Source organism: Nyctibius grandis, chromosome 3 (assembly GCF_013368605.1).
Source record: "Nyctibius grandis isolate bNycGra1 chromosome 3, bNycGra1.pri, whole genome shotgun sequence".
In the NCBI taxonomy this organism is placed as follows: Eukaryota; Metazoa; Chordata; class Aves; order Nyctibiiformes; family Nyctibiidae; genus Nyctibius; species Nyctibius grandis.
This window is the reverse complement of record NC_090660.1, coordinates 107,178,656-107,322,834: the sequence shown is the minus strand read 5'-3', so window position 1 is coordinate 107,322,834 and position 144,179 is coordinate 107,178,656. Positions and strand designations below refer to the sequence as shown.

The 144,179-nt window shown below is 39.6% G+C and overlaps 1 protein-coding gene across 1 annotated transcript; it reads left to right on the top strand.

Annotated features, from left to right (window-relative positions):
* The first annotated feature begins 28,778 nt into the window (after window positions 1-28,778).
* Window positions 28,779-135,454, top strand: ZFAT (zinc finger and AT-hook domain containing). The gene is made up of 16 exons (XM_068396230.1): window positions 28,779-29,072; window positions 55,250-55,420; window positions 63,328-63,588; window positions 72,054-72,227; window positions 82,541-82,691; window positions 82,970-84,456; window positions 85,647-85,879; window positions 92,251-92,338; window positions 96,208-96,357; window positions 98,282-98,455; window positions 103,598-103,686; window positions 108,555-108,693; window positions 115,468-115,586; window positions 117,656-117,782; window positions 119,849-119,979; window positions 134,338-135,454. The coding sequence occupies exons 1-16, from the start codon at window positions 29,054-29,056 to the stop codon at window positions 134,575-134,577; spliced, it is 3,753 nt and encodes a 1,250-aa protein (XP_068252331.1). The 5' UTR covers window positions 28,779-29,053; the 3' UTR covers window positions 134,578-135,454.
* Window positions 135,455-144,179: the final 8,725 nt, after the last annotated feature.

Below are 144,179 nucleotides of genomic sequence, written 5' to 3'. Positions count from 1 at the left end.
ATATGTCTACCTCTAACACCGTTTCTATAGACACGGTTGAATTGCCTTCAAATGAATTAACCTGATTGTTATTCGTAGTCTACGTATGATTTCTTGAAATCTGGTCTGAAATGGAGATACAAAGCTGTTGCATATGTATCAGTCAGAACAGAGTTCTTTGCTGCTTTGTGGTATGAGCTACGGAATTGTGCTTCACTGGAACATAACGGCGAGTGGTGGTTCATTTCTTGTGCTGTTATCCAGAAACCAGACTTGCTTTATGAATTGTCTGTTTTAGCAGCTTCTGTTACTTACGACTCTTAGGAAAAATTATTATAAATGCTGTCAAATACTTAGCAGGCATTTTATCTGATGTGCCTTGCTTTTTGTTGTTTTTTTTTTTTCCTGAAATTCCACCTTCCAAGTCTCCTATGAGTGAGTGGTGCTCTTATTGTTCGTAAGCTGGATATAACCCAAGGCCAAAATAAAGGTTAAAAAATACGACAGAGGATGTATTTTTGTGCTAACAATGCATAGCGTATACACTCCTTTGTGGTATGGTCATCTTGGTTTGTGCTGCCCCCCACCATGGGACTACAAAGGTTTATTTTTCATGTAAATAACAGCTTTTGAAAGTACTTCTTCAGAATTAACTCTTCACTGATTCAGTTCCAAAACGACTTAAAGCAATCACGCCAACAGGAACAGCTATCTGCAGAAAAGCTTCAGCGCTTTCCGCTTTTCTCGGAGCGGAATCTGCACATGCAGTTTCCTGTATCTTGTCTGGGATTTCTTTTCTCCATTGTTTCTCTCTAGTCTTCTATTTTTAAAGGAATGACCTATGTGAGTAATTTCTGCTGCTGCTAAGACAGAAAATATTCTTGCGCTGTTTTATCTCTCAATTCTTCCCCCTCCCAAAATGTTACCGTTTTGTTCCCTAACACTTAAAAGAAAAACTGTTTAATTTATTTGATAGTGGAGTAAACCCAGGTGTTACTTGTTCAACTTTGCTATAGTGATTCTGTAAAAGAAGATTATGTCCAAGGATACAAATACTTAGAAAAGTGAAAGATTTTATCTTGAATTTATTGTTATTAAAACTACTATGATTTCTTGGTCCTGGGAAAGCTAGACTAACAAGCATTGGAAAGGTAATGATTACCGAGCAGGCAGTTGACCAAACGTGAACCAAAGATGGCCATTCTTCTTCTGTGACGGTCCCATGACCGTAACTGACTTGTTTCTGTTACCTGGCTGTTCTGTCTGGTGACACAGGAACATGTGTGGTGATAAAAGGTACTGAACTTATTTATTGATCCAGTTCATTGCTAGCACCTCTACAAAGATTCGTTTTTAAAGCAGCTTGCACACTTAACACAATCTCAGTTAAAATCACATTTTTTAAATATTATCTGTTTGGCTTGGTAATTCATGTAGGTGTATTTATAAAAAAGACTTTGAAGCAAAATCTACAGATCTTGATTTCTTTTTTTTTTTTTAAAAAAAAAGTGCTGGTAGTTGCTTTCCTAGCTTTCTTTGCTGTAAATACTTACCAATTCCTAGTTCTATATAGTATTTGGACTTAAGAGAAAGGAAGTGTTCTCTGTTAACAAACTTCTGTGAATGATGAAAGTAAACATGTTATCTCATAAGAAATCTAGTAGACATCTTGGTTACTGCTGTCTTAGCCTTTCCATATGCCAGATAAAAACAGTGCTATTTTTTTTTATATAAGCTTAGTTCATGTGCAGTTTGTCAGTCTGGTCTTGTGGAATTTTACTTATGCGTACATTTATATTGCACTAGTGCCTAATCCATGTACTCAAACACAGCTGTCATATGTCTTCACATGAAAACAAATTAAAGTGGCTTGTAACTGCAATAATAAATACATTTAAAAAAACACTGCATTTTTGTTTGAGGTTTTTTTGGCAAGTGTTTGAAATACAAGGATCTTCTTTTTCTATACATGGGATGCAAAGCACTGAACATCTTAACATGGTGGCTGTTTGCAGCTGAAGAAGGTGGGGTCTCTCAAAGTCTATGTGTAATTATCCAATGATTCCAGGTGAGCTCGCAGTGCTGGGATTGCTGGGAAGGGATGATGGGAGTTAGGTGTGCTAGCTGTGCAGTTCTGCTGGTGGGGACGAGGTGTGAGAGCAACTGTTGAAGAATTAGGCAGCACAGAGCCACAACTACAACAATGAATTTTGGGAATGGAAGAGGCAGATTTGGCACATCAGCATGGTGATCAACAAGCAAGTTACCCCACCTTGTTCACGTGAAGCCTGTGACTATTGCTTATAGTATAAGGAGTCATGGATCAGTTTCTGATGGTTTGCAGTGCATTAATTTTGAAGTGGAGGAAAATCGTAGAATGGTTTGGGTTGGAAGGGACCTTAAAGATCATCTAGTTCCAACCCACCTGCCATGGGCAGGGACACCTTTCCACTCGACCAGGTTGCTCAAAGCCTCATCCAATCTGGCCTTAAACACTGCCAGGGAGGGGGCATCCAGAACATCTCTGGGCAACCTGTGCTAGTGTGTCACCATCCTCACAGTAAAATACCTGAGTGAAAACCAAGTTGGTGGTCCAGAGGCCAGCAGTGAACTTGTGGATGCACAGCTAGTAATTTTAGGTGGCTGTCATATGCTGTACATATAGGTGCAACCTACAGTTACCTTTGGAGATGGAAGCTAGGGAGGAATGCAAAGGTCCTCACTTGCTGAGCAAGGGGAGTGCCTGTGAAGACTAGTCTTCGGGGTCTGGATTAGTTGCCTGTGTATTTCCTCTGGGTGGTTTTTATGACCACTTAAAAGCAATATATCAAAGTCCTCTGTGACTTTAGACTGGCCTCTGTGAAGCACTGTCTTCCCTTGCTGTGAACTCACAGCTGCATTCAGCAGAAATGCTTAAGCTCATGTTTTTCTTCATATAAAGAACAACTGTTAAACATTTGGAGGACTCCCCCCCCCAATGTATGAAATAACCTGCATCTGTGGTTCTTTCTCCCCATTAAATCTGCAAAACACTTGTTCGGACAAGAGCTTTGAGAAGGCTGAGGCTGGGCCTCTTCACTGACTGAGTTCATTGAAGTGTTCTTTTCCTGGACTGCTGAGATCTTGTTTGTTTGAGACTGTAGACATTAAATTAAACATACTTGTAAAATCTAAGATAAGATTTTGAAGCTAAAATAATAGTGTTCTGCCCTTTTGCTGTTACAATGACTTATATTTCTGAGTAACTAAATCCATGTGGAGAAAAGAATGAAAAAGATTGAAATAATAGGAGTACCTTGAAGAAGTTCTGGAGGAGGAATTGGAATTATTTCAAGAAAATACAACACAAATAGGAAGATGTACAAATGTAGCAACAAAAGCTGTAAAATTTAGTGCACTAAGAAACTGTTGATGTGTTCGATACCACAAAGGTCTATTTTTGCATAAACAGTTTGAGATGGACATATTTGAGGACTATTACCTCATTTGTACCACCCTATCAATCTCCTGTATATATTTTGGTGTTGAGTTTCAGTTTTGAAAATTACTTAATTTGAGATTTCTAGAAAGTGTCTACTCTGAGCAAGAAGGGCCTTGGCAGGTAAGTGCAACAGAATGCTGATCGCCAGGGGCTGTTAGAGATTTTTTTCCTTCTCATACCTCTACAGCATCAGGGATTGTGCATGTGTATTACTGTGTTCTGATATTTAGAAGATTAAATGTTAAAAACAGGTGTTCCAACTTTGTAAGGTTAGTAAGGCTTACTAAGTGTTGCATGTTCCTTATGAGTTGTGCAAATTGTAGCTCGCACAATATATTGAAGTGTGTCTGTGCAGATTCATTTCTGGATATCTTGAAAGCCAGTGGTGTATTTATATTGTTAAGCTAATTTTTAGTTCCTGTAAACATCCTACACTCAGCTATAACAAGTGGTAGGGCTGGGGGGTGGATGTTTACTTCAACTGACTTGAAAAGGCAGCTTTCCTCTATGATCAAGTGACATATTGGCAAGAACGGAATACTATTTTTCAGTAGTATTCAATTAAGCTTATTGTAAATATTCTAATTTCAGTGGAAGTAGTATGTATTTCTAGAAATGTCTTAAATTATTATTTATATTGGCTGTATAAAGGCATACGTGTTTATTGTGAAGCAGTCTTTAACTGATGAAATCTGTATCATTTCTAATTGCAAATAAACTGATAATATATCTTTGTCTTGAAAAGTAACTTCTGATGTCCTTAGTTCGTGTAGGATACCCTGATGATAGAGAAATAATCTGAAATCTTATATTGAATGTTCAGTTCTCAGTTGCACCAGTATTTATTACTTGTTATCTACTTCCTCATTGTCAAAGGAGGAATAGATATATCAGGTAATGCTAAAAAAAACCCAAAGCAACAGATCATTAAGGTAGTAAAACTGCTAAGATTTAACCATTTGTGTTGCCCTGTATATCTAACAAAATGAGAAACATCTCATTTTGATGGGGAAAACCTGGACAGGAGAACAAGGAAGGAGATAAGCATCTTTCACTTTCCTTGTAACGCTTCTTACGTCATATCTTCTCTCTTGGAATCACATTCTTACTAGGGATGGAGGCGTTGATAAATGAAGTATGGCTCCAGCATTTGGAGAATATTAAGTACCAAATTTAACTGTTTGAAAGGAACTCAAATATTTTTATTCAAATGGCAGAATGAAGGACATGGGATTCATCATCATTGTGAAGCATAACTTGGTTTCTTCAGGATCATTTTTACAATTTTATATCCCTGTGAATATTTGAAAGGCTCAGACTCTGAGATGTAACATATTTCTTATAAGGCCAAATACATTATGAAAATTATCAAGAGGATTTTTCCTCATTTAAATTCACATACATGAGCACCTTTTTGCTATAGTTAAGCTTTTTGCCATGCTTTTATTTTTGCTTCCAAACTGAGGAAGTCTTTTTAATTTGTAGAAGTCCTTGTGGGCAGGTTATATGCAATAGATGGCACTGCAAACAACTGCATGCAAGAAAATGTATCAAATTCTGTATTTAAGGATAATTCTAGTGTGTGAACACTGCAGTACAACCATATATTTACTGTGTGTGCATGTGCGTGTATATAAAAAAAGTTCTACTAGATTTTCTTTTCGTGCATCTGTTTAATTGGTAAAAACCTGACTTCTCCAGTTGGGATGAACTAAGGAAGCATGAGGGATGTGAGTTGTCCTCCTCAGGAGAGATCATGTAATTAAAAAAGCTTACCTCCAGTACGGAATCTGCATGTCTCTCTAGTCTATTCTATTCCCCAGAGTCCGATGCCCTGTGGCATCCCTAACTATGTCTGAGAGAACTTCACTCGAAGTTACTGGTGTATCTCTTCTCTCCATCCTGAAAAACCATCCTGCTGCAGGCTGCCGTGCTCTGGGAATGCCAGATTGTGACAGCAGGACCGAAGCACAGAGAAGGCGATGAGAGGCGAGAAGGACATACCTGTGAATCTGTAACATGTTGCACATTTGCTTTCATGTGTTATATGGTGATTAATGTTGACATATGCTCTTGACCTGTCTCACTAGTGATTTCTACCCTTGCTCATACAAAGGAACACACAGTGTATACACATATATAACGTCACTGAGAGTGCAGTGAAATGCACTTGCTGTTCCTTCTCAGTTTGGATCAGTTCCCTTGCCTGGTGTATTGTGTGGTGCCACATGATGATGTAGCCATGGGATAGTGCAGTGACAAAAAAGGGTTTGATGGCAAGAAGGAATCCTCAACATTACTGCCAACCAAAAGGTGTAAAGATTCATCTTTTCAGCAAGTCAGCAAGTGCCTCTATCTGGAGCTAATTTGATTGGGAGCATGGACAGTGAGTAAACAATCCGAGTAGATCAGATGTGGATGTGTATTTGGTGTTCCAGCAGGTTTGTTTTCAGTACATTTGAGATCTAGAATTCATATTGCAGAAACATAAGTATGACCAAAACTAGAGTCTTACTGTTGTTTTATTACAGAAAGATCAGTTGTGACTGCTTTTGATGGGACACTTCAAAACTAAGTAGGAGCAATATGTTAGAATTGGTAAAACCAAAGAGCCTATTGAAGCTTGAAAATTAATTAACTTATTTTGAATAGTTGGAGTTTGCAGGAGTTTGAGTTCTATAGTGGTTTCAAGTTTGGGGGGTTAAGTTTTGTTTAGCTACTCCTTGGATAAGTGGGCAGTAGCGTAGGTTATAATCATATTCTTGTCAAACAATTTCAAGTAGTTTGGCTCCTCCTAAGGGAGACAACGCTCTCACTGAAAAGTGTCAGGACCAGGATAATGATATGAAATTTCTAAAGGTAAGACAAACTGTTGGGAATTTTTTGGTGTTTTTCTTCTTTTTCATGAGGGTTTGATAGGAGAAATGGGTATTGTGCCTGTGTGCGTCCTTCCGTGTGATTGGCTACATGTGTGGGTGTTGTAAAAGTGTAAACTGTTGATTTTACTTCCTGTGAAAATCTTAATTTGAAAATTAAATAGACTAATTCTGGTACTGTTTCTCCTCAGCTGTGTTTATTGGGTAACGTTTGTCATTCTAGTTTGTGCTAAAGTAAAACAAAAAGTTAAACTTCTAACCTAGAATATGTGTTCAAAGATTCCAAGCATAAAATAACAGTGCAGAATTGGAAGCTCTGTTTTAAATCACATAGTTCACCTTTTTTTTTTTCCATTGTGTTGGTGCTTTTTAAACAGATAAGTCATAATCCCATGGCACCAGTGACAACATAAAACTGGATAAATAGCTGGTAAAAGGATACAGTGTGCATGACTTATAGGATTGTCTGGAAGTTTTACATAGATATGGCAGCAACAGTAAGTCACATAACATTAGTCAAAAATTAAATTTCTCTTGAAAAACACATAGGCACAGTTAATTTGTTTTTTTCATGGAAATTTTGAGAATACGCATTTACTCTTCTGTTTAATTCCTCCTGGTTTTGTCTTATGCTAAAAATCCAAATACTTATTTAAATAAAAGTACATTGATGCCCACTTTTCTAGTCTGTTGTGTTCGCTAAGATTGTTCTTCCACTAATTCAGTGCACTCCCTCTTAACCAGCTGTGCCAGTTCTAACCAGTTTAGTTCACGTTTTATAGGAGTTCTGTGTGTGTGGTGAATAAGGGCAGAGTTAAAACTACTTAAAACTTCCGCATAATACTCTTGAATCACTATTGAATCCACATGATTCTTTAGTAGTTGTGTATGAGTAGTAAGAGTCTTAACTCTGATGCTGAAGTCTGTTTAAACAGGTCAGGAAAGCTTGAAGTTGTTTGTTTGGGTCTTTTTTTTCTCTCTGGTAAGGAATAGGAGACATTTCACACATGCATCTTTAAAAGAGAGGAAAGCCTAACCCATGAAACAATGCATGGGCCCTGCAAACGTAGTTTATGTCAGTCTGGATCATTTGTTGTCTGATAACATCACTTTCTCAGTAGAGAAATAATTTCCTGTAAACAATATGGCTTTATCTATCTTAAAATCTGCCATTTTAATAAAGTGAAAGATTTATTTTTCCAAACTTTACACAAGCCTTATCTTTGACAGGAAAAAAGGGAGGTGGCAGGGATGAAAGATGCTTTGTGAACTGAACTCTGTTTACTTAAGGTTATGGAAAACATGCTGAAAACGTATGCATTAAATGCATATCTTACTGCATTTTTTTATTAAACACATTTCCCCAAATATTAATAAATTAGTTGAACTGACGAACTACTAACTAGTAGAAAATATGATCTATGCGTAATCTTTTTTGGAGATGTTTCACACTTGAAGTCCAAGGAATTTGTAAGCTAGAAAATCTCTCCTTAACCTGGATTCCAGTTTAGTATTAATAGTCAACAGAAATGTTATAGCTGAGTGTGATTTCATGAAATACGAGATCTTTTGTGCCTGTAGCTACTGTAGGTTGGTTCCTGCCTCCTACCTGCAATGGAGACATAATGTATACCCAGTATCTCCACTTTCGCAGCTACTCTGGTTCTCCAAGTGTAGGAGGCACTTCTTGGTTGCATCACATGCCAAGGGTCTTACTAGTCTAGCTCTGTCAGCTGGAGACACAAACTTCATGCAGTCACCTTCAAAGGAGCATTAAGGAAATCTTCTGCTATTAAACATTCCCTACCCCTTCTTGCATAAGTTACAGTCTTATAAAAAAGCTGGTGTTACGGGATAGAGGCAGGAAAACAAGAAGCAAACTGGATCTTATCAAAAGGAGGAATCTTCATGAGGAGGGGGAAAAAAAAGTAATTTATATAGAGTTTTCAGGTCAGAGGCACTAGATGTATGCGCGGTGTTGGTGCTAGAGGCCAAAGCCAAGAGAACATCTGTTGGCTTCTGCTTCGAGACACCAAATTAAGTGAAGTGAAAGGTGCAGGTGTGGCTGAGATACAAATGCTGAAAAACTGCTTCATAATTTTTCTTTGAAAAGCCAAAAAAGAAGGGAAAAAACTTATCTAAAAATTATCTTAACTGAAATAACCTGTTCTCTTTCAGAGAATTGAGGTATTCTCCTTTGTATCTTACATTTACTGCCACTTCCCATTTTTATTTGCTAAAGCTGATTATAAATCAAAGAACACCACCAAAAAGCCCCAATAAAAAAAAACACTATAATTTTTAAATATGTAGAGACTTGTTTTCTGGAAAGGTTACTTCCAAATAAGAAACCTAGGGAAGGGAAGGAGAAGCGCTAAAATTCAGAACTAAATTTTTAAGAAGATTGTATATGCCATATCAGTTTCAATTCAGAGGACACTTGCACAGTTTGAGATTTTTCAGTGAAATGTTTAACTCTCCGAATAGTTTTTAAATGGCAGCTATATGCTAATAACAGAAGCCTTACTTTGCATAAAAAGTTTCATACAGGACTGTTTGCCACTGCACCAATGTAATTAGACAATATCATTTAGAAGTTCTAATGGTCGTTCCTTAAAGTGCTAGATTTGCATTAGAGATGACAAAACTTTGATGCTCATTTTGATGCATGTTAATAAACGTCAACTTTTTAAGAGTAAAATAGGTTGTTTATAATTCCAGTCAAAGAGCGTTCAGAAGATGCTTAATTTTGGTTAATACACCTGCTCTGTATTTTACATAATGTGAGAAATTCTTGTTTTCTACAAGGGAATTATGCATAAGTGGGATTTATACTTATAGTATTAGTATATTATGTATGTAAAAAAAGCTGTTGAAGCCAGTTTAAGCTCCAGGGAGAGCGGGGTTGGACTTCTGTTTTTATCTTAACTTCTTGGGATGACATTAAAATGCAGAGACATCTTTAGTTTTGCTGAATTTTGCCATATAAACTTTATTTTCCATTCTTGATGCCTAAATACCACAGTATGTGCAATGTGTGCTGCTAGAGGGTAAGTGGGTGGGCAGGATGGTAAGAACATTTTCCATTATTTTAGCTGTACATCATGATTTATATTGAACTTTGGGTGCAAAAATGGCTCCAGATTAATTTCATATGCATTTATGCCAGAACAAGTGAAAGTGTTTTAAGCTAAAATGAAACAAGATACTTCTTTTCCTCATGTGGAGTTAATCAGGAGCAGCTGGGTTTTTTAACTACTAGAAGAGTATCTTTCAAATGCTGCTACTGACGTTTGTGTTCTTGCATTATTTGTTTACTTGAAATGAGCTGAATTTTTCAAACCCTGCTTCATGTTTTGCTGCTTGGTATTGAATTTCTGGAAGCGTGGACTGGTTAGTTTTTGAGTTGCAGGGGAGTGATGGTGCCATTAGTCCATCCCATCTCTTTGACCTGTTCTGGGCATTGTTACCTCTTACCTTCACAACTCCCGTCGTACCTGGGGGGAAGCTGCTGTGCAGAACCGATACCTGTTACTGCTTCAGCAGGGGCAATAATGATTTAATTCATCTGCAGAATGCTTGCCTGTATTGTAAAATACATTGTATTTTAAAGACATGGTTTAGTTCAAATTGCATTGAAGAGAAACTTCTGCTTCCAAAGACTTGATTACATTTACCTTAGAAAGTAACTTTACTTACTGAAGGATTCTGCATTTCAGTGAAATGCTGCTTTACTCTTGTTGGAGTCTTCCTTTTTTGCTGTCAAGTAGTCCAGACTCCTACAGAGTTTTGGGTCCAAAATTTAAATTCTGGTGATGAGGTGTAAAATACCCCAAACTATTTTGATAGAATTAATATAAACCCTATTTAAAGCAAGGTTACTTAAATGAAGGCACTGATTATTGAAAGGTGTCTTCCTTCTTCCACTCTTGTGACAGGGTGTGCTCGCAGTGCTGTAGGGTCCTACCAGGCGTGTGTTGTGTTTGTCTCAGTCGATGCAGAACAAAGAAGTCTGAAGCTTCACCCACTTGTATTGAGACATTCTGGCTCTCATGTGCTGTCCAGAGTGTTGCTGATGCTCAGGAACATAGCAGCTGGCTGTATGATTGGAACAAAGAACTGCTTCGACAAGACCATCACTGATTTCCCTTCTTGAAGATTGCCCCCGTAGCCACAAGGGCTCGTTATTTGCTAATGAACAATTTAAAAAAAAAAAAAAAAAAAAAAAGGAGGAGTAAGCAGAACACATTTTAGTGTGGTCCGAATCACAAAATGGTGTTCCCCACAGCACTGAATTTACATGCAGGAATTTAGTACTGCTCTTTCTGTAGTAAAGTTTTATGTACTCCCATAAAGACTGATTAATGAGGCTGCAGTATCAAGTCGTGTTATCAGACACACATGCACATATAGCTCTGTCCATCTGTCTGTACAGGAAATACTGGCACGTCACTCCCTCCACTGTGTTCTCCCTTTTCCTGAAGCTTGTGGTCCCCACTGTGTATTCCTGAGTGTCAGAAAAGGAGGATTACTAGGCTTATGAATTTTGTGGTGATGTTGTGGTGATGTAGTTTTTTTTTAACTGGACCCTGTCAATTTTTTTCCAGGAATAAAAACACTTTGGCACTTACATTGTTAGGAACAGATGTTTTGGGACTTTCTAGATTGCCATGCTTGAAAGACACTGAAAGCAAATAGAAGAACATGTTTATGACTAATTTGTATTTGTTTTGTGGGGTGTAGTGTTGGTCCTTGAAATTTTTTTGAATCCACTCACATAATTAAGGTTCAGAGCTTTGTCCAAACTTAGAAATGATAGAGTGTTCCAGTTGGTTCTTTCAGACAAAAGGAAATGCAGAGTTCCTTTAATTGCAATAAAGGAATTATTTGTCTTTCAATCCTACTTGTCTTCTTAGAAGTAAAGGAAGAGTTCTCCCTCCCAAGGAAAGAGAATAGGGAAGCAAGTGCCAGGAAGGCAAAATTGGAGATAGTCTTTGGTGGCCTTAATCTGAGAATAGAGGAAAGGGAGGAGCGAATCGTCCAAGTTTAACAAAGACAGAGGTATGGAGGACCTTTTTTGCCAGAGTTTCCGGAGTACAAACCTTATTTGTAGACGGTAAACAGAAGAAGGGATCATCCAGTCAAATGGGTTCACTGGATAATGCTCACAAGGATCCAGAATGGTTCACAAGGACCTCTCTCATTTTTTGTTTGTTTTATAGGAAGTGGCTTTTTGCTTGGTAGTTAAATTTGTTAGATGCACCCGTCTGACTGCAGTTTTGAAGAGCTGCTGTGGCCTAACAAAGGTTATTGTAAGACTGCCTTGATCTCTTAAGAGTTGAATAAGTTCAGGCTCCCATTCCTTAGATCTAGTATCAGGAACAGGTACGTAATTTTTCATTGCTTTAAACAAAGCCTGTCCTTCACTCTGAGCTGTAAACGCATGGAGCAGGGAATATTGTACTGTTCTGTGTTTTAAGGAATTTGCATCGTCAGGGTTGGTTGCAGCTAGGAATATTTCACAAAGGTATCTTCTCGGGGGCTCACAAGATGGCATTTTCTTACGGGTGGAACGATACCAGGCAAGCCTTACAGATGGTATTGTCCAGGGAAAGAGGAGTCACCAAATCCTCTAATTCGGAGAATGCTTCTGTGAAGGCCCAAAAGCTTGATTGATATTATGAAGATAAACTGTCCATCTCTGACAAGTAAATTGTCATAACAAACATTACAAGGACAGAGCCCGATCTCAGAGGTTTCTGGACACATGGTGATCAGTCTTCACATTTTACGTAGAATAGAGAAACTTCATAGAGCGTTAGAATCCTAACTTTTTGAGATTATGAGTTAAAAAAAAATCAAAAAGATGAGAGTGAGTCAGTATCCCACTTACAAATTATTTACTAATTCTTAAGGATTATAAAGTAATTAGGTGCTGAAGTAGCCCTGAAAATATTATTTCCCCAAGTCAGCATGCAATGTGAAAATTTTATCTACTGGTACTTGAAGGTTTGCCAATGTGTGGTGGTGTTGTGACTTCTGTCACAGAGATATGACAAAATATTAAGCAAAAGGAAGTATTCTGAGTGTATTGTTTTGTCACTTTTGGTTTTAAGTGTATTAGACATATGCTATGACACAGACCGACTCAACTGACTGTTAAATATGGGAATGCAGGGAAACTTGCTCCAAAGTTATTCCCAATTTTACAACAACACTTTAACATTTTATAAGGACTTTAAGTGCTTTGTAAGAATAATTTAAATTGTGCCCTTGGTAACTTTAATTCCTGAGAAATTTTTTTGCTAGTTAAACTTTTCGTTGGCTAGCAATACTTAAACACAGAGTTGGCAGGGAGAGAACAAGTACTATGTTTCTTTACTGTAGAATGGAATAAAACTGCATTTCTTCAAGATATCTAAGAATCAATATTTGACCATACTATAAACTGATTTTTCTGAACTAAAAGTGGGATGTAATTTTACTGAAATATATAAGTAGACTGAAAAAAAAGGTATAAAAGAGCTGTAGAGTTTGTTTGCCCATTTCTTTTAAACTAAGATGCTAAAAGATGGCAAAAATGCCTACCCCTGCCCCGAAAAAAAAAGAGCTTAATGCCGAAACTGAAACTCCATATTTATTTTCTAGTAAATCATGATGTGACAACATACACAAGCAGCCCAACTGTATAATGTCATCTCTTTACTGCCACTGTCCTGAGCACAGCTGCTGTTTGGAGTCGCTCCTGAACATCTGTTAAAAATGACCCCACTACCCTTGGAAACCCTCATTAAAACCCTCTCCTTGTGTCAGATCTGGCAAGGTTGGGTTTTTCATCAGGGTTAGGTGCTGTTCTGAGAGAGCTGCCCATCATACTGAGCGGCATACCATATGACTCATATTTGTATGGATGTTTTCTCTTTAATGCCTTAGTGCAAACACGGTAGGCTAAGGACCTTTTCACTTGTTTATTTGTATTCTTTCTGTTCTGCAGGAATTCTGACAGCTATGTGACATTTCCCCCTAGTACATATACATCTATGTTTATCTCTGGCTTCCTCCAGTTAGAAAAACTTAAGGAAAACCAAGTTAAGAAGTTGTGAGGAAGCTTTTCCACATATGTTCGCTATGTTCTGATTATATGCGTCTTGACCAACTAAATCGATTGGTCTTCTGTAGGCTTTTGGTGCAGCACAGATTTCCCAGATTTCTAAATTTTTTGCTTCTTTCTCAACCTTTTTTGAGTTTTTGCTACTGCACTTAAAAGTGCCTATTTTTAATCAGTGAAATCAGGAAATGGAAACTGGCCATTTCACATGTTTAGTAGCAGACAATAAATATTTAAATAATCTTGGATGATGTTTCATGGTAAGAGCAAAGTTTTTAATATAGTTTTTCATCTTCGTTTTTTTAAAACTAGAAAAATCTATTGCACCTGGAACAATCAGAAATAATTTCCATATAGATCTTCATCTTAAAACATTTTTCCTATTTATTTTGACTGCTTAAAGTGCAAATTTAAGGTATTGTACCATAAAGACTGGATATATAGTAGTGGTAAGAAAAATGAAGACCTAGTGGTAAACGTGGCAGAGTGAGGTTTACGGCTGGACTTGATGATCTTAAAGGTCCTTTCTAACCAAAACGATTCTATGATTCTATAGTGAAGTTTTTTCTAGGGCTACACTGATAGGAACGTTAACTTATTACTACTTCAGCTGATGAAGCAGTAGTTAGTATTGTGGGATGCACAACGAAGTATGCAATACCTTATTAAAACAGCTCCTTTTGATGTAGCAGCATTTTAATTAAACCTCATACCTCTTTTTTTTTTGATAAATACCTTTTTTATTCACAAGCAGGCAAGTACATTCTGTGCTTCTGTGAACTGTTGTATAAAGTTAGGAGGAGTTTATGCTTTTTGGTTTAGAGGGATAGAGAAGTTTCCTACCGTAAATAAGATGTAGGCTAAGACTTGAATATGTCCAACGTACAGGCTACATCTATATGATAAACACACTTGCTGCAGGGAGTGATTCCTTCCCCCTGGCTCTTCTTGAACCACCACCCAAAAGATTGCACCCGCAGTGCTCAGGGCTGTCCCCTCTAGACCTGCTGCACCTGCACTACATAGCACTTGACTTTGGATCTCCTCCATCACCTGTGTAGGGTCCCTGTCATAAGACAAATACATGGGCGTGTGTTCCCTCCTTTCCTTTTCGGAAGTGTCGGATCCCACGGGGCTGTGGTGTAGCACATGGGAATAGTGTTCTCAGGGCAGGAACCTGAGGTACCCGTGGCGTGCCTGGGGGTGATGGTGGGGGTGCCCTCTGGTGCCTGAGGGTGCAACGGTAGCATTGCTTGGGTGATATTAGAGGACTCCAGGGCAGGAGGAGCCCACTTGGTGGCCTAGTAGAAGGTGTTGCTAAAGCAAAATGGTCTTAAAACTCCAGCATGACTGTTTTGGAAGGAACCAATTCTGCACAAGCCAAAAGAAATCTCGGGGATGGATATAATCAATCTAATAAGTTATTTAATGGCATGGACTCACTCATTCAACTCCTACTTTGCTCTAGTCTATTTCTTGCCCTCCTTCCACGAACTGTGCCATTCAGCCCCCCTGTCTTGCCACCAGTGTATCCAAGTTAGGTATGTCTGTGGTTGTAGTCACCATCATACCTTAATGTGGAGGGACCGGGGAAGACACTCAGCTGCTTGCTGTCGCTCTCTGACACACCTCAGTGAATGAGAACAATCCCTTCTGCAGACTCCACAGCCACGTTACGGCTCTCTCCTGGACTACTGATGGTGCTGCTTCCCTTCAGGAGTAAAGGAACAGGAGGATCTCTAGGGCATTACATGTATTTTGTGAGAGGTGAGTGAGAAAGGTTGTCCAGGGATCTGTATGGGCTTGTAGATGGTGGAAAGAAAAGCTGAGTTTCCACAGTCCCAAACTGATGGTTGAAGGAAGGAAGGAAGGGTTGGTCAGAGAGGCTAAGAAGTGGGTGGGAGAGGCAGAGAAGATAGGACAGAAAGAGCTACAGACCTTCATTGCCAGGCTGGTAGCTTTTAGATAGGCATCAGGTTTTTTATGGGGGATGGGGTGAGGGAGATGCAGTGGTATTTCAAGCCTTCCCCAAAGCCACAGATGGCAGGCTTCAGTTGGCCCTTATAGACAAGACATTGCTATTGGGCCTTCCCCAGTGATGGGGATGAGAAGCCTACCCCGGCTCTCGGGAGTCTGGGAGAGGACTGAAATGCGTATTTCTGCATGACACTGAGCGTACACAGGTTTGCACTATGCCAAGCTCGGAACTGTCACTGACGGCTTCGGTACTGAAGTCCTTGCAGACACGGCCTGCATGGGAACTGCAAGGTATGTGACGGTTCTGCTGGTCCTCAGACGGATTTCCTCCAGTGCATCCAGATGGGATATTGGCAGACCCTAGAGTACCAAACTTCCCTCAATTTTTGTTTGAGCTGCAGCATTTCTGCTAGAAAAATAAGTAAGTGAGGTCAGACTAAACTAATGGCTTCCAACATCTTATTCTCAGTGATAGCTCACGCCTATTAATTAGATTTGATTTTTTTTTTAATAGCAGAATAGTAGTGCTGACTTGAGAGCATTTAATCAATCAGTTGTTGTTGTGAAAGAAGGCCAGATTCTGACTCCATTAAATTCCATTACATTTGGGTGACTTCACTGATTTCTAAGGTATTTTCTTCTGGCTTTCATTAATATGAATGAGATTATAATCAGGCTTCAGTTACAGTTCAAAATATATCAGAAGATACTAAATATGAGCAAAAGTAAACAGTCATGTAAAGCCTGTGAAGTGTACACGATACATAAGTGGGTTTAATCATAAACAAGTTTTGCAAAATTGACAGCTGAGATATGACAGGGATGACTAATTTATTAGCACAGGTTCCCTGGATGAATATGAAAACTGAATCTGTATATTTTTATTAGATGTTTAAGTAATAGTGTCTGTGTTACAAAACTAAAACCCAAAAAAACAAACCCCTTGACGTGGTGTACTAATGAAAGTAGACTGAGCAGATGGTTTTTAGGGACTGCACTTTGCATATTATGCAACTATGCTGTTCCTTCAGAGAAAGAAGTGAGGCAGAAAGAAATACAGCTAAACCTTTGAAGCTTAATTTTTCACTCATTGTTAAAATAACACAGAAAATGACCTGAAGAACCCTCCAAAAATATGGGAAATACTCAGGTGTGCAAGCTTCAAAACTTATTTTCTTTTACGCTCCAATTTCAGTGATTATCTTATTAGAGCACTGGAGTTACAAATTAAACACACTCAACAGGTTTTTATCAGAGAGAAGGGGGAAAATATCATTCTTGGACCAGGAAAACCCTGGTAGCACGGCCAAGGGAACGATCCCAGACAGAGCATACAGTTGCTTGGTTTTGAAATATTACAGAACGAAACCTGAAGATACTAGCTTAAACTGAAGGAGTAATAAAAAAGGAAATTCAAATGGCTTATACCAATTAAGGAGTTTAACTGGAGCCTCTGTCAGCCCTGGTAGATGGAGTTTAGAGAAATGAAGTAATGTTCTCTCACACGGACTTCCTGTACACTATGCAATTCAGCGTTGTTAACGTTACATTTAAGTAGCTGGAGTATTCAAAAGATGAGTAATATTTGTCATTTTCCTTAACTGTAAATTTTCCTTAAAACATTTCGTGGTGTAATCTCTACACTACCTTTAAAATTCATCTGTAAAAGAGATGGAAGGTGTTTGGTTAGAATTTCCACGAACACTGTGCAGTGCCTGTGCTTTCCTCCTTGTAAGGAGCAAAAGAACAAGTAGCTGGTGATAGGACTTCTTGCCAATCAAGCAATATTACTCTGAAAAAGGACTTATTTACTTATTCAAGGATTTTTTTTCTGTCATCAATATTTATTATGTCAAGGAGTGAATTATTGGGCTGTGATAATTGTGGAAGTTGCAATATTAATACGCAAAGGCTAATGTGCAAATCAATGATATCGACACCGCACAAGTTAGATACCTTAACTTTTTTTACCTTGCTCCCTAAGTAGGCATGTGCTCCTTTAAAGTGCTGTTTAGGTGGTCACAGTAATCCCATCAGCCTCCTTCTACAGTCAGTGGGGAAGTCTGGATGCTTCTGAAAACCTCTAGAAGCTGTAGGCACACAGGCTGTGAAGAATTTAGCTGCAGATTTTTTTCCATCTATTACCATGCTTATCCATGCAGAGCCAGGAGAGGAAAGCATGCCCGTGCCTCAGTCACTGCTGCACAAAGCCCAGGGTCTGGACTTCAAATGCTAGTGGAAGTGGGTTGGGAGTTGTCTGTGAGCTGAGGACACTGAAAGGTGCCATCTCCAATCCCCAAGAATGGGGAATTCTTTACTTAATTACCATCTTATGTAAAAAAATATAGTTAAAAGAATAGGGATAGTGAATGTTACACTTGCAGACTGCCTAAATTCTGTGGTGATTTTGTGTGAGAAGGAGCAGGGGTCTTCAATTTTAAAGCCATCGTTGCATGTATTTGATAGACAACCATCAGAGCAATAACTAACAGTGGTATTTTTTACCACATTTTTATAACTAACAAACAGTGGTATTTTTTACCAGAAAATCCGATCTTTCAGTAAACAGAAGAAACGAACTACCTTTTATTTGCTTATAAGGAAATCCCCATTACTTTTCCTTTCTCCTTCTCTGGGTGAAAGTCCTAGGGATACAGCAATGTATACATACTGTTTCTTGTAATTTTAAAGCAGTTTTAGTAATGAAGCAATGAGTAGGTTGCCTCACCCATTGAGCTTGATGGATAGATGAAGGCGTGTCATAGTCTATTTAAGCTTATTGGGGAAAAAAAAGACCAGCTGCAAATAAAGTTTGAGACGTGCATTTTAGTAGCACATATAAAGTGTCTGTGGAAGAGAGAACGTGGGTAATTAGGTGTGCATGTAACATATATATATATATTATTTAATTGGAGGAACTCAAATTATTTCTTTAGGTAGGTAGTGGTGGTGGGTTCCTACTTTCCTAGGAGGGAACTTAAGGTATGAAGTATTTAATGACATGCTAATCTTGCACAAAATTGATGAAGATTAAGAATCGAACAGTAGTCTGCTGAAGCCAAACACATGATGCAACGTCTAATCAAATCAAAATCATACAAATCATGTAGGAACTGTCAGGTTTGCATAGTTTGCAGTTTGGGTATAGTATGGTTGTCAAATTCTTACTGTAGAGTTAATAAATCAATAGCAGCATGAGCGGTGCTGTTTTTCCTCTCTGCTCTGCTATCCTATAAATAGCTCGCTCTTCAGCGAGAGCTGTGGCAACTTTCCCAGGAGGAATACGATAACAAAGATGTCTGTCTTCTACACCTGTCTTTGGGCCTTTTTTCAGTACCACTGTCTCTTAGTGGTACTGACAATGTGCTTCCTTGTACTATGAATTTACTTTTTCTATTGGGTACGTACATATTTCCTCTTTCCCTGAATCTTAGAGAAAAGGTGAAGAGAATTAAATCAGGGTGCTGGCTGGATGTTGCACTATATTTTTATACCTTATCACAAAACATAAATAATCTATTTTGACAGTGCTACATTTTGAAAAGCTTCTGGCAAAATTTGCTTTCTTGCACGCATTTCTATCTCAGTCCAGCTGCATGGTCTTCACTTTGTACTAGTCTGAAGAAACAGCACATAATAACGTTTCTTCTTAACTTTAATTTTTTAATACAATTCTTGTCTCATAGGAGCCTGTGTAAGAAAGCAAGCCCTGAGCAAAAAGTCCTTAAAAAATCAAGGGAAAACACCATTTAAATCTGCACAGTGTTCCAGCTGTGCTGCTGTCTCCAGGTAGTCTGACATCACCTACCAAAGGAAAAACACGCCGTATGGTTGTAATAGGATTAAACAGTATAAACCTGCAAGCAGAAATGTGATTGATGCGGTGTATTTCTAAGTCCTGCAGTGATTATATTGCTACACTGAGAAAACTAGAATCTGTTTATTAGGAGCATTTTCAGAATGTATATATTTTTTTCTGAAGTTATTTATAATTATTGCCTTTCTCTCAGGCCTGCAGGAGATAATTTTTAAATTAACTGTGCAGTGTAATCAGTATCAGTAGACTACACAATCCTGAGATGGCAAGAATTATGATAAGCCTCATACTAAGCTCTAGAGAGATTTGTAAATGTGCAGCTTGCACTGCCCCATTTTTATTAGTGTTTTCATTATAAAGTTGTTACTGGAAGCATAAAGTTAATGTTCTGTAACAAGAAAACAGCAATTATGCAGTCCTAAACACAGAACTCGTCATTAAACGTAGCAGATACAAATAACAAGCAGATACAGTTACTCCAGACAGATACTGTGGGGAAAAAAATGAAGCATTTACAGTAAAGCAATGACAACTTTTATTTCTTAAGCATAGATCTAGTTGCAAAACAACCTCCTACAGTTTCTGAGCATTCATCTCCTTTGCAAGTAGGACTTCCAAAAGTGCACGGCATCAGCTTGAGTTGTTTTCCCTTTGAAATCAAAGGGAAAATAAAAAGTGAGGTAAAAAAATATGTGCTGAATAGCTTTGAAAATTCCTCTTAAACCTCTGTAGTGGTGGACTGACTTTTGCCACACAGATGATTGAACTGACTGAAGAGGGATAAGGGGCAGTATCATTCACAAGAAGTTGAAGGTATATTCACTTTAAGCACCTAATATTTTTGTTAAGATAGTGCTTTGATCTTCTCTTTGGAAGAATCCCATGTTTTTATTCAGTTTTTTTTTTAAACTCAAATTATATACCTTATACATCCTAAATTATATATTGAGAATGCTGTCCTTCATGTCCTATCCCACAATCTATCTTAAATGGGCACTGTTGAATACCTCCATAGCTGTAAATACAGCTGGCATTTTCCCTTAGTGGAAAAACAGTTTACAAAACCCAGGAAGAACTACTTAATTACTCAACAACCTTTAATCTTGGCTCTCATTGAACAATGGTGCTTTTATTTTAGAAATAATGAAACATGTTCCCTATGTGGTAATACATGTTTGCCCAGGTCTCTGAGTTGGAGGTGAAGGTGATGGACTCGGATTGTCTCTACGGCGTAAAATGAGAACTGATAGTTGCACTAACTGGTTTAAAACCTGTTTAATTGACTAAAATTAAGAAGAGATGTTACGGATCAATGCATGGTGGTACAACTCCCGTTCGTGTTCTCTCCTGTCCGGTCAGTTGTTTCAGTGCAGTTGTCTCTGGGCTGGCTGAGAGAACTAACCCAGGATTACAAATAACTCTTCTTAAACAAGTTTTGTATCTATCTAGATTGTTTTGCAGATTGAATATAAAGCACTTGGCTGCACACAGTTTAACAGGTATAGTTAGATGGCAATAAACTTACTGGCAAGGAGGACTGAACAGCTCAGGGGAAAAATCATTGTAATGAGGATTATATCCTCAAAATGGCCCAAGGGAAGTCTAGAAATATGAATTGCAGTGACATGCAGGGAACGCAAAACACTAAAATTTATGCAACGGTACTACTGGCAAACTGGGAAACATTTTTGTAAATATTTGTATTTTTGGTTCCAAGCATTCAGTGTTGGGGAGGAGAAAACTTTTGCTCTAGCAATTAAAAAACAAAAAAAAATTAAATTCTGGATTTTTTTTTTTAAAGTAATAAAGATGCATCTCAAAGTGGGAACATGCAAGGGAGGCTTCAAGTAGTAAATACTCTAATTAGTATTAACACATCAGCTTGAAAGAATAATTCTATCAAAGATCAGTCATGTTAAATTAAAATATTTTAGCTACATGAAAGGATAACAACTTAGTATATCAATGTTTTATTCTTTAAATAACATCCAATAAAATACTTCTTATCCCTAGAGAAAAGAATCATAGTTTCTGATGTGCAAATCAAAAGGGAAAAAAAATTCTATAAAAGTAGTGCTGTTCATAAGACTCTCTGAATTATCTGGTTTAGATCACAACTGTCCCACGCTGCAATGCCCTTTGTCATGAAAGAAGTGAGAAAATCTTCATGCGCGTTTGTGATCTCATCTGTATTAAAAATATACCTGCCATGTTTATCTAAACCTGCTTTTTGGTCAAACTGCTTTTCTAAAAAATATGAAATCAGAGAACAACGCTATGATTCCAGAGAGAATTGTGTACTTCCCCAAAAATCATTTGCAAGCAAGTACAGTAAACTCACATTTTGGGTTGGTTTCTACAATTGTACAGCAAGCATGCACAAAGTTGATTTGAAGATTTCTTACAATATTTAGTTTGTCGTATCTCTGAGTTCTTCACTTCTGTTAGAATGCTTTATGCATTCTACTCCATAAAATGCTAAAGTTTTTTGTATTTAAAAATACTAATATTATAATAAAAATCAGTAAGGTTGGAAAGTCAAGCACTGGAAGCTCATGAAGCGTCAAAGTCAAGATTGTCACCATACTTCTGTTTTTACCCTCTTGCTGATATTTTTTGTTGCAGATCCTTAGGTCTGTGCTCACATAATTTCCTATTTTCTCCCACAGGACTACTGCTTCATTTAGACAATTAAATAGCACTTGGTTTGTGTCCTGTGTAGAGCTTTGCAATCCTCCCTGTGGCTTAATTAATTTTCTTGTGGGTGCTTATGGGGCATTTTTATTGATTATCTTCTTCAACAGAAACAGCTTTTCACAAAATGCTTGTGGGGAAAAAAGGGAAAGTGATGCATTGACGTTTAGGGTAAAAAGTTTCCCTAACTTTATATGTTCAATTTAAGACCTCTAGGATGAGGGTTTTTAAAAGCAATTATCACAGTTCAGCTATAGAAATATGTGATACTTTTCAAAGCACATTGCAAGATGCCATGCTGAGCAACCAGAAAAGGAGGAAGGCACAATTAATGAACGCTGTTTCTATGTCATAAAGGAACTCTCTGAGAAAAGTATTATCCTCATGAAAAATCTCTTCCTAATTTCCCTGCGTAAAACCTCATGTTTACTTCTCAGTATTTTCCAGCTTCCGTAACAAATGGGCCAGAGTCTTGTTTTACAGACAACCCCCTTTGCTATGTAGCCCTAATTCATACCTAGGTCAGGTCCATCAACAATGGTAAATGAGTCAGAGAACCTGCACACATGCAGTGTACGACACTGATGTTAAAAGATTCCCAGAAATAGCTCATGCATAACCAAATGGAAATGAAAGCTGTACGAGGCAGTACTAATTCTAACTTTTTATTGATTTTTACTGCTTTAATTCTGTGGGACCACTCTATTGAACAGCTAAGCAAGGTGCACTCTGGTTTCACACCTGTGAAAACACATTTTTAGTAAAGTGCTTTTCCCATTGCTTGTGAATAAAGCCAAGCCACGTAACTGGGAAAAGGAGGAGTTGGTATCTGCTGTGCCCTCAGGGAGGGCATCTACACTCTCTTCATGGGTTCCAGCTCCAGAAGCAGGCTGAAGCCCTATGCAATACTCAGCTTGCTCTATATGTGAACTTTGCATTCTCTAGCACTCTGTAGGGTTTTTAATGATTATTATAAGAGAATTGATCAAGGAGAAGTCAACTGATACTGGCTAGACACGGAGGCTAGAACAAGGAACTACCCAGTGGACTGAAGAGAGGGAACTGGTAGCTTTATTTGATGAACAATTGTGCATGCAGGAGCTTATCTGCGAGTGGCTAGACAGAAGTTGGGGTGAGAGAGTAACTGCAGAATGTACCTGGAAAGAGCCTTTGAAGAAAACAGGAGACAGACGCTGGCGAATGGAAACTGGGGCTTGGCGCTGAAAGGGTAGCGAAAGAGGTCAAAGAGATACGCAGGAGAGAGGGAATGCACAGGTAGAGAGTGGACCTTGAATTTAGTTAATAAGAAAACTAAGACAGAATGAAATGGATAAACAGACCAGGATCAGATTCCTTCTTGAGGCGAGGGAAGGAATGTGTATCGAGACCATACTGCCTTGAGGAGCCTGACTCAAGATTCATAAACACTGTTACTCCTCTGTTTCCAGAAACTCCTTTGTATCTTGGCATCTTCTGTCATTGTCTGCTTTGAAAGGTGCTCGTTACCCTGTTAGCTGGATCAGCTGTTGTGTGTGGTACATCTGAACTCATGCTGGTGATGAGTTATGTGGGTTTCACTATGATAGCATGTGGTGGAATTTCTGGAAGAACCTGAGGGGTATTTTTGTTTAAGATGTGGAAATTGTGATTCAGAGTTGTAAAGACTTTGCTTTAATCTGGCTCTGTGACCCAGCCAGCCACCCCAGCAGTGACAGCTTTTCTCTCCTGACCTCTGACAGACAGAGCTCCCAGAACTAGGCCAGACACCAAAATTCAAAGAATCCAGCTCTGATTTTTCATCTTTGGTAAAAAACAACCCTTTATTAATGTGGCCTTTTAGACAGGCCTTTGCGTGTGCAAAGCAGAACTGTATGCAATAACTGTATGTAAAAAGTAACAAACCACGTGTCATATTAATGCCCAAACAGTGGTTCTAACTGTGAGAGATTTGGGACAAGCACTTTTCTTGGCAGAAGAACCCACCCTACTTGCTGTAGTGAGGCCCAGTGACTCAAGGACCAGAGAATGTTCTTTCAATGCCAAGGTAAGGATGAATATTACTCACGTCCTAAAAAGAGCACAATCCCTTCCTTTCATGGGTAGTGAGTGCCTGAGCATGCACGTGCTTTCATCTTTATTGCTCCTAGTAGAAAACATTCTCCAGAAGATGGTGGGGGGAAGAGGGGCAAAAAGGGGCACTAGGAGTCCAGAAGGTGAAGAGGGTAAATCAAGGCAGCAAGCTAAAGACAAAGATTCCTAAATGTTGCTTCTCATCAGGTCAGAATATCCATGCGTGACTCTGCTATGACATTGCTGTGTCATTCAGGTCAGAGCACACAAATTAAGTGAATTAGCAGAGGGGTGTGACCATAGCCTCTGAAAAGGTCTGCTCTTCCTTCCCTTCTACTGTGTATTTGGGTCCCTGACTTAAAGTCTAAAGAACACGTTTCTGTATGAGCTATGTCATGCAAGTCTGTGAGCAAGAGGAATATTATCATAGAATCATAGAATGGTTTGGGTTGGAAGGGACCTTAAAGATCATCAAGTTCCAACCCCCCTGCCACAGGCAGGGACACCTTTCCTCTAGACCAGGTTACTCAAAGCCTCATCTAACCTGGTTTTAAACACTGCCGGGGAGGGGGCATCCACAACTTCTCTGGGCAACCTGTTCCAGTGTCTCACCACCCTCACAGTAAAGAATCTCTTCCTAATATCTAATCTAAATCTATTGGTGGGGTGAACCCTGGCAGAATACAGCTGCTCATTCAAAGTCTTTCTGCTGGGGCCCAAGACTCACTCTGTCTCTGGCCAAGCTCTCCTTGGCAGTAACCTTTCTCTGTCCTTTCATATCTGCATCTGTAGCAACTCATGTAGCAAAACTCAATAGAAGACAGCTTAATGCTGTGAGTAGTGTAACAGAGCAGAACGTGACACCAGCTAGGAGAGGTGACTTTGTTTTACATACAAATGATTTCACTTCCTCACACTCACCTGTTCATACACGTAAGCACCAAGGATGTTTGTTCAGGTAGTCCGGCCAGAGTTCCTTGAGGTGACACAAAGGACAAGGGCATGGAGTTATAGGATGAGGGGGAATGGTTTTAAACTGAAAGAGGGTAGATTTAGATTAGATATTAGGAATAAATTCTTGACTGTGAGGGTGGTGAGACACTGAAGCTGTGGATGCCCCCTTCCCGGCAGTGTTCAAGGCCAGGTTGGATGGGGCTTTGAGCAACCTGGTCTAGTGGAAGGTGTCCCTGCTGTGGCAGGGGGGTTGGAACTTGATGATCTTTAAGGTCCCTTCCAACCCAAACCATTCTATGATTCTAAGACAAGGGGCACAGGCCACTGAGTCCCCATCATGTCTCCCGGTTGTTCCTCAATTGGCAAGCTTGATGTTTAGATGGGTCTTTTGCGCTGTTTAGGTACGGACAGTAGTTGGGTGACTCGATGAGCTACGCATAGATGTGCCGTGGTATCAATGACCTGTTGAGCACACACCCTTCTTTAGCTCCTTCTGCTCCCAACACTCACACTTCCATTCATGCCGATCTTAATGTTTCTCTTACAAACCTCTGCACTCCCACCCCTGCTAGGTCCTTGACTGCAGCTTCCCATAGGTGCCGGTGAGTCAAACAGGGACCCACCTTCCTTTTGGCTACAGGACTGTAGTGTGTTCTCTGCCTTCTCTTCTATCTGATCTAAGGGCATTTACTTCAATGAGCCCTTATACGTGATGGATTCTGTCCAGGCCAAAAGACTCCTCAAGAATAAAGGAAGGGGTAAAACTGTGAGGCTGGCTGTTAGGATAAAAATCCTAATTATTTCAGCACCTGGCAGAGAAGGCTAGAAAATAAAAATAAAAGAGGAAAATTGCCGACATTAGCCCCCACCATTTTTTGAGATGGGGTGGTGGCAGAGAGGCTGCTTCCACCATGGCAGGAAGATCACCAAGGCTGCACTGATAACGTTACAGTGGAATACAGCAGAAATAGTCAGAAAATGCCCAAGCAATGGCAGAGGTGCTTCAGTCCCAGAGCTGTGGTGAATCGGGTTTGGGGCTCTAGAGTCAGTATTTATGATGTGGATCATCATATAGATGATTTTTAGATTAAAAACATTTGTCAGACTAAATATAGGTTTTGTGGCCTTCTGCCTGTGGCTGAATTTTACTTGTCACAATGAGATATAAGCAGTGATGTTTAAAAAATATTTTTACAAGGTATTTCTCATTTAATACGTATGCATTATTTCTCTTCCAACAGGAAGTTATTTAGGTTTATTACTGTAATTAATACTGAAATGAATTCTTGTTTTCACAATTTTTGCTCTTTACACTTAATTGAGTACATCTGTAGCATGACCAAAAAAATATACTACTGTTAGTGTTTAGGAAGGATAATGAGATTCCTACACAGTCATTTGCACTGAAATTAACCACAGTAACAGACATTATGGAATTCAACACTAAATTCATTAATATTGAATACATACAGCATTTTATTATGTGAGTGAAAGTGATAAAACTGGTATTGAGCGGTTGTTAGTGTAGAAACAAAACAGAAAAGCAACAAAACAGAGAAACATGAGGCAGAAGTGGGTGTTTTGAGTACTCCAGCAGCACTAGTTTTGCTGTGTTGTGGAAGTACCTGTCGTCAAGCTCCTATTAAGAAAAAAAAGCTAAAGAAATAATTTAATATCCAATCATAACTTAGGAGCCAAATCAAAAAATTAGAGTGATTCATCAGACTGTTGATACACGTTGATCTATGGCTCAGTGAGGCAAATGTGAAACTTCTGAAGTGCACTGAGATAAAAATAGACTTGTGGAACAGTAATGGTCTGGAGCATGAGGCTAAATATCCATCTGAACTGAGGGATCTGGACAGGTTAGACAGATGGGCTGAGACCAATGGCATGAACTTCAACAAGAACAAGTGCCGGGTCCTACACTTTGGCCACAACAACCCCATAAAGCGCTACAGACTGGGGGAAGAGTGGTTACAAAGCAGCCCGGTGGAAAAGGACCTGGGGGTGTTGGTGGACAGCCGGCTGAATATGAGCCAGCAGTGTGCCCAGGTGGCCAAGAAGGCCAACAGCATCCTGGCTTGTATCACAAATAGTGTGGCCAGCAGGACTAGGGCAGGGATCGTCCCCCTGTACTTGGCACTGGTGAGGCTGCACCTCGAGTACTGTGTCCAGTTTTGGGCACCTCACTTCAAGAAAGACATTGAGGTGCTGGAGCAGTCCAGAGAAGGGCAATGAAGCTGGTGAAGGGTCTGGAGTGTATGTCTTATGAGGAGCAGCTGAGGGAACTGGGATTGTGTAGCCTGGAGAAAAGGAGGCTGAGGGGAGACCTTATCGCTCTCTACAACTACCTGAAAGGAGGCTGTAACGGGGTGGGGGTCAACCTCTTCTCTCAGGCAACAAGTGACAGGACTAGAGGGCATAGCCTCAAACTGCTCCAGGGGAGGTTCAGGTTGGATATTGATACAAAAATCGGAGATCTCCAAACCCCCTTGCTTTCTAACTTTCCTCACTGCAGTGGGAAGCGAGGTGCGGCTGGGTAAGGAGTCCGAAAGAAAACTCAATAACACCAGAGCGTTATTAAGCAGGCGTTCTTTAGTGCAGCGCTGGGCAGCACTGGGGATTACCCACCGTGAGTGCTCCACCGGTTTGGCAAATTTTCAGAGAATATATACCATAAAGTTATACATAGTCATAGGATTTCCAAGAAGTCATTTACATAGCCATGAGATATGCAAATATCCATTCCGCATGCACAGTCATTTTCTCTGGTGGTTGTCAGGGGTCTTCAGATGAAGGCCGGCAGTCTTCCTCACTGTGTTCGCTGACTGACCCCTGCTTCTGCGCAAACTCAGTCCGGGGATCACGTAGGCCAGGTCCTTCGAGGTAGCTGTTGCAATTCCCTTATCTCATGCATCACCCATCTCAAGGCCCAGCCATCTGAAGTGAGACCATCCTGGAGCCTCCTTATCTTACAGCCATTACCACTCTCCAAATTGTAAAGGCTTCCCTCTGTTTAGTTGAGCACCCGAGATAGTTGAGTAATTAAGGTATTTACAACATCCCCCTTGCTCTTGGGGCCCCAACCGTTTCAACATTAGGAAAAATTTCTTCACAGAAAGGGTTATTAGGCATTGGAATGGGCTACCCAGGGAGGTGGTGGAGTCACCATCCCTGGAGGTGTTTAAGAAAAGACTGGATGTGGCACTTAGTGCCATGGTCTAGTTGACACAGTGGCGTTAGGTCAAAGATTGGACACGATGATCCCAGAGGTCTCTTCCAACCTAGTTGATTCTGTGATTCACATCATGTTTGTTTGTTTATGGACTGGTTAATATGGTGGAAATTGTCATTTCCTCCAAATTTGCCCAATTACCTTGTAATTGGTAAATATGCAGATGTTCTAAGTTCATTAAGACACACGTTTGTAATCGTTGGTAGTAAATTAAAACGCCTTGGGTATGGAAGGGCTGTCAGCACGAACTGTGCCAGTCCCATCCTCCTCAGGGCCCTGGGGCAGGGATGAGGCTGCTCGAGCCCGCGTGGGGCACAGGGGCACGGAGGCTTCACCGCAGCCAGGGGCCAAGGGCAGTGACCGGAGGGCCACCCCCCTCGTCCCGCCGCCAGCCCAGCCCAGCCCTCACCCGCCCGCGGGAAGCGGCAGCGCCCTCCTCACTGGAGCAGGCGACGCCGCAACTGCGCAGGCGCCGCGCAGCAGCGGCGGCGGCTCAGTCGTGGGGCGGCGCGTGCGCCCCCTCGCGCCCCGCCCTCTCCCCCGCCCTGCCCTCCCGCTCTCCGTGCGACGCCGCCGAGGAAGAAGCCGCCGTGTCGGAGGCGGCAGATTCGCCATAACGCGCCGCCCGGCCTGGCTCACCCCGCCGCCCCCGCCGATTAAAATAATATTTTTTTTACCAAAGGGGTATTCCCGCGGAGCCACGGCGCGACCTCCGTGAGCCTGAGCCCGGCCCGCTGGCGCGAAAGTGATTTTTGTTTTTTCCCTCCCTCGCTCCCCCCCTTTTCTTTTTAAACCAGGCCGCGCCGCTTGGCTCTCGGTCAGCTGCCCCGCTGCCCCCCGCCCCTTCCCCACCGCGGTTATGGAGGCTGCGGCTGCAGGTGAGCGGGGCGGTGCGGGGCCGGCCGGGGCTGGGGCGGGCGGGGGAGCGCGCACGGATCCTCTTACAGCAGGGCCAGCGCTGACTGGGGGGATGAAAGTAGTTCCGGGTTGCGCTGTCATCATGCTCCGTCCGCAGAAGAAGTAGTTCCCTGACAGGCGGCTGCTGCCCCGGCCACAGCTGTCATCGCGGCTTCGCTGGCGGGGGCGGGGGGTGGCAGCGGCTGCTGGCCGCCCTGGGGGGCTGTGGAGCTGCCTCATCTGGGGAGCCGGGGCCTAGGGTCGCCCCACGGTGGGGCTGAGGAGGGCCGCGGGCCGCCGTGTGCGTGTGGGGGGGCGCCGGGGCTGCCCCAGCGCGGTCTCGCGGAGCAGGAGGCGGCCGCGGCCGGCGGGGCCGTGCGGGGCTCTCCGCGGTCAGGGGGCTTCGGGGGTGACAGGGAGGGCGGGGGCAGCCCCAGCTCGGGAGGCCCGGGGAGCCCCGGCTGCCTGTGCCGTGGCTTCTGATCAGGAGCGTGTCGGGGAACACCCGAAAAGAGCAGCTGGTGGCTGCCGGCTGTTCGTGTGGAACTAAGGCACGTCTGGACTTAAAACACTCGCGCTTTCCTTCGGCAGCTTGTGTGAACAGCTTTAGCTCAAGAGCCCGAGAGTTCAGCTGCAGAAGGGAGATAAGTTAGCTGCTTCCACTGCATCGTCTCAGTCCTTTATGTGCCTTGTATTGGCCTGACTTTACGGGGATTGCGTGTGTACGTAAAATCACAGACACGATAGCCACAGTAATGTTGTGTACGTGCTTTCTGCATTGCACAATCCTTGTGTGTTCGTTGCAGTACAAGTTTGTGAAGCGATGTCGCAATAAGCGCTAGTTAATTACCTTGTATACTCATTTGGCTTTTGGTTGTCATTCCCTGAGAAGACATTTTAAGTTATAGAATCCAAAGTTGTTTCTAGCTGTCCTATGGAGTATTTACAGGCAATTAGTTTACAATTCAAACAGGATTTTATGCCACAGAGAACAACACTAATCAGGAGAAAAGTTGTATCCAAATAGCAGAATATCTAACAGGTGCTGTGTTATCTAAGTACTATTGTAAAAGCATTCCAGGACTGCTTTATATTCTCAGATCCAACTTTAGATGACAAAGTAATTCTGTTACTACTAGTATTACTACTGCTGCTAATAAATCCACATTTATTTAAGCACGTTTGTCTTAATAAAAAGTGTTCTGAGGGTAGTTGCACCCAGAACTGTCACGAGTGTCTGGTATGTTTGATGTTGCAACTGCAGAACTTTATGTGTTAAGCGCGCTTCCAAAAGTCAGGTTCAGAGCATTTCAACCAGGGGCATCCTGATGCCGATGGCTGATCACGTAGTTCTTGCTTGTTCTTTGAAAGGTGCCAAATGTTTTTGGTGTCTCAGGTAGTGTGGCTTAGGTTACGATACTGTCTGATGGTGTGTTTTAGTGGTAACTTCAACAGTGTTGCATGTAGCCACGTGAGGGCGATCTTAGAACATTAAAAAAAACAAAGTCTTACTATAAGTGTATATATTAGGTCACTTTTTTTATGATGATACAAAAATCGGAGATCTCCAAACCCCCTTGCTTTCTAACTTTCCTCACCGAAGTGGGAAGCGAGGTGCGGCTGAGTAAGGAGTCCGAAAGAAAACTCAATAACACCAGAGCATTATTAAGCAGGCATCCTTTATTGCAGCACTGGGCAGCACTGGGGATTACCCACCATGAGTGCTCCACCGGTTTGGCAAATTTTCAGAGAATATATACCATAAAGTTATACATAGTCATAGGATTTCTGAGAACTCATTTACATAACCATGAGATATGCAAATGTCCATTCGCATGCGCAGTCATTTTCTCTGGTGGTCGTCAGGAGTTCTTCAGATGAAGGCCGGTGGATCAGGTAGGCCACGTCCTTTGAGGTTGCAAATTGCCTTATCTCTGTCTTCCTGTGCATCCGCTCATCCCAAGGCCCAGCCATCTGAAGTGAGGCTATCCTGGAGCCTCCTTATCTTACAGCCATTACCACTCTTCAAATTGTAAAAGCTTCCCTTTGTTTTGTATATCGAGTGTCTAAGGTATTTTCAACATCCCTTGCTCTGGGGACCCCAGCTGTTTCATTCCCCCCTTTACTTGTTACTTGTAAATTCTTTTACAAAGGTTCCAAGTTTTCATATTTCATTACCTTAGGTAGGATCCAAATTTCCATAACTAATTTCTTCAATTTATACCATAAAAGGCAATTTAAAACTGTTAGTATAATGACAAACACTAACAATATCAGAGGTGGTGTCAAAAACAGAAACACAATATAATCATTAACAGTCTCGAGTTAGCTTTACGGATGTGGGTTCTGCGAGCTGGGATTTCCATGGTCCTTCGGGTGCCTTCTTGATTCTCAAGTAGTGGATCCAGGCAATGTGCTTCTCAAGCTTGACCGCAAAACTTGAAAAGGACTGCTCCATTTCTCTTCGAGAGGTTTACCTGAAATATTTTTAAGGTAAACCCAATTCCCAGGTTTAAACAAATGCACTGGTGACCATAAACCATTCATAGGTTTCCTTTAAACTGGTCAGCAAAGTGTATGGGTTTTCCACTACTGGATACAAACCCTTAACTATCTAATTTATTGCTCGCAAATCCTGCACCCATCGATAAGTTTTGCCATCAGATTTTTTAACAGGTAAAAGAGGTGTGTTATACTCTGAAGAGAGAACGACATTAAGGCATAAACGAGATCAGATGCTGCCACTCAGACCGCTTTATTGAACGAGAGGGCAGAGAGAAAACAAAGCAATAGGAAAGGTAGGAAGTGAGAGGAGAAAACTAAGCAGGAGAGTGGAGAGAGCAGCAGGGTTAGTCACCACCACAGATCCAGCGGTGTGCCGTCGGTCCTCTTTCCTCGGTGGTGGGGGGGTGTACAGACGAAGAAGCAGAAGTAGGCACCGCCCGGAGGAGAAGGCAGGCGGCGGCAGGGGGCAGCAGCAGCAGCAGCAGCAAGGGGGGAAGCAGGGAGGCTGTAAGGATCCTGCAACTGGTCCATGGAGTCGTGTTGTCCAATGGGCATGTGTCTCCATGTAGGTCTCCTCCAATGGATGCGTGTCCACAGGCCTCGGTAACAGAGCTTGTCGCTGGCAGATGGAACATGCGCACTTATCCCGAAATAACTAAACGCACCTGCTGTCTGCCCCAAAGAGTCCATTTTATGGTCCTCCACACCACCCCATGGCTCAAAGTTTGTTATGTTGTCCCAGATCGCTGTCTTCGGGATCCCGTGGTGGTGGGAGAAGAAAAGGATAGTAAAGTAGGAAAAGAGCATTTGAACTTTTTTACAATCAGTTGGCTATAATCCTAAAATGCAAACAATCAACAGATTCAAACAATTTGTACAACGGATGGCTTTGGTTGGTGTATTCAATGCTACCCGGTGACGAGGTAGGTACAAGTTGTACAGTAATAACGGTGACAATACACAATAAGGACAACAACATTACACAACCACATAACATGTTAAAACAGAATGTGCTTAATTCACTGGGCACTTGGAAGTCATGAAAAGAATACTACACGAAGGCAATGCCTCTTTGTTTCATCGTTTAACAACTTAAATATGTCAATCGACAATTTGTCAGACAGAAATAAATTCAAACAAAATTAGTCTTCAGACCTTAGTTTAAAATATGCTTATTGCTTTTTCAAACAGAAAGTTGTAGGCAAACATTATTTATCTCTCTCATGAAAGTTATATTGAAAAATGTGGCAGCCCTCATATGGAAATTTGTATTTTAACAATAAAACAAACTTAAAATATTGTTCCACGTAACAAAGAAAACAGGACACACTTACATACCGGGTGGACAGCTTTGTCCACCATCTTGATATGTGCATAGTAATTATCTTAACAATATCTTAACGATCTTGGCAAATTTTTAACAATATCTTAACAATCTAAAGAGCAACATTTTAACGAGAACAGAAACTTAACAATATCTCAACAATTGAAAGAGAATAGAAAGTATCTCAAGCCATGTTGGAGGTTTATGGCTCTGGGAGATCAGAAGAAGGAGGTGATTGTCCACAATTGCAAACACAAGGCCAATGACAATTACAGGATAAATCATAACCATAAAAAGCCAGAAGATTAAGTATTCCAAGAACGATTAAAATAAAAGTTGAAAGGAAGAGTGCAACCAGAAGCGTAATTGCAGCTCCTGGTGACAGCCACATTCTGTCCTTTTTAATTCTTACGATTCGTTTGGCTATTCGCAGATGAGTTCACTGCCTGCGTCGCGACGGAGAGACTGGTGGTCACGCTGCCCTGGTCTGCTGGAGTTGGGGTCTGCATACGCAGTTGGAAAATGGATTTCCACACCCCCAACCCAATAAGGAATGTTCCAGCACCTTCTCCCAGAAGGGCTGGAAGGCGCATGCGTGGTTTGGGGAAAAACGTGTGCAATGAGATCTCACAGATATATTCTTTAGGTATGTATTTTATGTCTAGCAATGTTATTTTGATCACCAAGGATACTTGCAAGTAAGTATAGGACCCTGACAATCAGGATGCACAAACAGGTTTCACACAAGATCCTAGTTACCAAGCAATTTTCCACACAGAATTCAGATGCACCAGTTACACAATCCTGGCACACAAGCCACAAAGTTCTGATGAAGTTCTGGTCTACAAACACAACAAGCCGGGGGTGGGGGCGGTAATCGTCTCAGGGAGGCGGCACGTAAATCTTCACAAGGCTCTGGCTAAACAGGGATTTTCGTCACACAACCCCCACCCCAATCATCCCTGAGAGGCACACACAGAAAACCGGAACTCCACACACAAGAACTCCCACCCCGTACATCCCTGAGAGGTGAACATGTAATACAGACACGTGATACAGATCAGAACTATCCGTGGTACACAGGAGAAACGAGGCAAAGTTAAAGCAGATTAGAAGCACAAGCCAAAGTTAAAGCAGGCGAAGGGCGCAAGCTGAAGTTTAAAACGGGCTGGGGAGCGACACTGTCGCTTTAAGGGATCCTGCCGAGTACGCAAGTCATCTATAATACTTTTCACTCCTCGCCTATCTTCCAATTTCAGGGGATATTGTTTTATCCTAACAAGCCGTGTTCTCTCTAAGTTTAACAACAATCCATTCTGCATTTTTAGCTTTTCCAGGCATTCCTGAGGCCCACACTCCTGGATATACCTGGTTCTTTATTTCGTGTATAATTTCTTCCTTAATTTGGGGTTCAGTGAGAGCCAAACAAAATTTCAGTGTGATTCTTTTCTGGTACTTTAAACTCAATCTCTCCATTTTTAAATTTTATTTCAGCATTCAATTATTCTAACAAGTCTCTTCCCAAAAGTGGTCTAGGAGCATCAGGCAGGTAGAGAAATTTATGAATTCCTACACTTTTTCCAATTTTGAATTCTAATGGTTTCAAAAGAAAGCTTTCTCAACCTGCCCAGTTGCTCCCACAATGTTAACATTTTGTTTGCTTATTGACAATAAGGTCTGATTCAATACTGAAAAAGGTGGCACATGTATCTACTAGAAATTCTACAGTTTTCTCTCCTTTCCCAAGCTGCATTTTTACCAAGGGTTCTGCTAGGGAAGATTCCCCTGGTTCCAGTCAGTCAGCTCCTATACCAGAAACCATTACCGATTTCAGTTTCGGACAATCCTTTTCCAATGCCCCATCTGTTTACAATACACACACTGATCTTTCAGAAGGGGTTGATTTCCCCTCGGTGAGGCACTTCCACTTTGTCTCACAGCGTTAGTGTTATTTCCCGGTAAGTTCCAGAGGGTCTCTGGCCCCCCCCGCGGTGCGCAGAGCAGCCGCTGCAGCACCGGCAGCCGCTGCGCCTCACTCTCCCCCTCCGAGTCTCCCTATTCCGACACGCCTGCCATGCAGTCTCCAGCAACCTCTCTAAATCTCTCGCAGCCATTCCTTGCACTTTCTGCAGCTTTCTCCTAATATCATCTGCCGATTGTCCCAAAAACAGAGATCCACTGTTCCCGCCAGAATTCCAGCCAGAATCAGAGCCTGCACCTGGGCTCTGGCCACTTTCACAAACACCGCATTCCCCGCAGTATCCAACATTGCATCCACATCCTCCCAGTCAGGCTCCTGGGTTTTCACAATTAGTTCAGATCCTTTCGCAACCTTTTCAGGATCATCCCAATAATTCCCAGCAGCATCTCCTTCTCTATCTAATCTTTCATTCTGTGCACTAACCCTTAAACACTTTTGTACAATACTACAAGCCAAGCAACATCCTTTTAACCTCCCATTTTGCCTTTTTTTTTTTTTTCCTATCACCAGGACCATAGGGTCCTGGGGTGCTAAATTAATTCCACATTCTTTTTGCCACTCTGGGTGATTCCACAGAGTAAAGAACATATCTGCATAACCCACTTCATCCCATTTTCCTTCCCTTCTTAAAAATAACATAAGTTGTAACAAAGTATTGTAATCTAAAGTTCCATTAACAGGCCATTTTTCTCCATCATATAACTTGTATAAAGGCCACCACTGATTACAATATTTTATCAGAGTCTTACGACTCGCACTTCCTCCAGGTGGTCCCCCAATATCTTTCCAGTGAGTCAGAATGCAGCCCAAAGGGCTCTTTTTCAAAACTCCACCCTGTTGGTTTCCCATTCAAAAATTTATAACACACAAAGACAGGGACTGGGGCCCGAACACTTACACACACAGAGACAACGATTAACAATTACTATAGCACACATTTCACTCGCTTCGTATGTATTTGTACGTCTCACTCACACAATCGTACAAGTTCAGATACAAAGTCAAGTTACAATAAACAAATTTTCCTCTGAACATTCACTCGCCCCCCCGCCAAAACCTCGGGGAGACCAACAAAGGTACAGAGTTACAAAGTTAACAACAGCAGCTGCTACTCCTCAGATGACAAATGTCGACATAGGTTATTCAAAGATTTTCAAATACACGTATACCAAACACATACGTATTACTACGCATATGTAACCAAATGCCACCCGGCGGGGTTCTCACGGACCGCGACTTATGAGCAGCCCCAAATACAAATGCACAAACAAACGATCGCACTAACCAGAAGATTAATACGAATCGTACATGCAAATGTCAAAATCAAATACAAATGCACAAACAAACGACTGCACTAACGGGATGATTAATACAAATCGTACATGCAAATGTATGCCACCCGGCAGGGTTCTCACGAACCGCGACTTATGAGTAGCTCTAAATGACCGGTCCCAAAACCAGAAACAAAAACCAAAACAAAACAAACACAGAAAGAATGCCTTTTCTTACCAGTGGTCCTTGTCTGTCCCCGCATGGATCTGCCGAATCGGAGAGTCCCTCCAGAGAAGTCTCCGGGGCCGGCCAAGGGAGTCTCTGACCCAGGGGTCCTGCAGCCGGACAGAGAGTCTCCTGCCTGGCTCGCCAAAACTGATACAAAAATCGGAGATCTCCAAACCCCCTTGCTTTCTAACTTTCCTCACCGAAGTGGGAAGCTAGGTGCGGCTGAGTAAGGAGTCCAAAAGAAAACTCAGTAACACCAGAATGTGTTATTAAGCAGGCATTCTTATTGCAGCACTGGGCAGCACTGGGGATTATCCACCATGAGTGCTCCACCGGTTTGGCAAATTTTCAGAGAATATATACCATAAAGTTATACATAGTCATAGGATTTCTGAGAACTCATTTACATAACCATGAGATACGCAAATGTCCATTGGCATGCGCAGTCATTTTCTCTGGTGGTCGTCAGGAGTCTTCAGATGAAGGCCGGTGGATCAGGTAGGCCACGTCCTTTGAGGTTGCAAATTGCCTTATCTCTGTCTTCCTGTGCATCCGCTCATCCCAAGGCCCAGCCATCTGAAGTGAGACTATCCTGGAGCCTCCTTATCTTACAGCCATTACCACTCTTCAAATTGTAAAAGCTTCCCTTTGTTTTGTATATCTATGTTAATCGAGTGTCTAAGGTATTTTCAACATCCCTTGCTCTGGGGACCCCAGCTGTTTCAATGATGGAAAGATACTTTTTTTATATGTTTGATAAACTGATTATTCTAAACTGCTGCAGATGAATTAATCTTGTGGTTATTAGAACATCGTTTTTCATCCAGTTCTGAATTTTGTATATTCTAGCCAAGATAACTGTGTGTAGGCAGTGCCTTTTGAAGAACTTTATTTAACTTTTTCCAGGAACATTTGTAAAGCTGATGTGTTTAAAAGAAAAAAATACATATGCTTTTATCTACTTTCATTAGCTAAATTTCAGTAGTCTTTACACTCAAGTTTCTTTTGACAAATCTAGAAGCAGACTAGTTAAGTACAGTGTGCTTGGTTATGGTGAGCGTGTGAGGATGCGCTGCGGACAAAGAAGAGAGGTAAGTGTCTTGTGCCCTTTTCCTGTTGGGGCAGCTCTTCCATCAGGTGGCATGAGGCAGGCTCTGCTTTCTGGTAATATCTTAGACAACTCTGAAGCAGGTCAATGTAACCTGGATACTTAGTCTTCCAGTAGCTCAGGTTCACCATCTGAAATTGATCTACCAAAAAGCAGAAGTCTAGCCCGTTACTAGTCTATTTATCTACCTTTGTACTGGAGATAATGATGTCTTTATGTCAAATATTTGGTGATTTTCAGAGGTTGCTGATCCCCGAATAGTGTCTTTCCACTTATTAGTTCTTGATGGACTTCCCTTCTGAGAATTTTAACTCCGAGTGGACGTGTTCCCGTCTTATACTTGTATGAAGAACTGCCTCCTTTCATGTTCTATGCTTCTTCCAGTGCAGGGAGAGATAACTGAACAGAGCAGAGAGTAGTTTCAGAGGGATCACTTGCTGGTTGTCTCCTCCATGACACATATGATTTCATAGTTCTTCATGTTACTCCTTGCCTTTTCTTCACCCCTCAGCTCCATTCTTCCCAGGCAGAAAAATTCTTAATTTATGTACTGGTACGGATCTGTGCTGTGTTGTTGATTGTCCTCATCTTTGTACCTTCTAAGGATTATTTTTTAAATATTTTTATTTTTTTTTTTTTAGTTTTTCAAGTTAGAGGAACAATATCCAAACATGTAAGCCCAGCATGGACTTTTTCAGTGATAATCTTCTTTTCTGTTTTTTATAGGTTTATGTGTTATAGGACCATCTGTTTATAGGACTGTCTGTTATAAGTGTAAGGTTTTGGTTTTGAGTGGTGCAGTCCTTAGCTTTGTTTTGAGACTGTCGTTAAAGTGTTTGCTGGAATTGAGAGATCTTTCATAGCAAACCTCTCCAAACCCTTACAGGGCGACAGCAAATTGAAAAGCTTGTTTTGCTGCGGGCTTACCTCCTTTGAAGGGTCTTTTCATACACAGATTACTTTTTACTACACAGGCTCTCAGGCAGGCCTGTTACTGTTGAGGTGTTTTGAAAATAAAATGCTGCATTCTGCTTTTTATTTCTCAGGTTGGTAAAATTATCCGTATTGACCTGCCTTGCTGTGTTTTTACGTTTAATTTGTCACAATTTCCAATCTTTTTTTGTTTTCCTCGTTTGACAAAACTTTAACTTTTATAAAGATGTTTTCTTCTACTAAAGCTTCCTTTCACTGCTATTTGTCTGTGCTAGATTTTTTCCTTCTCTTTCTAAAATCTTTGATGATTATCACCAAATGTAATGTTTTTTCAATAGTCTTCATGCTGCTTTCAAGGATTTCACTCTTGAAACCTTTTTAGTCCTTTTTGTGGTTTGTTTTTGTTTTGTCAAAGATGGTTTTTATCTTTATATAGTTCACATTGTTGAAGTTAAACAGAACATTTGGCTCTTTATCACTCTTTTAAAGGATTTTTGAGTGCTGCTTTAGTCACGGTTACAGAGTGTGTCATTTTGAACGAGGTCCTGTGTTTTACTTCTGATAAAGTCAAGAACTGCTTCTCCTGATGGGTGGTTTCGGTGACTGCTTACTGGGTGAAGCAGCCATTAGTGGTGTCTAAACATTTAGTCTTGGCATCCTGTCCTGACCTGACATTTAACCAATGTGCCTAAGGGTAATTGAAGCCTTCAATATATTGTTGTGTCTTTCTTTGTACCTTCTTTTATCCCCTTCAGTGTGTCACAGTCATTCTTGCCATTGTGGTCAGACTGTTGCTGATGTAGTCCTAACACTGTGCTTTTCTGTACAGTGCGAGTACTTCGGTCCTCAGGGATTCTGTTACTTGTTAAAAAAGCCTGTTAATCAGATTTGACCCTAAGCTGCTTCTAACGGATGGCGTTGCTTCACAAACAATAAATCCTTCTTTCTGCGCTCAATATTTTGAGGTGGTGGTGCCCCACTAGCATTACAGCAATATTTTTCAGAAACTTGCTTGAATGCATGTCTGTCAGTACTCCTTGTCTGCAGCTGAGCGTTCTGATTTGACACCTCACTAGGTTTCTTGCATTATTGTAGTAGTATGTAGATATATCTATTTAAAAAGCAACTACAAAGAAAAGGAAAACAAACCCAACGATTTGTTTCAACTGTTCTGTATTGTTTCCTGTTAAAATTTTACCCACTTATGTGTCATCCTTCATTTGAAAAGAATCTTTGTGATTTTACCACTGCAAGATGGGTCATTTTGATCTTTGTGGTCTTTTGCACTTGTCAACTACCCTTCAGTCTTTAATTTAAAAACATTTTCATCATCTCTTAAATTTTGGTTGGATGAAGCCCATTGCTCCTGATACAAAAATCGGAGATCTCCAAACCCCCTTGCTTTCTAACTTTCCTCACCGCAGTGGGAAGCGAGGTGCGGCTGGGTAAGGAGTCTGAAAGAAAACTCAATAACACCAGAGCGTTATTAAGCAGGCGTTCTTTATTGCAGCGCTGGGCAGCGCCGGGGATTACCCACCATGAGTGCTCCACATGTCCATTCCGCATGCACAGTCATTTTCTCTGGTGGTAGTCAGGGGTCTTCAGATGAAGGCCGGCAGTCTTCCTCACTGTGTTCGCTGACTGACCCCTGCTTCTGCGCAAACTCAGTCCGGGGATCACATAGGCCATGTCCTTCGAGGTAACTGTTGCAATTCCCTTATCTCTATCTTCCTGTGCATCCACTCATCCCAAGGCCCAGCCATCTGAAGTGAGACCATCCTGGAGCCTCCTTATCTTACAGCCATTACCACTCTCCAAATTGTAAAGGCTTCCTTTTGTTTAGTTGAGCAGCCGAGATAGTTGAGTAATTAAGGTATTTATATGAAGCTATCATCAACTCAGTTCTGCCCACAACAGCACCGTCATGCATTCATGTCCCAGGCGCCTCAACTAGTGCTTTTTTTCCCCTGCTTTTGTTTCCTTTGTCCTAGTATATTTCTCTTGTATAGGTTTTTAAATGCAGTTTATTTCTCGATCGGAAGCATTTGCAAAGTTCAGTGTGATTTAGTCTTATCTACTCCGTAATGTCTGAGAGCCTCTATGGATGTAGTTTGCTTTGTAAACTAAACTTGTGGCCTTGTTATGTTGAATGTATATTATTAGGTTTTTCATAAAACCATATTAAGCGGTATTGATTTTGGTATCATCTTCTAGTTTTTGCGGGAATGCATCCTATATCCACATTGCCATAACTTAATATTAAAACAAAAAAAAGTTTGTGGCATTTAACTAATGATAATTAAATTGTCCTGATTTTAGTTCGCAGCTAAAAGTGAGAACAGACACGGTCAGGTGCTCCTTTTCCTTGACTGAATGTATTCTGTATTGTGGGTTTTGTCTCAGAGGTCATCCTACACTGGTGAATCAAACAAAAAATAGTTGCTTACTATTCAGAATAGTTCAGGTTCGGATGAAGGAAGCCCTAAAATAGCTTTTTCTCTTTGGTCTGCTGCTGTTAGTACAGTTAATTTGTTAGTTATGAACACAGAATTCTTGTGATGCTGCTGTTCTCATGGTAGCAAATAGTGGCAGGTTTTGTATACTTTAATGCTTACTGAGGGTAATGCTTTTGATTTGGAGATGTGCCATAATCCTGCATAATAATTTCTTGACGAATCAAAATAGAGAAAATATTGATTTATTTAATTTTTTTTTACTGTAACAAATGAAGAGAAATAAAATTAGTTTATACCAGCATCTTTATTAAAATGATAGCTAAAATGTTATAAGGTTGAGGAAGAGGTCTAGGGAATAAATCTATGCCTAAATATAGATTTCTGACGTTAAAGTATATGTAATCAAAACTTACATTCATTTAAAGATCCTTTTTTCTAAGATGGAAAACTGCAGCTGACAAGTTATTTACATTTTACTGAAATTATGAAATAGTACCGATTACTTGAAAGTATTAAAACACATAATTGTACATTTCACAGTATTTTAAAAAATATTTTGATCTCTTTCTTAAACAGATTAAAGTAGATTTAAGTAAAAAACCCAACCACAAAAAAAAGTGTCCCTCCAGTGAAGCAATAAAAATCAGAGATACATTATAACATGTTTTTCAAAATTTCATTTTTGAAATAGCATTGAAAATGAAAAAATCTCTAACACACACAGGAGAAGAAGATCTGATGTCTAAGAAAAATATTTGTAATGTATTTGACATGAGTATAGGCTATCATAATTCATTGTACTGTATGTGCCAGTTTTTTCACGTTCAGTTCAAACCACTTTTTTGCTGAGAAATAATGTTGCTTGTATTAAACACAAATTACTGGCTTTTTACATGTTGCTCTCACATTAACTGTTACCTCACAATTTCAATACTTCTACCTAAAGAAGCTATCAAGGAAAAGTCTTGTTTATTGTTCTTAGACACTTCAATATCTTACATGCTCAGCATTTGTGTATGAAGAATTCTTTAATAAAAACAGTAGTATTATTGGAAGAATTGTGCCCACTTTTTATTGCACTTCAAATTTGAACAGCAACCCTTGTACTTTTCTCAGTAATTCTCATGTTACCGTATTATCACATTGATGGTATTATAATGGAGAATTTAACTCCACTGAATAAAGACAGCTTGTAGGTAATAGAGCTGTGATCTAATAATTGCAAATTTCAAGATAACATGGTGCAGCGGGAGAGCAGTGGCAAGACAGTGAGGAAGTCAGGTACTGGAGTAACATAAATATCTCTTTTTTTATAAGCTTGTTGGACAGCAGAGCAGTGCTATGCTTTGCAGGTAGAGGAAACCACATATTGTTTCTGACTGTATTGTAACACTTGTGTTAGCAAGTTGTAGACATTGTTAAGGTGTTGGGAGTTTTTATAAGAATAAGTAATTGGTTTAGGACTATTTTGAAATTAGTGCTGGATTTTAGGCAGTTATCTCTGAATATAGCCCAGTGCTGAGATATATTTAGGTGGGACTGTAGGATTTGCTTTTCCTTGGTCCACAAGCATAGCTGTTTTTATAGGTGTGGACTTGGAGATATGAGAGTTAGCACACCTTAAGGAAGTAAAACTTGTTGGAGAAAGATCAGAAACAACGTTCTGGGGGATATCCTGGAAGAGTCCCTGTCACAGGCTGATGGATGTGGCTGCTGCTTTCCCACTTGCAGATTCATCCAGCGGCAAAGCTGAGTGTGTATCCCTGAGACACACTCTGCACGCACCACACACACAGGAGGCACTGCCTTCAACAGCACCTACGTATAGGACTCACGTAAAATACACCACGTGCATTCACAGATCCCCCAGGTGCTGGCATGGCCCCTCTGTCCATCCGATGCAACACCTGCACACCAGCTTTGGGGAAGATGCAGACACTTGTCCCCCCCTGCCCAGCAGCTGGCACCAGGCACATGAGCTGTGACCTGTGGTCCCACTCCAGCTGCAGTGCTGAGCCCATTACTCACTTCACTCACCCCGGTCCCCCCAGTTGCTGTGCCTGGGACGTGCAGAGATGGGGGCTGGTGAATGGGGATTGTGGAGATCGAGACGGTGAATGGGGGTTGTGGTCAGCTCATAACACTTTTGTCTCTGCTGCTCTTTCCTCCTCACTCTCTTTCTCTGCTCCAGTGTGGGGTCACTCCCATGGAAGACAGTCCTCCACGAACTTCTCCCACGTGAATCTTTCCCATGGGCTGCAGTTCTTTACAAACTGCTCCAGTGTGGGTCCTTCCCACAGGTTACGGTCCTTCAGGAATGGACTGCTCCAGCGTGGGTCCCCCACAGGGCCACAGGTCCTGCCAGCAAATCTGTTCCAGTGTGGGCTCCTCTCTCCACAGGCAGTGGCTCCTGCTCAGGAGCCTGCTCCTGCGCGGGCTCCTCTCTGCATGTTGCAGCTTCCTTCAGGGCACATCCACTTGCTCAGGAGTGGGGTCCTCCATGGACTGCAGGTGGATTCTGCTCCACTGTTAACCTCCATGGGCTGCAGGGGGACAGCTTGCCTCACCATGGACTTCACCATAGGCTGCAGGGGAATCTCTGCTCCGGCGCCTGGAGCACCTCCTCCTGCTCCTTCACTGACCTTGGTGTCTGCAGGGCTGTTTCTCTCACATTTTCTCACTCCTCTCTCCCATCTGCTGCACAACCTTTTTTACCCTTTCTTAAATATGTTATCACAGAGATACTACCAACATCACTGATTGGCTCAACTTGGGGCAGTGGTGGGTCCATCTTGGAGCTGGCTGGAACTGGCTCTGTCTGACGTGGGGGGCTGCTCCGGGCATCTTCTCACAGAAGCCACCCCTGCAGCCTCCCCTCTGCTGCCAAAACCCGGTCATATAAACCAAATACACGTAGTCCCACAGATGCTCCTAAAGTATCCCAAATCTTCCTATTCCTCATTTCCCTTTTCTTACCAGTTACAAAGTCCAGGTGGCCTTCTCCAAAGCTGTGCCTGCAGTTTCTTAGTGTCCCATCAAATAGTAACTGGAGACTTTTGGTCCTTGGCATTGTCTGTTATCTCTTGTCTGCCACATTTATGTCTCTGTGTATTCTTGTTCATCATTTATCCCATTAACTTATTGACCTCCTTTGCATTGAAAATATCCTTGATCAGATAGCCTTAATGAAGCAGACTTTCACTTTCCACATACCCTTGTAAATGATAAGACCAAAATCTTATTTAAGAAGTTGATGTTTCTCATCTCATTCTTGGCTCAGTATATTCTGTTTCCTGGCTGTACCCTTGGATGCACAACAGAAGAAGGACTTTCATACAGTTGTTTTTCAGAGCTTTCATGCACGGAACGTTAAAAAAACAAACCAAACTTTTCACCTAATAATTGAGTTTGCAACACATGCTGCGTGTGGGTCCTGCACTTGGGGCACAACAACCCCATGCACTGCTACAGGCTTGGGGAAGAGTGGCTGGAAAGCTGCCTGGTGGAAAAGGACCTGGGGGTGTTGGTCGATAGCCGGCTGAATATGAGCCAGCAGTGTGCTTAGGTGGCCAAGAAGGTCAACAGCATCCTGGCTTGTATCAGCAATAGTGTGGCCAGCAGGACTAGGGAAGTGATCGTCCTCCTGCACTCGGCACTGGCGAGGCCGCACCTTGAATGCTGTGTTCGGTTTTGGGCCCCTCACTACAAGAAAGATGTTGAGGTGCTGGAGAGAGTCCAAAGAAGGGAAACAAAGCTGGTGAAGGGTCTGGAGTACAAGTCTGATGAGGAGCGGCTGAGGGAACTGGGGTTGTTTAGTCTAGAGAAAAGGGGGCTGAGGGGAGACCTGATAGCTCTCTACAACTACCTGAAAGGAGGTTGTAGTGAGGCAATTGTTAGTCTCTTCTCCCAGGTAACGAGTGATTAGGACGAGAGGAAATGGCCTCAAGTTGCACCAGGGGAGGTTTAGACTGGATATTAGGAAAAATTTCTTCACAGAAGGGGTTGTCAAGCAGTGGAACAGGCTGCCCAGGGCAGTGGTGGAGTAACCATTCCTGGAGGTATTTAAAAAACGTGTAGATGTGGTGCTTAGGGATATGGTTTACTGGTAGACTTGGCAGCGCTGGGTTAACAGTTGGACTTGATGATCTTAAAGGTCTTTTCCAACCAAAGCAATTCTGTGTTTCTATGACTTACTCCATAGCTAGAAAACTGTAGTGGCAAAGAGTAAGCAATCCTGTGGACCTGCTCATCAGGTGAAGTGACAGAGCATCCGGGCTGCTGTGTGCTCCCCGCTGCACTGCTCCCTGTTAGCTCTTGCCGAGCTGCCCAGTGAACTGGAGCAGGGAGTTAAATGTCCTGCAGCAAACTGGAAATGCAGCCAGACACTGGAGAAGGAGCCAGTGTTGTGTAACTGGGAGAAAGAGAATAAACCTGAGGATGTCCTTCTGAGCTGAAGGCATGTGTTTGTGTTTCTGATAATTTTAGCAGGTTCCGTAAAGAAACTAACACTACCACGAGGTCTTTCTTTGAAACCTTGATGTGCTTGTAGATAGGAGGATAGAAGCAAAGGCAGTTTAGGATCCAAGGGTATGAGAAACCATGTCTGTGGCCAAGTACATGGAGATCCTCTGTTTTTCTGGGGTCGAAGGTGGCAAGTCAGTGGCTTAAATTGTGTCTCCACAGGAAGAAGTACTGCTAGAGAAAAGACATGGTGGTCTTCTCTGTGGTGTAACTGGGTGTTAACCCTGGAAATAAATACATAGTTACTTACTTAATCTGAGTTAAGAATACCTGAATCTTCTGGCAGGATTCAGTAAGACCGTTTCTGGTAGCCGTACGGTATAATATGCCCAGTGAAGACTGTGGTAGCTTTAGATCTGGCCTGTCTAAATCTTGTGAAACTTGGAAGCTATGTTTACCTTTACAATTTTAAACTAAGAACAAGTACTGTTGGATTCCAACCAGACCTCAAGAGAGAGGGGCTGCAAGAAAAAGGGAAGTTGGAAACAGAAGTACAAGTTACCATGAGTAGTTACGTTGAAGGCTTGGAAGTGTGTAGTAAGGAACAGGGAGAGAGAAGAGAGAGTCTGGTAGAGAGCATGGTGTGAGAGGTGCAGGAGATGGAAAGGGACAGGTTAAAAATGCATGATAGAAAGTGGTGAACAAAAAAGAAATGAAAACAAACACTAGTATAACTTGAGAGCTAAAGGACTTAGTAAACTGAGAATAAAGATTATATCACATATGCTGGAGCTGGGAGGAAATCTTTTAGATGTAACATAGTTTATTCTTTTTTTCACTTTCACCACTAGCATTACTAATTGTCTGTTATACAATCACAAATACCTAATTGTCATTTAAAAAAAAAACCCTAAGAAAAAAACCAACAAGATAAAGTCCTAGTCTAAGAATGGCATATAAGATTTTTAACTGCAGAAAGTTCTTGTTAAGGATCTGATGGTGATGAGGCAGCGAGGTTTGGTTCAGCTCTGTTGTAAGTTTGGAAGGAAATAAATAGTTAGTCATATTCTGAACTTTATTGCTGTATATTGTAGAAAGGCTGACCAGGTGCATAAGTATGCGTACTATCAACTTTGCTATTCCACAGGCCAATAGATATCTGGTGAATTTTTATTTTTGTATTTAACTATGGAGTTCTAGTTCCTTTTAACAGTTGCAGAACCTCAAAGACTATTACAGAAGTTTTTAACTGTTGCCTGCATTGAAAAGAGTGGTGAAAAGTTTTGGATACATTAGAATTATGTAATTTAAACGATTAAAACGCGATTTAAACGCGGTGAACCCAGAACAAACAGCTGACAGCGACGGCAGCAGCGACAGCGGCTGCAGCGACTTGAGGTTAGTGCGGGGGCGAGGGCGACATCGGGCTTAGTGCGGGGGCGAGGGCGACATCGGGCTTAACCGGGCGGTTTTCGTACTCTGGGCCCCCCCCCAGCCCCCTCCCGAGCATCAGCCCCGAGCTGCTTCCCCTGCTTCCCCCCCCACCCCGGACCCGGACCCGGAGATTCCCGGCAACGAATCAGAAGAGGAGGGGGCATAGCCGGAGGCACCGAGGGCGATTTAAACGCACCACCCCCTGTTGATTGGGTGATAAAGAGCCTCCTGGAGGACAGGGACTAGTCCCTGCCCAGAGGGGAGAGACTCAGCAGTGACTGGGTGTGTCCCAGGGCAGGGGAGGCCACAGCTGTTTGCAGCTCGTTGGGGGAGGGCGCTGACTCCCTCCCAGTGCACAAGGCGAGGAAGGTGCCAAGGAGCTGTGAACCAGGGGTGTCACCAACAGGTATTTCCCAGCTCAGTGAAAGAACAATGGTATCTACCCGGCGGAAGAAGACCAAAATGGATGTGGGAACCCAGACAGATCTCCCACGGAAGGAGGCGATGGTACAGGTTGCCAGCTGCAGGGAATGCTTCAGCGTCTCTGTGGTGACAGGGGGCTGTGTGCGCTGTGAGCAGGTAGATGATCTGCTCGGCCGAGCGGCACAGCTGCAAAGCCAGGTTGAAAGGCTTCAAGCCGAAGTAGAAAGGCTTAGGAGCATTCGGGAGGCTGAAATGGAGATAGACTGGTGGAGCCAGGCTCTGCCTTCCCTACAGCAAAAATGGGAGCACCTGCCGGAGAGCTCCCAGGATCGAGGGACCCCTGTACTCTGCCCCTCTCAGGTGGAAAATGATAACCTAGAGGAGAGGAGTGAGTGGAGGCAAATCTATGGCCATGGCAAAAGGCGAGTGTCCTCCTTGCCTACCTTGCCTCCACAGGTGCCTCTGAGCAATAGATATGAAGCCCTAGTGGAATACAGCCAGTCCAATGGGGATGTGGTGGAGAGGCAACCTATATCAGAGGTCCCACCACAGTCAGAAAACCTGACAGGCGTATAGCTACCTCCTCCACAAGGAAGAAGAGAAGAGTTTTAGTGGTTGGAGACTTCTTCCTAAAGGGATCTGAGGGCCCAATATGCAGAGCTGACCCCCATCACAGGGAGGTCTGCAGCCTGCCTGGAGCCCGAATCAGGGATATCACCAGGCAACTCCCCAACCTGCTGAAGGCCACAGACTACTACCTGCTGCTGATCTTCCAGACAGGTGGGGAAGAAGCTGCATCCCGTAGTCTGAGGGGGATGAAGAAAGACTACAAGGCCCTAGGACGGTTGGTGAAAGAGTCTGGAGCACAAGTTGTTTTCTCCTCCCTCCTTCCATTTTCAGGTGATGACGTGGGATGGAATAGTAGGATTCTCTCTATTAATGCCTGGCTACGAGACTGGTGCTACAGGCAGGGCTTTGGGTTCTTTGATAATGTCTGGTTTTATATGACACCAGGCGTGACGGTAATACATGGGAAAGGTTTATGTCGTAGGGGCAAAAGGGTTCTGGGACAGGAATTAGTAGGGCTCATTCGGAGAGCTTTAAACTAGATTCGAAGGGGGATGGGGTGGTAGCTGGGCTTGCACCACTGGGGCAACGCTCTAGTGTTGAGGTAGACCAGGAGGCCTCCCATCCCCCTGGGGTGAAATTGGTGTGCTCAGCTCGCTCCCTGAAATGCCTGTACACCAATGCACGCAGCACGGGGAATAAACAGGAGACGTTAGAAATCCGTGTCCGGTTGGGGGGCTATGATCTAGTGGCAATTACAGAGACTTGGTGAGACGCCTCGCATGACTGGAATGTGGTAATGGATGGCTATGTCCTGTTCAGGAAAGACAGGCCACTAAGGAGAGGTGGTGGAGTTGCTCTTTATGTGAGTGAGCAGCTAGAATGTATTGAGTTCTGTCCAGGGGTGGATCAGGAGCGAGTTGAGAGTTTGTGGGTGCGAATTAAGGGGCAGGCTGGCAGGGGTGATACTGTTGTGGGTGTCTATTACAGGCCACCTGATCAGGATGAGGAGGGTGCTGAGGCCTTCTACAGGCAGCTGAGAGCAGTCTCGCAATTACAGGGCCTGGTTGTTGTGGGGGATTTCAACTACCCTGATATTTGCTGGGAGGCCTACTCAGCCAGCCATCCTCAGTCCAGGAGGTTCCTCCAGTGCATTGATGATAACTTTCTGATGCAAATGGTGGATGAGCCAAGTAGGAGAGGAGCGCTGCTGGATCTTATCCTGACTAACAAGGAGGGTCTGGTTGAAGAGGTGAAGGTTGAGGGCAGCCTTGGTTGTAGTGACCATGAGATGGCAGAGTTCAGGATCTCATGTGGCAGGAACAGAATAGCTAGCAGAATCACAACCCTGGACTTCAGGAGGGCCAACTTTGGCCTTTTCAAGCAATTGCTAGGAGAAATCCCATGGCACAGGGTACTAGAAGGTAAGGGGGCCCAAGATAGTTGGTTAGCATTCAAGGACTGCTTCTTCCGAGCTCAAGATCAGAGCATCCCAGCAGGTAGGAAGTCAAGGAAGGGTACCAGGAGACCTGCATGGTTAAACAGGGAACTGCTGGGCAAACTCAAGTGGAAGAAGAGGGTGTACAGATCATGGAAGGAGGGGCTGGCCACTTGGGAGGAATATAAGTCTGTTGTCAGAGGATGTAGGGAGGCAACTAGGAAAGCTAAGGCCTCCTTGGAATTAAACCTTGCAAGAGAGGTCAAGGACAACAGAAAGGGCTTCTTCAAATACATTGCAGGTAAAGCCAACACTAGAGGCAATGTAGGCCCACTGATGAATGAGGTGGGGGCCCTGGAGACAGAGGATAAAAAGAAGGCGGAGTTCCTGAATGCCTTCTTTGCCTCTGTCTATACTGCTGGAGGCTGTCCTGAGGAGCCCCGGACCCCTGAGGCCCCAGAAGAAGTCAGGATAGAGGAGGAATCTGTCTTGTTTGATGAGGGCTGGGTCAGGGACCAATTAAGCAATCTTGATGTCCATAAATCCATGGGCCCTGATGGGATGCACCCGTGGGTGCTGAGGGAGCTGGCGGAAGTCATTGCTAGGCCACTCTCCATCATCTTTGCTAAGTCGTGGGCAACGGGAGAGGTGCCTGAGGACTGGAGGAAAGCGAATGTCACTCCAGTCTTCAAAAAGGGCAAGAAGGAGGAGCCGGGTAACTATAGACCGGTCAGCCTCACCTCCATCCCCAGAAAGGTGATGGAACAACTTGTTCTTGGTGCTGTCTCTAGGCACATCAAGGACAGGGGGATCATTAGGGGCACTCAGCGTGGCTTCACCAAGGGAAAGTCATGCTTAACCAACTTGATAGCCTTTTATGAGGACGTAACCCGGTGGATAGATGATGGTAAAGCTGTGGATGTGGTCTATCTCGATTTCAGTAAAGCGTTTGACACGGTCTCCCACAGCATCCTCGCAGCTAAACTGGGGAAGTGTGGTCTGGATGATCGGGTAGTGAGGTGGATTGTGAACTGGCTGAAGGAAAGAAGCCAGAGAGTGGTGGTCAATGGGACAGAGTCCAGTTGGAGGTCTGTGCCTAGCGGAGTCCCTCAAGGGTCGGTACTGGGACCAGTTCTAGTCAATATATTCATTAATGACTTGGATGAGGGAATAGAGTGCACTGTCAGCAAGTTCGCTGATGACACAAAACTGGGAGGAGTGGCTGACGTGCCGGAAGGCTGCGCAGCCATTCAGAGAGATCTGGACAGGCTGGAGAGTTGGGCGGGGAGAAATTTAATGAAATATAACAAGGGCAAGTGTAGAGTCCTGCATCTGGGCAAGAACAACCCCATGTACCAGTACAAGTTGGGGGCAGACCTGTTGGAGAGCAGCGTAGGGGAAAGGGACCTGGGGGTCCTAGTGGACAGCAGGATGACCATGAGCCAGCAGTGTGCCCTTGTGGCCAAGAAGGCCAATGGCATCGTGGGGTGGATTAGAAGGGGTGTGGTCAGCAGGTCGAGAGAGGTTCTCCTCCCCCTCTACTCTGCCCTGGTGAGGCCGCATCTGGAATATTGTGTCCAGTTCTGGGCCCCTCAGTTCAAGAAGGACAGGGAACTGCTAGAGAGAGTCCAGCGCAGAGCCACGAAGATGATTAAGGGAGTGGAACATCTCCCTTATGAGGAGAGGCTGAGGGAGCTGGGTCTCTTTAGCTTAGAGAAGAGGAGACTGAGGGGTGACCTCATTAAAGTTTATAAATATGGAAAGGGCAAGTGTCATCAGGATGGAGCCAGGCTCTTCTCAGTGACATCCCTTGACAGGACAAGGGGCAACGGGTGCAAGCTGGAACACAGGAGGTTCCACTTAAATATGAGGAAAAACTTCTTTACGGTGAGGGTGACCGAACACTGGAACAGGCTGCCCAGAGAGGTTGTGGAGTCTCCTTCTCTGGAGACATTCAAAACCCGCCTGGACGCGTTCCTGTGTGATATGGTCTAGGCAATCCTGCTGTGGCAGGGGGATTGGACTAGATGATCTTTCGAGGTCCCTTCCAATCCCTAACATTCTGTGATTCTGTGATTCTGTGATGTATGGCACATAAATACAGATTTGTTTCCTTGCTCTGTGTTTCTTGTGATAATAGTTATTTAAAAATAAAAGAAAACAATACCCAACCCGTAGCCTACCTTTTATGCAAGATGGAAGTTTTTGGTTAGTCAAAATTAACTCTGGACTAGGTTTTGTCATACTTTCAATCATTGTATGTATGACAATAACGTATTACCTGGCAATAACGTATTACCTGATTTGCTTAAATACTGTTAATTTCAGTGATTTTTCTAAGGTAAGTGCTTCTTTCTCCCCCCTTCTCTCCTCCTTGCTCCAACTTTAAAGCGAAACAGCACAGGTACTGTTTTATGCTTTGTGAAGGGGATTGTGAATAAGGGAACCTGCTTCCTAGTCTGCAACTTTCTATTTGTTTTTAGTAATCCATTTGTTAGTCTCCCTTAGTTGTATACTTGCTCAGTATAAAGAAAAAAATTAACTAATTAAGAAATATGCTGAGATCTTTGGAAGAATTTAAAAATAAATGAAATGGCTTCATTTACATTATAGCTTAATTTTCCACTTTTCCATTTAAGAAGAAAATAACTGGTATTATTTGTTTGAGTGTACACTTAGCACAGTTTATATGGGCAAACTGAAGATAATGAATTAACACAAAGCGTGTTTAGTGAACGGAATGTTCTGAGTTGGTCTTGGCTGAAATTGCTGTTGTTTGTCTACCTGCATACTTGATTACTGTTCTTTTCTTTCTCTGCATATTTAATTGCTGTCTAATTAATTGCTCTGTTGATTTCCTATGTAATTAATTATTCACTAATTAATCATTGATTCCCTGAATAGTTAATTAACTTATTGCTTATTTGATTTTTACGCTTAATTGACTATAATTCATTGCTTTATTGCTACACCACCTAATTAGCAACTGTTTAATCAATTATCATTTGCTTGCTCCTAATCTAGTTGTTTAGGCCCGTGATCAGCATGATTTATCCCCTGCTTTATGACCTCCTTTTCCAGTCATTCTTCCTAAATAATGTCTTTACTCAGTTTTGTTTCCATCTCACCTCTGAGCGAAGCACATACATCTTCTGCATACTCTCCTGGTGTTTTCCGTGCCCTCACTAACACTCACGCTGTTCTACTGTTCTCTGCCACCTGAGCTGTTCATTTCTGGTTTTGTTCCAGCTTTACTTCTGTTTGATGGTTTCCCATGGTTTTATTACTTTGTGTGAATCCTGAAAGCTTTTTGGAAAGACCTTAAACAAGGGTTTGTGTAATTAGGCACTGCAAACAACCAGACTTCTGGGGATTCTTCTTGCTATTATGCCCCTCTCCAAGTCCTCACTGGGAGGAGTGAGAGATAAAAAGTGGCGTGTGAGTCCTGATTACAGCTGTTGAAGGAGGAGACAGGAGACACAAAGACACAAAAACTTTTAGGGAAAACAACTTGCAGGTCAGGAAGCAGAAACAGTGGCAAGTAAAACCTCAAAATAGAAGTGTCAGCTAAATAATGGAGTTTCAGCGTTTGGTGTTAGTTAAACTTTTGGGTAAAAGCTCATAGGTTTTGTAGTGTGAATCTTAAATGTGCATTTACATTTAGAGAGAACAGTTGTCATCTGCTGGGTCAATAGCAGGCTTCATTCGTGTTTTAAAAAGAAAAAAAATAATACTAACTAGAGCAGAACTAGTTCAAAGGAACTGATCTGAAGGAACATTTCCATTGTTAACATACTGCAATCAAAATGGAAATGTGTGTGTGCTCAAGACAGCAGAATGCCTGAGAAGGAGCCCTGCCGAGCTCCTAGGAACACAGGGAGTGTGTTACACATTTTACATGGCTGCTTCTCTGTGTAATACAGAGTATGTTACAAACAAGAGGAACAGTACTTGAGTTGGTTTTTAGAGACGTTTTAAAAGAGGTGAAGGCATGCTCTGCCTTTTAGTTTTAAGATAGTTGTCTTATTTCTGAAGATGAGGATGCTTTTGTTATAGTTTCACGTGCAAATAAGTGTAAAAGAGAGCCAGCTCTGCTGTTCCTAACATTCAGAACACCTTAAAGATGGATTTTTCTTGAGTGGGGTGAACCATATAAGTAGTGTGTCATGAAAGGAGGGGAATAATGTGGAATAGGGGTAGTGATCTTTGCTTGGGATTGTTTTGAAAACAGGTCTGAAAATACAGCTTCCCTGTTCTCTTCCCCCCAGATTCGTCGAAAGTTCACAAAATACCACTTTATTTCTGTACTTATCCGGCTAATCTGTGGTTTGGTTTGTACCTCTAATAACATTGGTTGTTCCAGTTTGTTTTCAGTGAGCGTGTGTGTCTAATTTTCTTTAGGGAGGTGGAAGGGAGAGGAGCAATTGAAACCAATCTCTGGGCCAGGAGTTTATATATGTAGCTGAAGAACAAGTGTGCTGTTAAAATTGGTTCCTGGTTGTTACTAGGTTTCAGTGGACACTGAAGGGAGCAGGGACTGTTGAAAAATCAAACCGTTAAAACAAGTGACAACTGTTTTAGAAAGCAAACAAAGTCCTCTGAATTAACTCTCTGCCAAAAGTTTGTGAGCTTTTTTTTAAGCTGTATTTTTCTGAATTATTAACTTTATACTAACCCTTCTTTGTTGTTATTTACTCTCTTGTGGCTTTGCTTTCACAACACACCTCGACTACCTGCGAATTAAAAAAAAACACAAACCAAGTTTTGTCTAAAAAGTTCTGTAAAATTTCTGTTCAAAGCATTGATCGAGGGAAGTTTTAATGAAATTCTTCATTTGCTGCTCCTTCAAAGGTTTTTAGTTTGTTGGGGTTTTTTTATGAATCAACAGGAATCTTTCATAGAACTTATGTGTCTAAGCATATGAAATACTAGGTATTTTTGTTAATGTCGAATATTAATATTGCCTCTGAGGCCGATATGATGTGTTTTGTTTTGAGAGCAAAACTTTTTTTCCTCTCCTTAAATTTTCCTCCTATTCCTGCCCATTTTTCTCCATGTAGATGGGTCAAGACGAGGCCTAATATTTTTCTTTCAAATATTGACATAAAAGAAGAAAAAACTATGTGTTTGTACAGCTCTGAAGTGAATGGCTAGGAGAAAGGAAGACGATGTGGTTGCATAGCTGGGACTGTCATATGATGCAAAATTTTGTGGTCTACAGCGCTGCAGATGTTTTGACCTTCCTCCTCACCCTTTTCTTAGTGGCAGGGCCACATCTAAGGATAATAACCGCTGAAGCCATGCACTTAAGATTTTTTTAAATCACAATGTATGCTCATGGTAATGTGCTAAGGCAAAATTACGCATCAAAGAATACATTTTTTATAAAATGTATTTATTTTCTAACAAATGTTACTATAATGAAGGTATTTAATTCTTCCTTTCTTCTTTTGTTTCCAGCACTTGCTTAGGTGAAGTAAGTAGAAAGGTTAAGTACATATAGGAAAGAACAGTGAGGTCTATGAATATAAATTTGAATTTGGAGCCAGGCTGTATTTCAGAGCTGCTTTGTAAGGATAAAATATTTTGCATTTATACCAACGTGACACACAACAAACCTGGACAATGACTTAATGTCTTTCATATTTTTTCAAACATATGGTAAAATTACAGAAATGTAATGGTGTCTGAGGCTGGAAGGGAAAAAAAGGTCTTAATCTATCCTGCTTCCTTTTGGGTCTTGTTAGAAAATTTCTAAGATCTGAGCCAGAAGAAATTTTTTGCCCTGCGAGGTTCTGGGTAGAAGTTTAACCATTTCTTATATTAATTCATTTTGGGGATTTATTATGAAAGTCTCATTTTAACGATGTAACATGCTTTGTTTCAGCTTGTTGCTGTCTGTTAAGTGTATTAAGTTAACTGATAGTTACTGTTTTAGCTGAACCAAAATCTCAATAACTAGTGGTAATATAAATAAATAACTTAAATTTGGAAATACTAACTCCTTGTTTTTAAACTTATTTTTCAGGGATCAATTCCATCTTCATGTGTAAGCTTTGTAACTTATTTTCGCCAAATCAATCCGAACTATTGTCTCATGTCTCTGAGAAGCATACAGAAGAAGGGACCAGTGTGGATGACATCATTATTCCGCTCCAACCTCTAACAGTACCCGCAAACATAAACAAAGATGGAGAAGGTACATTCATAAATTGAGAGGAATGTAATTTTCAAAGTCGTTTAGTTTTTTTAATAAAACCTGTGGTGTGATGATTCTTCATTGTGTATAGAATAATTTACATAGCTTGTTTTTATAATGGTTGCTGTACAACTGCCACTCTGAATTTCATTCAGTGCAGAACAGATCAGAGAACAGATGTGTATAATCTCAGCATGTGATAGGGGATGATGACATTGGTCCATAAATTTTAAATGCCAAGTATAGCAAAGTCTGCTTCCTACAGCTTTAATTTCAGCTGTGTGATAGCAGTGGGAAGATTGTGTGATAGCACTGGAAAGCAACCAGGACACCATGGACAGGGGTGTGTCTTGAGGCTTGGGAATGGTGGTGTGCTTTTTGAGTTGTCTAAATTGTTTGTTGTGATTCAGATAATAGTGATAGTTCTATTCCAAAAAGGAAGTGGCATGATTTATAATTTATGACTGTGCTTTGATATTGGCACTGGTAAATAAAGCAATCTGGTAGTCAAAGGTTGAATTAGTTATACAGAACAATTTTACTCTGCAGTGGAAAAAGTTACATTCATTCAATTTTTAACTGATTACGGTTGCAATCCTTTGTAATGCTAGCAGTGGGCTGAAAATAATTCAGACTTCATAATTATGTCTTCTTTAGACCCTTACTGAGCAGTGGATTTATATTGTTCGCAAACTTCTTACTTAATACAGCTACTAGGATTTTCCAGTCATTATGATTTCTGGATTTTAAAAACCATGTGCTTTTGAATAAAAAACACTCTAATATAATACTTAAAATAATTTTTTTGTCATTGACATATGCATGTGATATTTCTTCATTTATTTACCATCAGTAATTCAATAGTTATATTAACTTCATCAACATAAGAAGATATTTCCAATAATGGTCATACAGTATTTGACTATAGCTGCTATCTCCACAGATGGTTGGTGAGGAAAAATTGCACCAGATTATTATTTCACCCTATATGCACCCTAAAATTAACAGTGCATCAGAAGAAGAGGAATAAATATCAGATCAAGTTTCAAAATGCCATTCTAATTTTATTTTAATTGTACAGAATTAATTTCTCAGGCATGCAGAATGCATCTTCCTTTCTTAAATCTTTGTTTCCTGTTACCCCTTCACTAAATTGTATTTCTGAGCACAGTGAAACTGGTGCTTTGTAACATTCTTATTCCTTTTAGTAAAAAGGCTCTTCTGTAAACTTCTTTTTGCATTTGTGTCAGGGACTATCTGCACTTTCTGTATTGTATGTTCTTAAGCATGCATTGTACATTTATGAGAATAGCATGTAATTACCATTATGATCTGAAGCAGAAATTAGACACATGCAGCTTTTAAGAAAATAACTTTGCAAATCTAATTATGTAAAATATAACATTCATATGTTAAGTAACATATTTGTAAGTTACATTTTTCATTATTCTTGGTGAATACTTTCAGCATCTAATACGATCATATGGTGCCACCTTTTTCAGATTATGTAGCCCAACTCTTTGCCATCTGCTGTCAGTAAAAATGTTAAGGTAAATTACTTTCGCATAGATTTCAACTCCTATTCTGGACATACTTTAATATTTCTTCTTTCCCATCACACAGATTGATCGGGGAAGGGGGTAGTCTCTTCTGAAGTCCTATTCAATTATTTCCTGTGTTCAGTTTTAAAAAATAGGTTATTTCACAGTTGAATATAGGAATTTGGAGAGTTCTTCTTTCAAGGCATCGATTTTTTGCCCCCCTGTTGTGGAATCTGCAGCAGATAAAACTTTAAAAGTTTATAATACACAATTTTTTCTCAGTGGACCCTTCTTTGTAGTAATTCAGTATTGTCACTAAAAGAAGTGATTGATGAATGACAGCCTTAGAAATTACAACTTCCTTTTAGTACTCATTGACTGATAGATGAACATCTTTTTGTCCTTTGAAAGCATAGTTTCTCTTCCAAGTATTGGTAAACACTGTAGCTACTTAAGAATTGGTATAGATGAGTGAATGCTGAATTGTTAATGAAGCTCTTTATGGAGCCTGAGTAATAAATTAATGATTTTATGAGTACTGTGAACAAGTAAAATACTAGTTAAATAATATGTGTTTATTACTCTAATGTTATTTTATTGGCAGTGCTCTCTGCTGAATTTTATTTAGTCACACCACTTTCCCATAGTTAGATCGTGATCTATTTGGAGTTGATTTGTCCTAACCGTTTTGGTAGGGTGACGTTAGAATTTTTTTACCGAGTGGAACCAAGGGTACCAGGCAGATGGTGCTGTTATACAAATTAAGCAGAGGTCACATTTTATCCAGCGCTGGAGTGTGACATCTTTCTTTGGGAAATGACAGATGTTTACAGGTTAACTGTAGTCACTCATGCTCCACTTTTGCATAGGGTTTCCTTTCATAAGTTTTCACAATGATCTCCATCTCCTTCGAAGTGCTTGTCAAAACCCTGGGTTTTTTTGCTTCTACTCAGTCAAATTGGTAACGATCATTTGAGGGACAGCATCAATGGCCCTGGCTTCATCTGTTCATAGTATTATTCCCTGATGGATCGTTGTTTGGTTTAGGCTATATCTGCATTATGAGATACATGCTCTACAGATTATGAAACCTTAAAGAAAGTTACAATCTGGGTATCATAATATTCTCCAAGGAGTTTAACTCATTAAGGTCACTTAAAACTGGCATATGCATCAGCCTCATCCTTACTTGAACACAGGGTGCAACTAGAGCACACATTCAGGCTTGGGGGATGAGAGGTGTTGATAGGTGCTGTGATACATACACATAACAGTAACAATATAAGGCTGTGGATGAGATTTATTTGCATGTATTTGTATGACACTGTACTGAGGTTCATTAAGCCCAGTGGAATCCACAGTGTTGTCGTGCCGGGATCTACATGGTCTACAGGCTAATCTATGAATAGTTAAAAATACTCAACAGTGAAATTACTGTTATTTTAATTTTGTTTCCTTTTATTCAACTTTGTTTAGTTTGAAAATAAACTTTTAAAAATGTTGTCTAGGCCCTAGTGCTCTGGAGATCTGGCTGTGGACCTCTATTTTTATGTAGTTTGATCCCAGTCAAGTACTGTGTCCAGTTCTGGGCTGCCCAGGTCAAGAAAGACAAGTAACTACTGGAGAGAGTCCAGCAGAGGGCTACAAAGATGATCAGAGGACTGGAGCATCTCTCTTGTGAGGAAAGGCTGAGAGAGCTGGGTCTCTGAGAGGGGATCTTATCAACACTTACAAATACCTTTGGAGCAGGTGTCAAGAGGATGGGACCAGACTCCTCTCAGTGGTGCCCAGTGTCAGGACAAGGGGCAAAGGATACAAATTGAAACACGGGAAGTTCCATCTAAATATGAGGAAAAACTTCTTTACTTTGAGGGTGACAGAGCACTGGAACAGGCTGCCCAGGGAAGTTGTGGAGTCTCCTTCTCTGGAGATTCAAGACCCACCTGGACATGACCCTGTACAACATGCTCTAGAGGAACCTGCTTTGACAGGGGTTTGGACTACATGGTTTCTAGAGGTCCCTTCCAACCCCAACCATTCTGTGAATTACTGGGAACAATCACAGACCTCAACAGAATCTGATTGAGAAGTGTATATATATTGCTTAGCTAAACTTCAAGAGATTGATTAAATATAATTCTGCTGTATAATAACATGAAGGCCTCATAAATTGAAATGTTCTGTGTTACTCATGTTCTGAATATTTTTGAGATAATTGATTGTTAAATGGACTGATTTGTAGAAGCTTATGTGAATAATTCCTATGAAGGAATAGTATAAAAAAAGACATATAGTTTATTTCATTATTCTCTTTTTGGAGTGCCTTTTTTATGTCTTTGAGTACATAATTATAGAGCAGAGCACAGAATGTCTTCCCTGAATATTGCCATTGCTCATCCAATACCAGTCAACATAAAGACTGGTTTCAGTGAGTCTGTGATGAGTGTAAAATCCCCGGAAACAACTAACTTGTTCTTGGGGGAACAGGATCTTACTTTTAAAATCTTTTAAATGACCAATTTAAAACTTCTACCTCTGACTAAGTGTCCTTTAAATAAGTGTTGGATTTTTAAAAAATTTATTTAATATACTACTTTATTTTTAACAGTTGAGTGGATTCTTTTTTCTAGCAAGCAATGATGTTTCTGATTGACTTGCTTATGTGCTAACAGATGAGTGACAATGTACTACTCTTCAGTTACTGTGTATTGTTAATCTTAGGTGGTGCTTTGAACTGTGATTAATACAATGCAGCGTGAATGGCTTGCTGGTGGCAAGCTGGGTAGAGAGAGACAGCTGGAGTTTATGGTCATGTTAGAATCATAGAATTCATAGAGTCATAAAATGGTTTGGGTTGGAAGGGACCTTAAAGATCATGTAGGTCCAACCCCCCTGCTATGGGCAGGGACATCTTTCCACTAGACACTGTTTCTCAAGGTAAACATTAAGTCATTTCCATTTATCATAGAATCATAAAATCATAGAAATTCTTTACTGTGAGGGTGGTGAGACACAGGAACAAGTTGCCCAGAGAATCTGAGGATGCCCCCTCCCTGGCAGTGTTTGAGGCCAGATTGGATGAGGCTTTGGGCAACCTGGACTAGTGGAAAGGTGGCAGGGGGGTTGGAACTAGACGATCTTTAAAGTCCCTTCCAACCCAAACCGTTCTATGATTCTATGATAATTTTGTAGGCCATAGAAGAGGAACTGCCACCAACTGTCTGAAGGAGCAGTTTTCACATTTCCACTTGCATATAAGATTTTGTTTCAATTTCTATCTTAATGTGAAAGTGCTGTTCTGTTTTTCATTAAGTTTACATTAAAGCAGTCAAGAAACAGCATATCTCTTTTACCTGATTCTGCTTAATTTCTTTTCGTTGGATAATCTGATGATTGCATTGTAAATGAATGAAAAGAATGTTGTGGTTGCATTCACTCTTCAAATCCTGGCATTTAATTATTTTATAGTAACCTGAGCAGTATCCACATCTGTGTTCCTCATATTATGTTTGACATGTTGGCAAACTGACCTTGTTACAGGTTGACATGAAGATAAATGTTGTTTGTTTGCTTGTTTTAATTTCATGTTAATTTCTTTAACTCAAGGCACCAAATACTGATTGCTGCAATTGATGGATATTAAAATATCGTCAATGGTAGCAAAGAGAAGTTTTGAGAGCACTGAAATCACCCCTCTCTTTTTGGCTGATAATTGACAAAACTGCTTTCACTGGAGTGCAGTAGCACAGAAATTCACAACACTGCTGAGGGAGGGCTGCAAAAACTTAGGTGAAAGGGTTGCTTTTTTCCTATTCGTAATGAGACTTTTAATGTTCTTATTACATTATATTTAAGCAGACAGGTGCTCAATCACTCCTATAACAAGACAGAATGCTTTCTTTTTCACTTGATATTAATTACATGATTAACTCAAAGCTATGGTCTCTCTATGTGGGTTTTTGTTTGCCTGGTATACTTAAGGGAAATGTTGAACAGATTTTGAACAAGATGCTGCCACCACCTCCTGTTCTCTTGCATCATCTTCCCTTAAGATTCCTTAAGGTCATTTATTTTTCCATATGCTCTAAGTCAACCAATTTAGTAAGGTCTTCTGGCACATGTACTTGAAAAGTATTAATTTTTTTTCATATATATATTCTCTTCTTTCATGATTTTTCAGACTCTTACATTGTCAGTCTCGATTTATCAGGCAGAAGGTAGGCTATTGGCTTGATGAATACTTGATAAAAAGCTTTAGACAGCTCTTAATCTTTGTTCTTCATATACACTCGTTTTGCTGAAAGTTTCTGGAATAGGGGCAGGAGAAATTTAAGTTTCTCATAAGAGGTACAATTTATGTGTAGTACTGTCAGACTTAGCTTGAATAATCTCAAGATACTTTCAAGCCTTTGGAACTGCAGCAGCTGCTTAATTACTGGGCATTTCTCTCTTTTAACCCAGGAGACATATTTCATACTTCTTCCATCTGTGCTGTGCGAAAATCCTCAAACCAACAGTTAAAGTATGAAATTCTGAGGGGAATAATTTTATTGTTATTTAGGCACAAGTCTCAAGATTTGAAGGTATTTTAGTGTCAGAAAACTTTAAGGGAAGTCTTTGCTGTGACTACCATAAGCTGAGACATGCATGAGACTTAAATTTGCTTGGTTTCCTTCTGAGCACTAAAAACAGAGTTCTTAGCAAAATTTTAGTATGTGCCAGTCCTTTGTCTTTGCCTGTAATATTATGAAGATGGTGGCTAACAGGTGCTTCATACCTGTTCTATTTCACTTAGCAGATTTTAATGCACATTATACTCTGGGATTTTTTTTCAATTACGACAACCATATCAAGCTCTTTTACCTTTTAATTCTCAAAGCTGGAATTCACTGCTTGTAACTGAAGATTCTTAAACTGGGAGCTTGGTCACCCTGGGATGCAGAGATGATTCAGGCCTTACGTGATCTGAACTGCACTCTGGAGAGTAGTTTCTCTGTTCCTTCAATATAGACGACAAATACTAACTAATTTGAGAGGTCAAGTGTCTAACACTAGATAAAATTAATCCTAAAAGCCTGCAAGAAGCCTGGCTGTGTCCTCTTTCTCCATATACCATCAGGAAGGCTTTTCTAGATGTATCTTTATGCAGATACGCAGAGTGGATCCGATACTTCACCAGATGTCTGCTCAGACTTTAAAAGATCATTTAAATGCTACCATGCTTTGCTGTTTGTGAACTGGCAGTTTCTTGCAGAAGAGCAGGTTAAAAGTAAATAACTAAAATGTATAGTTTTTATCTTGAGATAATTTCTCAAGAAGCACAGTATAAAGAAGTGCAAAAAACAAGCAAGCAACCCCCAAGATTAACAAGGAAGAGACTGACAGAGACTGATTCTTTTCATTGTATTAAACTATTAGGTAGAAGTAACTTACAGCTAGGCTGAAATCTTCTAAAATAACTCGATCACTACCCAGAAAATTCCACTCTTCCCTTTGAGTATCTACTTTTTTTTTCTTGGGATCTAATTGGTTTGGTCAGTGAAGTCTACAGTTACATCTCTGAGTGGATGATAGCAAGTTGGCTTTTGAAGAAACTACAGCAGTGATGAGAGAAATCTTAAGCAGGAAGGACGAGTGTGAAGTTTTTTATGTTGTCATGCATTTCGATGTTCGCTACATCTCATTGATTTTGTCAATGTTGTCTCTACAGAAATATGGAAGTGTAAAGTTTTGTTGTATTTATTAAGAATTGTGGATGACTTCTGATTTTAATTATTTAAAATACACACTATTGAAACATTTTTTGCATGACTTTGGGGATTTATTTGTTCCCAGCAACTTTTTATACCAACTGTTGGCTAGAAAATGCTAACAATAAAGAACCACAGGAAATATTAGAGAGTAATTGTTCAATTTATTAAAAGGACAATGAGCTTTTCGTTTTAAAAGATAAATTGTTTTTCTCTGAATACATCTCAATACTTAAGCAATTTCTTTGAGAGTTATTTAAATTAAAAAGGCTTGTTGTAGACTGCCAGAACACAGTAGAGTAACTTTGTAGAATATGCATGCTGATACAGTTATACAACGATCTAAAAGAGAGCTTGCAGTGTAATTTCTGTAAAACTGTGGCACTTTGATATCTGCTGATCTCAGTAACACAAATGCTTTGCAGCTAGCAGAAATGCCAACAAATACCATTGCTTAAAAATAAGTTTGTGTGAAACTAACCTTGTTTTGAGCTTTGAGGATAGAGGCTCTCAAACTTCATTTAATATTCCTATTTTTCAAAGATCAGATGAATATTAGCTAATTAGCTGTGGAATTTAATTATAGCTTCTTTTTAACTTTAAGTTTCTTTTCTAGAACTTCTTGTGGTGAAGAGGAAAAGGGGCAGACCAAAAGGGTCTACTAAGAAGTTTTGTGTGGATGAAGATGTGGCAGAAAATAACCCTGTTCCAAGTGAAGAAACTCCACCTGGGACAGAAGAAGGACTGGAACTGTCTGAAGTCTCACCAGGCAGTTTGGAATGTAGGAAATGCAATCGAAAGTTCTCCAACACACGTCAGCTGAGGAAACATATCTGCATTATTGTTTTAAATGAAGGAGAGGAAGAAAGAGATGGAGGTAAGAAAATATGCAACAAAAATATCTGAAGTGTGTTGTGAAACAGTGTGTTTCCATGCTGTGACCTGATTGGTAACAACTCGTGGTGCCCAGTGTTAATTTTAAATAGGATGGAATTGTCTGTTTCTTTTAACACAAAAATCATGTTGAAGCAAAACTGAGAATAAAGTCAGACAAAGTATTTTAATTTTTTTCAAAAAGGTCAAAATGCTTATTGCACTAATGATTGTCTTAAACTCCCTGAAATGCTGCTTTTGCATAAGCAACTGTTCTGTTTCTCACAAAGAGGATGACAGTTTTCCAGTGAGAAGTGGTATGGACCACATAGGTTCTGTGGCCCATTTTTCATTGCTGCTCAACTCTTCTCTTAATGATTCCTCACATTATGTTTTCTTTTCTGACTGCTGCTGGGTATTGAACTTATCTTTTCAGGGAACAAATTAGAAAGACAGCCTGATCTTCCCTGTGTTGTAAGAGTCAATTTAGAGCCCATTGTTTTATCAGTAGTTTTTTTCTTGATGTGCTTTGCTTTGCATTTATTGTCACTGTAGGTGGGCATCTGTTCCAAATTAGCACCTGTCTTCATATATGTGTTTATGCAGTAGGTTTTCTAAGCTTTAGCTATACTCAGCAAAGATCAAGTCAGTACTTCAGGTTAGCCTGTGGAGCGACATAGGGTTAGCTGAATTGCTCGTAGGCTCCATTGACTGTGTCAACTAGAGCTCTGTCTGTAATGCCAGTTTAGAGATGTAGCTTGTGGGTGCTTTAATTTCATTTAATTCTAGGTTATTCTGTCACTGGTTACTGATTATTGAGAGATCTTTCTGTAGCTTCATTGTCATCAAATGGTGTTGAATCTAAATGTGTCATACACAGATAGTGGTGTAGCTATGTCAGCACATAGTATTGCGGGTATTACACCAGGTATTTATTTTGTGTGTGTGTATAGTGTTCAACAAATATTTCGGTTACTTGAGCAGAAGTGGTCGATACCAACTTTTTCGAGATTAAACTATCCTTGAGAGAAAAACTTGAAATCACACTTATTTTGGTGTGTATGAGAAAAGAAGTACTGAAACTTCTAATTTGATGAGATTTCTCTATTGCTGAAGTTCTTAGAGCTAGATGGAGAATTTAATTGAGGGTCTCTGAACATTCCAGAGTTACAATATCTTCTTTCTTACTTCAGACACAGTAGTTCATAGTAGATGGCTAAAAATCATAAGGAACTTCGTCTGCCAATTCTTCTCCCTTAGTCTTTGACCTCTTACCTAATACATACGGGTTGGTTTTTTTCCCTTTTTTATCCATGTCTTTCCAACTTGAAATTACTTTTATCTGTTTTCCGAATGCTTCTGGAATTTTTATGTAGTACTTTTTTACTACTTTATCATGTTTTTATTTCTTGCAAAGTTTAGCACCGTATGGACATCTGATTAATAATCAAGTATGTTTTCACTTTTTACTGGGTCTGGCTGGGATGGAGTTATTTTCCTTTGTAGCAGCTCATACAATACAGTGTTTTAGATTTGGGACCAAAATAATACTGATAACACACTAATGTTTTAGCTATTGCTAAAATATGTGAAATATAAATATTGAAAAGGTATATATTGATGTTCTGTGTGATATACTTTATTGAGAGGAACATAATATATGTTTTGAGCTGAAGCTGAAATATTAGGAAAGGTTTCCAAGTAATAAAATATTTTGCTATCTTTTATAGATCTACAAGGGAAGTCTTGAAATCCTTATCGTGTTGGACATTTAAAATTACAATGAATAATTCACTATAAAGCTCTATTGAAACTGCAGTATGTATTGGTCAGAGGAATAATTGGTGGATGTAATAGGCCTCTGCTGTTCTTTACTTCTGTGATTAGTGATCCACATGGATCTCTCAGAGATCAGTGTCTCGTTGATAGTTCTGCCACTCATTCAGGAGACACCAAGCCTTACTGGTTACTGACATCCTCTGTGCACCTAATTTAATTCTTTGATGCGTAATGGTTGACTTCACGTGGTAGGCCCATTCACTAAAACAGCGAGAAAAAGGTGTGTGTTAATTTTTTGCACAGAATGAAAAAATGTCCAGTGGGCTTACAAATCCCCCAGGTACGTGCTTAATGCATATATTTTTAAATGGAGGGCTTATTTGCCTAAGAAAGTTGCTGTGATTTAAGCAGAGCTCTGTGTACACCTATTTCTGTTTTCAATTTAGTTTAACCAAATAAAGGTTTTGGCTAATGGATTGGATCTGGCTGGCTGGAGGTACTGCCATCCATTCCTTTTGTCCTAACACAAAGCTACAAGAGTTGAGAAACTTCCTGAACAGCCCTGTTGTCTTCACCGTGTCTACTCCCAGCCAGAAAACGGAGCTGCTTCAGCCCCCGCCGCTGGGATGGGATGGGTTTGGGGATTTTGGCTGTTGCTGGATTGGATCAGTTCCCCAGCAGCTGCCTCTAAACTTGCTTGTTTTGAGAGATAGACAACAGGTAATTATTTTAACCACCATCCCTCTCCCACACTGCAGCATACCTGAATCTCTGGCAGATATGAGAGGACATTTGATGGCTGCGGAATGGGATTTGGGTGGAAGACAGATTACAGCAGTGGACGGATTCTCTTCTCTGGAGTGAACCATACATTCCTGCTGAATTAGGAGCCTGCATAATTCTTAAAGATGGCACTTTGGGCCGTGGTTTAAGCTGGTTTTGCCATCAGCTGGACTCTAATTTAAATGAATTCTTTCTGCGAGTAATATGTCAGTCTCTGCAGGAGAAGCAATTGCATGCGTTTGTTTTGAATTGCCTATTTACTTCTTTCAAGCTGCTCTCTGGCTACTATGAAATACCGGCATCTTTTAGGGGATAAAAAATAGTAATTTGAATGAAGAGTAGTTTAGAACCATGCCAATTAGGGATGTGTAGCTGTGCCTGCAAAATGTCGTACATCCAATTACGAATGCAGAGAGCAGTACCTTCAATTAATGACTCAAATAGGGCCATGGGACGGATGAACGATGTAGTTCGACGGGACTCGGAAAGCAGGCATTCATTCAGAACTGACAGTAGCTTTACTCACTAACGCAGACACGACCATTTCTTAAACGTGTTAGAAGGCACAGGCACGGCGTATTCCTTGCACAGACAGAAGCAGGCATTTAAATTGCCTGTCGCTAGATCGGGGAGGGCAGTTTATTCGTCTGTTGTGTCGAAGTGCCAGCTGACAAAGTGCTAAGCTGACTGCTTAGCAAAGGAAATGCAGAGTGAGGCAGTTTGTCTAAATAAATCTGTTTAGGAGCAAACAAAGGCTCTTACTGCTTGCAGAAACTTTGCTTAGCTATTCTAAGTTGCATATACTCCATTTGCTTATAAATCACCTTAAAATCACTTACAGGTGTTCCTTTATAATGCAACAAGAATTATTGTATTATACAGGTGAATTGTCCTAGTTGTGAGAGACAAAACACTTGTTTTGACTCTCTGATCCACAGTGGTAACACTTAAGTCATTTTTTGCAGGAAGACAACTACATTACTGATGAGATGGTCCCCTATTATGGAAAAGCAATGTGAGCCCTGTGGCAAAAGTTGAAGCTCTTGTTTTTCATTAAAACATGCTTTTATCTCCCTCTTAATTCTTTCCGAAAGCACACCTTCTACTTCAGGGCTTTTTGATGTAGAGAGAGGTCAGGAAGAAAGCAGCTATCATTGATAGTTAAGATTTTTTTGTTTTGTTTTGGTGATTTAACAGGGAGTGTTGGGTTTGGGAGTTTTTTTAAGTCTCTTTCAGGTTACACACAGACTATGAAACAGTTAACGTTTGTAATAAATATTATTGGCAACGTGTGCAGCCCCAGCTCCTTATCAACAAATCGCTTCTGGGAGATGCTTGTTCCTCTCAGAAAGGGGAAGAATGGGGCTACTGCCATCAACATGCATGAATTAGTGAATAAATTTTACCATTAAAGTATCAGAACTTGACCACTCTGTAGAGAGGAGACAATTTTTTTTTTTCAGGTATCATGTGAGTGTTGACAATGTTCACAGAAATATTCAGCACTAGTTGAAGATGTGAGAACAGCAGATTAGTTGAATTTTCTCACTTGCCTGGTTTTGGCCAATATATGCGTGGACTTTTTTTGTGTTAATGGAATTTGCATGACACTCAATACCTTCCTCGCATCTTTGCAGACACTGAATGTAGTCTTCCTGTTAGTTGCTGGGTGTTCTCAGCTCAAATTGTGAAGATGGAACTTGAGATTCAGCCCTTCGTTTGAAGTGCTTACCAGCTTTGGGTTTCTTAAGAAAACATTTTCACAGGGCTGTAATCTTCATATTTAGTGCTTAGCGTCTGTGTACAAGGTTTCTATGCATATGAAATAGCAACATTTTAATAAAGAAATATTTTTATATTGCAATTCTGTATATTATTTTAAAAGCTTTCTGAATAGCGTTTTTGGAGTTCTGTTTTGAAAGCAGGGAGTCATAGTCAACTATACTTATTGTAACACGTCCATTCTTTTCCACAGCTTTTACTCTTGGTCCAACTGGAGGAACTGGCAAACTGATCTGCCTGATAGAGGCATGTTAGGAAAGAAAAACAGCAGGAGACATTTGTTAGCTTGTTACTGTGGTACTAGTTATTCATTAGTGGGGATCACTAACAAACTCAAGTCTGTGGTTCGTCCTTTCCTTCCTTTTCTATTTTTTAGTAGAATTCCAATATGCTAAAGTAAATAGAGTTACAGTTTAATGCAAAAAACATGAAAAGGCAATAAAATGGTTTTGTCATTTTGTTTCAACCACTTTGTTCACTCATTAAACTGACTGACTCTTACTTTATAACGGTTAGAAAGGAGGATTTAGGAGTAGGGTGCTTGGATTCTGTTCATATGCCTACTAGGAATTCATTATGTAATCCCAAGCAACATGGAGAAAATTCTGTTGTTCTCATCACAGCTTTCCTTTCAATCTGTAGTTCTGGATGTCTTTTAGATAAAACATGCAAAACATGACTTTTTTTCACAGGTATATCAAATTTTTTTTTTTCCTTCCCCTTAATACTATCACTAACTCTTACTGTCCACTGAAAAAAAGCAGAGTAATTAACTCAATTAATTTTTGTATTTGTTGTTTAACAGTATGTGAAGTAGCCTCAGGGTAACACCATTTATTAAGCAGCTTACATTCTTTGTGTATTCTGATTCTTTATGAGAAGACTTTCTTCTCTTGGTAGCCTGGTCCTGCTGTGAAATTTGTGACAATTCATTTTGTTGTTGGTAATAAACTAACAGAGGCTGAAATGTGGAAAAATGTGTTTGTTTCCTCCCACCCCTATTCAACACACCAAAAGAAAACACTGCACAGGCAGTTTCTGGTTGAAGAGGATATTTCTTTATATTCAAATATCACTTTAAAGTATTGCTGTGAGATGTTGGTGTTAGAATTACATGGTTTCAATATCAATAATTTACAACTATATTAACGAGTTAAATGGGGACATAATGAGACCCTTTATACATATAAAGCAGCAATATTTTCCAAAATCATAGAAACCTACAGAGAAAAAGGTAGTTGAGAAGAGGGATATATCAAGGAATTTATCTAATGAAATTGAAAAAATCGTTACCAGGCACTGAAAAGCAGGAGGCTCTCAGGGCAGAGCATAATTTTCTATAATCTAGAAACTAGAAGCTGGGGCAAAAACATAGCTAATGTGACTCCGTAGAAAGATTACTTGCTAACTATGTTTGAATTCAGTTTGCTATGTGGTTGTTGCTTATTCTAGGTATTGTAAATATGAATTTAAGATTTACGGGTTAGCATCAAGTCATTAACAGTTGTCAGTATACACACTTCTGCCTCAGTATGCCTGAGAAATCTAAACTAATTCCTACATACCTTGTTTCCTTCTGGTTTTGTATCTAGTAAAGAGCTTGCAGTTTATCCAGGTGGTAGTTACATGATCAGTCCTAACTGTGGTACTTCAGTTTGTGCTTGTGTCCTTCACTTCTTAAGGAATAGCCAGCGCTTTTTAATCCTTTGTTCCATTAAGGTAAGACCATGGGAGACAGACTTGTTTGAAGCTCAGCTGAATATTAACAAAATATTACTGAAATTAAAACACAGACATTTCCATGTAGCATATATTTCCACTGCTTTTGCTATTTACATGCTATAAACAGCTCTAGACACACTATACCTTTGCTGTTTACTGGTTTTTATTTATATATTGTTTCCCTATTTCAGTAGAGCAGCTACAGCACGTTATGAATATACATTGAATGACTTATTCCAGAGATTGTGTCAGCTGCTTTGTATTCAGAAATAAAAAATCCAAAATTCAGTGGGTTTATTTATAATTTTCTGTCTTCAATCAGTTTTTGCTTTCCTTATTCATTGCCTCTGGAACATTTGCATAATGCCTTAATTTGCCAAGAATATTTTCTTTAGCCTGCATTTTCTACCACTTCATCTAATATAAAGAAATTTTGTTGGTATAAACTTGCAACCCTCTGTTTTTATTCTTTATGCTGATAATTCTTTATATATAAGGGTTTTTATGTTTTTATTTATTTATTTATTTTGGGTTTTTTTTACCATTTCGGTAAGGAATTCCTCATTTGCTTTAGAGAAAAAATAGCTTCAAGGAACAACTGCGCTAGTTATTCTTATTTCACATGAGTGTTTTGAATACAACTATTGCGTTGCTTTCTAGTTAAGGTGCAAAGTTATCCAGTTAAAGAATCTGAAGAAATTCTAAACTGCAACAGATAAGGATGATTTAAAAGTGCAGGTCTTCAAAATGAAGAGTTACATAGCAGGAGTTAGGTGGAACCAAAGAACTGTTTTGAAGCTTAATTCTTCTTGAATCTACATTGAAAAGGAGAAGTATGTTTCTGGCTATTGATTCAGAGTAACAGTGGGGGGAAAAAGCCTAATCCAGAGAGACTATTGGAGGACTTTCCATTAAATAAGATGGATAATGAATCTAGTATGAGGAGAAATAATCCTAAAGTCATCAGAACAGTTACATCACACAGAATCACACAGAACATTAGGGATTGGAAGGGACCTCGAAAGATCATCTAGTCCAATCCCCCTGCCAGAGCAGGATTGCCTAGACCATATCACACAGGAACGCGTCCAGGCGGGTTTTGAATGTCTCCAGAGAAGGAGACTCCACAACCTCTCTGGGCAGCCTGTTCCAGTGTTCGGTCACCCTCACCGTAAAGAAGTTTTTCCTCATATTTATGTGGAACCTCCTGTGTTCCAGCTTGCACCCATTGCCCCTTGTCCTGTCAAGGGATGTCACTGAGAAGAGCCTGGCTCCATCCTGATGACACTTGCCCTTTCCATATTTATAAACTTTAATGAGGTCACCCCTCAGTCTCCTCTTCTCTAAGCTAAAGAGACCCAGCTCCCTCAGCCTCTCCTCATAAGGGAGATGTTCCACTCCCTTAATCATCTTCGTGGCTCTGCGCTGGACTCTCTCTAGCAGTTCCCTGTCCTTCTTGAACTGAGGGGCCCAGAACTGGACACGATACTCCAGACGCAGCCTCATCAGGGCAGAGTAGAGGGGGAGGAGAACCTCTCTTGACCTGCTAACCACACCCCTTCTAATCCACCCCAGGATGCCATTGGCCTTCTTGGCCACAAGGGCACACTGCTGGCTCATGGTCATCCTGCTGTCCACTAGGACCCCCAGGTCCCTTTCCCCTACGCTGCTCTCCAACAGGTCTGCCCCCAACTTGTACTGGTACATGGGGTTGTTCTTGCCCAGATGCAGGACTCTACACTTGCCCTTGTTATATTTCATTAAATTTCTCCCCGCCCAACTCTCCAGCCTGTCCAGGTCTCTCTGAATGGCTGCGCAGCCTTCCGGTGTGTCAGCCACTCCTCCCAGTTTTGTGTCATCAGCGAACTTGCTGACAGTGCACTCTGTTCCCTCATCCAAGTCATTAATGAATATATTGAATAGAACTGGTCCCAGAACCGACCCTTGCGGGACTCCGCTAGACACAGGCCTCCAACTGGACTCTGTCCCATTGACCACCACTCTCTGGCTTCTTTCCTTCAGCCAGAAATGGAAAGGAGGAAAATAATTTGTTCATTAATGGTGAAATCGTAAGAAATTCTACAATATTTGTAGAATTTCCACAAAAATTCACAATAATGTCAAGATAATTTGACATAATAAACGTTTCTGAGATTCCTTTTCTTAATTTTGAATTTTTCTTTATTTTGTCTATTTTCTCTATTTCTTTAAGTATCACACTGCTTTTATTAAATAGAGGGGAAAAAAGTTCCCCTTTAGGGACTCATGCAGCATGCCTTGTTTTGATAACATGTATTTCTTCGTACAGTAGCATTAATTTTCTCCTAATCCCTTCTGTTAGTGACTGTGTTACCTGTATTTCTTTTGTGCATAGTTACATTCTTTTTGATGTTTGCTCTTTAGGTAATGATTCTGACGTTGACCTTGACAGGAAGGAAGATGAGCGAGAAAAAATTCCAAAGAGGCCCAGAGTTCAGAAAACAGAGAAGACTCCATCAACTAAGGAGACTGAACAGGTTTCAGGAGCTAAAAATCCTATTATAAGTGTTGTTTTGACAGCCCATGAAGCTATTCCAGGTAATGATCACTGATTGGATAATCAAATTCAGTTTTGTCCATGCTGACATTGTATAAAATAGTTGTTGGTCTAAGACTGAACTGTTTAGGATATTTATTAGCTAGAAAGTATTTAGTAGTATTTGGTTATCTTGATACAGAATCTCTGCACCTGGCAGCTGCATCATTTTAGAACTACCATCACATTTCTTCATAGGTATGACAAATGTTGCACCTGGGTCTAGTTATCTACACTAACATCAGTTATGTTTAGTCTGTGAGTGGTTTTAAAGAAGAAACTGAAAAAATCAGTGGCCAAGGAAAAGGAAAGTATTTTTTCCCTGTAATATCTTTATTTCAGCTCTTGATTTATGTGCATGTTTACGATGAATGTAAATTTGATTATGAAAACACAGACAGCTTAATATATATATAATATTTATGCATACAAATAGTTTGACAGAAAATATATATACATATTTGAAACTCAAGTAAAGTTCCTATATAATGATTAAAGGATTCTTCATCCATAAATTTCTATAGTGCCTTTTCATCAAAGGATTTTGGAAGAATTTCAATCTATTTATTTTAAAACTAGACTTGAATTTGCCTGTTTATATAAACCAGTCACTTTTTAATAGTTTTGTGTGTTATTTTCAGCCTTGAAGCTTTATTGTTCTCCTTTTCATTACTGCTAACATTTCTGAATATTTGTTTTTCTTATAGCTCTCAGAACAACTAGAATGTATTTATTTATTTATTGTTGTAGGTTGGAAGCTAGCTGAAATTTCTATGTTGTTCTTTAATATCTTTTGAAATTGAGATCTGTGATATGCTTGGACTTCGTTTGCTAAAATGCATTTCTAATTGCGATGGTCAAGGAAGCTGGATGGGGTCACCTACGGATATCCTGTGTGCTTAGAAGGGAAGTAAAAAACCTTCAAATTCATTGTTTGAGAAGCATCACACAGGGTTTTGGACTTCAACTGAGCTGTTAAAAATTTGGTCTTGCAATATTTTAAATACGGGGGAAGGTGGAGGAGGACTGGTGAGCACTGGAAGTGTGGAAACCTGGCTTCAGGGTGTTTTGAGGTCTGCGCCGTTTCGTTTCACTAACCACAGGCCTCTTTCTCGTGGGATGTAACCCTGGACTCTTTCCTAGCTGTTGCTAACACTCATTTTCCCACTGTGTCTCCCACCTTTTTTGCCTCGTTCCCTCCGCATGTAGTGTCTCCCCCATCCTTGTGCTCATTCCCCTCACTGCCACACATGAGGCTCCCCTCATGTCCTCTACTTCTTCTGGGTGAAGGGGAACATGCGAGGGCTGGTTAAGGGGCTCGTGTAGGTGTTAGTAAATGGGTTCATGTAGGTGTTCATGGATTTATACACACATCCTGCCTTCCTCAGGGCTTTTGGGATGAGCTGTAATTGGGGTCTTCTCTCTCCAGGTGCTAAATTTTATGAACCTTGTAAGAATTTTTGTCTTTGAGATCTTTACATTTCTGGCAAGGACTAAAACAATTTTCAAGAGGGGAAGGGAAGACATGCTAGACACTGCAATCAAAGACCCATTTTCCTAGGAAACTAGCCTAAAGAGGTGAACGAAATAATAGTCAATACAGAAAGTGAAGAAAACGTAGTAAGGCTGTGATGCAGGAGATGAAATGAAAATCTAGAGGAGATTGTTGCCTTCATTACTACCTAGTAATTTTTTTCTTCGGACAACAGAAAGTTTGGGTTTTCTTTACGCATATGCTTTTTGAGTGACTCAAAATATTAAAACAACTTCAACTTTGGAGCTATTTATGCATAGTACATGGTACATTCAGAAGGCTTTAATGAACCGAAGGGATTTACAGTCAAATGTGAAGCTATTTTTGAAGGTCCTTTCATTTATTTGTTTGACAATTAGTAATCTTATTATGTTCAAGTTCTCAGCGAGAATATATGTAATAAAAAGTCATTGGTGTTAAGACAGTTATGAATTATCATCCTCCTTGTCAGAATTTGGAAATTCTAGAAGATACTATGTAATTGCTGATTGACAGCCGGCTAAACATGAGCCAGCAGTGTGCCCAGGTGGCCAAGAAGGCCAATGGCATCCTGGCCTCTATTAGGAATAGTGTAGCCAGCCGGTCTAGGGAAGTGATCGTCCCTCTGTACTCGGCACTGGTGAGGCCGCATCTTGAGTACTGTGTTCAGTTCTGGGCCCCGCACTTCAAGAAAGATGTTGAGGTGTTGGAGCGAGTCCAGAGGAGGGCGACCAAGCTGATGAAGGGTCTGGAGGGTCTGTCCTACGAGGAACGGCTGAGGGAGCTGGGGTTGTTTAGCCTGGAGAAGAGGAGGCTCAGAGGTGACCTTATTGCAGTCTACAACTACCTGAAGGGAGGTTGTAGTGAAGTGGGAGTTGGCCTCTTCTCCCGGGCAATTAGCGATAGGACAAGAGGGCACAGCCTCAAGCTTCGCCAGGGCAGGTTCAGGTTGGACATTAGGAAGAATTTCTTTACAGAAAGGGTTATTAGCCATTGGAATGGGCTGCCCAGGGAGGTGGTGGAGTCACCATCTCTGAATGTCTTTAAGAAAAGACTGGACATGGCACTTAGTGCCATGGTCTAGTTGCCATGGTGGTGTCAGGGCAACGGTTGGACTCGATGATCCCTGAGGTCTCTTCCAACCTGGTTGATTCTGTGATTCTGTGATTCTGTAATTGGTTAACTCTGAAGATTTAAAGGAAAAATAATTTCATTTAATGAAGTTATGCTTTAATTTATTTTTCAATGCTTTTCCTTCTATTTTTTCATTAATTTATATGGTCTTAAGTATGTTTTAGTGTCACTAGCAATTCTTAGGCTGTTCCCTTTCCTCAGTAATACTTTAATGTCTGGAGTTTTTATAAAGATTTTTCATAGTCTTTTATTCCATTTTTCTGGAGATTTATAATGTGCTGAAGAGGTGAGTTATTGCTATAGACTGCTGTTGAAGAATATAAATATATAAAACATTTCTCTTCTCTCCTCTACTTTCTGTGTGCTAGATCATCTGTAAAGTTAAGTTGAAAATAAAGTTTAAAAGTGCTTAAGCACTATCAAAACTTAGTCATCTCTCTGAAAGCATTAGCATTCTGTAGCCACCTGTTATCTACCTTTAAAGATGCATGGAAATATCCCTTTTCGTGTCCAGTGCAGTAAAATCCTGGTGAAGATGTCAGATAAGCAGTATATCAATTAGAAAAATAGAGAAGGCTGTAAGAACTAATTGTCTTTTATCCACAGTATAGAGGAAATATTCAGACTGTATGTCTCCCTCCTTAAATGAAAGATGCTTTTAGGAGTATTACATTAACAGTTTGCTGTAGTTTTGCTATACACTATATAGGTTTGGGACACTGCTTTACATCATGTATTCAGTAGATTATGAATAAATTGGTCTCTTCAAAATCCCTTCAAACAAATGGATCAGTTATTTTTTAACTTCCGAGAAATGACAGTCGGACAACATTGATTTTTCCCCATGTTCCTTTTCTGTAATGTTTACTTGGGAGGCATATAAAAGGTAATAGATGTACAGCTTTAGAAATTTGAAAGCTTGCATTAACCCACAGAGTAAATACAGTTTGAATAAAAGTGGTAGATTTTTTTCTGTGCAGGCGTTGAAAGACCTTGACAGGCTTGAGAGGTGGGCCTGTGCAAACCTTGTGAAGTTCAACAAGGCCAAGTTCAGAATCCTGCACCTGGATCGGGGCAATCCCAAGCATGGATATAGGTTGGATGATGAGTGGATTGAGAGCAGCCCTGCAGAGAAGGACTTGGGGGTGATAGTTGATGAGAAGCTCAACATGAGCTGACAATGTGCGCTTGCAGCCCAGGAGGCCAACCATATCCTGGGCTGCATCAAAAGCAGCGTGGCCAGCAGGTCGAGGGAGGGGATTCTGGCCCTTCACTCTGCTCTCGTGAGACCCCACCTGCAGTACTGCATCCAGCTCTGGGGCCACTCAACATAAGAAGGACATGGAGCTGTTGGAACGAGTCCAGAAGAGGGCCACGAAGATGATGAGAGGGCTGGAGCATCTCTCCTATGAAGACAGGCTGAGGGAGTTGGGGCTCTTCAGCCTGGAGAAGAAAAGGCTCTGGGGAGACCTGAAGGAGGCCTACAGGAAAGTGGGAGGGGGACTTTTTACAAGGGCAGGTAGTGATAGGATAAGGGGGAACGGCTTTAAACTGAAAAAGGGTAGATTTAGATTAGATATTAGGAAGAAATTCTTGACTATGAGGGTGACGAGACACTGGACCAGTGTCCTAGAGAAGTTGTGGCTGCCCCCTCCCTGGCAGTGTTCAAGGCCAGTTTGGATGAGGCTTTGAGCAACCTGGTCTAATGGAAAGGTGTCCCTGCCAATGGCAGGGGAATTGAATGATCTTTAAGGTCCCTTCCAACCCAAACCATTCTATGATTCTATAACTGGAGGGACCCAAAGGCCTTCAAGAGAGTGAGTGCTGTGTTCATGAATACACACGCTTTGTATCAGATCAGATGGAGTACAGTTTTTTGTAAGCATTACAATTAAGAATGAGAGTGAATAACTAGAATTATATGCACATCTAAAAATAATTTGTTTTCAATGGCAGATACTTTTGTTCATAGCCTATTTTTAAGAACCAGTGAGTAAAATCTGCCAAATACTCAATCTTCTATTTTTTTATGTATTTTATTTCCCATGTTTAAATTCTGTATTATCAAGGCTTCTAAAACCCATTTATTATTCAAGTTTGATTCAGGAGAGATTCTACTTTGAACACTTCAATTGTTCTTTTATTTGAGTCCTATATTTTAAAAACTCAGCTTGTTACTAGGAGAGTTGTTTTAGGTTGCTCTAAAGATGGTCAATGGTAGAATTCTTGGGTTTTTCGGTAAAGCTCAAGATGTACAAAAATAGCATTAAGTATTTAAATTTTTGATGCTAATTATTTTTTGACTTCTAAAGGAGTTGAATTTTTTTCTACTATAAATTCTCAGTACAAGGCTGCGCAGGTTTTTCACTCCCTAATTGCCACTGAGGAACCACTATCCATGAAAGGCCATCTGCATTCTCCTCCTGCTATACTCTGTGCTGTGACCTATGAATGCTTGGTTCCTTCTCCCATTGAGATTTTACAAAGCGGGGAAGAAGTGGAAGAATGTCATTTTGCTTAATATTTTGGGACTAAGTGACTTAGTTGAACTGATGACAGTCTTTTCCTTTAAACTGGTACCATTCTTTTCTGTTGAAGATGACTTTTTTTTCTGTAGCTCATGGAACAATGGTTGTGGGTTTTTGACACAGCTGAATGGATTTAATATCAGACTGTTGCCAAGGGAGCTTTCCTGCCTGTCTCTTATTTCCCAGTTCACTTCCCCTTTCTTGCACCGGCACTAGTGCTTGTGTCAGCCTGCAGTAAACTGATTCAAAAAAGTGGCAAAAGAAATACACATACATGTGCACATGCATGTACACATACACATACTCATTGTCTCTGTCAGAGAATTTTTCTTCTACCAGTTTTACATACTGAACTGTCTCACATTGGGGCCGCACAAGTCTGGAAAGTTGTAGAGCAGTGACAAAATGAGTCTTTCAGGGGAAAGGAGGAGAATTAAGACTGCTCCTTTTCTAAGTAGCTGAGTGGCTTAAGTTGTTAAGGCCAGAACGTATAGACTGCTGTTCCAGGGGTAGTGCTGTCCAGCTCTGTTGAAAGGGGTAGTAATCTTCATCCCACCATACACAGGTCTGTGTTTCTATTTCTTTGTCTGAGTTAAAATGTGTTTAACCTCATGGTGAGCTAACCTATAAAAATATTAAAAGATTCTTCTGCTTTTTTTTAAGCTTTATTTTGGGGATGAGGTATGGGTTTGCATGGGGAACACTGGGGGTTATGAGTTTCGGTTGGTTTCACTTTCATAACTGTCTTACCAGGGGTCATATATGCATTTGAAGCACCTTCCATAGGATACTGTAGAAGCTGAAAAAATGCGTACCTTCAAAAACAGGTTGTAAGAAACAAATATTCACTTCATACCCTTAACAAATTGTTTCACCTATACAGACCAAGGTACCTATATTATGAAGGTTTTTTTTAGACTTAAATTTAAAAAAAAATAATTGCGGCACCTCTAGAGGAAGGAAATAAGCTTATTATGTAAAGCCTCCCAGATTCTGACAGCCGTTGAGCTGGTGGTTGCATCTGGATCATCGTATTTAATACATATCTGTTAATTTGTCTAAATCCCTTCTTGAATACATTTATATTTTCAGTCTCTGTAACATAGTGCAGTAATTGTTCCATAATTTAATTACACACAGGGTAAAAGTGTACATTCTTTTGTTTTGTTTTAAGCCTGCTGACTGCTTATTTCTTCGAACTGCTCTTTGTTCGTGGTTTATGAGATAGAGAATGATTATTCACACTTCCTTCATGGTATTGCTAATTTGAGAGGTCTTTCTGATATTCCTCTTTCATTTATCTTTCTTCCAAGGTGAAGGTCTCTGAGATATGTATCCCTTTTCCAAACAAAATACTTCAATTTTATCTTTGTTAATGTTTTCTAATTCTTCTATATCCTTTTTTGTTGTCTGTACTTGAAGTTATAGGAGGTTTAAGGAATTTAGTTGGATTTTAGTAGGAATTTGGTTACTGGATGTCTCTGGTTTATTTCTGATCCATTCCTAATAATTCCTTCCATTGTGATTACCTTTTAGACTGTTGATAAGTATTGGAGAGCTCTATAGTGAAGGGCAAGGTACTTTTCTAAGGGATGGACTGTAAGAGATTAGAGACTGTCACTAAATTTGAGCCAGAGATAAGGTATGCTGGGTAATGCTTATCTGTAGAAGTTGCTGTCAGAATTCATGAGGAACTCAAATCTTTTTTACTTAGAACAGAGGATATTGACTGAAAAGAGGAAACCAAAAGGCATAAATGAAGTCTAGTAAACTAAAGTCCGTTCTGTGTTTAAAATAGAGATACATTTTTTGAAAGAAATTATCAGTACAGTTAACTTTTTATTTTTCCCTGGGTATTTGTATGCTCTGACTTCTTGAAATGATTGTCCAGGGAAACAGGAAAACTTTTATCTTCCTTATTGGCTTATGATATTTTTAATGGAAAGCCAGACCTTGTATCTGTTTGCCTTGTTCTTACACTTTTCCCCAGCCTGTGGCTGCTTTTAGAGACACGAATAATGAGGGCATTCGCTTGGAATGTGGGATATGTGGGTTTACTACCTATTAGGTTGGGTAGAGCCTAGAAACTAAGTTTCTCACTTCCTGGGCATGTGTTAGTCATTAGTTTATGATGTAGCAGTGATTGCTGTGGCTACTGGTCCATTAGTAGCCCATACTTAGGCAGCATCCCAAGTGGATGGAGGCATCTAATGTTTCTTAATGCTTCTGTGTCTTCTAAGGGTAGGAAGTAACTACCTAACATGAGGGGACGTGATTGCCTACTGTGAGCAAGTACTCTATCAGTATGTTTGAAGAACTGGATCTCCCTGTTTAGGTTTTTAGAGGTATTCTCTCTGTTAACTGCATCGGGAATTTAGAGGCAGTAATACTAGGATGACCTGAAGCATTCTCTCCACTCCAAGTATGCAAAATATTGGTGAGTTAGTACTTACCTAGTTCACCTAATTTAGGTGATTAAAATTTTATACTGGTAGCACAAAAGTCTGTTAAACAGTTCAGCAGTCTTTTCAGGAAATACTCAAACATCCTGAAAGGCAGAAGGGCACAGAGGAGGTTTAGTGCAGAGCATTTAATGAGGATCTGTCTCACATTTAGGAAGTGGGAGGCCTGAAAAGAGGTTGAGAGAGAGATACATATGTATAGAGCAGTTCAAGATCTGTTTTCTTTTAATTGAGTCATTCTAAATATAGAAGAATTTGCTTCTACTTTAAAAATATTTAAGTATGGGAACATTGGTCTGGTGTCTATTGTCTGTTTTATCATCTTTATACTGAACCCACTGATTGATACTGTGATGACAGCCTGCCATCTCACTGGGCAACTACAGTGCAGTTTGGGAGATGCAGTCCTGGACAGCCTGGCATTTGTGGGAGAGTGACAGGAAGAATAGAAGTTACAATGTTGTGGTAACATTTAGGTTGAAAACTTGGAAGATCAGTTCTGATCAACTGGCAAAATCTTTAGTGCAGAACTGAAAGTGTTATTAAAAAACAGTAGTCAAAGCCATTTTTAGATCCAGCCAGTTCAGTGAGCAACAGAGCTATTATAGTCTGTTTATTTACAGAGTTGGCTCGTGTCCCATCTGATACAAAAAGCTTCAATAGCCTTAAATACTCCCAAATGGCCTCTTCTCAAAATATCTCAATTTCCCACTTTAAATCACTCTGAAGGACCCACAGGATCTCAATCTTTCTCCCTTGTCTCTTCTACAGCGCTGCTTTCCTCAACTTAATGTCCCTAAATCTTTCACACACGTTGTTGAGTAACCCCAACTTATTACTGATTTTTCCCATATACTCTACCTGCCTTTTTCCTGATGCTTTTCTAGTCTGCAGGCTAAAAGTTTTTTTAGGGAAACTAGAGTTAGTAGTGTGCTAACCAGCTAGGTTTTTTTGGATGGTGTACTCTCTGTGATTTAGTTTTGTTGTTCGTATAATTGTTGTTTCAGAGACTTGGTGTAAATACTGCATATGTTTTGTAAATAATATCTTCAGGAACGTGCTTTTTGAGTGGAACAAGAATTAATTTTATCCTTTAGTTAAAGAAATAGCTCATGCATCATTCTTTGAACTGTCTTCTTTCTATTCAGATGTTTCATTTTATGTATACGTATATATGAATAACAGGAAGAATCTGTTAAAAATATGTTGAGTATGTTGACTCTCTCTTTTGCTTTCTAGGCTCTTTCTAGTCTTTCATGTCTCAGATTTATTTGATTCTTACTGTAAATTCTTTCCTCTGTTACAGAGGTGTGTTGTACTTTTTTTGCCCCTCAGCTTTAATCAGGTGAATTGAAATGAGATCAGATACTAATGCAATGTCCAAGAAAAAGAAAATAAATGGAAACTTATCAAATCTCAGTTTTACCTGAAGTTGTTAATTTCATTATTTAATTCAAAGATATTTTAATGTGCAATCTCTCTTGCTTCCTTGTCCCCAGTATATGATAGAACAGTCTTTAATTACAGGTTCTGTAATACTTTTTCCTAGGATGGGTGGGTGTTCATGGGTGGGTACATATTCAATGTCTTGTTTTCTTTTTGTGATTCAGTATATGGTCCCTCATTTACTATTCATTTTTCAGTATCAGACCAGAAAGCAAAATTTATTTTTTTCAAAGATTTTTCTGTAGTACTTTTCAGTAGATTATGAAGATTTTACAAATATTTATATCATTGTAATATATATGTGAATAAATACATAAATATACAAATAAATGTAATTTCAGCTTTTGAAGGTAATGGCATTCCCATTGAACACGTGGATGGATGAGTTACAGACAGATAAAGAGGTTAAAAAGGAGGGAATCAATCAATAATGGGTGCTTGGTTTGATACACATGAGGTTTTAGGTTTTTTTTTTTCAGTGTAAATTAATATCTATATGGATTTTCATTACCTTCAATGTTAACTGTGGATGCCCAGCATTAAGTTTTTCCTGGCACTGTTCAGAAAATAAAGAACACCCAGCTAAATAATCTCAACTCAATCACATCTCAAAATATGCTTATTTTTGCCTCAACTAACTGTAGAGCTCTGAGGGACAGAATCTGATGTTACTGCATTCGGTAGAGCCCCTTTACTCCTGCTTCTAATGGAGATTGAGGACATATTCTTTTATTCTGAGGGGATAGCAGCATACCCCAAAATACAAGCAATGAAAGATCTGTTTAAGGAAAAGACGTGCAGGCTTTTAAATATAGACTAAACAGTGTCTTTTCGCCAGCCTTATTTGTGGAACTGATTAAGTAGCTTGGCTGAAGTTTTCGAAGGATGTAGTATGAGGCAGAAACAGAAAAATAAAATTTCATTTTGAAAAATTACAGTTTTTTAAAGGTGGAAATATTTGGACATAGGATCTCATAATAGTAGGCATCAAGCACCATGAATAACCCTCTGAACCAGCAGTCCTGGTGAGTTGTTTAAGCAGATTGGTGGTGTAAGTACTAATGTCTTCTGGACGTGTATCCATCATTTTATGTACATGAGTTTAACAACAGAAACTAAAATAATTGAACTAATGATTACAGAGTTGAATGTTTTGTTTACACGTGTATATTATAGACAATGCACATTTTAATATGACATTTTCAATGATTGTTTTTTGTTCTTGCTTTTAGGAGCCACAAAAATTGTTCCTGTTGAGGCTGCTCCCCAAGAAAGTGAACCCACAACTCCAGAGGCAACAGTTCAAGACCCATCACAACGAAGAGGATATCAAGAATATGCCATTCAGCAAACCCCATATGAACAGGCAATGAAATCTAGCAGGTAATTTTGAAGTACTTATATTTATGTTCATGCAAAATATGACTGCAGTGCTTCCCTGTCCATTTTCATGAAACTGAAATATTTTCAGAGCCTTTTAAATAACGGAACAGCTGAAAATAATCTGTGCATAAGTTATAGAATTTAAGCCTGTGGAGAATACCTTTTTAAAATAAATTAAAGTAAACATTTCTGTACATTATGAATATCTAGGGAAATTTTGACATGCTATGTCACTAAGTTTCAATATTGTACATATAACTGGTGTGGTTTCTTTTTAGGTTGGGTCCAACTCAGCTGAAGATTTTTACATGCGAATACTGTAACAAGGTGTTCAAATTTAAACATTCCCTCCAAGCACATTTGAGAATTCATACAAATGAAAAACCTTACAAGTGTTCATACTGCAGTTATGCCAGTGCGATCAAAGCCAACCTTAATGTTCACATGCGGAAACATACAGGGGAGAAGTTTAGCTGTGATTATTGTACGTTCACTTGTCTCAGCAAAGGCCATCTCAAAGTCCATATTGAAAGAGTTCATAAGAAAATTAAGCAGCATTGTCGCTTCTGCAAAAAGAAATACTCAGATGTTAAAAATTTGATCAAGCACATCAAGGAAACACATGACCTTCAAGATAAAAAAGTGAAAGATGTTTTTGATGAGCTTCGCTTGATGACACGGGAGGGCAAAAGACAACTTCTTTATGACTGCCATATTTGTGAACGCAAATTCAAAAATGAACTCGATCGAGACCGTCACATGCTTGTTCATGGTGATGAAAGGCCCTTTGCTTGTGAGCTCTGTGGTCATGGAGCCACTAAATACCAAGCCCTTGAGCTTCATGTGCGAAAACACCCATTTGTTTACGTGTGTTCTGTGTGCCTGAAGAAATTTGTCAGTTCTGTAAGACTCCGTGCTCACATCAAAGATGTGCATGCAGATTTGCATGAGACTTCTGTTTTTAACAGTTCTATCAATCAAAGTTTCTGTCTCCTTGAGCCAGGAGGTGATATCCAGCCAGAAGCCCTTGGTGAACAGCTAGCACAAAGTGCGGATGAATTGACTAGGAGTACTGGTGCTATTAACACACCACAACCATCTGCTTGTAAAGATGAACCAACAGCTGTGGATATAAACCATAATGGTCAACATAATGGTGACTTAAAAATTGATACAGACCCTTTGTTAGAATTTGAGAATCCTCCAGTGGAGAAGGTAACAGAGACACTGTGTCAGACAACAGACATAGCAGTCCCAAACATTCAATCCTGTGTAGCATCAGATTGCTTTCTGCTGAAAAACGGTACTTGTAGTTCTGATGAGTTAAAAGTTTCTCCTGCAAATGAAGAGGAAGTTAATCACTGCAGTTCTGTAAATGAGCAGGGTGAAGAAATTCAGCTTTTGCTGTCTGAAGACAAAAGTTTAAATGCAAATCAGAAAAGTACAATGACTGAGAACCTTTCAGTCTCTGAAGAGAGAGATCAATCTGTTCCTTCTAGTGAATTAGAAACAAGCAATCCACCAATTCAAAGTTCATCAGAAGACACAAACCCTTTGCCAGCACCAGAAGCTAACGTGGCCATCAGTCCACAGGCAGCCTCTTCTAATACAGTTACATCAGACAGTGGGAGTGGAGCTGTTGCCTCAGACAGTGGGAGTGTTGCCTTTATGCAGATCTTGGATAGCTTGCAGAAGAGACAAATGAACACGGAGCTGCGTGAGAGGATAAGGAAAGTTTATGGAGACTTGGAATGTGAATATTGTGGTAAGGAGTAGTAGAATGATGTTTTTTGTTAGGGGTTTTTTTTTAATGTTATATAGTGGGCCATCTTTTTCGTGCATCACTGGTTTAATTTTTGATGTATTTGTGTATCTTTGTAGCAGTATTAATTTTGTAATTCAGTCTGGATTCTGGGGTCCAGTGAAATTTACTTTGGGCTGTATAAATAGTGTGAAATGACTCAAATCTCCTCAAAAAAACTACTAGTGGAATATGGCATAGCAATGCTTTGCTAGGCTCAGTTTTCTGTTGATGTGAAATGTGACAGAATTAGATTATTTCTGTCCACGTGCCTTTCCCCACCTCATAACTTTCACTAGGACTAAACACAGCAGATTTAGGCACGTGGTCAGCATTAGTCAGTCCATGCTTTAATGCTTAAGCTTCATTGTCAGATTAGTATAAGATTCAGAGTCTTTTTCATGTGGTATGGAAGGATGTATCATAATATACGTTCTGTACAACAGATACATATGCCAGCAGGTTTTTTTGTGACTTGTTTTGAACCAGTTTTTTGAGATGAAAATTTTTATTACATAGTATCAGATCACGACTGTTCTGATTGTAATTGGTTTTTTGAGTTTATGAAAGTGGGAAGAATACACCATTCCTACTTATTCTACCTGAACATTTTTGTGTTTGCGTAGCTGGAAAGGGAACAATTTGGATTTATTTTGTAGCCTTCATTCTTGAGAAGGGAAAGGAATCAAAGTTTTTTAAAAAAAAAGGTTTTGAAACACCGTAACATTGCACATTAGATGAATTGCTATGCAGTTTGTCGTTTTGGTGCCATTATGTCGGAAAAGCTTTTAGGAAGGAATAACACGAAAGGAAGTAAAAAAGATTTTGGCAATCCCTTTTAGTGTACAGTTGCCTTCAGATTCTTTGTATAGGAGAACAGATTTAAAGGACTTCCTCATTAGGAAAAATATCATTATTATCTATTAAAGTTGCCCTTGTTAGTCTGTTTCAGGATATATGACACAATCTTTTTGGACAAAAGTGGTTTTGTAAACATATTTTCAGTAGTGAAGGGTCTTTAGGACAAGTTTTCATTAAAGACAAAGGGACAGGATTCAAACTGTGTTTTGCCTGAAAAAAACCTGAGTGTGTGTTGGAATTTTCACTAACAAATGTTTAGAAATTACTTTCTTCATGTCTAATTTTATTTTCAGGCAAGTTGTTTTGGTACCAAGTGCATTATGACATGCATGTTCGTACACATACTCGAGAGCATTTATATTACTGCTCCCAGTGCAGTTATTCTTCCGTCACCAAAAACTGCCTTAAGCGTCACGTCATTCAGAAACACAGTAATATTTTGCTGAAGTGTCCCACAGAACATTGTGACTACTCTACTCCAGATAAATACAAGCTGCAGGCACATCTTAAAGTTCACACAGAGCTGGTAAGTAACAAACAAAACAGTATGATTGTCTAAATCCAATGTCATCATCGTAATGTTTGGAATCCTGTGGCAATATTTGAAGACATGGGTAAGAGTTCTTACCTGAGTGCTCTCTGCATACCTCTGTACAGGGAATACGTGAGTTACAGCACCTAGGTATTTGGTCCCTCTCATAGTAGTTTCCAGTAGAGTATGTCTGAATCCATTTTCTCCCTTCGGTTTTCCCAGTATTCTCAGATTGTTTGGATCTTGTATTTGAGAGAATAAAATGAGGTCTGGTACTATTGTTACTTTACTTCATTCCTTGAAGCTGAATTCCCTTCCTTCATAAATAGGTGGTTGTGGTAAAATGGAAATATGTTCCTCTCTTAATTACTATAGACAGAAGAAGTTTAAGTTCTTGAATTAATTTTTTACAAATAGGTCCAGCTAGTTCCAGCCAATCTCTTTGAACATCTATCGTTTTCTGTTGTGGTTACAAAGATGAAGAGATCATGTTTTAAAGGCTCCTACCTTATTCAGTAAGCCTTCCAGCTCTGAATTCCATTGTGTTAACAACAGGTCTGGTCTACTTCTTCAACATGCCCTGTTATATGGGTTTGGCTTTTTTTTTGAGACCATGCAAGGGGCCCCATGCCTGACTGGAAGCCCTCTTTGTGCAAGACACTGCTTTGTGATCTTGCTCTGATCCAACATTATCACATGAATAATCTTCTGAGGAAGAATGTTTCTACATCAACCCTGCTTGCATTTGTTTCAAAAGTATGTTTTTAAAAATATATTACAGCATTCAGAATAAGAAATATTTTAAAACTAAGGAATGAGATTTTATTCTTCATTGTTGATTAAGATGCTTTTTAGAAGTGGAATTATTTACATCCTTTTCTTGGAAGATTGAGGAAAAAAAAAATATTTTCTTTACGTCAGTGTTGCCTTCTTTTCCTGCCACATGGCAGGATCCTTTCTGCTGGCCAGGTATAGTTGATGTGGGACATTCTAGACTTGTGTATACCCAGAGAGGTTATAATGTGCATACACTCACACAGTGTATGAACACAGGTAAGTTCCTTCCTGTTCCAAACTGACCTCTAGAAAAGGATGCTTGGCAAGTGTCCCCTCTCCCAGAATGATGAGTTTAGTCCACTTTTCACTGTCGTCTTTCCTGAAGGCCATCTGGAGTGCTTAGGTGGAACATGACCTCATACGATTTTATATGAAGATACTGGTATTGAATGAAGTACAGTTTAGGATTTTCTAAAATGTTTTGACAAGCATGCTATTTGTAATTAAACTTTCTTGACTTACAATGCCAGAAAATTGGCATGAACTGCATCCTTGCAATTTGGGTTTTTAATAATTTGTGCAGTAAAATACTTCCAAATGGTGATTTACCCTTCTTCTGAATTTATTTTTATTCTCATTCCAGAAGAGAAAATAAGAGTTGTTTAATTATGACACTCACTCTTCTACCCTTTAAGAACAAGGAAATATTCACACAGATGGGCCTTTCTTCATTCTTTACACAACGTCATGGTTTTCGCTAGCATTGTCTTGTAAATAAATCTTACATGCCCTCGATAGAATGCACCACATGACACATTCTTCCTAATCACATGAGAAAGCAACATCACAACTCACTTAGTCCTGTGATAAATATTGTTGTTACACTTCCTTTTACTAGTGAAGTGTGATGCTTGAATTATTTTTTCCCCAGATGTGGACAATTTCTGCATAGCTACTTAAAAAAAGCTGTTAACATACGGTGCCTAGTGGTTTCAGGTCATCTTCTGCAGTCAGCAGGTGGGCTCTTGGCCAATATTTCCACAGCTGAAGTTACTTTAAAGTTGTTCGTAACAGAACAGAACACTACACCTCTGACTCTTGTCAGGTACTAGTCTTCTGTAACTGCAGGACAGCTCTTAAAAAACAAACAAAACAGGTGACACAAAAGGGAACATTTTTTCCCCCTTTCTGTATTTTAAACAGAATCTGAATTCATTGTGAAATGTGCAGAAAGCTCAAATAATAGAAATTCTTTTAGGCTGCTTTTGAATTTGTTATGTATGATGTCCATCTGATGGCAAAAATCTGTGTAAATGATATTTGAGACTACTTAAGAAAAAAAAGAGCCTAAAAATAGCTATCCTGTATCCTTATGTAAGTATGTGTTTTTCAAGTCTGATGAATATCCGACAGCTCCCACCAGGAGGATCATTTTCATGATACTAAATAAAACCGAGAAAATGCATTTCATAATTAAAAACAGTGTGACAGCGAGATCTTTTGGAAGAATGCTTACTGATGCTTCTTTGAGTATTGAAATGGACTGAAAAATTCATGTATTAGAATTTACTCAGTAACTAAACTTGGCAGTTCTGATATTAGCCTTTGTGCCCACTGCTTGGTGTATTTACTTAATGCATACCTCAGTGAACAGGACCACTCATTCCAAAATATAGTACTTTAACAAACTGCACAGTTAAATGTGGAAAGCTACTTTAATGTTAATTTTAGTTTGTAAAATAAATTCTCAATAAATATCAAAATTAAAGCTTCCCTGGAGATAGAAGATATCAAAATCTCAGTTCAGTTCCTTGTATGAATGCCTACCTTTCGTTACCTTGTTGCTGCCTGCTTTTCAACGGGATCCCTGTCTTATCTGGTGAACGGGATAAATGATAGTTATTAAAAAGCAGCTTACTGTTCATCCCTGTCATTCAGTATATAGCTGCCTATTTTATTCTCTATGCACCGTCCAAGTCTTGCACTGAATTTGGGAATATTTTATTCCTGAGGGGATGATGATGGGGACTGTGTATGTGCTGCCCGTTGTCTCAGTATTGACTACACAGCGTTGTTACAGGGAACATTTTTACTTCTGAAGTCTGGGAATTGAGGCTCAGCTTGATTTAAAACCAAAATTTTGCATATATTCTCTGATTTTCAGTAGCTGTCTTTTACCTCTAATGCTTGTGTAGTGGTTTTTGACAATTGGCATTTACGGAGCTCTTTAGAAGTTCAAACCATGACACGTGTGAATCACTTCAATGTCGTCGTACCTAGGAAAGGGCTGGGCAGTTTGTAATGATTTTAGAATAATTACAGTTATGAATGAGCTAATGGTAACATTAAGGCCCAGCTGTGGAACTAAACAATGCTGATGTAGGTACCAGAGTTAATTTACAACTCCAGTGGGTTTTACAATACTCAGTATGCTGAGCAGATAAACATCACGGAGAGGTTTGTATCTGAAATTATTTTAAATCTATATATGTAATTGATACTCCAAGATAAGCACCTTTGTAATACTGGAGTTCAGACCCAGAACTGCCACTTGCTCTTAGGTGCCTGTGTCTGCATTCACGAACATTTCTGGATGTGAATGATTCTTCTCTTTGGAGGGGTACTTAGAAATTTCATTATGCTGCTGACCTTTCATCTAATAGCGTGGTTAGAGCTTTCGGATGGAAGTGAGATACTGGAGCTCTGAGTGCTTGTTACCCCTCCCTGAGGGGTGTTCATTTTCAGGCTGTCACTGGTCTGGCCATGGTACCTTTGCTTCTGGAGCAGTGCCACTGTGTAGTCAAGAATGCAAGGTACTGGAGAGAGAAGGAATTAACCGAAAAGTCTGTGGCATTCACTTGGAAAATGGCTTTTGTTCTCGGTCCTTGCTTCCATTATGAATGTCAGCTCGCCATTCATTTTTACTAGTGTTTTTTTCATGGAAAATACTTAAGCAGTACTGTATGCAGGTGCTTGTCATTTTGTGAGCTGTGACTTCTGCTGCTTGGCAGACTTCATAAAAGTCTGTCCAACTATTTGCAAATTTTTCTGTAGCCTCCTTCACACGTGTGCATAGCCACCTCCTGGGTTCATCAGATCCATTTAGCTAAGTTGCATTTTAATAGGACATCAGCTTAATTCAGGAATCTGTCGTGAAAATTTTGATTTGAACATCATGACAACTGTGGTGAAGATTTCTGAATTTCTTCACTCCTCAGAAGTGTAACTCGGGGGCCTAATTCTGTTCTCATAGGTGTTAGAAATTAAATTTCTGTTGATCTGAGTAGGTGCAGGAGCAGGCTTTGGCTCTCTATTCCTCTATGAAATTACACAATCAAATGTGATGTTTATTGAGTTGTGGGAACTTTTCCTGGAAATGCTCTCATAGTACCAGTATTTAGTAGAGCTTTGTTTTGTTTCCTGCTCATAAAATCATGTCACTGCTACTAAAAGGAGGGGAATGGATTGTTGATTTCTATAACATATTTGCTTAATTTGGGCCTGAACACTTTCTGTTATGGCCATGGTCTTAATTTTACACTATTAAAGAAATCGATAGCAAAGCAGTCCAGAGTTCACACAGTCTCTTTTGAAATTAGTGGCAGAATTGCCGTATAGCTCATATAATACATGATCATATGTATTCTGTGTATGTTCATAAGAGAAGTATTTGTGTCATCAGAATGTCTCTTTACTGATGAGTGCAATCAATTAGCTGCTAATGTTTTGGATGTATTGCAGTGTCATTTTTGCAGGTTATATTTAGTACTATTTGATTCATAAAAGAAAGTTCATAGTGGTCTGTTGGTTTAAATGCTGCATCTACAGAGGCTTTTCATTTTTCTTTTCATGACTGTATACTAGTACACCTATCCCTTGAATTATCTTGAAACAAAATTATCTTCAGAGAGCTATGGATTGGAATTGCAATATAGCTGATGCTTGCTTAGTACAATTTTGATTCATTTATATAAAGTCAGAGGCACTGAATTCCTATTTAAGTGGCCTTATTTTATAATGAAACATAGCATAAACAAGAAAATTCTGTGATAGCATTAGACTAATTTTTTCATTGGGTTTAAGAATATTTATGGACCTAATTCATTCCTGATTTGTGGAATGTGAACAGTACTTTCAGTCAGGCTAACTTTATCTTGGAATTATTTTAAGTTTCTTATATTTTCTCAAGTTCTCTAATAGGGGGATTAAGCAAATCTCAGGAAGCGTGGATATGACTTTGAAATTTAAGTAGCTGGTTGGACTATGCAGCTGGTCTCTAAAAAAGGTAGATCCAGCTCTCTTGATACTTCACTTCTGTTTGTGTCCTTCAAAAAAAACCTCAATGGCATTTAAAAGCCAGGCACTCTGATAAGGCATAGGATGAATAACTTTTCTTCTTACCATGAGGAAAACTTGCACACTGAGAATGTGATGAAGGTATTAGTACAACCTCCGTCTAACTCCTTCAAAGTGTCTCTGTCATCGCCTATGACAAGGGCATTCTGAAGAGCTAAGCTGTGGTGGGGGAGACCTTCTTTGAGGCTTTGTGTTGTGACCTGGGTGCTCCAAAATACATCATTTGCAACAGAGGATTTCTTAAAGGCTGGTTTTGACAGTGATGGGATTACACTGAAGGACTAGCACTGTCACAAACTCTCAGAGCAATGACAGAAGAACACTTAAACATTCAAAACTAATAATATAAACTCCAAAAGTCTGTGACACTGACCTGGACAAACCACCGTGAAAGGTTTGGCTTCAGCTGGATGCTTTCTGTGAGACTTCAGCTTGACAGATACACTTTGAAAGGACTCTCTGCTCAGAAGAACAATCTGTTTGTTACACTACAAAAGATACCCCTTTTGAAAATCATTTACTGCAGAACTTGGTATAGATAACTTTCTGACTGCTTGAAGAATGCTGTTTGTATTATTTTGTTACCATCAGCATGTGGAAAAATGTGTTTGATGGTGTTAAATCTCTTGTAACATCAGTGACAGTTAAATCAAAATAGTAGAATAATACATCATTGGTAATACATAAAATGCTGAATATTTATAACGTAGTTAGAAATGTAGACACCAAATAAGTAATGGCATCTGTCATTGTTAACTCTTCTGCTCTATTTCAGGCCATTAAGTAGTATTATAAATACACATACTGGTGAATGTCTTCAGAATGATGAGATCTGATCCTTAGGTTTCAGAAGGGTGGACTTGTGAAAAAAATGAAAAAAACTCCTGAATATTACTGCTTATATCAAATACATTTTCTTCTGTTATGTGATTTGATCTTTCAACTCTTGATTCTCTAAATAGAGTCAGTCAGAAGATAATGCTTACATTTATTGTGTGTATTCTCATGTGCTGTAACTTGGAGCCCTTCATTCATGAGGATTAATGATGTGCTTAGAATACTTTAATATTTCTCCTTCACTTACTTCACTATAAATATCTTCATTTTTTCCTTAAAAACTGAACCTTCAATTATAACTTTGTTGGGAGCCATGTATTACTGAATAATGACTACAGCAGTTACACCAGTGGACTGATAATGCAATCTCTTTCTTTCTTTCATTCTCACTTAAGGATAAAAAGAGTTATTCCTGTCCTGTGTGTGAGGAGTCATTTTCTGAAGATCGACTTATAAAATCGCACATCAAGACAAATCACCCTGGTAAGAAAAAATACAGGAAGGTTTCTCAGTCTATTGCAATAAATGGATAAAGGTTTAGAGTGAGCAGTGTAATGTGATTACATTCCAAAAAAAGAGAAGAGTCTATGTTTAATTTAACGAGTAAGAATTGTATTGGGTTTGCAGATGTTAGAATTTATAGTGAAAAAAGTTACTGTTCCAGCTTGTGTGTTGTGGAGCGTATCAGGTAATTGTGCTAAGAAATCTGTCTTCGTCTGGCAAAGAACTCATTTCCAAAAGACGACCTAGGTGAATTAAAATTAAGCTTTGGGAAGTTTGGAATTAGGCATATAGACATCCTGTAACAACCCATGAGACATAAAATTCCCATTGGCCATACATAAACTGACAGAAACGCGTTTATTGCATGTTACTTTGTCTGTAGGTAATTCATGTGAATGCAGAGGTCCCTGAGCTGTCTGTGTGTGCTCAGTTAGTGTGTGGCTGGGCTTTACCTCCAGGGCCAACTGAAATCTGCAGCAGGGCTCTTACTAGAACCAGCTGTGATGTAGTATGGCCAGCATTAAGCTGGAGCTGACAAGCCTGGCTGGATCCAAGCTAACCGCTGCAGTCCATTCAAACTCTCTTTATACCTTGCATTGTAGTGCCCTGATTTATCAGTGCAAGCACAACATAAAATGAATGCAGTGAATCAGTGTGCTGTGCCTGAGCAAACAATCCTTTCTCAAATCTTGGGAACTCAATGCTAAAGTGCCCAAGTGACTGGTGCAGGGACTGACTTAAATCTGACGGATGTGAACTTGGCAGGGCCGCATTGGTGTGTCCATACTTTCCTCCTCAGTATCTGTATTATGTTGAAAAGAAAGGCCCACTGCTACTGTGAATGAGGGAGAGTTGTCTGCATTGGCCAACATACTTCATTAACTCATCTACAGTGTTACTTATCACCTGACATAATTTGATGTTAAGAAATAAAATACTGGCCATGCTCAAACTGAGTTTGGGCAAGGAGAAATCCAATTACAATGACAGAACTTTTCTTGTCTTTGTCTGAAATACAACATAATAGGTAAAGCAGTAGTCTCTTATCTTCCTACTGCCACTAGATAGTGCTAGGCCCGTGTTTTAAACAATTTACTTCACTTTAATTTCAAACTAACTCCCACTTTATCTCTTTAGTTACCAAACCTCTTTATTTGCAGACCACTCTACAACAGTGTGGTTGGAGGGCTTGTCATACATCAGGGGACATGTCTGATGCAGCAAATTGAGATGAGGAGAAGGCTTCTGTGCTATACTGTAGTCAGGATGTATGTCACCCAGTAAGCACAGAAATTGAATCTCAAGAGCTGTGCCTATAAAGACTTTATGCTGTCTTAGCCAGGGAGTATAGGAGGCCTCCCTAAATAACGTGATCTGTGAATTAGCAGTACATTAGGTACTGTGCCCTTACAGGTTGCCATTGGTCTGCACTGGTCCATTGACTGCTGAATTATTAGCTTATGCTGTGTCTGAGGTCCAGAAATACCAGTTAACTCTGGAGACCTGATGTGCTAAACTCACGTATTTAAATACTTTTGAACAGTTCATTTGGTATCTGAATCCCTTTAGTAGTATAGCATACATTTTTTGATCCAGGAAAGTGGGTTCTTTTAAACTCTGGGTTATAATAGAAGTTACATTGAAAAAAGAAAATCTGCACAGCCTATTATTTTGTGTCCTCATTTTTAATTCATATATTGTAGGCAAACAGAACTTTGAAGCAAAATACAATATTTATTAGATATATCTCTGTGGTACTAAAGAAATATTACATCTAAGATATGCCTATGCAGTAGTTATGCAACACTATTTTAATATATGGAGGAGAGTTAATGCACAAATCTTTTTCCTGTGCATGCTGTCCTTGTAATCGGGAGGAAATCCCGTACAACATACTTAATTACAAGCCAAATAAATGTAAGTGGTCTGATGTTATAGACTACCAAGTACTGCAAATGGAATGAGTGCAGTTGTTTTTAAAAATGTAAATGGAAAAGAATAAAGATGAAAGGAAATATGGATACTGTTAAAAGGAATTGAATTTTAAAACGACATATCAAAAATTAATTTGAACTGAAACCCTTTCATATTTATCATTAAAATGCTATTTCTGGAGCTCCCCTCTCCTTCCTTTCTTAATATCATTCAGCATGACACCTTTCTTGTCTCTTCTATTTCATCAAGTAGAAAATACGAAATAAAACAGTACTCCTTCCTGTTCTAGGTTTGCAGAGAATAGGAGTTGAATTCTGGTACCATGAAGGCAGTGGGACAAAAATCTCTGTAAACTTTGGTAGAGCAGTATTTCAAACCACAGAGATAAGAGAGCTTGGCTTTATTGCCAAGTGATTTGCGTACTCAGCAGTGAAGGAGGAGTCTTGGATTCTGGTCCCAGATCTCAGAATTACCTACCTTTCCATCCCCTGTCTGTTTTAATATGGAATTTGTTAATAGTCCTGAGACACGAGGAGGCATCAGCTTTCATAGATCCCTACTGAGCAGAAGTACTATCCTGCAGTCATGAATGGAGGATCTAAGCCATAGAAGGCAGAGGAGGGTTCAGACTTGTGTCTGTATTTTTCTTTTTTGGATACTTTAGAACATATCTCTGCTCAGTTCATGGGCTTTTATATTTCCCTTTTGAGGTTATTTAGCTTGTCCACATAAGTTCAGGCAAGATTTTTGATTCCACTCTGGGACCAATCATCAGGAGACTAGGTATGAGAGTTCGTATTTGGTAAAAATCTAAGTTTATGCTGTAACTTTCAAATTTTAGATTCTAGGTATAATAAGTCATTAGCTTTCATGTCTTAATGTTTAGATTGCATGAATGCTGTACTTTCATTTAGTCAAGTGATAGCATTTTATTCATCTGAAATGTATTGAGTAATTGGATTTGTTTTTTAAAAGCATTTGGCAATGTTTTCATTATGTGTGTTTGGGACATTTTAATTTAAACTTCATTATTTTTAGCTTTTTCACTGTGACAACCAAAACATTAGATTGTATGAAGGAAAAACTTAGAGAGTTGAGTGTGTTTAGCCTGAGTAAGCAAAGGCTAGGAGAGGAATCTTAATTGCTGTCTTCAGCTATCTAAGAGGACTATAAAAAGAAGAGCGAGCCAGAATCTTCTTGGAACTGTACAGTGAAGGGAAGTGAGTTGAAGCAAGGAGATTCTGATTAGAAATTAGGAAAATAATTTTGACCGTAAAGGTGGTCAAACACTTGAATGGTCCAAGAGAGGCTGTGGAATCTCCATCCTTGGATATGTTCGGAACAGGACTGGATGTGACCCTGAGCAACTTGATGTTAACTTTGAAGTTGGAACTCCAAAGTTGTCCCTGCTTGGGGCAGGTGACCTTAGAGGTCTCTTCCAATTACATTTATTCCATGAGTCTGTTTTCGACTTCAAAGTTTCTGATTATCAGGCATTTTGATCATTATAGTTGTGGCTGAAGTGGATTGTCTTCAGATCCTTGACGTCTGGAAATCTGGGGTGAAATCTTGAATAAAGTCTTTTGAAAATATTGAAGAAAAAAGTGCCAGATTAGCTTATTGGGAAAGTTTATAGTTGGAAAATGATTTCTAAGACAGTAAAACACCCAAGATTTTTTTATATTTCAATTACATTTTATTTTTAACCAGGCAGTGGGGACATTGAGTACACAGATCAGGAGAGGAAGGACAGAACATCTTAGAAGCTCTAAAGGAAACTAAGTCCTTATTTTTTGCTCAGGTATTATCTAAGTGGCAGTAGAGGAAGTAGAGCTTTTAAAAAGTTGGAGTGAATGAGGATCTAGCTCTTCAATATTACTTCTGGGTTTTATTACTTTTAACTTTTCTCTCAGAGGTTTCAATGACCACTATTTCTGAGATTCTTGGCAGAAGAGTTCAGCTGAAAGGACTTATTGGAAAACGAGCTGTGAAATGTCCCTACTGTGATTTTTATTTTATGAAGAATGGATCAGACCTTCAGCGTCATATTTGGGCTCATGAAGGTAAGAGTCTGGTTTTAAGCTTTTGGACATATAATCAGTCTCACATTCCACACAAGCTTTGCTGACATAAAAAGGAATTCAAAGTTATCGCTATACCTGACTCAAAAACATTCGGCTACAGTAGAGGTTAAATAATTAGTTTAATAGATTCTGGATCACATATGGAACTGCACACTCATAACATGAGTAGACAGTTTAAATATTAAATAATATTAAGTTTATGGTTCCATTTTTTTTCCAGAATTCTTTCATAAACCTCCATAAAGTATTCTATAATAAAAGCAAGTGAGGAGTGAAATAAATACATGCTTAGTCTCTTAAAACAAGTAATTTTCTGTAACTTCTCATGAATAGCTGCTGCTCCTTTCACATTTGTCCAAAAATACTTGGTCTGGAAATCTATTAGTAAATCAATTGAAATCCAGTTGCTTTGATGTATGTATATAACTTCTGTGTGTGTTTTAATTAAATCATGCTGAGCGTGGCAGCTGGCTGATGTGGACATAACAATGACGAAAACCCTGTAAGATAATGTTGATCATATCTGTCACTTTTTAGGGAGAAACGCCAGTAATATGGCAACACACAGATTAAAAGTCCCTTGGAGTTAAAGTCTATGCCCAGTAAAATCTTGCATCTACTCAATCTGTATATTTTTATGACAGGTGGAAGACCACTCATATGGTCTGTAGTCAGTTAATAATTTGTGGAACAGATTGCCTATGGCTTTTGGGCATTATTTTGGGTTCTTTAACCATCCCTCTGCGTAAAGGGGACAGTGGGATTTGGTGCTCTCAAACTGATATTTTGGTTCCAAAGTGTTTGTGACCATGCAGATAGTTCAGATGTTTATACTAGTACTGCAAGTTCGTTTGAATGCTTTATCTATGAGCTTACCTGCCTGTGTACTGTAGTAGTGGTCCTCTCCAGTAGCATTAACTCCATTAAGGAGTTTAGGTAATGCAAAATTGTAGGCTTAGAGCAATTACTTGTGTATTCCATAGATACGGTTTGTTTTTTCTGCCAAGAAAGCTTGGAACCCATCTCATCTAACTAGCAGGAGAAAGACGTGAATGGAAATTTATTCCAAAATCAAAGTGTGCAATCAAGTCTGCTTAAAGTAGGCTATAATTCCTTGTACTTGTAAATCTGGTTTTAAGGTCATGAATATCAATCTAAAACTGCCAGAGCCTCATGAAATTGTTGAACTACTCTGCCAGTTCAGATTTACTCAACTTTTCTTTGAAGGATTTACTTTGTTTTTGTAGACTTTCTGCGAGATGTCATACTGTGCGTCTCTCTATTACATGCTTTGGATGGTTTGAGAGAAGTGAAATTGTAAGTGCTTGCATCTTACCGAGGGGGAAAAAAAAGTACTACTGCGTGAGCCATTAGCAAATCTGATGCTAATTAACAATAAAACACAGCTTTCCACATTTAACTTGTGCTTACATATTAACTACCTAATGAACCAGTCCTCCTAAAACAGGTTTCTTCATTCTTTATTGTAGTAACTAGAGAATGATAGTTATCTGAAGACTTTTAGAGGGAGGTTTGGTATGTACACCAGCTAGGCATCAACTTAGGCAGTCTGGATTCTGCTTTTAAATGAAGGATGGACATAGCAAGACGAAAACATTTGTATTTGCTTGGTTAAACTCAGTACCTTGCTTCAGTAGGGAAGTATTTAATTCTAAAAGAGCGGCTTCTTTCTCTTAGTAAGTTAAATGATACTGTCAAGAGTTCGGTATAATTTACACAGAAGCTATAGATGAAATTTCTTAAATGTAGATATCCAAATTTTAAAATTTTGACCTTTTTGTCTATGTTGCCCACATGATCTGAAATTTCTTTCAAGCAAATGTCCACTCTCTTATCAAAAAGTACAACTCGTTTGTTTCATAGCACATTTTTTTATTTTTAGGTGTCAAACCCTTCAAATGTTCTCTCTGTGAGTATGCCACTCGCAGCAAGAGTAACTTGAAAGCCCATATGAATCGTCACAGCACTGAGAAAACACACCTTTGTGATATGTGTGGGAAAAAGTTCAAATCAAAAAGCACTTTGAAGGGCCATAAACTCCTTCATACTGCTGATGGTAAGTGCATGTTTATTAAATCCAAGTTCATTTTAGGGCAATAAACACTGGCTGTAATACAGGATCTTATTAACAAGCATTTTTAGGTTGAACACTAAGTGCTACTTACAAATTTTGTTCATTCCCAGGAGACACTGATTGTGAAATTATTCAAAACTTTACGAAATTAATTTCTGTGAAAAAATGACAGCTGTCTCTGGAATACTTGATTTTTCTGAAATTTTGGGTTGTGCTTACAGCCCTCTGTTGTGGTTTAACCCCAGCCAGCAACTAAGCCCCACACAACTGTGCACTCACTCTCCCCCATGGGATGGAGGAAGAGTGAAAGTGAGAAAACTCATGGGTTCAGATGAAGACAGTTTAATAGGTAAAGCAAACACTGTGCGTGCAAGCAAAATAAATCAAGGAATTCATTCGCTACTTCCCATGGGCAGGCAGGTGTTCAGCCATCCCCAGGAAGGCAGGGCTCCATCATACGTAATGGTTACTTGGGAAGACAAACTCCATCACTCCGAACATGCGCCCCCCTTTCTTCTTCTTCCCCCAGCTTTATATGCTGAGCATGATGTCATATGGTGTGGGATATCCCTTTGGTCAGTTGGGGTCAGCTGTCCCAGCTGTGTCCCCTCCCAGCTTCTAGTGCACTCCCACCCAACTCGCTGGTGAGGTGGTGTGAGAAGCAGAAAAGGCCTTGACTCTGTGTAAGCACTGCTCAGCAATAACAAAAACATCTCTGCATTATCAACACTGTTTCCAGCATAAATCCAAAACAGAGCCCCATACCAGCTGCTATGAAGAAAATTAACTCCATCCCAGCCAAACCCAGCACACTCTCTTACAGAGAACTGTTGATCTCAATATAAATTTGGAAATACAGATAGTTTCATGGTTAAGTCTCGTACTGCTTTCTTCTGTGAGAATATAGTTAGGAGTTGCCGAATCCAGTAGCCCAACAGAGGCAAGGCTGCTGCTGCTCTGTGTCCCCAGGTCTAGTCAGTGGCAAGCCTGAGCACATATCCACTATAGGCATACATGCATTTGCACTGTGATTTTAATATTTCTGTGATGATAACAGAAAAAAGTGAGGTTCAAATCCAGAAAAATACCATCTTTTATTTCAAAATTTGGGATGCAACAGTACTTTATTCCTCTGTGATTATTAAGGTGAAGTAAATGATTTAGCAAGATAAGTTGTATAGACCTTCATTATGACTTGAAGCTTGATCTTTGTTACTCATGCAACCTTGTGAAACCTCATTCCACTCTTTATTGACCATTTAATTTAAATTATTTTTAAAAATTTTTGCATATTCATTAGCATTGTACTTTCACAGAAAGCTCATGTGCTCTGTTGCATCTCTAGAATATATGTGAAGTTTTTATGTCAGATATTTATTCATTTTTATGTATGCTTATATCTGTGTATATAATACTAGTGAGAGATGATCCCTTTTACATTGGTATGATACATATTATAGGAAGCATATAGTTACTGTAGTATTACCGTGAGTCAGTAAATCACTCGTTATTCAAAAAATACTTTCCAATATTTTGAAATAACTTGGTCAGTAACAAGCAGATGTTACAGATACATCTAAACTTTGTATGGAAGAATCAACAATTTTACTTATCGAATGCAGTCCTCAGCTGATTCCTGGCTGGGAGAAGGAGGCAGTTTGTATTTGAATTAAAAGGAAATTTGGAGCACAATCAGACTATAAAGAAAAAAAGGTCTCTTTCTATGGTGCCATAAAAAAAATCCCTGTGTGGGGTTTAATTTCAAAACCTTTCTGTTTTGTTTTCACCATCTGGCATGTGCAAGTAGTGAAATCCAGCAATTAAAGTTGAATTTGTTTTTACCGTGCGTTAGTTCTATTTCTTGAACAAAATATCTACGTGTGTAAGCAACTACTGCAATTCAGCTGAGGCTGCTTTGAGATTTGGCCCTGGTAAGAACAGCATTATCATGCAGGAGCTGGCCTTGTCTGGATTTGGTTTGAAGGTGTGAAGTTAGTTTTATACGTTTAATTGCATGCAAGGAACTATATTCTCTTATCATTTACTGCTAGGTCAGGCTGAAACCTTGACTCTAGAGGCAGTGTTATTACCAGGAGCCTTTTTCATCTGGCTTCAGACTGTCATTATCTTCTGCAATAACTGAGGTGACTGCATGTTCCTTTTTGACGCACCTCCTTTTTTAACTGATCCAAATAAATCCAAGACTTAAGTTCTTTTGCCTTGCTTTTTGCACTTCCAGAAGTGTTGCAGGAAATTCCCTGTACCTTTGGATAATGCATTTTGCCATTGTCTCCAGTGGGAACAGAATCTCACTGTCTGCGAAGTCTTACGTAATTTTCCTCACTAAATCCACCCCAGTAAGCTCTTCATGCATTTCAAACACTTGTGAAATATAACATTTGTCACTAGGAATGTAGTGTATGATTTGTCAAGGGACTTTCAGCCACTTGAATGCTGACAGTTTGTCTTTGCCCAGTGTCCCTTTCTATAGTGACAGCACTTCAAAAGTTCTTACTAGCACACATGTAGTGTTCTTCTGTTATTTCACAAATAAATGAATATGAAAGATGCTTCACTGTTTGTGAGTCTTGTCTTCCTGACTTATGAATCCAGGCAATTTTTGTTCAAATATCAGCCCTGCAAGGTCCATTTAACCAGTGGAATATAAAGTAGTTTTTTGTCTGCTTTGTTCTTCTTCAGAAGACAGACTTCTCAAGAGTGGCATGATAGAAAACAATTCCATAGTCCAGGCTTATTACTGTTTGTCACTAGAAATAAACCAGAAAACCTGATTTTCATTATTTTCATTAGGTATCAGAAATTGTCCTAAGGTTTTTCTTAGCTGTGTTTTATGGAAACTTTCACACTCAGTATAAAATGCTTGTAACTTTTTTGAGCAAGATCCGGAATCTAAATAAACCTGATCTCTTCAGGATAATAGAGAATATTCTATATTGTACTTCTCCATCCTTCCTTTTGGTTCTTTTGCTTTTGGAGTAGTTTTTACCACATGCTTACTCCATGTCAGTCAAATATAGTTTGCCAGCCATGGGCATTTAATACAGGAATGAAGTCTTTCTGTATTTAATACACCTTGTAACTTGGTGGAGGTAGCAGGACTGATAGAATCTTGAAACCCAGAGAATACAAGGAAGGAAATTGTAGTATTTTAAATCATAAGGAAAAAAAAAGATTTGGAAGAGAGAATGCTTTGACAGGAAAGTAAGAGAAGCCTAGAGAATGGTAATGTTTGAGAGTTTCACTCTTTGCAAAGCCACAAACAGCAACAGATGTTTTGTGCAAATGTCAGAGAGAATTCATTCCTGTTAGAGAATCCTAAAAATATATTATGGCAAAATATGACCAACTTTCCTTAAGAAGGACTCAGGGCCAAAAGCAGACTGTTACAATCACAAAGTCTCTGATCTCTTGCAGTGTACAGACCATAACTTAATCTAATAATTTTGCATCACATTTCCACTGGATTGCAGTATATCTTTTTAGGAAGGGCTAAGCAGACTTGATTTAAAGATTTCATATGACAGGGCATCCGTCTGATTTCTAAGTAAATTGTCATAGTCATTAATCATGCCCTCTGTTAAAAATATTGGGTTTATTTTAGACTGAATGTTCTGAGTGTCAGCTTTCATTAGTTGAAATTCCAGTTCTTGCTCTTCGATTTTATTGTTACTTTTTCGGGTTGGAAGGTTAGTACCTTCAGTATTGATGTCTGACTAGAAAGCTCACAGGCACATAAAGGAATTGCAAGAATAATATCTTGTCTGTAGAACTTGAAGTAAGACTTTTGTTTGCATGACACTTCTGAACTGAAGTAATGTTTTTTTTCACAAAGCAATATATATAAATTGCATTGACTCCATTTAATGGTGTTATGTTGTGTAGAAGACTTGCTTGCAATGCAGACTTTCAGTCTGCCAAGTACTCGAGAGACGGAGACTGTCTCAAAACTTTCAATCACTTTTTTGGTTGGTATTTGAAGGAGCAATGTTTATGCAAATATGCACCCATTGTCTTTACCCATCTTCCAGTCCACTCTATGATTTTTGAAACAATTGATGCAGAAGAGTAGAATTCCAACAGTTATTTTAACGTCATACATTTTGAGAAAATTTGTGCCTAATTAAAATAAAGAAACCTGACTCAGTGCTCTCCAAGAACAGCTCACAGAACCTACCCATTATCCCTAGTGTTTGGTAGCCACCAGCATGTCAGTCACCACATACAGAGTGTGAACTAGTCCCAGTTATGTGCTTTCTTTTGCCTTGTGTGACTGTATGTGAGACTTAGGGTTGCTGCAGAGGTTTAGATGAGAAAGGACAAAATGTCATGATGAACAAGGCAAGCAGACATCATTCAATCTGATGTTGATGGAGCAACTTGCGCCCATTGTTTTAAAATTGTGTAAGCAGAAGTGAAAGGTCAAAACACAAAACCTCTGTATTATTTGCAATTCTGATCTTATTTTTGTCTATAGCATGTTTTATTTCTCCCTGTATCCAGGGTTAAGCCAGTGTAGAAAACCCTTTTGTGATAGTTTGATTCATTATTGGAAGAGTAGTGCTAAACACATAACCAAATCTTGTGGTAAAAATAATAGGTCATGTCATATCCTACCAGAAATACATCAAGAAAACTTACAGTAGAAAACCCAAGAAAATGTAAAGGTATTTGAATGATAACAATTCAGTGCTTGGGACAGAAGTAGGTAAAAACACGTGAACATGAACAAACATCTGTGTTTTAAGGATTTCCAAATCTGCTTTACAACTAGCGAAATAACTGTGCCTGCAGCTGTAAATAATTGATTTCATTCTTCCATTTAGGCTACGCTATAACGATTCTTTTTCTTCTTTCCCAAGTGACTATCCCAGGAGCTTCTAGACTATTTAATGCTTACAATATAAAGATGTCAGTCAAGCCTTTTTTCTTCCTTACTGCTCTTAGCTGTCTTTAACCAAAATTTTGCAGAGCAATTGTCAGAATTCCAGTATTTTTCGTTGTTCATTCTTGGCATTTTGGAAATCACCTTTATGAGAAAATATAATCAGTAGTTTTCTGAACTTAAATAGAAAAAAGTTATTCCATTTTCTATTCGCGTTTCAGGAAAGCAGTTTAAATGTACAGTGTGTGACTATACAGCTGCCCAAAAACCACAGCTCCTACGTCATATGGAACAACATGTCTCTTTCAAGGTAAGAAAGCATATAAATCACCCTTACTGATAAGTCATTTAGAAATACATGGAACTTACAGACAACAGTTTTAAAACTGGCGTGTTTTGCTGTTTGGTGACAATTCTGGTATGTTAACATTTTAATATTTCAGGAGTTTTGACTTCATATGCAGATTTTTGAGACAGGGCTACTGTGTTCATGGACAAAAATACACGTATGTTGAAATATAAACCAAACATGACTGTGTTTTTTGACTGTCAGTCCTTGAGAGAACTAATCTAATATGTACCTTAAAACGTCCTAGGGAAGTAGGAAAGCGAATCCCATACATCACTGTTCATCGCCCACCTTAATTTTCTCTGGAAGTTTGCCAATCTAATGTACTTTATATGAGTTCATATACTTGAAGAAAATTGAAGATAATTAATTTTAAAATACCCTATTTATCTGAAATGTGTCTTGGAAAGAGTTTTGAAGATTGTTAATGATTAGAGATACGGTTTATTTTAATAAACTGTCGTATGGTTTTATTCCTAAATTTCACGTTGGTTCTCAGCATGATAGGTCTTGATGTAATGAATTGTGAAATATTATGTTCAGGAAATGGAAACTATACTAGTTTCTTTTCCAGAAAAATCCAGTATTTTCTATGTATGAAAATGTTAATTTTAATGTAACACTTTATCTTGGCAATGAGCATATTTCTTATTGAAAACATCATACTATTTTCATATGCAACATCTTTCATTATCTAACAAATAATTTTACTTCTGTAAAGAGTACACTTCAGCCATTCTTAATAAGTACCAATGTTACATACCTCTATAAAGCAGAAAGGAAGACAGTCCTTTCATGGTTTAAATTTTGGAAGACAAGACATACTAGAAAATGAAGCAAGTAATCTGAAGAGATGATACATTTTGAACAAATAATTTTTCTTTCTTGGTATGTAGTTTTGCTGTGAACTTATCTTTTTAAAAGGATTTTTTGTAAATGAAAATACATCATTTTCTTTTTTTACTGGCTAACGGGATGAATGTATTCATAATGCAGTTCTTGAAATACAGCTGGTTCTGACCTCAGGATCAGCTTTAGAACTGTTGACTCAGCACCTCTTTTCAGTCCTTTGTCAGCCTGCTTATAAGTGTGGCTATTCAGTGCATTATCAAGAGAACTGCAAAACACTGAAATAGGTCAATCAGGAGTATTTGTCAAAAGGAGTTCAAAAACTGTCTGTTAGTAACATGTTGCCTCCTTCTGGGACAGTTGTTTGCATTCATATCAAACTCAGAGGAATGTCAGCAGTTGTGCAACCTAATGATAATTTAATCCATCATATTTCCAAGCTCCATGAATTTTCAGTCCTGCTGTCTGATAGCAGGTAACATACAGGACATGCAAGTATGTAGAGAGTGGTACAAAACACAGCAGTCTGTCTGGATTATTTTCATGAAAAAAAGTTTCACAGAATCACGGAATCATCTTGGTTGGAAAGGACCTTTAAGATCATTGAGTCCAACCATTAACCTAACACTACCAAGTCAACCACTAAACAATATCCCTGAACAATATCCTGAAGCACCACATCTACATGTCTTTTAAATACCTCCAGGGATGGTGACTCCACCACTTCCCTGGGCAGCCTGTTCCAGTGCTTGATAACCCTTTCCATGAAGAAATTTTTCCTAATATCCAATCTAAGCCTCCCCTGGTGCAACTTGAGGCCATTTCCTCTTGTTCTGTTGCTTGCTACCTGGGACAAGAGACTAACACCCTCCTCGCTACAACCTCCTTTCGGGTACTTGTATACAGTGACAAGGTCTCCCCTCAGCCTCCTTTTCTCCAGACTAAACAACCCCAGGTCCTTTTCCACCAGGCAGCTTTCCAGCCGCTCTTCCTCAAGCCTGTAGCGGTGCATGGGGTTGTTGTGCCCCAAGTGCAGGACCCGACACTTGGCCTTGTTGAACCTCATACAGTTGGACTCGGCCCATTGATCCAGCCTTTCCAGGTCCCTCTGCAGAGCCTTCCTACCCTCAAGCAGATCACCACTCCTGCCGAACTTAGTGTCATCTGCAAACTTACTGAGTGTACACTCAATCCCCTTGTCCAGATCGTTGATAAAGATATTAAAGAGAATTGTCCCCAACACTGAGCCCTGGGGAACACCGCTCGTGACCAGCCACCAACTGGATTTAGCTCCATTCACCACAACTTTTGGGCCCGGCCATCCAGCCAGTTTTTTACCCAGTGAAGAGTATGCCCATCCAAGCCATGAGCAGCGAGTTTCTCCAGGAGAATGCTGTGGGAAACAGTGTCAAAGGCCTTACTGAAGTCCAGGTAGACAATATCCACAGCCTTTCCCTCATCCAGTAAGTGGGTCATCTTGTCATAGAAGGAAATCAGGTTAGTCAAGCAGGACCTGCCTTTCATAAACCCATGTTGAAACTAACTACAAACTTCGAGCGTTATCAGTCCTGGAAGCAGACACTGTCCGCAAAAACATGCAGTTAGTTTCAGAAAGTGCAGTTACTTAGAGGAGACTTAGCTGAAAGTAAAAATCACTGAAAGGAAAATCGGCCTGGTTTAGGCCAAACCAGGACAGCCTGATCACCTGGTTGTCCTGTACGTGCCCCATGATAGCACTCAGGATCCCCATAATCTTCCCTGGCACCAAGGTCAGACTGACAGGCCTGTAGTTCCCTGGATCTTCCTTCCGGCCGTTCTTGTAGATGGGCGTCACATTCGCTAACTTCCAGTCACCTGGAACCTCCCCGGTTAGCCAGGACTGCTGATAAATGATGGAAAGTGCCTTGGTGAGCACTTCCGCCAGCTCTCTCAGTACCCTTGGGTGGATCCCATCCAGCCCCATAGACTTGTGTGTGCCTAAGTGGTGTAGCAGGTCACTAACCATTTCCCTGTGGATTACGGGGGCTTCTTCTGCTCCCTGTCCCTGTCCTCCAGCTCAGGGGGCTGGATACCTGGAGAACAACTCGCCTTACTGCTAAAGACTGACGCAAAGAAGGCATTAAGCACCTCAGGCTTTTCCTCATCCTTTGTCACCGTGTTTCCTCCCGCATCCAGTAAAGGATGGAGATTCTCTTTAGCTCTCCTCTTGTGGCTAACATATTTGTAGAAACATTTTTTATTGCCTTTTACAGCAGTGGCCAGATTAAGTTCTAGCTGGGCTTTGGCCCTTCTAATTTTTTCCCTGCATAGCCTCACAACATCCTTATAGTCCTCCTGAGTGGTCTGTCCCTTCTTCCAAAGCTCATAAACTCTACTTTTTTTCCTGAGTTCCAGCCAAAGCTCTCTGTTCAGCCAGGCTGGTCTTCTTCCCTGCCGGCTCGTCTTCTGGCATATGGGGACAGCCTGCTACTGCGCCTTTAAGATTTCTTTCTTGAAGAGTGTCCATCCTTCCTGGACCCCTTTGCCCTTCAGGACTGCCTCCCAAGAGACTCTGTCAACCAGGCTCCTAGACAGGCTGAAGTCTACCCTCCAGAAGTCCAAGATAGCACTTCTGCTGACCCCTTTCCTTACTTCTCCAGGAATCGAAAACTACCATTTCAGCAATAGAAAAGGAGCGTACCCCTCTCTGAAAAGCTGAATATTACAGTACCCTCTGAATTGTAAGGTTAAGGGAATCTGAACACCACTTTTCTTCCTTATTTTTGCTGTTTGGAGCCTGAAGGAAGGTCATGAGCAACAAGCTTAGCGGAATGTTCCTGTCAACGGACCCTGACTGCAGACGTTTCTCTGCTTTAAATTCAGCTTCTTAATAAACATTTCTGTACCAGCCGTTTTCTGCTGACTAGCTTTAGGTGGGCCTGGTTGCTGTGCATGAAAGATTTTGCATCCCATTCTGAGGTACCTGACTTTGTCCCAAGGACTTTTGTCAATGTCTGCATTCTTTTCCAGGACCCTAATAGTTGTGTCAAGCTTCCTATAACTGTGACATATCTCAGTCAGAAGGTTATTCTCAAAGGCTAACTTTAGGCAAAAACGCTTGTTTTTCCAAAACTTTTTTCTTCAGAAATGTCTCTCCCTATCTGTTGAAGGGAGACATATATTCTTAAAAATCAATTAATTCAGTTCCCAAAACTTAGCTCACCAAATGGTCAGATGAATGCAAGTGCCAGTGAAAGGGAAGCAGGTGGGAGCACGTTGGAGAGAGAAGGAAAGGAAAGGGAAGCGATCAACCCTGTCAGGTACAGGTATCTGTTAAACTAGGTTGGCTGTACAATCGTATTATACCTTCAGTTATTTATCTCACTTACTCCCCTTTTTCAGACCAAAGCTGAGTCATTTTCTTGTAGTAGAAGGTCTCCACACGGTCAGACATGTGGTCATCAATTATTAAAATATACATGAAGGGACCTTAAAGATCATGTAGTTCCAACCCCCCTGCCACAGGCAGGGACACCTTCCGCTAGACCAGGTTGCTCAAAGCCCCATCCAACCTGGCCTTGAACACTGCCAGGGAGGGGGCATCCACAACTTCTCTGGGCAACCTGTTCCAGTGTCTCACCACTCTCACAGGAAAGAATTTCTTCCTAATATCTAATCTAAAACTACCCTCTTTCAGTTTAAAACCATTCCCCTTCTTCCTATCACTACATGCCCTTGTAAGAAGTCCCTCTCCAGCTTTCCTGTAGTCTCCCTTCAGGTACTGTAAGGCTGCTACTTGATGTCTTGCACATAATAAAAAGTACAAAATTTTAAGTAATGTTTAGTTACAACTTCCATTTATATTGAATTTTGGAAGGTCTCCTTGGAAGATGCTTAAACTAGAAATGAACATGGTTTCTCAGGATCAAAACATTGCAGCTTATACCTGTGTCCTGAAGAGATCACGAAATATGTTCTAACGTTTTCCTTTTTGCTCCTAGCCTTTCCGTTGTGCACATTGCCGTTATTCCTGCAACATATCTGGTTCCCTGAAGAGACATTACAACAGAAAGCATCCTAATGAAGAGTATGTAAATGTAGGGTCTGGGGAGCCTGCAGCAGAAGCCCTTATCCAACAAGGTACATTTCCACCATATAAGACTTGTTATTTTTTTTTGCTGAAGCGAACTTGGTGTAAAGGTAAACTTTTGTGCAATATGCATTCCTCAGTGCCTTGGGTGTTATGTGATAAAACATTACTACTTTTTAGTGGTTCTGAAATGGCCACCTTTTACCCGTCATTCAGTGTCCTTTGTTCTTGGTTTCTAAGGGTGGGTGAACCAAGGTTTTGACTGACCTTGCCTGTGCTATTCATTGTTGCCTACATTTATCATTGCTACTTGTTTGTTTCCTTTTCTAAGTAGAGTATCACTGACTGTTGAAATGAATGATAAATTTCTGTCATTCTACTGATAAATTTCTATGGCAGTTCTGCAAGGTTGAACTAAAGGTAAGGTTGAGCAAATGTAAGGAAAGAGACTAAAAAGTAAATGACAGCAAATTATTCCCCCACTAGAAAAATGGGGGGTGGGGGGATGGGGAAGAGAGTACAGGTAAAACAGGTTACAAATTGTTATGCTCCGAGTATTGTTTATGGACAAAGGAAGCATACCTTATCTATGTAAGTGAAACCAAGAATTTATTGTTAATATAATGGAAATCTTAACAATCTAGTTTAAGAATCACCATTATTCTAGATCTAACTAATATTTTAAAAAATAATAAAATGTAGTTAGAGTACTTATATATAGAAGAAGTCTCAATAGTATTATTATTAAAATTAAAATGGTAACACACACACTACTTAGTTTCTGCTCCTTTTCCTGGCGTTATGGTCTCCTGCCCACTGTTTCTCTGAGTCCTAAGATGGGTGGTTTCCCTCTGGCGTTGATGTTAGAATAGGGGTTTCAGTAAGTTGTAAGCATCTGGAGTTCTTAACTGGGAGGAGTATGATGCTCATCTTGATGTCCAAAGAAGAGAAACAAAGCTGGTGAAGGGTCTGGAGCACAAGTCTCATGAGGAGCGGCTGAGGGAACTGAGGTTATTTCGCCTGGAGAAAAGGGGGCTGAGGGGAGACCTTATTGCTGTCTACAAGTACCTGAAAGGAGGTTGTAGTGAGGTGGGTGTTGGTCTCTTCTCCCAAGTAAAAAATGATAGGATGAGAGGAAACGGCCTCAAGTTGCACCAGGGCAGGTTTAGTTTGGATATCAGGAAAAATTTCTTCACTGAAAGGATTGTCAAGCATTGGAGCAGGCTGCGCAGGGAAGTGGTGGAGTCACCATCCGTGGAGGTATTTAAAAGACATGTAGATGTGGTGCTTAGGGATATGGTTTAGTGGTGGACTTGGCAGTGCTGGGTTAACGGTTGGACTCAATGATCTTAAAAGTCTTTTCTAACCTAAATGATTCTATGATTCTATGATCTTCCTCTCCCCTTCCAGTTGGGGCCATTGTTACATGTTTGCTTGCACACATTCACGCTTTTCTTTTTCATTGGTCTGTAGCTGCAGATTAAATCCAAACTTACTGTTTATAGTGCTCTTCATGTATGTTAAATACTATTTTTATTGTCCCTAAAAGCAGTTTTATCCAGCTCCAGATTTGCATATTTTTAACTGATCTTTTCTGAGTTGTATATAGCTGTAGGTTCTCTAGGAACTGCTAGAGAGAGCCCAGCGCAGAGCCACGAAGATGATTAAGGGGGTGGAACATCTCCCTTATGAGGAGAGGCTGAGGGAGCTGGGTCTCTTTAGCTTAGAGAAGAGGAGACTGAGGGGTGACCTCATTAATGTTTATAAATATGGAAAGGGCAAGTGTCATGAGGATGGAGCCAGGCTCTTCTCAGTGACATCCCTTGACAGGACAAGGGGCAATGGGTGCAAGCTGGAACACAGGAGGTTCCGCATAAATATGAGGAAAAACTTCTTTACGGTGAGGGTGACACTGGAACAGGCTGCCCAGAGAGGTTGTGGAGTCTCCTTCTCTGGAGACATTCAAAACCCGCCTGGACGTGTTCCTGTGTGACATGATCTAGGTAATCCTGCTCCGGCAGGGGGATTGGACTAGATGATCTTTCGAGGTCCCTTCCAATCCCTAACATTCTGTGATTCTGTGATTCTGTGTAGGTTCTTCAGTGTGCCCCACTTCTTATCACCCCATGCCTGCCATCCTCTGTGCTGCATCCTGGATCTCTGCTTCTCAAGGCTGTGGTACCAGGCCTGCATTTCTCTATATTACATCTCTGTGTTAGAGTCCTAAATATCTCATTCTGCCTAGAACAACTGCTTGTTACTGTTGTCTGTGTAAAACTATAGTTGTACCATGGAAAAATAAAGACAAATAAAACTAATTAGATATAGACACCTCGTCAAATAGAGAAGTTGCTGTCACAGATAAACTAAGTAAAGGCAACAAGGATTATGGGGAGGATGGAAAATTCAAGATTAAGTATAAGAGTTAATGGAATGCTAGGGAGAAGCAAAAATCAGATTGTAGTAGTTTTTGCCACATTCATATAGTAGCATAAAAAAGTTATATTCCTAGCTGTTGTTGGTTTGATTTATAAATGTCATCCCAGCTGAAGTCCTATATCCTTCTGAAAAGATGATCAGTGCCACTCGTTGCTTTATTTCTACTTGATACAGGTACCATGAATCGTAACTCATTCCTTCCAGTGTCTGGGTGCTAGCGAAGGAGACGTGTACAAGTTGTCTGACTCCCATAAGTAGTTTTCCTGTTGCACACTGGGCAGGTGAACCAAACATTTGGTGTGCAGTCAGATAGCTTTTTGGGTGTAAAGCTCCTTCTAGTGCCTGGTGTGGGGGGAAGTGGGGAAGAAGAGGAGAAAGACAAATTAAATATTAATTTGTGTTGAAAATATTTTAATGCTTGGTAGATTTGAGTTTCTTTGTTTCTGATAATTTTAAAAAACGTTTTCCCTATTTTTTATTAGAAACTACCAGCCTTTGTATCTTTTGGGATCTTCAAAATTTCTGCTTTTGTTGAAGAATAGAGACCAAAATAATGCTGTTGTATTAGATAATGAATTAAATATAATTCTTCTAAGATGACATTATTTCTACATAGTATTTCCAAATTGTTCATCTAACTCAGAACATTTATCTGTTGAAGGCATTAATCCATGTTAATACTGAAATCATGACACTGAGAAAGACAGTCAAAGGCTGAGACTCTCCCTTTAATCCTTCACTATAATGGAGAAATGTGTAACTACATTACGGTGTTTGAGCCTGTGTTATTTTTATATGACGTTTCTTTGTTTCCTTTTGTCAAAAAGACAGAAATAATTTTAAAAGTAGATCTTTGTCTATAAATTTCAGGGCAGGAACGTACACTAGAATTTTACGATTATTTTCACAGTCAGTGAAAGTTGTCAGGGAACCTGCAGTGGTTTTAAAGAGGTAATACTTGCTTGGTCAGTGCTCAAAGCCTCTATTCTGTAGTCGTGCTGAGTGAGGGAGGAGCTGTGCACTATGGGGAGCTTTGTTTAACTTTACAGATATCTGAGCACTGCAAGCAACTATTTGTCCATAGCCACTCGTAAGAATAGGTACCTGAAACTGAATTCTGTTAATATGAAATTAAGGATCATATTTATAATGTTTTGAATAAATAAAATTAATCATATGCTAGTTAGGTTTTTCTTCCCCTTTGGGAGCCAGATAAATGCATTTCTGAAAATAATTATTTACCACTGAAACAAAAAACTTATTAATGTGTTGAGAATGCAGGAGCAGGCTTATAATGAAGACTTTAGAGTGAGATGAGAGAGAACAGCCAGGATCAGAGAAATGCCTGGGGGATCTTGGGGGTTTTTTTTGTTTGTTGATTGGTTTAAATAGAAGTCTATGATCTGACATTTTTGTGAGACCCTGCCTACTTTCTCATTTGATAGCTTCCTTTTTTAGTTTCATTTGCTTTGTGCTGGGCAAGTCACGTAAAATTTTTCCCGAAATTGTTTCTTTTCTCTTCACTGATAGATCCTACCATCCATTGTTTTGTTTACGTCTTTCTGCACTCCCTGAGAGACAGGATTTGTGCAGCAACTTGTGCAGTACATACGTGATGATCTAGTTGCAACCTCTGTGTTCTGTTACACCACTCTCATCACGTACTTTCTTTTAACATTATATAATAGTTGTCTTATGGAGATTTTAGCCCAATAAATAAATTGTTTGGAGAGCACGTGTCAATGCCATGATGGAAAAAGGTTGTGGAGCTGTACAGTATTTGTGTGCATTATTTTGTTGCAAACATCAGTTTTGGTATTGAAAGTAGATAAGGTGTGTAATTCGTTGACCTTCTCTGTATGTTACCTATTACTTTAAAGAATCATGTAGAAATTAATTTTCCTGAGCTTTCATATCAAGTCACTGATGTGGGTTTATATATTACCAGTTCAATTCTATGCCTCCATTATGTGTTCTTTAATTAAAGTCATAATGACAAAAGTTACAGCTTTAATTTATCTGGTGTATTGTTATAATAGTTTCAATATCAAAGTAATTCAGAAAAGTGTCCTCTCTTTCATGACAGCGTTTTTTTCCTTATACTACAGAACGGTGTGAAATGAATATTTAATTTCATTTTCTGTAATTGATAATATCTTTGTCCTAATCTGAATGAAGGTATTTTGCTTTTCTGAACCGTTGAGTGTTAAGCCCCTTGATAGGGAAACTATTTCAGTTTTGTATGGAGATGGAGTATTGAGCATCCGCTATAATGGTGAAGACTTAAAATACATTGACAGCAAAAAGGGAAAATTGTAGAGGAATAATAAGTGTCAGTGAAAGACCCTAGCGACTGAGTGTAGTTATATTTTGTTTTATCAAAATAAAAAGTTTATTTCTATTCACCTGGTAGAATACCATATGGTACGTTTCCATTACTGTAAAACTGAATGCTTTTTCTGGTCACCTTATTCATAAAAGACTATGTGCAATGAGAACTTGGCTTTATAACCAGCTTATGAGAGTATATTTGAAGCATTTGAACATGATGGGTAAGAGTCATCATTTGCCATGATAATGTGGAGACAGCCATCTGGTGTGGCATAGCTCCTAACGTGACATAACACCCTTCCCTAGCCATTAGATTTCTTAGAGTGAGTTCTGGTCACCTAATGCAACGATTTATCACATGCAGGTTATTTCTGTTCTGCTTTAGTCATAGAGGGAAAAAAAGAGAAGTACTTATTTGCATGATTGCAAGCAACTGAGATTTGACATTTGACCAAATGACTTTCATAAGACAAAGAAGTAAAAGCTGTTTAATCTAGTGTAGAAAATTGGATGCTTATGATTTTGTCGTGCTTAGATTTTACCTGTACTGCTGCATACTCAGACAGTAAACATTGTTCTAAATCCATGCTGTGCATCATTGTGTAGATAGTCAGAAAACTTAGGTTTACATTTTTGTATGTTAACATAAGCAGTGGAAACTTTCAAAAGCAAAGACAGTAGGGTGAAGATGACATTACATTGTTAACTCTTCCTGGTTTGCTTTGGTAATGTGCCAAAAAGCTTAATAGTGTTTGCTTGAAACTTGAGAAAACTATAACAGCTATCTTAGAGAAGATATACTTCAATAATTTTTTTAAAATGTGCCACTATGTTAAATATTGTATGTTAAATATTAAGATCTCAGTGTTGTTTATAAGCACTTAAAAAAAAAATCCCAGCACTTGCTGAAAGAGTGCAGTGCGCTATGGTTTGCGTTGTGTCCTGAAGGCCGGCACACCAGGGCTTTGTAAGACAACAGGGAGCTGATATTTAAAGCTGAAGCTTGTCAAAGACCCATCTTGTAGATTTTTGGGCTATACGTACAGTTTACATTTGTAGCTGCAATGATATGTAATGGAGTAGGCATGAAAACTAGCTTCTAAGCAGCTCTATGATTTGAAATAAAAGAGTATTTACAGGGCAAAAGCGTTAGTTCAGAATTATTTAAAACATGTGCTAGGCTTTGTTTTTAGTGGGCCTAAAGCAGAATGTAAGTCATAGACACCCTCAGACTTGAAAAAAATTTCACATGAAAACTATGATTAGTCTTCATGGGTGCTACTAAACGTGAATTTCAACCAGAATCATGACTGTGGGAATGATTCTGCACAGACAGAAGCATCCCGTAGGTTTGCAGTATTTTTTTGTGGCCAAGCAAAAAAATGAGGTAGAGTTGATCAAACTTAGTATATTGTCATTCCTTGAAAAAACTTTTCCCTCTCTAATGTACGTGCCACTTCTAGAATGGCTTTTGTTAGCAAAGCAAGCACAAGTTCTCACTGGGTAGATAAGTTATTTACTTTGCGATTTTTGTTCTCTCTGTTACAGTTTGTCTGTCTCCCTTAACATCTGGCTCCTGAGAGATGAAACCAATATTTCTTACGTGGACCTAATTGTGGAAATGATGCTGTATCTGAGACTAAGGCAAATAGTTGTCTGTTCCTGTTCTTTCTTTCTAATGGGCCTGTGGTAGGGTTCCCCAGGGAGAGAGGTGTAGAGGAAGAGAAAGATGGGAACAGCATTCCTACAACTTCACATCCACTGAAGGGAGGAACGCAGGCAGGGAAGCAGGATAGCTATAGCTTCACAAATGTATGAGTTGTTCCAGACTCCTTCCATTACCATTATCCAAAACTGCCTTCTAAGTATTGTGAGAGTTCAACTACTTTATTTTTTTTCCCTTTTTTCATGCTGGACACATGGCTAAAGGAAACCCTTTTAATTTACAGTTACATGGCTGGATTGAGATGGGGTCAAATTAAATGGATCCTTACTGCCTTGAAAAAGAATTTATATGAAAATAACTCAAGGAATTTATTTGTGTTTCCTTATAGGTGGTATTAAGTGTCCTGTTTGCAGCTTTGTGTACGGTACAAAATGGGAGTTCAACAGACATCTTAAAAACAAGCATGGAATGAAGCTAGTGGAACATGATGGGGAGACCAAGTGGGAGGTAAAGCAAAGTTGCCATGGCTTTGACCATAAGATTTTAAAAAATTCTGAGGAGAAAAATAAGGATGAGAATAAGAAGTATTCAAAAATGTGTTCTTGACTTTATATAAGATCAGGAGGTCACGTGATGTCATCTCCAATTTGAATGCATACGTTGCTATGACTGTTAAACTTGACTGCTGTAATATCTGGTAGGATTAACAACGTTGTAAGTGCTTATTTCTGCATTTTAGGGCTCTAGTCCTCTATTTGCAGCAGAAAGGGTGAAAGTTTTATCAAAAAAATGTGAAATTGAAAAACTTACTGCATGTTATACGCCAAATATTTGCTGGTGTTAACTGCAAGATGTGCAAAGCTGCAAGCGTATATTGAATTAATGAAAAAGCTTATGTCTTGGCCCAGAAGACTGTCAGATGTCAGATCTGCTGTCAGATGCATAGCAATTTGTTCTGAAATGAAAACTGTTGCTCTTACAGAGCAGAGCTGACTCTAGATGCAGAAGCTATGGGAAAACCACAGAACTATCTAAACACTTTTATTTTAAAAATTACTGTTGGCAAGCTGAGTCTTTTCTGCTGCCTGAGTAGGCTATCATTGGTGTCCAATGAGATGAAATACCCAGAAGTCAACTGCAGTTGGCTGACCTCCACAGTTTAAGACCTGTTCTGCTAAATTTCAGGCAGTCTGGCCCATGTTATAAACCTAATGCCTGATTTGGAAGAGCCGTCCTGCAGTTCTTGTTTAACAGTTTTTGAGTATCCACAGAAAGAATGTTCTTGAAAAATACCAGAATAGGTTCTATACGGACAGTTACTCAAAGAAGACAGGACAAGCATTTTAAAATGTGGTCCTTCAAAGTCTTGTATCCACATGCATTTCACAAATGGTTCTCTGTACACTCTCCCAGTAGATGCCCAAACCTGAAAAAATAAGAGGACATTCAGGAAGCAAGCATGTCTTTGCTGCTGAAATGACTATAAATAAAGAAGTCCCATCAGAACAGGAATACATATTGACAGCTTGTCTGGAAAAAACATAGTTAGGGAAACGATAATTTTTCTAAAACAAAGTGTCATTTTCTAACTTCAGAGGCATTTTACCAGATGTGCAAGGACATGCATTATTAACTAGTTTTGCCCAAAAACTAGACCCTGATATAATAGAAGTCTGTTGTTAGTTCTAAAATAACTGTGCAAGAAAAATGAAGTCAAGATAATTTAGCATGCTTAAAACAACTTTTGAAGTAGAATCTAGACAAAAGCTATGGTGTCGTGATTTAATCCCAGCTGGCAACTAAGCAACATGCAGCCGCTTGCTTACTCTTCCCCCCTTCCCTGGTGGGATGGGGAGGAAAATCAAAAAGCAAAAGTAAAACTCGTGGGTTGAGATGAGAACAGTTTAGTAATTGAAATAAAATAAAATAAAAACACTGTTACTACTAATAATAATGATTGTAATAATAGTAGTATGAAAAGGAAGATGATAAAAAGAGAGAGAAATAAAACCCAAGGAAGACAAGTGATGCACAATGCAGTTGCTCACCATCCGCTGACCGATGCCCCGCCAGTCAGCAAGCAGTGATAGATCCCCTCTGGCCGACTTCCCCCCAGTTTATATACTGAGCATGACATCATATGGTATGGAATATCCCTTTGGCCGGTTTGGGTCAGCTGTCCTGGCTGTGCTCCCTCCCAGCTTTTTGTGCACCTTCTGGCTGGCAGAGCATGTGAAGCTGAAAAGTCCTTGACTTAGGACAAGCAGTACTTAGCAACAACTAAAACATCAGTGTGTTATCAACATTATTCTTGTACTAAATCCAAAACACAACACTGTACCAGCTACTAGGAACAAAATTAACTCTATCCCAGCCAAAACCAGGACATATGGGATGATATCCCAACTCGCATGTAATATTATTCTTGAATTCTATTTCACCCAGTATTTCTGTAATTCTTGTTACAATATTTGTTGTCCAAAACTCATTTCTTTGAACTCAGAACTTTCGTTGTTCTCTAAATTGCTAAAATGAGAGTGAGATTATTCATGCCTTGGCTGGGTTTTGTTTTCAAGTTAACTGCTGAAGTTTCTGAAGAAGCATCCACTCAGTATCTCCATATCACGGAGGCTGAAGAAGATGTTCAAGGCACTCAAGCTGCTGTAGCTGCATTACAGAACCTTAGATATACTTCTGAGAATGGTAAGTTATCTTTTTTAGGTTGGAACACAAAAGATATCTTTTTTTTTCATAAATATCTAATTCTTTTAAGTATACTGGGCAATAAATGATCTTCGGTGACACTATTAAAATTATTAAATTTGTCATCCAGAGCTTACTTCTGAGAGGTTATATTTTTCTTTGATGATAAATAATGAGAAATTACCATTCTTTATGAATTTCTATGTCCTTACGTCATTAATACGTATGACACTCTGTTTTGCACTTTATCATTAGGTGTGTGGAATTTCCTGCCTGTATTATTAAATATATTGTGAAATCAGCTATCTTGGCAGAGTAGATGGTGTGTATCTAATGACAGTTCTCTAGCTATTATTTTTCTCCCTGCTTAAGTCAGCCAGCCTGCAGAAGTGACATGGTGGAATAGCTCCTTTACCATGTTCTCAAGACAGTACTAACAAACTTAATTCTGATGATACACAAAACGAAGTAAGCTATTCTGTATGAGATTGAGGAAGAACAAGAGTGGGATTAGATAATGATTGCTAAGTGGGAAATAACAAAAACTGGAAGAAAAGAAAAAACGTCCAGGTTTCTGAGAGTGTTAAAACATCAGAGACCAGAGTAGATGTTCATATGTTTTCTTTTTATATATATAAATAAATGCATTGGTTATCATAAGATAGCATTTTACAATTGTTTACTATTGTGGTCTTTATAGTTCATAATACATATACATTTCAAAAACTCCCACTTTTAATGGAATTTTCCAGCATGTTGCAATTAAATTACGTTACTGACAATTTCTGTATATTATTTTATTTTAATGACTGGGAATTCTGAATGAGTAAAAACCTCTTGAACTTTTCTTAAGCTTTTATATATTTAAATTAAATCAAAATAAACATGATCATGGAATATGCTGTACCTAACCATTTTGAATTTAAGCATGAGGCTGTAGTTTTCAGAGTAGAATGATTTGCTTTTTAGTGTGTTCAACTTCAGATACTCTTCTAGCATATTTCCTCTAGGTATGAAAAACAGTAGTATCTTGTCTAAAGGCAGTTATATAGAAAAAAACCTAAAGCAAGCAAACATTTTTCAGTACTCAGATAAATTTGGTTCTTATGTAGATAACAAAATATAACTACTTTCTGTTTGAAATGAAACTATCTGATCTCGATCCTCGTCATGGTATCAACCTCAGTTTGAAAGGGTTTGGGATTAAGCTTTATTCTATCTACTTTCTCTTTCCTAGTTCCAACAGTGATTACAGCAAATATAAGGCAGCTTTAACATAACCCTGAGAGTTTCCTTCTGTTTCTGACATCTCTCTCATGCTGACACTGGGCATGTGGGAGTGGTGGGCCACAGGAGGGGAATTTGTATTCCTGCATAGCAAAAAACATTTTCCAGTGTACGAATCTTTCCTTTTCACACTTTGGGAGAAGTGAGAATACAACTATGTATGGGGCTTTTTTTGTAAACTTGCCTTTCCTTTGGCAGGGCTACACACATTAAGAGGATTTTTAAAAAAAGGGGCAAACGTGTTCTGATCCCATGCTTATAAAACGATAAGCATGAGCTCTCCTAAGCAATTAACTTTTCCCTTCAGCATGTTAGTGATAACAGTACTTCTTTTAGGTTGAGGGGTATTGCAGATGGCCGGACAGATGGTAAGCACAGGTTTGTAATACACCAAATTCAGCTGTTTAAGCTGAATGGCAAATACACATTTGGATTTGTAAAGTCGTGCGGCTTCCTAATTTACAGTTACTGCTATGAGTTGTATCTATTGTTTGTTTATTCAATGTATTCTTTTAGATCTCTTTCAAATAGGCATAAAAATGATCAGTGTGGCTTCACTTGCTGATTCATGCATTCCTCAGGCAAATTTGTTTTGTGAATACTTTCCTGCCATAGATCTGTTATTAAAGTGTCATATTATTGAGCTATTTGAAATTTATAAAAAGCACTATCAGTCAGGGTTAAGGCAAGAGGGGAAAGAGTGTCTGTAGCATTTAGATTCACATACCCTTAGAGCTGTTTTACTGTAATGATCTTATGTTTACTGTCTTTCTGATAAGGTGAAAGACTTGATCCAACAGCTGTAAACATCCTGCAGCAAATCATTGAGTTGGGTTCGGAAACCCATGATGCCACTGCAGTTGCTTCTGTAGTTACCATGGCACCTGGCACTGTGACAGTGGTAAAGCAGGTAAGAGCTCTTTTCTTCTCGAAAAAAGCTGTAATTAATTTTTGTATATTTATTGTGAATTGAGTATTCTTTTGCGAGGGCTAAATTTGGATGACTGTGCAAGACGTAAGAATTTTTCCTAAACTAATTTTTTACTACGTGTTGTGTGTATGTGTGTTTGCATGCCGACACACATACATGTTTATACATCTGTTTAGACATACTTGTCTCTAAATTGGAGAGACATGGACTTGAAGGATGGACCACTGGGTGGATAAGGAATTGGCTGGATGGTCGCACTCAGAGAGTTGCAGTTAATGGCTCGATGTCCAAGTGGACAGCAGTGACGAGTGGTGTTCCTCAGGGGTCGGTATTGAGACCGGTCCTGTTAAACATCTTTGTCAGTGACATGGACAGTGGGATTGAGTGCACCCTCAGCAAGTTTGCCGACGACACCAAGCTGTGTGGTGCGGTCGACATGCTGAAGGGAAGGAATGCCATCCAGAGAGACCTGGACAGGCTTGAGAAATGGGCCCGTGCAAACTGCATGAAGTTCAACAAAGCCAAGTGCAAGGTCCTGCATGGGGGTCAGGGCAATCCCAAGTGCAAATCAGGCTGAGTGGAGAATGGATTGAGAGCAGCCCTGAGAAGGACTTGGGGGTGATGCTTGATGAGAAGCTCAACATGAGCCGGCAATGTGTACTTGCAGCTCAGAAGGCCAACCGTATCCTGGCGCCAAAGGAGACTTCTACTCAGTCTGAGTACACGCTGCCTTTCTAATGAGGGGTGCAACACAAGTGATCTGCAGCTCTGAGAAGAATATTGCACGTGCTCCTTTCAGCAGTTGCTTAAGCAAGACAAAAGTCCACGTGGTCACCCACATTTGAGATAAAGAAAGAAAAATTCTGTTGAGTTGTAGTTGGTTGAGAAGATCTGTAGTTAATTTTGTTGTTACCAGGGAAATTGTGCAAGACCAGAAGATATAGATCAATATCAAAAAAGCTTGTATAGGATTGATAGTTGATTTCAGGCTTTTTCACAGATTGTCTTTCCAGAATAATGGTGGATTCAGCTGGCAATTAAGTGACATAATTTCTGATAGGCAATATAGTTCCTCTTAAAATGAGACAAACCTTTTAAGATATTCGTAGAAGTAACTTTTAATATGTGTATATTTTTCTTGAAGTTTGTTTTTACTAAGAATATTTGCATGTACAGTATTACTAAAGCACGTGAGAAGTTACGAATGATAAGATGTACAAAATCAGCAAGTAAAAGGAGATAATGTTCAGTCTGAGGTGGCTGTTGAGTGTGAACATCAAGACTTTTGCTCAAGTATTTCTTCCTCACAGTTGTCTGCCAACTTTGTTGCTGACATTTTATGTTTCTCCTCACAGTGTTCTCCAAGCTCCAGTTGTTCCTCCTGTTTCATCATACCTCCCTGCTTATCCCTTTTCCCATTCTGTTCATTGATTCATTGGAACCTTTGCACTCAATGTGATTGATAGGTGAGGGAAGGAAAGTACATGAGAAGTCTTAAATTCCTGAAGAGTTTAAGTAGCTCTTTTTATTTGAATGAACCAAAACTCTGATTATTCTGAGACCTAACCTTTGAGTTCAGTATTTTTTGTAGTGTTGTGGATGTTGAATTCTTGAGAGTTCCATAGGACTGGGAAGTCCGTAGTCTGTGAATGCAGTATTTGGATAATTCCTAAACCTGCCATCTGAATGTCAGGGAGATAAGGCAGAATTTCAAGAAAAAGCATTTTGAGATGTTCCTTTGCAATACTTAACAGGTATCTTGGTTAGAAACCATGTTAGGAGTTTTTGGTTTTTTTTGAAGAATAACAGATCCAAATTTTGGAACTAAATTCAGTCATTAAAGAGAAGAGACATTTTAGTCCTCTTTATGTGCAAGTTTCAAAACAACTGTATCGGTAGAGTCACTGGCAGTGTGCATGCTGTGCTATACGTGACCTGTTTAAGGGTTGAATACAGTATTAGCCATTGGTGTTTGTCTGTGCTGTCTGTCAATATTACTGAAGCCTGTTCTTCCCTTAAAAATGCATGTTTTGAACTCCTTCTACTAAAAGCCTAGGAAAAAGAGACTGTTGAAACAGCAGCTGCCAAGGAGAAACTACGTTTTGATATTTTAATGTTAAACTTAAAAAATACGTAATTTAAAAAAATCAGTGATTCTTCCTCCTCCTAGTATTAAATCTGATCAATGTCTGATTCATCTTAAAACCTATTGTCTTCCTTGTTAGACCATCTGAATTTGCTGACAGCTTTTTGTAAATAAATGTTTATATTCCAAATTAATTCTCTTTCTAACTTTTTAATCCATATTTCTAGCCTTTGAGTTTACAGACTGCTAAGCATTGATCACTTCTTTTTCCCTTGCTTTGTATACACTGGTCTGATGTCAAACTGTTACAAGCTCCACTCCTATATCAAATCAAATATTGAATTCTCAGAGCACAGGATCTATTTGCTGCTTTTCTTTTTTGTCTTCTTTCCTCCACTTTAGAGTTCTGTTAATATAAAATGCCTTTTTTCTCCTAACTTGAAGTTGCACGGAAGCAAAATCAGTGAAGAATTTAAGTATGTCTCAAGCTGAGTGATCTTGTGCTACCTCTCTTTACGCTGGATTTTACTAATGCCTTACTTTGATGCTCGAAGCACTGTTCCTCTGTTAACATGTTTCCTGCGTGTACTGGAATGCCTACTCATTTCTTTCTCTGGTAGCCTCGGTGACTTTTCACTTTGTGTGTGCAGATCTGTGATTTCCCAGGGGAGGATCAAGTGGCAGTACGCCTACCGACAGCTGACTGAGTGCTTAGTTACCTTTACTGAGCTTTATGGAAGTAGAGCAAGGACCAAGGGAGGTCTGCCGGTGATGATGATGATGGTTATTGTTTCTCTTTCAAATTTTTCTCATTTTTGTCTTTTAATTTTTTCTCTTTTAATCTTCTATATAAATCACTGTTCTGTCAAAGTCTGTTTAATCTGTTATACAGCTTTAGTTAGTTTCCATGTCTTGTCTTCCCACCAGAATATTGCTTCAGGATTATAGCCACAACCATTTTTAGTTTGAGGGAAAGAAGTCTTTAAATGTTATTAGTGCGACTGTAATCCTCTCCTATTCAGAATGGTCAGCTTTTCTTTTTTCTTCAATACTGAGTTGCTTTCGGTGGGATATCACTCATTTGTACCTACCGCTTTGTCAGGTTTTAATTATGGTGAGTTCCTAATTGTTAATCTTGAAGTGATCTTAAGACGTGTTCATATTTCACTTTCCTATGGGAAAATTTATTCCACACTTTCATCTGTGACCTTCAGCTTCTCTTGTGGATTGTGAGATAAAAAATTCGTTCAGGGTGTCAGTAATGTATCAGCATCATCTGTCACTGAATTTCCACTCTTGTTCTTTACTGGCCTCACTAAGTCCTTGCTTAGCAGCTTGGTTCCATTTTTTTTCCTTAACAACATTTATTGTAGTTGTTCTGATTTTTTATGTTATTTTGTTAGGTTTTTTCTTTTTCTCTAAGGACATACAGTATGGAGTTTTTTCATCAGTTCTTACCACCTTCTCTCATTTTCAGCTAGCCTTTGCAAGTTGCCTTCATATTTCTATATTTGCACTAGGAAATTTCTTCTAAATCCTAAATTATTGGAATGTTTCTGAAGTATTTTTTGCTGTAAATGTTACATTATATTGTTGCTGTCTTTGTCCTCCTCGGAACTTTCTCCCATAGCTGTCCTCTTCCTTACTTTTCACCTATAAAAGTGCCATTTACACTTGATCGTTAAAATTCTGCGTGAATCCAGATGTATCTATCAGTAATACTGCCATCTACACCCTTTAGCACTTGCCCTAACCTGTTTCTGCATGCTTTTGCCTGCAGAAACAAACTCTGTCTTTGTCCATAAGTCCTTTTCAGCATATTGCAAGTTGTCCAGTGTATTAGCTAGATCTGACTGGTATATTTTAAAATTGTTTTCTGCTAGAAAGGATACCATGTTTAAGGTGTTCCCTTAAATTATTGTTCTGGGTTGCCTGCAGTCTTATTGCAAGTATCTTAAATCATGACTACAGATTATAACGGAGGTGAAATCAAGATCAGATTGTCGGTTCAAAGCCCCCAGCTCCTGAATTAGGTGTTGAGAACAAAAAAATTTCAGTTCTGACTTTGGAAACTATATTTTTTGTTCATAGGAATGATTTTATAACACTTTGACAACATAGCAATAACCAATCCCAGCCTGAATTGGGATTCAGCTTATGATTTTAAGCCCCAAAATTGCAAAGTCACCCCTATTTAGCTTGGATTATGATTGGGAAGTAGGAATCGTTGTTGACTCTGGTAGTGTCGTGTGTATGAGGCTTTTCACAGGTTGCGTCTAGAGCCCGAAATAACTTTAGCTCATTCTTGCCTGAGACTCAGTACACTAACCTGTTACCAAAGCTAAACTGTGGTATCTAATTTGGGAGAAATCTTGTTGCATGACAGCTGTGAAAACATACAGCTGCTAAAGAATGTGATACACACCAAATGCCCAAGAGAAAAACAAGTTAATAGTGTGAAGTTTTACCAGTGTAGTCTGAGATTTGGCAAAAATCCACACTGAAGCTTTGATCAAAACGTAGCAGGAGAAGTGTATCCTTGTCAGTTTGAGTCCTTTTCAGTTACTAGTTATCCAGTTTGGATTTCTTGCTGACAGAGCTAGTGAAGGTATTTCTTTATGGCATTATATTTGAGTTGTTCTGCACTGCTTAAAGACCAAAATAAATAGCAAGGTGGGGAAAAGGTGAAAGCAGAGTCCTAAGAACTTATCCTAAGAACTTGTCTTGTCCTAAGACAAGAAACCGGGGAGAAAGCAGTATTGTGGGAACAGAGCACATAGCAAGGTGGAGGGACTTGAAATGTAAAACAAGTCACTTTATGTTCTGGAGATTTGACTCCTGGTGTCCTACTACAGGTATACTTTTGCCCTCATGCCTCGGGGTAGATATTGGTTTGGTTAGTTTTTTGTTTATTTTGCTAGCAGACGCTGTTCAGTTCATTATTTATATAGGTGGACTATTTTCCTAGCTCACATGCTGAATATAAAGGCAGGATTGGAGGATGAGCAGTCATGCCAGTATTATAGTCACCCTTGATTTGCAGTGTCTGCACATCTTTGCTCAAAAACTTGTTTTTCACACAATATATCTGTATGTAAGCTAGAAAAAAAGGAGGGAGTTCAACTACAACCTACCTTGGTGTGTACCTATTTCTTTCCGTTAACATATACATCAAATAAGGATATTAACTGATCCTGAAGAAGCAGTTTGTTCCGAGTTAAACATTTGTTTGATTTAAATACTGAGTTTCTTGCAAAGAAACATTTTCGTCAGAAATGAGCACTCCTGTTACCTTATTTTCTGCAGCGGAGACTCCTTCAGTGTGTAGTGTCTGTAAGTTATTCTCTAGTGAGACAAAATTCAAAGTGCTTTTTCTTGGTTTCACAATATGAACATCCTTGCATGCTTATTTCCTGAATCCCTCACTGCATTGAACAGAACATTGGAAGAGTTACCCCTTCCTGGTCTGTGTCCATCAGCTCTAGTTTTTTTTGTAGTTGTTGCTCTCCCATTTCCAGTGCTTCTTAGCAGGAATGTGTAATGGTAGCGATATACTTTCTGGTTTAGTTAATTTATTTTTCATAAATGCAGTGTATTACTTGTACCAAATCTCTTTGAAACAAAAAGTAGAAACTCTGTATGGTGCTTTGTCTAAATTTGAATTTTTCTTTTTGCCTCAAATTACTGAATCAGAGCAGCAGATTTTGGATTCCTAGTCTTAACCAAAGTTTTAAATCAGTATACTACAGTAAACAGTTAAATTTGCTTGCCTGTTATCTGGTTTTGAGACTTTTTTCATTTAGATACTGAAAGACAAATATGCTGCTAATTTGCCATGTTTAGGCCTGTAATATGTTTTGTGTGTCACACTGGGCCAGAGATTATTGTCTTGATGCGAGAAACTCATCAGCAGATGATTGTGTAAAGCTTTAACTCTTGTCCTCAATATTAATTTATTTCTGTATGAACAAGCCACTGAGATCCCTCTTCATTCAGAGCAAATCCTGCCTACCTCATATACAGAAAACCACTAGAGAGCAGACCAGTAGCCTTTCTTCTAACAAAGCAAAACCAGCCCCCAAAAGAACAACTAACCTATCCCATGGTCTTGTTCACCATGTCAGCTCCCCATTCTTTTCCTTAATTTCCAGTTCTTCTGAACAGTATATCTGGGTGAGCTCTGCAAACAGACATTTTTATGCCACCTTACTTGTAGCGTATTAGCATGTAAAAGTTTTAGTCAGAAATCCAGAGCTTCACGTGCTAATACGCAGACATTCGACTTGCATGATCTTTGTTTGCAAAATTACATTGCCACTCTAGACAGTCTTCTCCTGTCCCAAGTAAAGATTGCATCTATCCTCTAAAATTTTCCTGTTGCTCTAGAGCCATCGCTTCAAGCTCAGTCGGAAGATGGCTAAGAAGATTGTATTAATCACTAGTCATTATTATTAATCACTAAGATGATTGTATCAGTCTTTGTGCACAACTGTTCATCAGTAGTCCGCTTTCTTTTTCAACTCAATGGGTTTTAAGTCTTTCCTGTTATTCAAGCCAGAAAGCTGATGTCCTCTTCGGGTAGGATTTTTGGGCCTCACGTGCAGGTGATTAGCTAAATGATGCTGACTTGTTCTGCATGATGACTTTTATATGGTCTCTTATTTCAACCACTTAGCTAAAATGGTTGTCCAAGCCATCATTATTTTATGCTACAGTTAACTCTGATAGTCTTTTTTTATGACATTCACAGATTATGTTTTGCCCCTTTTGTATTCTTTCAGAAAAATTCAAAGATTATTTTTCTCTTCCCCTCTTGACATCACCCTCTCTTATTCTGTTCACTTGATGTTCCTTTTTTTGCCACATCAAACAAAACTTTGTTCTCATTTCTAAGGCTTTTTACTCCTTTCTGACTTAGTGTCCCATTTCTCATTAGCTGTAAAGAATTTGACTCTTGCCTTTGCTTAGTCCGTGAAGATTTAATTGCTCATTCTTTTTTTCAAACAAGTTTCTTAATGCATTCTTCCATATTGTGCTTAGTTATGTGGATTTTTAATGAAGAGCAATTTGTACCTCATTGTCTTCTCTCAATTACTCTTCAAAAATATGATGACAGTAATTATCTGTGGTTAGGCTATTGGTATATTGACACTGCTGCCTGTCACACAAAGCTACCACTGTCTCATTTATGTTGTACTCCCCCATCTCCCTTTTTCTGTGTCTGCTTACTGTCTCTTGTTTTATATTGAAATTATAAGGCCTTTGGGGCATGACATTCAGAAATAAGATATTCTTAGTACCTCTGTAGCTTGGAGTGTAGGGTTAACTATTCCTGAAAAGCACAGTAATCTATTTTCAACCTAGACCTCTAAATAATTTGCTCTGAAGGGTAAGTATATCAACTGTTTTACTAACTAAGCAGATCTTTATCAAGCTTAAGAAAACACTGGATTTCCATAGGTTTCATCCTTTATTTTAGTTCCTTTTGTCCTTTTATTCTGTGATCCCTTCAGGCTCCAGTAAAATCCTACCATGGTAACAGTCACTTTCTTCAAAGTGGACAGCGGTAGCAAATGCACAGCAAAGATTACGCATCAGCTTGAAGCCGATCACAGAACAGAATTTTATAGTGTAACACATCTTGAAAAATAAATATCTAATAATATTAGCATGGCTGTCATGTTAAAGGCTACTGCACATTATACTTCAGCAACACACCTTATATTTCAGTCTGGCTCCGAGTTGCACCTGCATGATGCTGGGTGCACTGTTCATCTTGAAAATTTGCCAATACATGGAGTTATATATACGTTGATTGTCAAGATGGTGGTTCTTTTAGGAGACGATTCTGTGGAGCAATTTGATGCTTAACTTGATGATACCTGCAAAGGAAAGTTTTAATTGGGGCAGATGGCCCTGTTATCTCAGCCTCTGTAGAGTTCTTGTCATCTGTGTAACATATAAGTAAAACCTCATATCGTGATTACTGTCCTCTGTTAGAGCTCTTGAAATGAGGACAATGTTGCCATACTTCCTCGTAAGGAAATCTGGTGAAATGGCATTTTGCTAGAGAGAGTCCAGCGCAGAGCCACGAAGATGATTAAGGGGGTGGAACATCTCCCTTCTGAGGAGAGGCTGAGGGAGCTGGGTCTCTTTAGCTTAGAGAAGAGGAGACTGAGGGGTGACCTCATTAATGTTTATAAATATGGAAAGGGCAAGTGTCATGAGGATGGAGCCAGGCTCTTCTCAGTGACATCCCTTGACAGGACAAGGGGCAATGGGTGCAAGCTGGAACACAGGAGGTTCAGCATAAATATGAGGAAAAACTTCTTTACAGTGAGGGTGACCGAACACTGGAACAGGCTGCCCAGAGAGGTTGTGGGAGTCTCCATTCTCTGGAGACTTCAAAACCCGCCTGGACCGCGTTCCTGTGTGATATGGTCTAGGGCAATCCTGCCTCCGGGCAGGGGTATTGGACTAGATGATCTTTCGAGGTCCCTTCAATCCCTAACATTCTGTGATTCTGTGAATGAAGTTGCCAGACACAGTCTCTGTCAGGATATATTCAGCCAGCCGTTGCTAACACTTTTTAAAAAATGCTACTCAGCAGTATGAAGATTTGTTTGCCACCTTACAAAGCAAGTCTTGAATATTCAGTCTCTTATTATTGTGAAAACTATTGTGTGCCAGATTGTCTTTTGTTTTGTAGCTCATTATAAAGTTTCGTACGATCAAATTACAGTGTTTTTCCTATGTCTCTGTGTATTTTTCATGCAATATATCTATATGTAAACTAGACAGAGAGAGAGAGAGTTCAAATTACTCAAATGCACCGACAAAAATGGTAGAGACAGTCCTGTGGCACTAACGTCAGTTGGCATATCACATATCCTGGTGCTCTCTGTGATCGGGAATGCTTATATTCACTTTTCATCCTTTGTGTTAATATATTTTATATATTTTCTTACTGTGGTGTTTTATAATATATTTATCCCATTTAGGAGCATCTGTAACCTAGTGTAAGGTTTCACCTAGTGAAATCCTGAGAGATCTCTGTGATTAAATTTTCTTCTTCATGGTAAACGAAAGGCAGCATTCGGTCTGAAATCAAGGGAAATATTCTGTACAAGACTGGGTCAAGCCCAGCAAGACTGTTCTAAACACTATGGATCTGCAACTCCTGCTGACTTCAAAGAAAATTGAAGATATTCATTATTTCTCAGGATGAGCTCTAGAACAAGAAAGCAGCTTTAGCATCTTACTGCAAATATTTTCTTTTTACTCCTTTTCCAGGAAAGCAAGAAATATGTTTTTCCATAATAGCTTGAATTAATTTCTCTCTAATTAAAAAAAGACTTGCTCTGTTTGAGAGGAAGAGTTTCCTCTAAGAGATGCGCATTTTTTATGTCACATGTATTTGGATGGTCCTCAGATGTTTAAATTAAGAACTTTTATAATTTAGAAATGTTGAGCTTCTTATGAAGACATGGGGGCGAAAGTCCCATTGGCTTTCTTGAGAGACACATTTAGCTAGTAAAAAAATATTTATGCAGGTACTGAATTGATTTAATATGCCAGCTGTGTGTGGTTTCAGCTTCTTACTGTCCATTCTTTAGTGAAGGATAAGCAGCCAGATGCTTTTCAGCTGGCTCTCAAACAGAAAAGAGGTCTTGGATGCTACTCTTCAAAAGATTTCAGGTGCCAATAAAAAGAATTGAGTGTAGTGACTTCATTCATTCTGATGGCAGCTGTCCCACTGTTTCATCAATTTGAGGGATGTAAATTAATGTTTTGAGATTATTCCCTGTGGAACAATCTAATAGGAACCAAGAAGCAGCATGTAAACATTGAACAGGTTTGAAATGTAAATATCCAAAATAATGTAGTGATTTGTCAAAATACAAGGATTACAGATAGCTGTCCAAAAAAGATACTGGAAGCTAGAAACACCAGAAATAAGGGCATTAGTCTTCTTTACCCCATGTGACAAGGTTAATAAATCACATCGATAAAATCAGGCAGGGAGGTTAATTAACTTTCTTTATTGGCCATTTTCATTTCAAAAGCATGTAAAAACTGAGTAAGTATTAGATTGCTGCGATTGAATTGAATGAGATTCTGGTTTCATTTCATTTCATGTCAACTGTGCTTTATTTATTTTCCTATCTTCATTATTTATGTACGCTTACAAAAACTATACTTAAAATTATTTATGGGTTTTGATTTACAGTGACTAAAGCAAGACTGTACGAGATCCTTCCTCAGGACTGTGTTGTGCATTCCTGCAGCTCTTAGCAAATGTACTGTAATTTTTCTGGCACAATAACACAAAAGAAGTTAGTGTATATTGCATAATTAAAGGGCCAAATTTTGGACACCCCTATTTATATATTTGTTTGAGGATCTCTAGCATCAAGAGCTGTAATTGTGAGGTGATTCATAACAAGCTGTGAGATTTTAATTATCTAACATTTTTAACTGCAGCTTCCTATCTGAATTTGCTAGCGATTAGACTTTTATCTGCCTATTATGATCTTCGTTAGTAGATCTTGTGTATGTCCTTTCCTTTCACACAGGAGCTGGCACTGGAACAGGTAGCCTCAGGAAAGAGGAGAGGGCAGTTATGAAAAAGGAGTTGTGTGTATGAATTCCTGGATTTTAGTAAGGCTTTTGATACTGTCCCTCACAGCATCTTTCTGGACAAGTTGTCCAACTGTGAGATGAGCGAGTTCACGATGCGCTGGATGAAGAACTGGCTGAAGGGCAGAGCTCCAAGGGTTGCTATGAATGGGGATACCTCTGGCTGGCGACCGGTCACCAGCAGTGTTCCTCAGGGCTCAATTCTGGGGCCAGTTCTGTTCAATATGTTTATCAACGATCTGGATGCAGGAGTTGAATGTACCATTAGCAAGTTTGCTGATGATACCAAACTGAGAGGTCCTGTTGACTCTCTTGAGGGACAAGATGCCTTGCAGAGGGATATAGATAGATTGGAGCATTGGGCTATGATTAATGAGGTGAAATTTAACAAGGTCCAAAACGCCAGATTCTGCCACATGGGGATGGACTAATGCCGGGCACAAGTCTAAATTGGGAGGGGAGCGGCTGGAGAGCAGCCCTGCGGAAAGGGATCTGGGGGTCCGGGTTAACAGCAGGCTCAGTGTGGGTCAGCAGTGTGCCCTAGCAGCCAAGAGTTCAAACCACATCCTGAGCTGCATCAAACACAGTATAACCAGCCGGTCAAAAGAGGTGATTATCCTGCTGTATTCAGCGTTGGTGAGGCCTCACCTGGTGTACTGTGTGCAGTTTTGAGCCCTACCATTTAAGAAGGAGGTGAAGGTCCTTGAATGCATCCAGATGAGGGCAACAAAGCTGGTGAGAGGGCTGGAAGGCATGTCCTAGGAGGAGCAGCTAAGGACTTTGGGTTTGTTTAGTTTGGAGAAAAGGAGGCTGAGGGGCGACCTCATTGCTCTCTGCAGCTCCCTGAGGAGGGAAATTGGGGAGGGAGGTGATGGTCTCTTCTTCCTGGTATCAAGTGATAAGAGGCGTGGGAATCATTCAAAGCTGCACTGGAGGAGGTTTAGACTGGACATTGGGAAGCATTTCTTTACCAAGAGGGTGATCAAACACTGGAACAGGCTTCCTAGAGAGGTTGTCAGTGCCCCAAGCCTGTCAGTGTTTAAGAGGCATTTGGACAATGCCCTTAATAACATGCTTTAACTTGGTCAGACCTGAATTGGTCAGGCAGTTGGATTAGATGATGGTTGTAGGTCCCTTCCAGATGAAATACTCTATTCTATTGTAATTCACAAAATTCCTATTGCTTTCTGTAGGATTTAGGGTTTCTTTAATAATGTAATAAAAAAAGGTGTGTGGGGAGGAACAAGAGAAGAAAGTTAACAGTGCTGTGTTTCTTTTCATGATTTAGCTCCTTGCTTTTCAAAGAAAGGCTCAAGCTTCCATTAGTAAAGAGTACTTTAGAAATACCCATATTTTGTGACAACATAAATTAGGTTTTCTGAAGGTGGATGCAAGTTTTAATGTGTCAAGACAAGCATCCAGCATCACCCACTTTTGTAGGATATTGAGCTTGAACTTCAGCAGGAGATGTTTAAAGTAACTTCCAATTAAAATGTTCAGATATGCTTGGTAAAAGAAACAGAGCATGGAAAGGACTTCAGCCCATTCCTGTAGTTTGATCCCTATAATCTGAATCCTGTACAACAAAGCCAGAGTCGACATCAGTGAGTACAATTGTGCTGTTGTATTAAGGTCAATGACAATGGCAAGATTCTCTTTAGAAGTTAAATCTTTCACCAGATAAAATCCACATATATTTCATCAATATATCACAAGCATACTGGCTCTGGGACCACTGAATAATTTTAACACCTGAACATTCTTCTTCATCTGATAGGTATTTTAAACATAGAATAAAAAAGTTAAAAAAGAAGTCAGTGTACAACAATGGGAATGGTTGCTTAGGAAAAGAATCAAATTAGAAAAGAGCATCAGGAAAACAAGCATATAGAACTTCTTTTTCTCCTTGCTGGTCTCTAAGGAGTCAAACACATGCTTGGAAGCTTCACTGTAGTTCTTCCCTTCTCTTCCTGCTCCCCTCTTAAGCAACAATACTGATATTAATTATATTTTCTTGAACTTGATTGTTCTAATACTACTATTTACAAAAAAAATCATATAAATGAGAATTGGAGAAGACCTTTTGAATCACCTTCTAATTAAAAACATAGCCCCTTTTTAATTTGCATAACTTAGATTCCACACTTTGTGGAATGTACTGTGTTTGACGTATTCTTTTCAAAATTGCTTATGAGTTCAGTGCTGCCAAGAGCACACCATCCACTGCTCTGAGATACAAGGGTACACTGACATCCAGTAAATTGATTTCTATCAATCCTTTGTTCTCTTCTTATTACACTTCGTATGGTTACTGGAAGTACCATGAGATGTAGGTGAGCCAGCAATTCTGTCTTCATTCCCTGTTGTTTGTGTAAGTGGACAATTTATAGATGCTCTTGATGATATGAAAAAAGTATTTGTTGTAGAGAATATGACCTCCTACAAATTCAGTCAGCTACTTTCTTACAGTGGGAAATAAACATGATTTGTCTCTGGGACCTCACTTCATAAAACATTTGCTAAGCCTAAATGAAAGCAAAATAGACCTTAACAAAAAACAACCCATTTTCTGAAAAGAGAAGGAAGAGAGGATTTGATTAACTGCATGTTGCAGTTGCAGGTGGGTTGACATTTATGATCCAGCAAATAAAACAGCTCTCTTCAATGAACACAGGGAGTGGTATTGTACTGAAGGCATCTAACAAATGCCTTTGCATATGTCTTGCATATCAAAAAATTGCTATTCCATTGTCTCCTCAAAAGTACATTATTTTATCACTAACACTTCAAAGGATGCATTTCCTCCACATGACTTACCGTTTTCTGATGCGTTTTTACTGGCCTGGAGTACTTTGCATAGGGATTTTATATGGATCTGGTAAAGAATTAAGATTTTTTTCTTGGATTCTAGTAAGCACTGTATTTTAATAATTGACAGACAGCTGTTTGAACTCTGAAATTCAATACCAAATTGTGTTGGTTTTTATCTTTTTGACAAGAAGCAAAATGTTCAGTAAAAATTCTGTTATTTTCAATTGTTTCTGTTACTATCCTTTCAATAATGTAAAAATTGCTGCCTTAAAAACAGTAGGTCTTAGGAATCTATTTCAGTAATATTTACATTTCACAGTTTTCTAATAAAAGTCCATTACAGTTTACAATGAAAGTTTTACTTCTATGAGCAATCGGTTGACTAGAGGGAAAAAAAAAAAAGAAAGAGAAGAAATGGGTACAGCAGATGTTTTTTCATGTGGTTTTCGATGGATTCTCATCTCAGTGCTACTAGAGGAATTGTTTGACTTCAGATTTATTTAAGTAAGAGCGGTTTTGAATGAATGGCTGCTGAGAGATTAAAGCCGTCTCCAAAGACCTATGTTCCTGGCACTTTGAAGCTCTCTGTGCATATAACTGAGATGCTGTGTTCTTTCAGTATTCTGTCTAGCTATACACCTATTAATCAAAAGTTCTCACAACAAATTTTCTAAAACTGACTTTTTTTTTTCAAAACTATCTTGATTTCTAATTTCTGTGCTGTATTTCCATTAATCATCACAATACCATGTACTTACAGGAAAGGTAAAATTTCTGTAACCTCTTCAATTTCTCCCTAGGTAAAAGAAGAGGAGCAATCAGCCAATCACACTTTGATGATTCAAGAGACACTGCAGCAGGCTTCAGTGGAGCTGTCTGAACAGCATCACCTGGTAGTCTCATCAGATGAAGTGGAGGGAATTGAGACAGTGACTGTCTATACGCAGGGTGGAGAGGCTTCAGAATTCATAGTTTATGTTCAGGAAGCTGTGCAACCTGTAGAAGAACAAACTGTGGAACAATCGGTGCAGGAGCTCTAGAGAACAATGTTCAAAGGAGATGGCTACTTGATTTGCCAAAGCCAAAAGTTTGGGGTTTTTTTCCTAGCCAAAAGCAAGCTGACAAATTTTCAGTGGAATTGTGAAGCGAGACCTTATTACTAGATAGTGATCTGACTGGTTGGATTGTATCGGTAACTTAGACACATTATGTACAAAATCTCCTCAGTCTTTTTTTTCTAAAAAATGTTCATATTTTGAGAAAAAAGTATTCTTCCCTTCTTAGAAGATCTCTCACTTGATTCCTGTAAATCCTCACAAATACTGTCTGTTCAAAACTGTGTTATCTCACAATAATGAAACATCTATAAAGGTAGCTAGATAGCCTAGAAAAGTCCATACATCCATTTTATACATACTTAATATGTGCTTGACTTGACTGGAAACAGAGTTGTTTTTTCTTTAAATTAGAAGGACTTCTTATTCCTGAGTACATGCTTAGAATGTGTTTGCCGAGTTGTGGATCTAACCCAAGCAAAGGCTCAAGACTTTTGTTAGAAACATGCCACAGATGGACTGTAGTTTGTACTTGTGAGACTATCCTTTGAGTTTGGGAGGTATTTAAAGCCATATATGATAATTCAGGGTACCAGTAGGATGACTGTTATTTAGATAATTGAATAATAACTCTGTCCATGCCACTGGATGAATACCTGTCCAGTGCCATATGATGAAACCAAATCTGTCAAATCAATGAAACATTCTTCTGTTTATAAGAAAAAAATTATATTCAAATGATTTGTAAATGCTATAAAAGCTGTATGTTTATATGTTTTAGACAGACATGCTTGTAAATATGATTATGTGAAAGAAATTGTACAAAAAAAGTAAATATTGACAAGAATCTAGATATTCTTAATTATGCATGTATATAGTTCCAGATTTTTCTTCATGAATCGTGAATTCTGATTTAATATTTTTAAATTTGAGCTATAAAAATTATTAATTAATAACAAAATTGTCATGTTTTCTTCCAATGCTCTAATTTCTTAAGTGTTGGCTTCCCTTTCACAGCTAAGTAAAAAATGTTGTTTTGCATTGACTCTGACAAATTATTCCTCCAGTTAGTAGTCTCCAATCAAGAAAGTAGCATAATGAAGTCTAGGCAGACCTTTCTACATGATTGAATTTACTTATGGGCGTTCTGGGTCGAAAAGTGGAAAAAAACTTTTGACTAAGTTGATGTGATATAGTGAGTTGGTTGTCTGCCTCTTCTAAGTCTGCTGGGTTCTATTAATGTTATACAAAATCAGAGTGCAAATATTTAGTGGTAGCTTCTCCCTTCACTGTGGTGATAGGGAATTTAAATTTGTTAATGGAAAAGAACTGAAAATCGTTCAGCTTTGGTGGTAGCTATGTTTCCCCTGGTTTAGTCTTGAAAGTGCACAAGAAGCCCCAGGGATGTTACATTTCTAGGATGGAGACCTTTTTGCCATTTGGTGTAACTGGCTGGAGTTAGTCACAAATGTCAGTGTTGGTTTCTTATATGTTCAGTAAACTTGACTAGAATGAGCCATGAAGTGTTTAATAACATTTGCAACAGGTTAGAAACTGATGCACCAAAAGTATCAACTTGATTAATCTGCATAAGAAACTTTAGTTTTCTAATTACTGGTTAAAATTCAGTGTTGATTTGCAAGAATAATGCTTTCTGATATCTAAAAAAGAAGAATGCAGTCTCAAAGTTTTCTTCGAATTTATTGAAATATTCATGGCCCACTTGCTGTTAAAACCACACTTGGAAGAGCATCGTGATTGTGTGTGGTAACAACTATGTTCTTAACGTACAACCTTTCTGAATCAGTTCAACAATATATTGTATTATTATTTGACTGTGGGAGGAAAACAGAAAAGTATTTTGCTTCTTAAGTAATTGATTTCCAGATAGACTCAGTAATTATGTCTATGAGAGGTGTGTCTGTATTTGGAGGAAGGGTTTTGGTTTTGGGTTTTTGTCTATTTTAATTCATGGCCATGCATACTGTAATTTAAGGCTTGATTTATAATTGACGAGTTATATCACATTTCCTACACTAAAGCATAAACATTTTTGTGAATTTTCTATACCTTTTTTTTTTTTACTTTTAAAATTACTTTTCAACTCGGGTCTTTTATTAAGTTCCAGGGTTTTTTTTCCCAACTCTGCTTGGAAATGCAATGGTTGGTAAGTCAGGAAAGACTTTCAGCTGTGTTGAGTACTGCACATTGATTTCTTGCCTCCATAATTAATACATTTTCTTCTTTCTAGAATATGCAACATCTGCTTTTTGTAGGTATGCTTGAGCTTTATCTGAAAGTTTAAACAGGGAAAGACATGAGCTCATTTACAGACTGCATCATTAGCAAAAATATACTTTCTGTAAGTAATGCTAATAATACAGTCTTTGTTCATAACGTGATAAACTGCAGATGTTCTTTTGCCTTTTGTAATCTGATCACAGTGAGGTTACTGAGTTGTACTGCACATGGGTGGACAGCTTCTCAATTTGTATTTCCAGCTTTCCCTTCATTAGCAGACATCATTTCCATCAACAGCAGCACTACTTCATTTGTCTTTTTTTCTTCCTTGAAATGAGGACAACTGTTCACCTTGGAAGACTTTCATGTTCACTGAGTCACAGAGATGTATTTTGACACATCCTGAGAGTATCAAACTTGATATTATGAGATAAATATGTAGTGTCATATTCATCTCTGCTATAATTCCACAAGGTACAGGTAATTGGTTAGGTGATCTTTCATGCGTTCCTGTTCTTAACTTGCCTGTATTGGACTTTAAGTGATTGAAAGCAGTGCCACACATTTCAAAGGATAGCATTTTCCTAATAAAAAATTCTGTTCAAGTCTGTTGTGGTCCTCCCTGTCAATCTTCAGGATGGTTGGGGCAGAGAAGGGAAACCATCACATGTTTCTCTCTTGCTAAATACTAATGGATAAAAATGCTCTGCTTGTATGTAAACGTAGTTCCTTGGATTTGAACCCTTGGATTTGAATTCTGCTTTGTACAGGACTGGAAGGTCCTGTACAAAGCAGATCCCAGTGCAAACTCACCATCCCAGAATAACTTTTTCAGAATGAGTTGCCAATGGCCAACCTGATCACCCTTTCTCAGATTAACCAGCAAAATGTTTGAGAGTACAGAACATGTTGATGCTTACGGGAATGACTTGCCACATTGATAAAAAGCCATCAGCTATGATAGCTATTGGTCAAGGGGTGCAGACTGGGCCCTCAGTTACAGTGGAGCTAAAGTTCAACCTAAGAATGCTAGAAAGAGACTGCAGCCGTGGCAGCATCTGCTCAGCAAGTGACTCCAGCGAGGCAGTATATTCCTGCTCTGATAGCACCATGTGCAGGAGGGGACTTCAGCTGAGGAGTTCAAGAGTTGCTTCCTTGTTTCAGTGCAGCTACCTATTTTCCTCTCTCTGCTGCCTAATAAATCTTAAATTAATTTGTAAGCCCTTTAGATGAAGGAACGGGATGGCAATAGTTATCCTAGTTTAAAAAAAGAGTCTTTCTCCTACATGCGCACATTGCTTCCTCACTCCCGACCCCTCTCTGCCCGAGGGGCGCAGGGGTGGGGATGAGGGCTGCAGTCAGTCCCTCCCAGCCCCTCTGGGCCGCTCCTCCCTCCTCACCGTCTCCCTGCTCCAGCGCGGGCCCTTCCCCAGCTGCAGCCCTTCAGGGACACCCTGCTCCTGCCTGGGCTCTCCATGGGCCGCAGTTCCTTCAAGGGATGGCTGCACTTAGCACAGCCTGGTGAAACTGCATTGGCCTGAGTTCAACTGGCTCCGTATCAGTCTCCAGCTCCTCAGAAACCGAGACATGAAGAAGTTGGAGCTAAGGATTACTGAAAAGATTCATTGTCCTTTCCCCTCTCTCTCTCTTGAATTGGGTTTAGATCAGTTGACCAGATAATGGATGCCAAGCACCCATGTGTGCAGTGATCAACAATACTTAAGGATTTAGCCAGAGGAACATTCTGTTGGGGAGAATTATTAGTTTGGAAGGTAGTACCTGAAGTAGTAGGAACTCCTCTTCTTCCATTGCTCTACTATTGCACTGAGTGAAATACAGCCAGACATTAGGACTGAGCCTGCTGGGAAGAACAGGACAGCTGGCCTCAAAGGTTTCTCTTACACCTCAGATTTATGGGCATTTAGTAACAGCAAAGGAGAACAAAATGACATAAGACCTGGTTTATATTCAGAGCCACACCTAACAAGGGTGCTTGTCAGAGCTTACTCTGAAGGAATTGATGGGATGGGCATTGATGGGATGTTAAATAAGAGCAAAATTGTCACTTACATTTTCTTATTCTTATGTCACTTAACTCTTCACGAAAAGTCCGGTGCAAGACTTCAAGTGAGTAGTGGTTGCCAGTAAAAATACAAAAACACAAAATAAACATCTCTGACAGTGCTATAAATGACCTTTTTATTCCCTATAAAAATATTTTTTACAGTTTTGTTTGCTAAAAGTGGATGAAGAGGGAAATGACAGTCAATACATTGTACGGACCTCTGTCTGATTTTTTTGAACGCTGTAAATTTTTCTGAAAAGCTGGGAATAACTTTATCAGCCTAGGTGAATTAAAAGGGATCTAAAGGTCTTCAGTGTTTTGGAATGAAATCAAACAATTAATGGGAATTCATAGAACAGCTTTGTTATGATTTTTTCTACAGTTCAAGCAATGTCATCTTCTGGAAAACAAGGGATCATTTTGTGTCGTGCACCCAAATGAAATACACTGTAAGTGTATTTCACAGGAACACGTGAGATATATGAGAATGAGACCGTAGGAGCTGCCTCATCTGTAATATTCTTTATGGGCTAGCAATGAAATAAAGGACAAAATATTGGAGTGGATTACAGAGGTAGGCAATATTTTTACAATTTGTTTTGGAAATGGTTCCCCTTTTTGATTAGCCTTGATAGCACACACTTTTCTGCTACCATTAGGAGTGAAAATACTTTCTGGGAACTGAAAGCTGGAGGGGCTTGGGGTGTTAAAAATGGAGTACAGACTTTTTTGGTGCTAGGTAGCTTGTTCAAATGCATATTCAAATGGTAGTAATCAAGTATTACCTTCACCTAATGGGAATTGAATGAGTTAAAGAGTTCAAGATATGATAGAAAAGGTCCAAGTCAAAAAATCACCACGTAATTGGGAATGAAGTAGCGTGTCAGTTTTTACTGAAACAATGTCACGTCAAGCAGCCACATGGAGCCTGAATTTAGGTCATCCTCAGAGCAGCTGAAAAACACATTAGTAGATCATTGGGAAAGTTTCTGTGGCTGTTGTGATGCAAGTTCTGTGACACACCTTTTCTTCTCTGAAAATATGATTTACAATTTTGGTGATGACAGAAGCGTCAGGTAGTTGGCTTTTTAGATTATTCTGTCTGAAAGCTGATGTCCGGTGCAGAGATGTTTTGTGTTAGAACCAACAAGTCAAAGCTTCCAGAACTGGATATTTTTTTTTAAAAAAAAAAAAACAAAACAAGATTTAAGGAAAACTTGTTGCTGATGAGAGCACTCTTCACCAGTGGGACTGGAGTTAGCATGGGAAGTAAATAATCCTAGGGCAACTGTAAGAACTTCAGACTAGAGAAAGAATGGAAGAAAAATGAAGAACCTTTTTTTTTAATTATCATTTTATCAATTTTCATCATGTAACAAGCTCAGGACTTGCAATACGCACCTGAATTTCAAAAAAAAAAAAAAAAATTATAGTTGATTTCACTTTGTGGCTTATGTTATCACACCAAGTGCCTGTTCATGGCTCAACAGAAATAGAGTACATGAGTGATGCTCAGGACTACCAGTAAATTATAATTCTCTAACCGATGTAAAAAAGCCTGGGTGATATATCCCCTGTCTTTAGCTCTGGAGGTTTTTTTTGTGCATACCTCTTACTCCTTGAGCAAAGGTCGATCAGTTTATCCAGCAGAAACAGTCATCCTTCACTTGCCACAAAGGTAGCCTAGACAGTGACATGCTACTTAAAGTTTGGCTTTAGCCGTTCAGGCTGCATTTTAAATATACAGGGAATTGCAAGTAAAGCCTTGTCTGTTTGGAGTGCAGTCCCACTAGTGTGGAGATGCTTTCCTTTTCTGTTTGAGTGATTCTGATACCTTGGGTGTTGAACTCTTGGGCACTGCCACAGCTCAAGGACTTTTTACTGCAATCATAGTACTTGCAAGTTCTTCTGGCATAACTGTGCTGTTTTGTGAGGTCAGAAGCAGCTGGGGGACGGTAACACTTGAAACTACCAAAATTATTTACTGAAGTGCTAGACAGATGTCCACTTTTGAACCTAGAGGTGTTCACTAAAGACAGTGTGGTCCTCAGGCGCTGTTCTCTTCCATTTGCTAGAGGTTACTCAATAGCTTTGACAGAAGAAAAGGTCATGTAGGAGCTCTCTAATCTACTCCCAAGGAAGCTGGAGCATTAACTTAATCCCATACTCTTCCCTTGAAGCATGTTAGAGAGTTTCAGCTGAGCCCTCTGCTCTCAGAGCTATTGGGCAACCTCAAGGAGGCAACTGATCATGAGCGTTTGGAGACTTCACCGTTATCAGCCAGTACGGTTAGCTGTGGAAAAGGATGCAATGGTGACAGGATAAAACTCCTTACACTGGTATAGCTAAGGCTGGGAATATCGTGATTAGATATTTTAGAGTTTTATATTACTCAGATGTGTTTCTTATTTAGAATAAGTTCTTTACCCATTTGCCTGAATAGAATAGTTTTTTCCCTAGCAAAAAAAGGTCGTTGCTAACATAATAGCATCTGCATTAGAAATGTGACCCACTATAGTTCTCTCTCTCTCTCTCATAAGATGTGATTTAAAAAACAAAACAAAACAAAAAAAAAAAACAAAACATGGACAAAGCTGTAGATGGTGTACTTTAGCCAGTCTCAGTGCTTTAATTTTCCTGGGTCAGAATGGAAAAAAAAACCAACACCAAAACCAACTAGCTGACAGAAAATTTAAATTTGTATGTACTTTAGCAGAAAGTAAATGACAGAGGGCCTGCTACAAGTGATTCAGTGATTGTGTTTAACTTTTTAGTGATTAGTCTGAGACTATTTTTATTTTACTTTTCCTGAAGCTACACCAGAACTCCAGCTTTCCGTGCAATGCATTGAACTATGGCACCTTTCCAGGGCCTTATCTGAGTGGGGAAAATGAGGGAAGCAGGTAAAACTATTACACTTTTGTCTAAAGATGCAAGATGTTACTTTTGAGTAAACCTAACGTTTATTTAGTCATATTTAAAACAGGAAGTCAGGGTGAAATCTATTCCTGATACTCCGTACTAAGCAAGATGCGCTATGTGCAAAGTTTACTAGGTTTTTAGGGTTTTTTTTTGTTTTGTTTTGGAGTTTTTTTTTTGAACCATCACCTTAAAAACTGTTACAACAGGAAGTAAAGTGCAACACCAGATCTGGCAAGGATTGATAAAAAGGAAATATATTACTATTACTTATATTCTGGAGTTAATATAGACCTATTTATTTTACTATTAGTTTGTACTAGAGCAGAATTTAGTTACTGGTTGATCTTGTGGTAGGTGCTGTAAAATCACACCAAAAATCCTTGCCCCAGACATCTTAATCTTGTAAGTAGGCAGGATTGATGAAAGTTCTTAAAATACAGTTTTTCCATGTCTGTAAATGGAGAATTAGAGTAGGGGGTAGCTGTAAATCTGTGGCAGAGCCAAGAGAAGCCAGGTATCCTTGTGCTGTCTTTCGTCTTGAGATACAGAACATAAGGAAGGTGCAGAAAAGCATGCAGGCAGGTGTATGGAAGCATATGTGGAACCTCTCCTGGAAGACAGCTTTTCTCATAGCTGAAAGGGCTCTTACCTGGCATTCCTCTCTGCTATCTCTTTGTACAGTGCAGTGTCTTTATGCAATGCAGTGTGGAGATAGTGCCATACATAGTTGTATGGGTCTTCAGCTCTGTGAACAAGTGAGAACGTGGAGCTTCTTGAATTCTGGTAACTGATATTTCCGTGGCAGGGGGAGTGGAAGCACGAAAGGACACATACTGGCTGAATGAAGGCAGCATGCTTTCAGTTCTTATGCTGTTTTTCAAACAGTTACCTTTTTGGATAGTATTCTCAGCATGGGGATCTAGTTGGGACTAGCTTTCAACATCTGTAGATGCCTAAAATCAGTGTATTTTGTCATGTAGCTACTGTCTAGCCCCCAGTGGTGGATGTGAGTAGAAACCAAGGTAGGAGTGTAACACCAAGGCGAGCATAAACACAGCTTGCAAAACCACAGGTAAGGGATATTCTTAAAAAGCCCAAATTTGTAGTGTTTCAAGATAGATGTATGTTTGTCTCAATTTAACAACATTAATGTGTTTAGCAGCACAATTCTGTATTTATACTATTCTATAGGGAAGCCACCAGGACTTCCTGCACATGGGTCGGGGCAATCCCAAGCACAAATACAGGCTGGGTGGAGAATGGCTTGAAAGCAGCCCTGAGGAGAAGGACTTGGGGTGATGGTTGATGAAAAGCTCAACAGGAGCTGGCAGTGTGCGCTTGCAGCCCAGAAGGCCAACTGTATCCTGGGCTGCATCAAAAGCAGAGTGGCCAGTAGGTCGAGGGAGGTGATTCTGCCCCTCTACTCTGCTCTCGTGAGACCCCACCTGCAGTACTGCGTCCAGCTCTGGGGCCCCCAACATAAGATGGACATAGAGCTGTTGGAGCAAGTCCAGAGGAGGGCCACAATGATGAGAGGGCTGGAGCACCTCTCCTGTGTAGACAGGCTGGGAGAGTTGGGGCTGTTCAGCCTGGAGAAGAGAAGGCTCCAGGGAGACCTTATTGCGGCATTTCAGTGCCTGAAGGGGCTACAGGAAAGCGGGAGAGGGGTTTTTTACAAGGGCAAGTAGTGATAGGACAAGGGGTAACGGTTTTAAACTGAAAGAGGGGAGATTTAGATTAGATATTAGGAAGAAATTCTTCCCTGTGAGGGTAGTGAGACACTGGCACAGGTTGCCCAGAGAAGTTGTGGCTGCCCCCTCCCTGGCAGTGTTTAAGGCCAGTTTGGATGAGGCTTTGAGCAACCTGGTCTAGTGAAAGGTGTCCCTGCCCATGGCAGGGGGGTTGGAACCAGATGATCTTTAAGGTCCCTTCCAACCCAAACCGTTCTATGATTCTATGATTCTTTCCCCCTGGTCACCCCTTGAAGCAATAAAAGTGTTTTGTCTTCAGCTGCAAACTTTGTTTTTTACTTTCTTCTCTCTTTTCACAGCCTAGTTCACTAGCTGTTAGCATCTGTACTTTATGCTTAAGTTGTTTCACAAAGACTTAAGGGCACTGAGTGCTGTGAGGCATCAGTAAGGTTTCTACACTAGATGTCAGAATGTCCTACATCACAGCTCAGCATAAAGCCAGATTGTCATTTAATTGCACATTTCCGAGTTGAGCCAAGATCCATCTGAATTGGACGTTCATGCTTATTCCCTTGTGCTGTATATGCCAAAGAACACGCCTTGCCACTTGTGCTCTGCATTCAGATCTCTTGATGCTCTTTTGTTATAAGTTAGTCTATTTTTCAGCC

Bases quoted from the DNA above. Each gene is read 5' to 3' on its own strand.
- ZFAT (XM_068396230.1), top strand. The intron at 63,589-72,053 runs GTAAGAAAATAT...TTTGCTCTTTAG, and splicing joins AGAGGAAGAAAGAGATGGAG to GTAATGATTCTGACGTTGAC. The intron at 115,587-117,655 runs GTAAAGCAAAGT...TTTGTTTTCAAG, and splicing joins ATGGGGAGACCAAGTGGGAG to TTAACTGCTGAAGTTTCTGA.